The sequence below is a fragment of the Eurosta solidaginis genome, chromosome 5 (genome assembly GCF_040869045.1).
Source record: "Eurosta solidaginis isolate ZX-2024a chromosome 5, ASM4086904v1, whole genome shotgun sequence".
Taxonomy (NCBI): domain Eukaryota; kingdom Metazoa; phylum Arthropoda; class Insecta; order Diptera; family Tephritidae; genus Eurosta; species Eurosta solidaginis.
Window position 1 is genome coordinate 19,853,913 of NC_090323.1, and position 144,179 is coordinate 19,998,091.

At 36.3% G+C, this 144,179-nt stretch overlaps 1 protein-coding gene across 6 annotated transcripts; it reads right to left on the bottom strand.

Moving 5' to 3' along the window:
• Window positions 1-258: 258 nt before the first annotated feature.
• Tgi (Tondu-domain-containing Growth Inhibitor) lies at window positions 259-92,682 on the bottom strand. 6 transcript variants are annotated; one of them, XM_067786749.1, is made up of 4 exons: window positions 92,147-92,682; window positions 83,640-84,723; window positions 13,639-14,232; window positions 259-13,566 (listed from the first exon to the last, which is right to left on the bottom strand). In XM_067786749.1, the coding sequence occupies exons 2-4, from the start codon at window positions 84,502-84,504 to the stop codon at window positions 12,500-12,502; spliced, it is 2,526 nt and encodes an 841-aa protein (XP_067642850.1). In that variant the 5' UTR covers window positions 84,505-84,723; window positions 92,147-92,682; the 3' UTR covers window positions 259-12,499. The 6 variants fall into 6 exon arrangements, with proteins under 6 accessions (XP_067642850.1, XP_067642849.1, XP_067642847.1 ...); XM_067786748.1 differs by having other exon boundaries at window positions 83,640-85,142; XM_067786746.1 differs by having other exon boundaries at window positions 83,640-85,774.
• Between the last annotated feature and the right edge of the window lie 51,497 nt (window positions 92,683-144,179).

Here is a 144,179-nt window from a genome sequence, read left to right on the forward strand (position 1 = left end):
GTGAAAACGGTATAATAAAATTTGTGTTTAATACTATATACAAACACACATCAAATTGGCAATTTATACCATTTGGGCAATTTATTACGCAATTTATCATATAATAAATTGCCAATTTAAAAAAAAATTGCGTAATAAATTGTTTCAAACCGCAAATGCAACCTTGTAAAGTCTGTTTGTTGAATAGATTTAAACGTCAGCTACGCATGGCTCAATTATATGGTTGGCTTATCTCATCGGCTGATTTTATTTGTTTCATTTTACTGGACTAGGGATTGTCAAAAGAAGATGGCAAACTCAAAATGCAACCAAAATATTGAACACATTTTCTTACAACACACAAAAATTTCAAAGTTTTACGTTTTCATTCCATTTCATTCGCCTAATACCAACAGGCACATTTTGACAGTCTGAACAAAGGTATGCTGTTGCTGTAAGAGATGAGGCAACCAGACCAAATTACTATTGTGTAATATGTATGAACACCACTCAATTTAAATCGAAATTGCCTCAATTTATTTTTCTGTTTGAACATAGCACAATTTTAAGTTTCACGTTGTTGCCTCGTTTAAATTTTATGTAATTTTCTCCAATTTGTTTTTGTTTTTTTTTATTATTTTTTTCCGTATTTTTATATTTTTATTCCTCTTTTTAGTTAATTTCGAAACACGTTTCACACATACTCTTTCCCAAAACGTTAAAATGCCTACACCAGTGACGCGATTCACTAACTTTTGTCGATTGTTAAAATCGAGATTTCAAACCGTAGTTAGTTATTGGGTTGGGTTCCGCGACAAACTATACGCCACAACACAAATGCCATTTGCTTAAAAAAAATCACAAACTTAACTTCAAAATAATATATGTAATTTGGGTATTGAAGTCAGTCAATAAATTTTACCAATCTTCTCGGCAGTTTAACCACATCAACAAAGACCACGATAAATTCCTAAGGGTACGCTTACACAGCCACCAATAAACCGAAAAATTGAACACGTGCGAATTTATCGGCAGTGAAAAACGACAACGGCCGACAGAAATACGGTGATCGGTTGAAACTTACACACACTCGTCTAAATACATATGTTTATTTTTATCGGACGATTACGACCGGCATCGGTCGATCAAAATCGGTGGCTATGTAAGGGTACTCCAAATGTCAAAATCGACAACGATAATAGCTGGGTTCATTTTGTCGAGTTTTGTGGTTGACAAAAGTTAGTGAATAGCAGTATTGTTAAAATTATTGGCTAACTAAGTTACCGATGTCAAATTTTGTTAAAAAAAAGTTATTGAATAGCAGAACAGGCCTCAGATTACAATTCAAAAGTCTTAAAATCCCTATTGTGTAAAGATGGAATCTTAATCACTTTTAATTAGAAACGAGAAATTGGGTAACAATGGTAATATTTAAGTTTCTGGGGTTTCGCTAGCATCTTGTTGGAAGAAGTTTTACATACGTTTATATCACTTTTTCCGAAATCAAATCTCTTGGCATTTTCAAAGATCCCGTGAACCCGTGATTGTCATTTTCAAATCCCGAAACCCCGGGATTGCAAAAGATCTTCGGGATTCGATGCCATAATTTCTACACAAACTCTCAATATATATCGGCATGCTTGTACGCATAGCTTGAAAATAAATTAAGTTAGTGGGAAGTGCAATTAATATAAAACAAAAAAGTGATGCATTGAATTGGCATCTCTCTTATTAAGCCAACTAATGATAGGTTAGGTTATACTATGTACAAACACACACCAAATTGGCAATTTATACCATTAAAAAAAAATTGCGTAAAAAATTGTTTCAAACTGCAAATGCAACCTTGTAAAGTCTGTTTATTGAGTAGATTTAAACGTCAGTTACGCATGGCTCAACTATATGGTTGGCTTATCTCATCGGCTGATTTTATTTGTTTCATTTTACTGGAGTAGGGATTGTCAAAAGAAGATGGCAAACTCAAAATACAACCAAAATATTGAACACATTTTCGTACAAAACATACAAATTTCAAAGTTTTATGTTTTCATTCTATTCCATTCGCCTAATACCAACACGCACATTTTGTCAGTCTGAACAAAGGTATGTTGTTGCTGTAGAGATGAGCCAACCAGCTATCAAATTACTATTGTGTAAGCTAAATTGAGTTGTATGAACAGCACTCAATTTAAATCGAAATTGCTTCAACTTATTTGTCAGTTTGAACATAGTATTAGGTCCGGGTACATCGAATCAAAAGGGGTAGAAAAATGCCAACCGTGATTTCGACATGAGCTAGGGCGCTTTTGAAAAAAAATCTGAGATATGCCGTTCTTCAAGGGAACTTTGAGATAGGTCGTTCTTTAAACGAATTATGAGTTAGGTTGATATTCCACTCAGCCGTCGTTATGAATTGATTCGTATTTCGGTATAAAATTTATGGACTTAATTAAATTTTAAAATTGTATATTTAAAATTTTTTTAATTTCTTTTTTAATTTTATATTTAAACTTTTTTATTTAATTTTAGATTTAAGTATTAAAAAATTTTTATTTTATATAAGTTTTTATTGAGTAAACTGCATATTTATTTATGCAAATACAAACATTTGTTAAATTAATTAGGTAAGTATTAAATATATATGAGTATGTTTACTCTGTCGGAAAAATCAACAACAAAGGACTTGTTTTTATATATATGTATACATATATAGTATTTACATATACATATATTTATTAATGCAATTTTTTTTACTTTTAACCTTTTTTATATATATTAATGTTAGTATTATTTGCATTAATTCTTCTCTTTTATTAAATTGTTCACAAAAAGTTTCATTCAATGAGATCTTTGTACAGTTATTTTCTCTGGGCTATGTCTATGCTTTTATTATTATTATTTTTTATTTTTAATACTATTTAGAAATCGCTACAACTCTCAAAAATTATTTTAATCTTAATTTTTTACTGCCTGAATTAACAAAACATAATAGGCTGGTATACTTCTTTTAAAGTAATTTTAAACTACCCTAATGTATGCAATAATTTTAGCCAACTTAATTTATCAAAGTGCCTATTTGCATAAAAACGCAATTTATTAGATTTGTTTAACGCTTCGCTTGCTCACTTATGAAGCTTAGTTGCCAGTTTTAAAGAAAATTAATGCTCGTACATACTTCTATTTGAAATTGTAGTGAAGAGGTGTACTGCTTGGCCATCAATTCTTTATACTGCTATATAATTTCATATTCGACACTATACAAAACACGAGATAGTCTGCGCACTTTTTCTAAAAATTAGCAAAAAGTAGTAGAAAGTGTAAAATAGTAGTAGATAATGTAAAATAATAGTAGAGGGTGCAAAACTGTAGTTGGCATCATAAAATAGTAGTACCATGTGTATGCAATTTCTTGAGAGCTGTGTATTTCCGTGTGAAATTCACAACTAGAATTTTCTTGAGCCATTCGAGCGCCTTTTTTTAATTTTTGCTTTTCTTTAAACATGGATACTAAGCTTAAGCCAAATCTTACATCTTTTATGCTGGAGAATTTGCCATGATAATGGTAGTCTTTATTTATATTTTGTTGTATTATTCCTTTCCAGCAATTTGGCCTTTATATTTCACAAAATAGGTAGTAGAAAAGATACTTGTTTCTAGTAAGATTGAAATATTATTGGGAATTCTCAAACAGTTGGCGCTATCAAACAAAGTTAAAAAAATCCAAATAGTTTTTTAAAACTTTTCGAAATTTTTTTTGGCATTAAAATTTATAGCTTATTTACATTCGTGTTGAAAATTCAATGAATCATGTATATCAGGGTGGGTCAAATTTATTGTTGAATCCGAATTTGACATTTATTTTCATGTATTTTATTTGTGAGAGCCGCTATTCGGATTGGGATATAAAATTTTCTAACAAAATTAGATAGGTTCGAAATTCATTTTAGAACTATCGTCCCATGGACAATATTACTCAATATGACCCATAGATTCAGAAACTGGATGTGCACCTGAAGTTTTTTCCCCATACAATTTGACCTGCCCTAATGTACATACATATGAAAATTTTAAACCAAAAATTAAACAATAAAAAAAAATTCAAAATTGTTTTCAGAATTTTCCAAAATTTGTCGAACGTGTTATGTCTTCTGCAATTTTTATTGTGGGATTGATAAAATTTTTTGTTTAGTTCAAAAATCTTTCGAAAACTCAAAACGTTTTAAGGAACTTCATAAACTTTTAAGCTGTATAGTTTTATTTTATAGCAAAAAAATTGTATCAAATTTCAAAATTATTGTCAGATTTTTCACAAACTTTTTAATACATATATGACACTACTTTATTTTCGTGTATGTTTTCTTCAATTTTATGTCGCACTCCCTCCTAATACGGCTTCAGTACTGGTGTAAGTGTGTAAGCTATATTCCAAAAATTTAACGAAATATAAAGTTATTGAAAACGTTAAAAAAATAGTTAAATTGTGTTTATTTTATCAAAATAATATTTTTCTAGCGTTGGAATTGACGAATTTCATACCACATTTCCCCAATGGTGAATTACCTACCCGCGATTTGATGCCTTACTGTTTCCCAATATTCGTTCTGTTGGCGGTTCTCTTTAAGGGCCAGTTAAACTTCGTTAACCCTAACGCCATAGTTGTAACCATATTTTTACTTATCAATATCAAATGGTCCGTTATTGGTGCCTTAACCTAAAAATCGTGAAAATTTCATAAAAATGAAGAAAACGCAAAAAGTTACAAACATATACCACAAAAAATAAGTCTCTTAGTCAAAACGTATCCAAAACAATAAATAAAATCTACAAAAAGTTAACAAATTCTCCAACTCAAATATGGATATGGATATGGCGAAAAACCAATTGGTTGGCTATGATATGGTTATGGCTGGCACCATTAATCGATTACATTGATTTCCATAAGGTTGGTTTGATCAGTTGTTTTATCTGGTTATGGATAAGTCACCATTAATTGGCCCTTTATTACACGTTCTCTGATTTCGATAGGTTTTTCTGACATTCGATTGTTTTTTCTTAATTTTTTCAGACAAATCAAAATTTTGTTTTTAGTTTGAAAATTGTGTGCTTAGATCAAAGAGGATAGATATATAAGAGACGTCCATCGGTTACTCGGATCTGTTCGGAAATTTTTGATCGCTGAAACAATTTTTACTCGATTTTAAGCGAGACATAGTCGACCCGTTGTCTTCGCACCTTGTCCTCAATTTTACAGCCAGGTGTGGGGAAACAAAAATTGACTGAGTGAAACAAAGTCAAAATGAAAATAATAAAGTCAAAATGTGAAAAATTGTGTAAATTGGTAAAATAAAGTGTTAAGTTGTGTTAAAAATGTTTAATATTTTAATAATAGCCGTGTTTTTTAACACGCGTCAATCCGTTTACGCTTAAACTTTATATGGACCGCAAAGCGACAAACTTTAAATACACCTGAAATTGCTGCGCATAAATTTTGTCCTACTAATTTTCAATATCAGGTGTAACTGAAATATTGTCTTTGTTTCACCTTCTACACTAATTCTATGTATTCTATGTGTGTCCACAATTCATCGCAACTGATTCAGCTATATGTTATACCCTATGGCCATCAGAGCGTTGTTCTTCGCTTTTCGGTACACCCTGTTGATGTAGCTAGTTGTTTAACCACAGACGCTAGATGGGTCTCCTAAGCATTATCTAAGCGATAATCGTTTTTTTTCAGGCGAAAACGTATACGGACGCGTGTAAAAAAAAAACACGCGACTATGAGGATGTGATGTCAACATTTGATATGTTGATGTGAATATATGATGTCACATCACACCATTGATGATGTTTAGTCCTCTCGACATCTATAGGCAAATTGAATTGAGGAATTTAACAGAATTCTTGTGTTTGGCAGAGGAATTTAACAGAATTCTGGTGCATGGCAGAGGAATTTAACAGAATTCTGGTGCATGGCAGAGGAATTTAACAGAATTCTGGTGCGTGGCAGAGGAATTTAACAGATTTGCAATTTTCCAGAGGAATAACAGAATTCTTGTGTTTGGCAGAGGAATTTAACAGAATTCTGGTGCGTGGCAGAAGAATTTAACAGAATTCTGGTGCATGGCAGAGGACTTTAACAGAATTCTGGTGCGTGGCAGAGGAATTTAACAGCATTCTGGTGCGTGGCAGAGGAATTTAACAGCATTCTGGTGCGTGGCAGAGGAATTTAACATGTTTTGGCATTCATGTTGGTGCTGTGTGCGGCTCTGTTGGGTGGGTGTTGTGGCTTGTGATGGATGATATTATATTCGTGATTCGTGTTTCGTGTATTCGTGTGCTAGGATATATTTTCGATTATAATTTCAAAGTAAAAAACACAGAGCACAGAGCATCTCCACCACCCACCCACCTACCACACAACAACTTAAATTTTACTTTTTTTCGGAAACACGACTAATAATTGTATTGAGTGCAGTGAAGTGGTTAAAAAGTGTAGAAAACTACAAAGTGAAGTGAAGTGAAGTTTGTACAAAGACATTGTGTGTGGCATGTGGCATACGTATATACATATGTAATTATGTGTGTCATAATGGCTTTTGCATACCAAGTGGTTTGTGTTGTGAGTGCTAACAGTGATAACATTGATAACAAAATAAGTATACTTTTATCAATAAATTGAACTTGTGATTTTAAATGCAGTTCACTTATATATAAATGTATATGAATTTTGAAAACAACATTGTAAAAAAGTTTGTTGTGAGTGGAATTTAAATTGAACAGACATAACTGTTCAGTAAAGAAAGTCCAGTTAATCCTCTCATGAGTTGGAAAAACTGGCGCCAAATAAGGCTTTTCGCCTGCAATTTCAAAAAGACTTTGCAGTGTAAAGACGCTTTTTGTAAACCTACGATTCTAATTAAAAAGATATTCGTGCGAATTAAAATCTCGAATAATTTAAATAATGCCATTATTTAGGAAATGTGGCGTTATCGGTTATGGTAACAGTATGACGTCGATTCCGGGCGTTCGGTTTTTCGCGGTACCGTCGAATCCTGAGCTTGCTTCCAAATGGAAAGACAATCTCAGGATTCAAGCGTTCCGCAAAAGAAACGCGTTCGTGTGCGCGCTTCATTTTACTGAGGAAGCTGTAGGCTCTAAACGCCTGAAGGAAAATGCAGTTCCAACGCTACATCCGGGTAAGTATCAATTTTTTATAGTGCAATGTGATGTGTAGTGCTGGTGATATGTATGTACATATATACATATGTGTAAAGATAGTCGGCAAACATGTTTTATAATAAAGTTATACTTTTAAAAAGTGGGGGATAATTGTTTGCAGACAGGTGTACATATATTTATATATATGCAAATCGTGTGATTGATGTTTGTGTGGTTTGTGCATTTTGTTCTATGGCATTAACGAGGGCTGCAACAAATGTTTGGTGCCATGGAATAAAGTGATTGAATGTGTAAAAAAAATATGTTGCAATCAACGTTTTGGATATGTTACATACATATGTGTCAAGTTCGTCGGCAAATGGTTTTGATGTTGACATAATTCAATGCCGACAGGTGTACATATACATATGTATATGAAAATTGTTTCATTGGAGTTGCAAGTGCGTGTGTGCATTTTGTTTTATGGCATCAACGAGGGTTACAACTAAAGTTTGGTGCCATGGAACAAAGTTATTGAATGTGATTGTTTTTTATTTAATTTTTATTTTTGATATTTTAATATTTATTATTTATGGGAGGTTCCATGAGAAAGTGAACCTTCTTACAAAAATATTCAATCAACCCAAAACTAATAAATTTAATAATTAAATTAATTTTCACTACCTTCTTTTGCTCTTAAAGTAAAGTGCTGATTTAAGGATTTAATTTAGGTTGAAATGGCTTGTTTTAAAGAAGCTATCAAACGATTTCTAATTTTTAAGAAAAATAATAAATTATATACTTTTTATTTTCAATATTTTACAATACATATTTTTTATTTATTTTTATTTTTTATTTAATTTTTATTTTTTATTTAATTTTTATTTTTTATTTTTTATTTAATTTTTATTTTGAATATTTTACAATACATATTTTTTATTTAATTTATAATTTTTATTTTCAATATTTTACAATACATATTTTTTATTTATTTTTATTTTTAATTTTATTTTTTATTTAATTTTTATTTTGAATATTTTACAATACATAAATTTTATTTAATTTATAATTTTTATTTTCAATATTTTACAATACACATACAATATATCTATCCTCTTTGGTATTGCGAGACATAGTCGGCCAGTCGTCTTCACACCTTGCCCTCAATTTGACAGCCAGGTGTGGGGAAATAAAAATTGACTGAGTGGAAGTTGAGTTAAAGTTGAGAGTGGCTGCAACTTCTGCAAAATGTAAAAGGAGTCAAAGCAAAGTAAAAATGAAAACAATAATAAAGTGAAAAAGTGAAAAATTTTGTAAATTGGTAAAATAAGGTGTTAATTGTGTCAAAATGTTTAATATTTCAATAATATGTATGGTGAGTGCAGTGAAGTGGTTAAAAAGTGTGGAAAACTAAGTAAAGTGAAATTTGTACAAAGACATTGTGGTGCAAACTATGTATAACGCAACGAGTCATTTTTTCTCGTGTGAACCAAAACTCCTATCAAATAAATGCATTCATTCAGTTCAGTGAGTGACAGTAAACTTGAATGTCTTTATGAAATTTTTGGTATTATAAAGTCGTGACGGTGAATGTGAGTGACTGCGGCGCAAAGTGTCACGGCGTCATACATAATCTGGCCCTTGGTGTGGCATGTGGCATACGTATGAAAAATGCAGTTCATTTATATATAAATGTATATGAATTTTGCTAACAACATTGTAAAAAGGTTTGTTGTGAGTGGAATTTCAATTGAACTGACATAACTGTTCCGTAAAGAAAGTCCAGTTAATCCTCTCATGAGTTGGATAAACTGGTGCCAAATAAGGCTTTTCGCCTTCAATTTCAAAAAGAAAGTGAAAAGGCTCTTTTTGTAAACTTACGCTTTTAATTAAAAAGATATTCGTGCGATCTAAAATTCTAATCTAATTATAATAATGCCATTATTTAGAAAATGTGGTGTTAGCGGTTGCGGTAGCATTATGCTTTCAACCCCGAGCGTTCGGTTCTTCGCGGTACCGTCGAATCATGTGCTCGCTTCCAAATGGAAAGAGAATCTCAGGATTCAGGCGTTCCGAAAAACAACCGCGTTCGTGTGCTCGCGCAATTTTCAGGAGGAAGCTGTAGGCACTTTACGCCTGAAGGATAATGCAGTTCCAACGCTGCATCTTGGTAAGTATAAATTTTTTTATAGTGCAATGTGATATTTAGTGATAGTGATATGTACATATATACATATGTGTAAAGATAGTCGGCAAACAAATTTTATAATAAATATTTTATATTTGAAAAAGTGGGGTAAAGGGGGGATGGTTAATTGTTTGCCTACAGGTGTACATATATATGTATATATGCAAATTGTGTGATTGGTGTTTGTCTGGTTTGTGCATTTTGTTCTATGGCATTAACGAGGGCTGCAACAAATGTTTGGTGACATGGAACAAAGTGATTGAATATGTGAAAAAAATATGTTGCAATCAGTGTTTTTGATATGTATATATCGTACATTTACTTCAATAGTGTCATAACTAAAAAAAAACGTCTTTTGAGTTAATAACATATAAACGTACCCAATATCATGATCTGTTGTATAAAAAAATATTTGTGATCAGTTAAAAATTTACCACGTGCTATAAAAATTAAAATGTGCCTTTACTTGCCACTTAAAATCTTTGAATGGCTCAACTGGAAAATTGTTTTTTTTTGAGTTATGACACTATTGAAGTAAATAAGCGACATGTACATATGCGCAAATTGTTTCATTGAAGTTGCAAGTGCGTGTTCGCATTTTTTTCTATGGCATCAACGAGGGCAACGAGGGTTGCAACTAAAGTTTGGTGCCATGGAACAGATTGATTGAATGTTTGAAAAAATATGTATGAATGCATAAGTGATGTTAGGACGATGAAATTAGATTATTTTTTTGTATATTATTGAAAAGCTTTAATAACTGTTGGTATCATTTTGCAACTTGGAAGAAGTTTGGTTATTGATATTATATCAAGATATAAGCTTCTTGCTTGGTTATTTAATATTTAATTTTTAATATTAAAAGTTGATTACAATTGATAAAATTATTTTCAATGAATGATATTTCTAAATTAATTAATAAAAATAGGCTTTATTTGACCAATATGTGCTTTAGTGCAATTTCTTTTTTTATTATCAAAGAAAAGTATGAAAAGATATTTCAAATAATTTACATAGTTATTTACTTCAGTTTGTTTGCGTTTGGTTTTTCAAATATTTATTTTTATTTATAAATTATTATTCAACTTTATAATATGTCAATTTTTATTTTTTATTTAATTTTTACTTTCAATATTTTAATATTTATTATTTAATTATTTTCAATGTTTTAATATATTAATATTTATTATTTAATTTTTATATAATCTTTATTTTATATAAGCTAATTTTTGGTTAACGATTTACTAGGTGTATATAATTGGTTTTTTCCATGGGGCAATTTTTTGCCGTTTTGTGTAAAAATACTACACCAGTTTACAAATACAATGATTTGCTAGGTGTAGATAATTAGTTTTTTCCATGGGGTAATTCCTTCTTTTTGTTAATCTTTAAGGATATGATTGTGCACCAAAGCACACCTTTTATGGAAGTGCAAAGACGTCTCGGGTCTGCTGCGTGCGGGGCTGCACAGCTGAGGATGGTGTGCCACTTAATGCATTCACCGCACAGGAAGTCCGCAGAAACACTTGGGCGTTGGCATGTAACATGTCAATTATTGAAGCTAAAAATTATAAAAATATTTTTGTTTGCGATAAGCATTTTATGGATAAGCACTAACTTGGTAAATCAATCAAGTTCGATGGTTATCCAAGAATTTTTCTTACCACTACCACAACCACCACCCCCACGACTACCACTGCCACTACAACTACCACTGCCACTACAACTTCGATAGTTCAGAAAGCTGGACCATCAAAGCGAACAAAAAATATTGATTTGACCCTAGAGGAATTCGTAGTATATGGCGACTTAGTGGAAAAACGCAAACGCCTCGACGTCCGTCATGTCGAGGAAGGACTAAACACCCACTCAGAGGACGACATAATCAATGAGCGGGAGTCCTTTGCCTGGAGGGAGAGAGAGTATCAACGGATAGACCAAGGGCGTCGAAAGGATATTGATGAGCTCAACTCCACCATCAATAATGTCGTCGAAATCATATAAATTTTTGAAAGACGACCTGGACTTCCGCTTGCCAAGCCAGAGTACCTTATTAAGAGACCGACCAATATGGTATGTTCGTCCAGGCATTGATGAGAAAGTTATTGACAATTTAAGGTCAATGGTTAGCTCAATGTCTGGCACCCAACTCATATGCGAAATCATGTGGGATGAGGTGACAATCAAAAAAGACTTTACATATAACAACACCGTTGATGTCATAGACGGCTATGTTGACATGGGAGGATCCTGTCGACAAAACGAGGTTGGTGATAAATGTCTATTTTTCATGATAAAGGGAATTTGTAGTAATTGGAAGTACATAATGTCCTATTATGTATCACGAAGTGGAGCATCGTGATCTGCTTACGTCGCTATGGAGGAATATCGACGCAGCTCGTGAAATAGGGCTCGACGTTATGGTAGCTATATGCGACCAAGGGTCCCAAAACGTCGGTGCTTTCAATAAGCTTGGCATTAGCGAATCGAAAACTACACTAAATTACAAGGGCAAGGACTAACTAAATATTTTTTTATTTATTCAATTGTTACCAAATATTTTATTTAATTCAATTTTTCAATTTATTAATACTTCATGGTTAATATACATACAGTTTATGCAAATTAACGTTTTATGAATATGCAATGGATTTGAATTTGCATTTATTTTCTTAACATTTTAATTTATTAACAAAAGGGGGTGGGATATTTCATAAATGTATGATTAATTTACATACATTTCATGTAAGGGCATATTTTGGGTATATGAATAGGTTTTTGTTTGTAAAGAAATAAGCAAAATTTCTGCAATTTGCTGCAAATAGGTACACAAAAACTCAAAATCTGCAAAGAGCTCAAGTTGCTCAAGTAAATATGGATACTCATTTCATTTTGGCGTATTTCCCCACATTCATAATGGCCGCCGAGAAAATACACCACAAATGAATAAAATGAAATACGAATATAAATGGGCAAGTACTGGCCGACTATGTCTCAGCAAATATTCGTTGCTTCGTTCGAGCGAGCAAATTCGCTACTTTTTCTCGATTGACGTCTCTTAATATATCTATCCTCTTTGATATAACACATTATATAATTTTACTCTCTATCTCTCTCTCACTCTTCATTTATGTAATCTTCTCTTTTCCTACGTCGCCGAATTCTTATATTTCACTTGCGCACTTCTTTATTCTCCTGCAACTTTTTCCAGGTATCACCGAGCGCCTTTGCAAAGTGATCATCCACAGAGGCGTTTACCTCGGTAATGCATGTGGGCGACGAGGTTGAGGTGGGAGATGCCGGTGGTGTATTTGCCGACGACGACATGCCTGGTTCGGTTTTAATGCGCATAATTGCTGGCATAATTGGAGGCGGTGATGCTGCTGGCGCTGCCGCTGATGATGGTGGCGTAGATGAAGAGGATGATACCACAGTAAGCGACGACGCTGCTGTAAAGTTTGGTGATTGTAATGGTGTAACAGTTGGAGAGCGTGGATTATTGGTTGAATGTACTTCAAGTGATGTTTGGCTGCGTAGCGATGCCGCTGCGGGGAATGCTGAAGATGTTGCTGATGGTTGTGATGTTGCCGGTGTGTGCGCTGATAGCGGTGGTGGTGGTGATTTAGTTGTGAAACCACCAGCGGTGGAGGCATGCATGTTTAGTGCTTGTGGTGCTGGCAGCGGTGGCGGTGTATTGCTGCGGTGTGTAATAGACAAAGCAAGCGGTTGCTGCTGAGGTGGTGGTAAGGCAGCGCTCACATGTTCCAAGTGATGCGGCGAATGTGCTTCAGCTTTAACGACAGAATGTTGACCCGCTGCTGCAAAAATAGCAGCAGATGAGAGTAAAACAGATGCTGGTTTTGGTGAGACGAGCGATTGCGATGTTGCGCCTGCAGTACCGATTGATGTGTGATAGGGTGGTAGAGCACTTGGTGCTGGTGGCACGTGTGCAATCATTGCTTGCGTTTGCGTTTGTACGGCACTAGTAGATTCCAACTGCGATGATTCTGAGGTAAGACAAGCAGCCGATGAAGACAGCGCTACTGATGGCGGCGGCGGTGTTGGCGTTGGTGTATTCATGCCTGCTGCTGTTGTTGTCATAGCGATAGCGCTTGGTTGCGGCGATAGTGTTGTTGGATTGTGGCCTGGCGATTTTTTACCAAAGAGTACCGCATAATCAGGACCTAGCGACCGGCGGAAGTGCTCATCGATTACCGTTTCACACATTGATATGGACTCTGCGCGAAAGAAAAAAATTAGATTTTTTTATATAGCCTATATAATGTGCGTGTATACGCTTGTATACTCACCAGTGCTGCCATTATCATTTTCGCGATTTGCTAGCATTTCGCGCTCACTGCCGCCGCGTTCCCTCTTCGATGGCGCCTGCGTTATAACGCTGGGTCGCGCAAGCGCTGTGGCATACGTTGAACCCGGTAATGGTGCGCGATATGGTGGCGGTGGTGAGGAGCGAGGTTTTAGCGTCGAGGATGTTACCGACATATCAATGGGGCTTTCCATGCCACCTTGTTGCTGTTGTTGGTGATACGCCGCCACTACAGCGGCAGCTGATGAATTTGACGGCGGTGGTGTTGGACGATTCGTGGATTCACAAAGCGGACGCATGGCAGCGGCCGCCATCATAATTGACATTGGTGGCGGCACACCGCTGTGCATAGTGCCAGCCGTAACATGATGATGCGCGCTCACAGGTGATGGCAGCCCGGGAGCGCATACAACTGGTGGCAATTGTGGTGGTGGTGGTGTGCCAGCAGGCGAGAGGTTGCTTGATGCTGAAGCAGTGCCAGCATTGGCGCTGCCCATTACAGGATATTCACCAGCGCGCGAACGACGTTCACGACGCCAGCGTGCTGTGGGCAGTTCTTTTGAAGACAGACGCGCCTCTGGGAAGAGAGTAAGAAAAAATAAAACATAAAATTACATTAATATGCTTTGGTATGTATGTATGTTTGCTTAAAATTATTAAGGTCGCAGTACATTAATATCAAATTCATATGTACATTGGGTGTGCGCGGTTTGCGTTTGAAAAATTATGAGTAAGTGTATGGGGGCGTTCAGAATTCCATTTACATACATATGTATTGCATATTTCTAAAAATTCTAAACCTCAATATTTCGGCCGGACTGCATGCAAATAAGATAAGATGAGTCAGCAAGAGTACATGTTAAAAGTATATATAAGATTTACTAGAGTTGGGCAGCATTTACTCTCAGGAAAAATAAATAAAATAAATGTAAGGCGGGATAACCTCCGAAGAGATTTTAGGTCCCCCAGCGGGTTAAGGGGTCAGAATATACCCGCGGTAGGTATGCTTGACTAAAATACCAGATTCAAGGGGCTGTGTAGCGCAACCCTTCAGGTTGCCAGCGCAATATATACGTTTCTCCAAAATCAATTGTCAACTTCACCTATCCGCGGCGAATCCTGTTTCACTAATAGACGAGGCTCTGGCGATCCCAAGCTCCTCATGGAACTTGGGGGTGGGGAGGAAGGGATGGCCTGAAGGTTTAATGTGGCCATATAAATCGCTCCCGAGATGGTCGGGCTAGCACCTTAATGGTGCTTTTTTACCGGAGCGTACCGGATCTGTATCCGGCAAAGGACCATCACATCAATAACACTCCCCAAAGCCTTCGGGGAGCAACCTTATAGCCACAACAACAACAACAACAAGAGATTTTAGGCTGATCTTCTCTTCAAATTTGCGTCGTTCTCCTTTTTTAATTTTTCCTACAAATTGGCGGATGGGACCTACTTGTTTTATGCCGACTCCGAGCGGCATCTGCTAGGCAGATGAGTTTTCACTGAGAGCTTTTCATGGCAGAAATACGCTCGGAGTGCTTGCCAAACACTGCCGAGGGGCGAAGCGACCACGCTCAAAAAAATGTTCTTCCAATTGAAAAACTTTGTTTCTGAAATTTTGATGCTGCTTTGCCCGGGGTGTGAGCCCAGGATCTTTGGTGTGGTAGCGGAGCATTCTACCATTACACCACATAAAAACATTTACCTTCCAATTTTAGTAGTCTGACAAGGGTTACCAGAGAAATTCTCGATTTCTAGTCTACTCGTGTAGTAAAGTCGAAAGGAACACTTCTATAATAAAATAATTTGGACATAAATATGTAACTCATCCATCCTCTACCTGCTCACCATCTATCTGGCTTACCTACAAGTGTGTTACTTTATCTACACTTATGAAATTGTTGCACAGAAAATTAGTACTGCTAAATTTCAGTATGCATTACTCAGTTGCAACTGAAATGTGTCTCTCCATTTTATCTCTACGTTATTTTCCATTTCTATGATTGAAAAGTGTGGGAGGCCCCTATTCATCGCAACCGATTCAGCTATATGTTATAAACTATGACCAACAGAGGTGCGTGTCTCCGCTATTCAGAACAACCCGTTTTGTAGCGAGTAATTTGTTATGAGCGTTTTTTACCCACAAATGTAGATTTGTATACATGTAAAAATTATTACGCTAAATTATTTCCACTATTCTTTATATTAAATCACTTTATTGTTTGCCGTCCGCAAATTTCGACACAAAAGTCGGAAATTCCCCAATGGTGTTTTAAATTAACTTCCTGCTGCAGCTGGGATCTTGAACGTTGGATCCTTGGTGTGGTAGACACGCTACCACCACACCACGGCGGGCGCCAGTAGTACATTGCAGAAGATACATCTTTCCTTTTGGAGAAATCCATTTCTCTCTTAAAAATTCATTCTTTAGGTAGCAGCTTATATGTATACGAAAACCGATATAGCAAATCGTTTTATTCAAGTTTTTTACCAAGTAATTGTCATCGAGGTACCTATGAAAGGGGTTTCAGATAAGGCAGATTGTTAAATTCTCGACCATCTTGTTAGACGATCTGTACCAGTGCAGAGCGAGCTTTGTACTCAAACAAAACAAACCTGCGCATCCCTGAAGATAAAGAGTTCATTCCGTAGATGCCTCACAGCTTCCATAAGGCCTAAACATAAGCACAATTAGAGATAAAGATCCATCTGCGAATGTTAAATATAGATTCGTCTTGAGTAATGCACTGCTACCTAGAGCTTCATTTTGCTCTCATTCGCTTGACAGTACCTCCTCTAAGCTCAGTATTCTCAGGAAGTCCAGAATGGTATTCGGTCTTCAGGGGCGTACTTGTTTATTATACTACTTCATCGATCTGAGTATCCTTTTCATAATAGCATCGAATTCGAATGATGAGGGGCCAGCTGTAACATGAGAACAGCAATTAACTGTACACTCAGAGAAAAAATCGTTCTAAAACGAACGAAACAAGTTCAAAATTAACAACATCCGTTGACAAAAGTCTCTTAAGTACGTTTTTTCTTAACTCGTGACCGCTGGGCTTGTTTTAAGAACAGTTTTTCAAAGCACACCGTTCGTATTTTATGATCACTTTGGTATTAATTTGTGAACCTTCTGTGCTCATTTCAAGCACTACTTGGGCTTGATTTAAGATTTTTCGTTCTCACGCTTCGAGAACGATTTGTGGTCGATTTAACAGTTTTCGGTATCAATTCAAGAACGCTTTGTGCTTGATCATTGGTGGGAGTGGGAAGGTACCATTTATTTATATTTTTTTTTATTATTAAATAATTTTTTCGTCATTAATAAAAAATACTAATAACAAAAAAATTATTATTACATTCCAAAAGATTTGAAAAAAACGTATGCATTTTTTTCGTTTATTTCTCTTGGTGAGAAATTCTTCTTATTTGATGGTGCAATCTGAATATATATTTAAAACATTGCATAAAAAGATTGAGAATTACCTGCGCATATGTGAATGGAACTCAACAAAAAATAAGAGCTAAAAAAATAGAATATAAAAAATTGTTTTAAACAACTTCAAAGTTTGATGGTGATCGAACTTGCGTCACATGATCGCAATCGCAACATCATAGCCGCTGGGCCACTACAACTGCTTGATAGCTTGTGCCAAATGCTGTATTTAACATTGTAGTACATCATATTTTAAGACCAGCCGTTCTCTTTTCAAGAAAATGGTGTCAGTTCAAGAACAAGGTTGTTGTTTTAAGAACAGGTCGGTCGTTTTTCAAGAACAAAAAAGTAAGAACATGAAAAGCTTGAATTGAGTCCGGTGGTGTTGGATTTTAGAACGGCGTTTTTCTCTGAGTGTACCAGAAAAGGGGCTGTCAGCGCAATTTATAGCTTCTTCAATCTAATTGTCAACCTCCCATGGCGACTCTAAACTCTTCATGGAGCTAAGAGGTGGGGGGCGGTATGGCCTAGAAGGTTCAATGTATTCATATCGATAACACTCCAAAACCTAGGGGAAGTGTCTTTATCACTACAGCAACAACAACAACGCATGTATACTAATATTTCGTAACTACATATATATCTTTTACGTTCCCAAACGTAAACGTAGCTAGTGAGGGCGGAAATAAACTGGCATAAAGGTGTGTGCATTTTATCGAATGCCGTAAGACTTTCAAAAAAATGCAACGTGACCTTAACATATTGTAACGAATTTAGTGAAATTCCGCTTATTCCAAACCTTCTGCTAACATTCGAATCGCTAAACTGTTGAATAAATAACTCCAATATTCAATAATGCAAAATGGTCTTGATTAGACTACTTTGAGAGTACTACAACTCTTACTTCACAACTAATTGCGTGTTTAAATCAAACTGACTACTGATTCCTCAGCTTACGCTGCTTTTATACTCTCGGTTACCTCGTTCGCTAATTTCAACTAATGTCTAGTAATTTCTCGAACTTCATGCTTGGTTACCAGCCATATACAGGTATACTTGTGAGTACTATTTCGGATGATGATTACATGGGTTTTAACGTATATCTCCGTTGCCTTTTCCCCGCAATCGCGTACAATTGGGGAATTTGTTGATGTTCCAGCAGGGTTAATAATTTATGTGTATTGAAACTATTATCCTTTGTCAAATTTCGCAGCGAGACAAACCGATTTTAGCGCTGTGCCATCTTTAGTGCCATTCTGATGCGTTTATACTCGTTCAACACCTCCTCACGTACTTACGAACTATAAACACAAGAAAAACGGATCAGAATGAAAAACTGCACTGAAGATGGCACAATGCCGAAACTGGTTTGTCTCCAAGATAAATTAGACAGTGCACCACTGGCCTTCACACGACGATTGACACAACAGTAATTTTTATTTTTATTTAACAATGCCTTTGAAATTGTATGCGAATTTTTAATGCCCAACTCTGGCTCATACCTATTTAATACATATATCTTAATATTTCACATGCCACATAAGTATGAGTCTATTCATTGAAAATTCATCACATGCCTTCGAAACACGTCAACTCCACAACGACAATTTCAAGCAACAATAAAACAACACCAACAACGTCAATGACTTCGATTTTGGCTTTGGCTTTAGCGTTGATCCATTGGTCGCTGCCAATCAGACATGTTCGCGCATATTTGATAAATAACTCTGAACATTGCAACACTCTAAGCCAACGAGGCATGAAAATAAAATTAGTAAACTAACAAACCAACAACAATATTTATGGCAACTTGAACGCATTTCCAGTTTGTTGTCTAGCTCCGCTGTGGGCGTTATGATTCACGATCTTCCATGTGAAATTTCCATATATGGTTGGCAGTTGTAGAGAAATGTCATAGATAGTAGAGATGGTGAAATACTTATGTATTAATTGAAGCGTAGAGGTTTCTTATGCGATAGCGGCTGAGCGAATTTGGAACGGAATCTTCAACTACTTATTGTAACGAAATTAGTGAAATTCCCCTTATTCCAAACCTTCTGCTAACGTTGGAATCGCTAAACTGTTGAATAAATAACTCAAATATTCAATAATGCAAAATGGTCTTTATTAGACTACTTTGAGAGTACTTCACAATAACACTTATACTTCACAACCAATAGCGTGCGTAAATCAGACTGCTTAGTCATGCCTCAGCTTGCGCTGCTTTTATACTCTCGGTTGTAGGGTTATATTTATATTCAACTTTAAATGTACCTACTTTAAATAAATTGAATTTTTTTGTTCTTGTTAATTTTTATTTTTCAATTGTAAAATATTTTCTTTCAAAAATATTCATTCGGTCGAAATATTTAAAAACGTTTTGTAACATACTTTTAGGAGCGGTTAAATAAAAATATTTTATAAAAATAAATACTGATTTATATATTAAATACCACATTGGCGATCTAGCCAGCCAAACATTAAAACCGTCCTTCAAAAACAACGAATCAAATTTTAATTCTTGTATGCTGTATGAAATTATAACGCCACCAGTTGATGTTCAGCAAAAATCGATTTATTCTCTTCCTAGTTATATATTATGCGAGTGGAAACCATATTGACTTCCGAAAACGATACCATAGTTCTGTTTACTATATCCAACTTATTACGTTTTTATCAGCAAATTCTTAAACAAATTGTTAAAGGTGGTGCACTTGAACAAACTTTAATTGATTTACAAAAGACCAGTGAAGAGATTTATTTAAATTCACTTTCAAATAAAGTGCGTAACATCTTGCAACGTCCAGCTCTAACTCGCTAAAAGTTTTGTAATTCGTACCTTTAAACTAGTGTGAAGTGTCCTCACTACTCGAAGAATTATCTGAAAAACAAGTTGAAAATATATACCAAATATATCGTGAACATCACAAGAGCCCTCTCTAACGCGTATTTGACGTAGACGTGGTGGTCCAAAAACTAGATTCACTTCTATAAAATTTGTTTATTTTCAACTGCACGACGTCGTCTTCGTCGTATTTTTGGATTGTCATTATTTCAGACGTTACCGCTGCATCATTAACATCAGCCTTTCAATCAAACATTGCAAGAGCAACAACAACAAAAGCTACAAATACAAAACAATTAAAGCCATTGCACAATACATTGTCTAAATTCATCAATCAATTTTAAAACCATTGCGACAAATATTTGGTGAGCTGTATCTAGTATTAATATTATTTATATGTATCTGTATATGTATCAAAATAGATTAATAATTTGGGTTTTGTAAACGCTCCTTTCCGGACATTTTTATTTCTTCCTATAATATAATTTTTGTAGTTATTTCTATTAACAATGTTTCATTCACCATCAAATAATATACGTACATCTACACCACGAAATCAAGTAAACGATTCACTTATTGATTTGGATAATGAAAGTTATCAAAATGATTTACCAAATCCATATGTGAATCAAAATAATGAAATTTTTGCTACATCGGTAAAACTTCCCCAATTCTGGACTAATTGCCCTGAAGCATGGTTCATCCATGCTGAAATGCAATTTAGTCGAAAGAACATTACTCAGGAAGGGACAAAATATGAATATGTCATAACTGCACTTCCACAGGATGTAATTATGACAATTCTTGATTTTATTCAAAATCCTCCTGAAAATGACAAATTTTCTGCATTAAAGAAAATTTTAATTGAACGGCACTGATTAAGTGAGAATGCCAAATTAGATCGAGTGTTATCCGATTCAGAAATGGGATATCGTAAACCTTCTGAGTTTTATCGGTCTCTAGTGCTACTCTATGGAAACAATTTTAGCAAAGAAATTCTTAAAAAGCTTTGGATAAGGAAGTTGCCCAAAAATTTAAGTATTATTCTTACTAGTTCGAATTTGAATGAAATAAGTGAATTAGTTAAATTAGCCGATAATATTTGGGAAGTTTATAATAAAAATGAAATAGCCTCAGTTAATAATTTTCCAAATTCTAAAAGCGAAAATGCAATTATTTCAAATTTGGTTCAAACAACTAACATGATGTGCAAAAATTTTGAAAAATTGTCATTAGAGATCAGTGAAATTAAAAATCAGATGAGTCAAAATTATTCAAGGTCCCGATCTTTTAGTAGGAATCGTTTTAGAAGTCCTTCTAGATATCGATCAAAGTCTCGTGACAACCCAAATTGGCTCTGTAGGTATCATTATAAGTTTGGTAATCAGGCTTTGAAGTGCGAACAACCATGCGCTTTAAAAATAATAGTTCGTCAAACTAAAGTTATCCGTTGTTACGGCGACAAACAACGGACATTTAGACACCTTTACACGTCGCTTATTTATTTTTGATAAAACAAACAAACTTAATTTTTTAATAGATAGTGGAGCAGAAATTTCAGTGCTTCCGGTTTCAAAATCTTCAAGTTCGAAAAAGTCATCAGATATTATTTTAACTGCAGCTAACGGTTCAACGACTTCGACATACGGTAAAAAACTTTTAAATATTAATTTAGGACTGCGTCGCGAATTTCCATTCACGTTTTTAATAGCGGATATAGCTAAACCAATTATCGGTGCTGATTTTTTGTGTAAATATGGTCTCTTAGTTGATGTTAAACGCAAATGCTTAGTAGATCCGATAACAAGTCTTTCAGTTAACACAATTTCATGTGTTTGTAATGTTTCGCTACCAAAAGTTTTCGCTGTTGATAATAAATTTACAAAGTTACTAAAAGAATTTCCTTCTTTATTTTCTGAACCAGATTATTCACAACCAGTTAGACATACAACAGTTCACAGATTAGTCACTGAAGGAAATTTGCCATTTTCTAAACCCAGACGTTTAGACCCCATTAAATTCAAAGTAGCTAAAACTGAATTCGATTTTTTAGTAAAGACAGGGATATGTAGACCTTCTAATTCAGCAGTAGCATCTCCTTTACATCTTGTACCCAAGAAGGAGTTAAATGACTGGCGTCCTTGTGGAGATTTTAGAAGATTAAATGTCGTAACAGTTCCTGATCGTTATCCTTTGCCCCATGTTCATGACTTCAACATGAATCTAAGAAATAAGAAAATATTTTCAAAATTAGATTTGGTAAGAGCTTATCACCAAATTCCAATGGCAGAAGAAGATATATATAAAACTGCAATCACTACGCCTTTTGGCATGTTTGAATTTGTACGAATGCCTTTCGGGCTTAGGAACTCCGCGCAAACTTTTCAACGATTTATTAATGAAGTAGTTAATGATTTAGACTTTGTTTTTACATATATTGATGATCTCTTAGTGGCAAGCGAAAATGAGGAACAACATTTCAAAAATCTTCGCGTACTATTTCAGCGCCTAACGGAGTACGGTTTAAATATAAAACCAAGTAAATGTACTTTTGGCGTAACAAATGTTGACTTTTTAGGACATAATATTTCTGAAACGGGAATTAGACCCTCAGAAGAAAAAGTTTTAGCCATTCGAAATTTTGATCGTCCAAAATCTATTAAGCAGGCACAAAAATTTATTGGTATGGTTAATTATTACCATCGATATATACCAAAATTAGCAGAGTTTACGACAGTTATCTATGATTTAATTAATAGAACAAATAAGAAGCGAGACAAGATTTTAATTTGGGACGATACATCTAATAAAGCTTTCGAATGCATTAAAGAAAAGTTTGCATCTGCGATATTGTTAAATCATTTTAACAAAGATGCAAAACTTTCTTTAAATGTAGATGCATCCAATACGGCAATAGGTGGTGTCATACATCAAACGTTTAATAATAAGTCAGAACCACTTGCATTCTTTTCAAAGAAATTGTCTCCATCCGAAATTAAATATAGTGCATTTGATCGGGAACTATTAGCTATTTATTTGAACATTAAACATTTTCGTTACCTTCTAGAAGGACGTGAATTTACAGTTTTCACAGATCACAAGCCTCTTGTATTTGCTTTAAATTCAAAAACAGAACGCAGTCCAAGACAGACTAGACATATGGAATTCATTGCTCAGTTTACGAATGACATTAGGTATATTAAAGGACAAGAAAATGTTGTAGCTGATACATTATCTCGTGCGTTTGAAGTAGAAGCGATTAATAATTCGGAAATTAATTTAAAAATTTTACAAAGTGAACAACAACAAGACAGTGAATTAAGCAAACTTACCTCAGAGCAAACATTTTTAAATTTGAAACTAATAAAAATTCTTGTTCTTAACTTTAATATATGGTGCGAAGTGTCAGGAGAAAATCCTAGGCCTTTCATTCCAAACAATTTAAGAAAAATAATATTTGATATGTTACATGGGATTTCACAACCTGGTAGTAGAGCTACACGTCGTTTGATAGTTAAGAAATATTTTTGGCCTAAAATGAATAAAGATATTAATACTTGGTCTAAAGCAGGGATGCACCTTAACGTTAAGCTAATCGTTTATCAAAAAATTTCCACCGTTTCCGTTGAAACACTTCGAAATATTATCGATAAAGAAATTATCAAAATAAATTGTATCTCGTTTTTAACTGAAACGAAAAGCTTTCGTTAACGTTAAAAACGTTAACAAAAACGTGATACTTTATGTTTGAATTGTGCTGGCAATGCTATAGCAATGGTGAAGCCGTAAGGTGGCAACAACGAGCGCACATACACACACAAACTCTATGTAATTTGTTTGTGTAATTCGTTGGTGGTAATGTCAAAAATACTTTGAGAAATGTTCGTACTGTCAAAATTCATGAGAAAAGTTGCAATCAGCTTGGCTAATGCTTTCACCTTTAATGACTCCGCCATCAATCAGCTTTGCCAGCATAGTTTGAAATTAATAATCAACATAAACGATTTGATTTCGTTTTGATATGGCAGAAAACGAAACGAAATCATTTCGTTAATTTGACGATCTTAACGTTAATAAACGAAACGAAATGACTTCGTTTCGTTTATTAACGTTGATTATCGTAACGAAATGATATCGTTTCGTTGGTTAAGCATGCCTGGTCTAAAGAATGTATAAGTTGTCAAACATCGAAAGTACATCGTCATACAAAATCTCCAGTTATGAAAATTCCAATTCCAAAATCTAGATTTAAACACATTCACTTAGATATTGTTGGACCCTTACCTGTTTCAAAAGGATATCGTTACATATTAACTATAATTGATAGATTTACACGTTGGCCAGAGGCATTCGCACTAAGAGATATTTCTGCAGTTACGGTTGTAAATAAATTTTTTAAAGAATATATTTCACGTTTTGGAGTTCCATTAGAAATAACAACAGATCAGGGATCTCAATTTACTTCAAACTTGTTTTCAGAATTAACGAAACTTCTTGGAAGTCATCAAATAACAACTTCTCCTTATCATCCCCAAGCTAATGGAATGATAGAACGTTTTCATAGACAGCTTAAATCTTCAAAAAAGGCTAGGAATGGATCCAGAGATTGGTATGAAGAGTTACCAATAGTACTTATGGGTTTGCGATCGATTTTTAAAGAAGATATTTCAGCAACACCGGCTGAAATGGTTTATGGACAAAATTTAAGATTACCTGGTGAATTATTTGTTTCAACTACAGAGAATATAACTTCAACGGATGTTTTAAGTAGTTTGCGTGAACATTTTAAAAATTTTAAATCAAATTTGGAACATCATCAAAATTCTAGTGGTATTTTTGTTCCAAAAGATTTAAAAGATTGTCATTTTGTTTTTGTACGTGTAATAAACAAACATTCCTTGCAACATCCGTATGAAGGTCCTTATAGAGTTATTGAAAAAGATATACAATGAAATTAAATCTATTCCTATTGATCGTTTAAAACCAGCAATGATTGATAAAATACAGATACCTAACACAAAAACAAAAAAGAAAGTTACTTTTAATTTATTTAACATTAAATCTCCGGAAGGGGGAGTATTGTAGGGTTATATTTATATTCAACTTTAAATGTACCTACTTTAAATAAATTGAATTTTTTTGTTCTTGTTAATTTTTATTTTTCAATTGTAAAATATTTTCTTTCAAAAATATTCATTCGGTTGAAATATTTAAAAACGTTTTGTAACATACTTTTAGGAGCGGTTAAATAAAAATATTTTATAAAAATAAATAGTGCTTATTATTAAATAGTGATTTATATATTAAATACCACATCGGTTTCCTCGTTCACCCATTTCTCCTAAGGTCTAGTAATTTCGTGAACTTCATGCTTGGTTACCAGCCATATACATGTATATTTGTAGTTTGTAGCCATGTCCGTGTGTATATGTGAATACTACTTCGGCTGATGGTGACATGCGTTTGTGAGTATCTCTCCGCTGCCTTTTATGTGTGTGTGTACATGATGATTGATTTGTTTACGTACATACGAGTGGCTGCTTAGTATCGGCTTAGTGATGCTAGCATCACAAAGTGATGCTAATATTCGTCACAATATCTTAGGCTGAAAGGTGCAAAACGAAGTTGCATTGAAATTGACCGAAAGATTTCGTTATAGTTTTATGAAATTCCAGATATAATGAACACGCACTATTCATATATTTGAATTCAATTATATTTGTTCAATATCAATTCAAAAACAATATAAAAATTTTCACATCAAAAATAAGATGAAATATAAAAACTTGAAACTCGATTTTTAAAGAAAAATTAAAGTTTTTAACAATAACAAGTATTTCATAACAACGTGTAGTAAATCCCTACACTACTCCCCTCTTCCAAATTGTTCCATATTTAACAAATTAAATGTAACTCTTTTTGTTTTATCCAAACAACTATATTTACTCGCATCCAAATATGCAGGTTTAATTCTGTCTATAGAAATATTCATGAATTTATTATAATAATTAATTTTGAACCACTTTGGTGTTTTCTCTATTACCTCAAATGGTCCTTCATATGGCTCTTGTAAACCGGTTCTCTTTCTATCAACTCTAACTAATACAAACTTGCAATCATTTAAATCTTTTGGAACATAAACTAGTGAATTTTTATGATGAGATATGTTTGATGCACAATTCTTTAAATTTTGTTTTAATTTTAACAGAACATCAGATGAGTCAAAGTTATTTTCAGATCGAACTACCATTTGCGAAGCAAGTCTTAGATTTTCCCCATATACCATCTCTGCAGCTGTAGATTGAATGTCTTCTTTATAGGATGATCGCAAACCCAACAACACTATAGGTAACTCCTCATACCATTCAGCTGCACTTCCACTCGCCATAATTGAAGCTTTAAGTTGCCTATGAAAGCGTTCAACTATTCTATTAGCTTGCGGATGATAAGCAGTGGTTATGATTTTATGACTTCCTAATAGTTTTGAGAGCTCTGTAAAAACCTGCGATGTAAATTGCGCTCCCTGATCAGTTGTAATTGTCAACGGAACTCCAAATCGTGATATATACTCACGAAAGAAAGTTTCTGCCACATTTTTCGCGGAAATATTTTGAAGAGGATATGTTTCCGGCCAACGAGAATTCCTATCTATTAAAGTTAATATAAATCTAAAATCATGTGATGGAGGAAGAGGTCCAACGATATCTAAATGTACATGTTCAAAACGCCCTTTTGGAATTGGTATTTTCGAAACTTGCGATTTTGTATGTCTATAAATTTTACTTTTTTGACAATTAATGCATTCTTTCGCCCACTGGTTTACATCTTTATTCATTCCTGGCCAAAAATATCTATTAGTGATTAACCGGCGTGTTGCTTTAATACCAACGTGGGCTATACCATGTAATTTCTCAAACACTAATTTTCTTAACACTTGAGGTATATATGGCCTTGTTAAATTAAGTGATGTCTCACACCAAATTTGAATATTTAAAAATGGAACTGATATTAGTTCTAATTTATGTCTACAATTTAGATTTTCTACTAATGATTTTATTTCATGATCTTTTCCTTGTTCAATAAATAACTCTTTTAAATTTACATCAATGGTTTCTAACGTTAAAACTTCGGGTATCCTTGACAACGCATCCGCAACACAGTTTAATTCCCCTTTTATGTATTTAAAGTCACTAGTAAATTGGGATATGAACTCCAAATGTCTTGTCTGTCTGGGACTTCGATCTACCTTTGAATTCAATGCAAATGTAAGTGGCTTGTGATCTGTATAAACCGTAAAAGATCTACCTTCCAACCAATGTTTAAAGTGTTTAATAGTTAAATAAATAGCGAGTAACTCTCTATCAAAAGTACTATATTTACATTCAGACGGACTAAGTTTCTTAGAGAAGAAAGCTAACGGTTCTTTAGTATTGTTGATTTCCTGTTGAAGAACTCCTCCAATAGCCCTATTGGATGCGTCTACAGCAACAGAGAGAATTGCTTCACTGTTGAAATGTGTTAACAACGTTTTCTTAGCAAAACTCTCTTTTACTTTCTCAAATGCCTGCAATGTTTCATCAGACCAATCAAGTACCTTATCTTTGCTCTTCGATGCCTTTGTTATCATGCTGTGTATTGGGCCTAGCATTTCAGCAAGCTTTGGTATATACCTATGGTAAAAATTAACCATTCCCACAAACTTTTGCATTTGTTTGATTGACATTGGCTATCCAAAATCAAGAATTGATTGAATTTTCTCCGCTGATGGTTGAATACCTTCAGACGATATGTTGTAACCTAGGAAATTAATTTTACCTACTCCAAAAACGCACTTAGATGGCTTGATATTCAATCCGTACTTATCTAAACGTTGAAATAGTATATTAAGATGTTGTAAATGTTCTGATTCATCTTTACTAGCTTTAAATATGTCGTCCAAATAAACAAATATAAAATCTAAATCGTGTAACACTTCATTTATAAACCTTTGGAATGTTTGCGCTGAATTTCGTAATCCAAAAGGCATTCTGACGAATTGGAACATTCCAAAAGGTGTGGTTATGGCAGTCTTATGAATGTCTTCTTCCGCAACAGGTATCTGATGATAAGCCCTAACCAAATCTATCTTTGAAAATATTGTTTTATTTTTGAATTCAATATGTAAATCATGTATGTGTGGCAAAGGGTATCGATCAGGTACAGTGATTAAATTAATCCTACGATTCAGCGCAAACATTCCAAAGGTTTATAAATGAAGTGTTACACGATTTAGATTTTATATTTGTTTATTTGGACGACATATTGAAAGCTAGTAAAGATGAATCAGAACATTTACAACATCTTAATATACTATTTCAACGTTTAGATAAGTACGGATTGAATATCAAGCTATCTAAGTGCGTTTTTGGAGTAGGTAAAATTAATTTCCTAGGTTACAACATATCGTCTGAAGGTATTCAACCATCAGCGGAGAAAATTCAATCAATTCTTGATTTTGGACAGCCAATGTCAATCAAACAAATGCAAAAGTTTGTGGGAATGGTTAATTTTTACCATAGGTATATACCAAAGCTTGCTGAAATGCTAGGCCCAATACACAGCATGATAACAAAGGCATCGAAGAGCAAAGATATGGTACTTGATTGGTCTGATGATAAGGTAACACCGAGAAGCCTTCTAGAAATATTGATTGTATGGATTGCTGGCCGTTTGTTGTATATATCTAATATTCCGCTTTGAGTAAAATTTCCGCTTTGAGTAAAATTTCAGCAGGATTACGCTCTTCGGCTCCTGGCGGGGTCGCCAAATTTTATGAAATTCCAGATATAATGAACACGCACTATTCATATATTTGAATTCAATTATATTTGTTCAATATCAATTCAAAAAACAATATAAAAATTTTCACATCAAAAATAAGATGAAATATAAAAACTTGAAACTCGATTTTTAAAGAAAAATTAAAGTTTTTAACAATAACAAGTATTTCATAACAACGTGTAGTAAATCCCTACATATAGAATCTCTTTTCGTAGATCTTTTGCAAGTTTTTAAGTATTTTGAAAATTTGGTCGATAGTAGACTTACTAGGTCTTAAGCCGCACTAATAAGGTTAAATCAAATCGTTCACTTTTTAAGTCTTTTGTACAATACGCTAGATAGAACAGCCATTAAGGAGACTAATTTGGCTATTTCAGGGCATTTGACTAGAATTCTCGCACTCTAAATAGGAAAGAAGCTGCTGCTCGGTTGTTTGATGTCTTCGTGAGATGAAATCAATGAGCTATACAAATTTTAAAGATTGATCAAGGCATAATGATTAACAGGTCTCTTATCGTCTACTACTGTGGTCTTGTAAAACAATAGGATATTGAAATTGAAAAATAGCCTTCCCACAACCCGAATCAAAGCAAAGCGTGTAGTGTTTTTCGAATAAATAGTATGATGGCATTTAAACAAGTCCAGAAGAAGAACCTAAAGTAGCCCCATACTTGAACTCTATAAAGTTAAGGTGCGTATCTGTAAGTCAGGAGAGCCAAGCGGGACTCCTGGGCGAGCTTTTGCGAGAACATGGAAAAGTGCAGTGAATTTGCTAGGCTCAGCATAACTCAATAGGGGAGTCCTGCTGTCGTGGTTAAGATGGCTGCCGCGCAATAAGCAGCGTTAAATCCTTAAAGCTGCTCGTGAGCACTCACTTTCCTGTTGTCGTAGTAGCACAGTATTTCGTTCCCTCACCGCGAGCGATTTTTGGTCAAAAAGTGTTGCTGGTAATTCCTCTAGGAGAAAACAAGCTTACATGGGCTATCAACTCCTTTAAGTTCCGCAAGGGTTTGAAGGCACAATTCCTGCAGATATCTCAGGGGATAACTTGAAGCCTGGTGGCTTCTATCTACACCAACTGCTTGAAGTTGGTCTTTGTACAGAAGTTATGGAATATAATCAAAATCACCTACAATCGGGGGAAAAGCTCTCACGTATTTATCAGTGTGTCCTCGTTTCTGTTACAAACGTTGAAGCACTTGATCGATCTATACATACGGAGTAGGATTCCTTGAAAGCGGTTATCGGCATCGAAACATAAGTATTGCAAAGGTCTACTGAAACAGCCCACCATTTGGTTGTCAAATTGATCGGTCACTCGGGCGCAAAGAGTTTGTCGCTTTACAATAATATCCTTTGGAAAGCTATCCAGAAGGCTTTAATCGGATTGGAAATTGAGTCACCTCTCTTCCTATTTATCAATATACTTCTGGGTGACAGCACTGTCACAGCGTGAATGGTCAGTGGCCCAGAGAAGGGTGAAAAAGAGTATGCCACAAGATGTGTTGTCTCCCCTCTTCTGGCTTGAGGACGTAAATGTACTACTCAAACACCTCCAAGGTAGATGCTGTCATGTAGTGGCTCATGGTGATGATCTGCCAATTCTCGTTCGCTAGAAGATTTGCCTTTTGAGGGCGGGTGCAGCCAGGGTTGTAATTAGGCTTCGAGACGCAGGATTTAGACTTGGTGATAAAGAACAAATTGCTTGATTCTTTTACCGAAACTCACGATATACGAGCTTATCTTCTGAATAATAATAGACTATCCTGGGCATCCCAGCGGCTTAAGTTGCTTCGAATACTCGCGCTGTAGGAATGTTTGTTGTAAAAGGCGACTAAAATTCACAGACCCGAAGAATCTAATGGTAAATATCGTGCCCTAGTAACAGAAGGCGCTAGTATCGGAGCGCTTCGGAGTAATATCCATAAAGAACTGTACACATTCGCAAGCAACACTTTCCTAGCCTTCGGGAAGTTTTTTTTACGACTGAAACAATATCAACAACACCATCCGGTGCTGTGTTTTGTACCCCTCCGCTAATACTTTCCATGCTGCCCTGCTAGCATACCTAAACCTTCATACAGAATTCCTTTGCCTTCTTCAAATCCACGTGACTTATCTCTGGCATTCACGCTAAAAGAAACAAATACTTTCGCAGATAACATCCCACTTAAACTAACAACAGCAAAAACAACAATAGCAACCATCGCATTCTTGATTGCATTGTAATTTCAACATTGTCGAAATGTTCACTTTAAGTTATTTTTGCTTGTCCAACTGTTGCTCTTCCAACGTGGCTCTTCCTTGTCGCTATTGACACCGCAAGTTTGTGCAGAACCACATACATTCAGACAAAGAGAGGACTTCACAATCATGTCCGGTATGCATGCAAAAATGCAACAACGCCCTTCCTACGAATATTTGGAATTAATGCAGGAATTGTGCAGCCTCCAGCAAAGTTTTAGCCAGCGACAAGACTCAAACCAACAACACGTAAGCTTGCACACACATACACACAGTTTCTAAAGATGAACTGCATGCGTTAAGACCAAGCTTGACTACGTAGGCTGTTTACCCGTTTCCTAACTTCCTGTCTTATTGTTGTTATTTTTTTGTACAATGGCTTTGAAGATGAAGGCTTGTGTGCATTGTTGCCGTCGCGCTATTCTTTCTATGGCTAAAATTTGTACCAAATCCAAAAAGTTCGAAAATTCTTAGCAGCCAGAATACTTGAGCACGGAAAAATTGTTAAGCACGAAAATCAGTTATCAGTTGATATCATGATATCATATGAATTAGAGCGTTTACGATGTGGCTTAATTTAATATGATCTGGTCAACTTTGCCGTTTACTCTGGAATACAAGATATTTGTCACATCGTATATGTATATCTGGAAAACATTACATATTAACAACGAAAACAATGTCATCTTAGGAATCCAACCGAGAAGAACTCTTGCCGCCAAGTGTTACTTTGGATTGAGTAGGCAATCGAAAAGTAACGTCCTCTCTCGACGAACGAAAATCACACTCTACAAGTCGCTCTTCATACCTCTGCTGATGTATGGCTCGCAATCACAAACGGTTCGAAAGAAAACTTTTCCGAAGGACTCCTGATCCTGTTCGTGATGCCGCGACAAGTATCGAAGAAGGTATAATAATGGGCAGTATGAGCTTTACGCAGATATGAAGATAGTCTAGTGAATAAAAGCACAAAAGCTTCGCTAGCTAGGTTAAGTTATGCGAATATACGTAGACGCTCCGGCCATAGTTTCAAACGACATCCAGTTTGGAAGCAGAGCAAGGGGGAAACCTCCACTGAGTTGGGGGAGGCAGGTGAAGGAAGACTGGACTCCCATTGGTGCTCCAGATTGGAGTGAGTTATCACGAAACTGGGATAGCTTGCGCGACTTGTTATGAAACGGCCAAAATCGCATAGGCGGTTAAGCGCTATTTAATGAATCAATGAATTTGTCATAAAAATGGAGATTTGTCGTTGTGCGTTTAAGCGAGGCGACAGACGATGCAGTGGAGATATTTTGCTATGGTATTACTAATGCAATGTGTATTGATCTGAACTTAGCAGATTTTTTGTGATATGATTTCATGTCTTATGTCTGATGCACTGATCCAAAGGCATGTGATCTTCAGTGTTCTGAAATGATGTTATTTACTGTGATTGAGTCAGGCTCTGGTTTGGCACGCTTTGATCTTAACAGCTTTCGTATTATATCGTATGATCCCTAAACTCGAAGTATAAAACTTGATGTAGTTTACATGATATCACAGGATCTAATTGATGTGATATAATTTATACGATGTGATGTGATGTTATATAAAAATGGCAATTTATATGCAACTATTTGCTGCAATTTGTTAAGTGTGTTAGTGGTCTTAGTTGGTGTGATGTGGTGTGATATGTACGAATAGGAAAGCTTTATTTGCGTAGTGGTGCGTTTCTGTAAAAAAATCAACTTAATCGATTCAAGTGACGTCGAATTTAGTTGAAGTGAGTGTGGCGTCACTAAGACAAAAAAATCGACTGCTTTAATCGAGAAATTGATCCACACGGAATACAAAAGTGCACTAAAAATATATTATAATTTTGCAATATGATATCAATCAATGCATCGATCTGATCGTATAAGAGTTCATGCAATTTATGTTGTTTGAAGAACTTCTTTGATATCACATCATATGATGTGAGGTAATCTGATATGCTAACACTAAAAGTGGATTGAATTGAGACCTGCCTTAATCGTTATAGATTTCTCAAGGGGCTGGAATAGACGTCAAACAAATAATGTAAGATTTGCAATGTCCTCATTTGAACTGATATGACATTGCAAGCTACATAAGATGTGATCAAACGATCATAAATCGTAAAATTAGCGCTTTGTCTGAAAAAAATTTGGATTTTAGTAACTTCAGTCTTCCATACAAAACAAAGCTTTAACGTACCAATTTAAATAAAATGTACTAAAACGGCAACGCGAGCTTATGCGCACATTCATCTCCAGCTTGGTTCGCCCAAGATCTCATTGATATTAATGGTTAGCATTTCTTTTTTTTTGTTCTTAATAAATATTTTGTGTGGCACCAAAAAGGCAGATACTTTTTTGCCGTTGTCCTGCGTACGAGTTAAGCATTGTGGCATGTACATAAATAGAAAATGTATGGCATGCGAATGCCTAACCGAGTGACATGCGAAAGTCTATGGGCATACGCAGCACATACTAAGTACGTTATAAAGAAGAACTGAGGAGGTATTGTGGTGTGCGCATTATATGAAGGCAAAACTTGAATGGCGCAATGAACTGAAAATTGAGATTAAGACGATTTGGCACAAGAATAAAGTCACAACATGTGTGCAGCAGCGTAATTTCGTTCGAGCATGCCTGCACGCATATCAAGACATAACACAAGAATAAGAAGAATGACATAGTGCAAAAATATGCAATGCTCCATTCAATGATTTTAGTGCAATGTGGAAAATTTAACTAAAAACAAAACTAAAAAATTGTTATACTTAAGAGTGATGTCTCAAACTGAGTAAACGCATCTGAGAAACCGCGCATATGAATTGCGTTACCAAACCTGTAGACCTGGTGGCGAAAAACATAGCAAATAGCACGCATCTTACAAAGACTACGCTTCCGCTTACATTCCCCATACCGTTGGCAAAGATATTTACACACTAAAAATATTGTAACAAATTTAGGGAAATTCCGCTTATTCCAAACCTTCTGCTAACGTTCGAATGGCTAAACTGTTGAATAAATAACTCCAATATTCAATAATGCAAAATGGTCTTTATTAGACTACTTTGAAAGTACTTCACAATAACACTTATACTTCACAACCAATAGCGTGCTTAAATCAAAACTGATTACTGACTACTCAGCTTGTGCTGCTTTTATACTCTCTGTTGCCTTGTCCGCATATTTATCCAAATGTCTAGACGTTTCTGCTTCTACCTTCCTTGGTTACCAGCTATATGCATGTGTATTGGTAGTTTATAGCCTCTCGCACAGCCATATGCGTGTGTATATGTGAGTACTACTTCGGCTGATGATTACATGTGTTTGCGAGTATCTCTTCGTTGCTTTGTATGTACATATGCGTGTAAATGATTATTGATTTGTTTACGTACCAAGACTGGCAGCTTGCTTTATTGTTGTTGTGCCTTTATAACCGCTTAGTTATGTATCACTTAGTGATACTAATATTCGTCACAATATAAAAAAGTGGCCAACGAGCAAAATAAAAGTGCTTCCTTTGTTATGATTTTAATTGCCACCACTGTTATTGTGCTTGTATTGCTGTTGTTAGTGTTGCAGACTTCATCAGCAAACATACATATCTACATAATGCGTATTGTGGTAGCTAAACTGGTTTTATTTCAACTTGATTTTCACAAAGTTATGTTTACTTTTCCTTATATATTTTTTCAGTTTTGCTGATTTTTTATACGCTCTTTAATTTTATCTTCCTCTTCTCCCAGCTTACATCGGTACGCCTTTCCTTTTCATGTAGGGCAAATTTTCTCATGCAGCAGGGGCTATTCTGTAGTCCAAGACCGGTCATGCGTGACGAATGTGTCTTATGACAGTGGACTCCAGATGCCTGACGATCTCTGGTTGTGCTTAGTTTTACTGGGATACTAGAGGGTACATTTCTGAATTTTAATTAAATTTATTTAATTTAATTCAATTACTAAACCTGGAACTGAATAGCCCATTATGTGCAAATGGCTGATATAGGGATTTCATAGGATGCATGTCCGGTGGAATGTTAATCTGAAATCTCGCCTGAGGATGAAAGAAGCTTCTCGCCTCTCCAGGAAGATCTGATCAGCGTAGCCAAGCTGTGGAGCATGATCAGCCAAGTTGTGCTGCTCGTTAGCGCATACAGCGATTTCTGTAACCTCAAGGATCAGCGCACAGAGAGCGGCCAAATAAAGGAGGCCGCTCCGATAACGCAACTTCACCAGATAGAGAGCCCAACAGGGTGCCGCTGCCCACAGCTGACAATAAATAAATACAAAGCTCTGAAAAGCTGTGCATCGAATACCAAGGCACCCATGCCTCCCATTGCAATGCAGCAGTTGAGCAGTCGGCTTCTTTTAGTAATGTCCTGAGTGGGGTTAGGCTGAGCATAATATCATCTGACTGTCCAGCTACGGTTTGGTTTACGGAGTAACTAAGTACCACATAGAGGCCATCCTGGGAGATGTTATGAGACAGCAAAATTGTGCTATAAAGCCCATCCTTGTTGGAGGTACGCTTCACCCCGGCTGGTTTTCTACCGACTGACAGCGGTCTCTGATGCGGACATATCACGCCTCAACATTCTTGTGGGGTACTTAAAAGAAAACGAATGCCCCTTAAACGATGACATCTTAAGATTAACCATATATTAAGTCTTTAATTTTCGTTCTGCCTTAAAATTTTCGCATATTTGGCTTCACTTATATTTCCGTTTTATTATGTTGGTTTGACTTTTCACGTATGCTTGTTCTTTCGAAGGTTCGTTTCTTCGGTCTTTCATTCACACGAGTCCTTTTCTATAAAAGAAATCGAGTTCGTGTTTTAAGTCTTTAGATTTTTGTTGTGTTGTATTTCAATAAAGAAATTTGAACAGCAATTCTAAGGTCTTAAGATTTGTTTTACAGCCTTTTTATCAAAAGCTTGTTGGTTTGATTTCTTAAGCATTTCTTCTTTTTTCTATGAGTACATCGAGTTTGTTTCTTAAATCTTTGCAATTTTCAGATGAGCCATTTTCACTAAAATAACCTTCTGTTTCTTGGATTTATTCATTTTAAATGTGTTTTGTTTTAGCAAAAAGGGTTTCGTAAGTCTCTTAACTGCCCGTAGTTAGAAACCTAGCGTGCGCAAGTTAAAGTGCCTGACTGTCAAAGGGATCTCCATTCTATCGTAAAAGTAGGTCATCTGTTCCCCTTCTATCGTAATTTAGCCAGGTTTGCTTGGTTATCTTCCTATCATTTGCTATGTTTGTTTGTTTTGCTTGATGTATGTAGATCTCGCCCGCTTCCGTAGCATCCAGCAGCACCTCTGCCTTCGCAAGTTGGTCTGCCTTCTCGTTGCCCTCAATGTTCCTGCGACCATATAAGAGTTATGTTTGCGAAGGTAGCTGCGGCTTAAAGCGAATACTTCGACCAGAGCGTACACGCCCTCTTTTTTACAAGAACTTCCGCTTGAAAGATTCTAGCAAAGCTGCGAAGACGGACTGCCAGTGACACCTTAAGATGCTCACAGAAGATACCCGCTCCCACACCGGAGTCCATTTTGGAACCATTGGTGTAGAGTGAGATTACCTACTTCCTTTGTACTCCGTCCCCCGTCAGCCCCCTTTGAGGGAAACTTAACCTTGTAACACCTGCTAAAACTTAGTAATGGCGTATAATAATCTGATAACGGAGCCACAATGGGATACTAGTGTGGTCATACTTCCTCGTGTTCCAGCAGAGTCAGACTCACGAACTCTTACTGCCGAAAAAGTTGCAGTTTTACGTATGTAAGGTCCAGAGATAGCTGGTTTAGGAGCACACTTAGTGCATCAGTTGGACACAACCTTAGTGAACCTCTTACCCCTCTGTAGGCTGTCCGCTGTACTTTACTCATATTTTTAATATTGTACTGTTTGTTTATGGTCGGCCACCAGGCTATAGCTCCATACGTTAGCATGGGTCTAACGACGGCCGTATATAGCCACAACACAAGTTTGGGTTTTAGACCCCAGTTAAGTAATCTAGCAACAATTACCAACGACGCCCCAGCGGGTAAGAGGGCTTAGAATATACCCGCGGCAGGTATGCCTGTCCTAAGAGGCGACTAAAATACCAAATTGATTCAAGGGGTTGTGTAGCGCAACACTTTCAAGGGATTGGCAGCGGAGGCATATATCTATATAATAGGCAGCAGCCAAAGCATTTTTTCAAAGTTGTAGAAAGGAGATAAGCGAAAGATTTAGTAAGTACTGGAATCTAAATGCTAGCATAGATGCTGAAAAGAGTCGTGAGTCCAACTACGACTTAAGTGAAGAGAATGCAGGGTGTTCATTTTGAAGCCTATGACATTCGATGCTAGAATCACAGCTTTAAATTGAACACTATGCGGGGTTACCCTTGAGAATTTTTGTAAACTCCAAACGCGTCTAGTGTATTGGCTCCAACATGAACGCATGCTAAGGCTACACAAGTCCTTGCTGAATATGGCACAGTTCATACATTATTTGGAAGAAAAAGGGCTCCAGTCTGGGAACCATGGCTCAGTCTCGTTCTTAGAAATGAAACAATAATTAAATAATGTTTTCAACGAACTTACCAAGAAACATGGTATAGTGAGCAAAGATCCAAAAAAAACAAAAACTAAACACAACAAAAACCTCATCATTGATAGTAACAAAGTTGAAGACTTTAAAGAGCAGGCAATCCGAAAACGGCGCCGCCAACGCAAAAATTGACTACACAAATGTAGGATTTCCGTGAAGATATTGCAAAACGACTGCGACAGGAAGAGTATTTATTACTCAAAGCAGATAAAGCTTATAAAGACAGAACAAAAAAAAAAAAAAAATACGCGGTAGGCACAAGATTGTTTGAATTACTTAATATAAAAATGTAAAAAAAGTTTACGAGACAAGTATGGGAAATGCAAAAAGAGACGCTGCTGTAGCAAGCACAAACCCGGCGCGTAAATAGAATCAGGAAAAGGTTCGAGCAGAGCTGATAAACAGTGCAAGTGGTAAAGCAAATGGATTAACCCCAAAGTAGTGGTGACATTCAGCTTACTTTGGTTCGACCGAAGATTGATGATGGCGGGAAGGCAATAAGTATAGAGAACCATAGCCGACTGACAACTTTTGTGGGCGCGTTAACGATAAAAAAACAAAAACAACATGGGAACGTCGCGCAGAGCCAAAGACGAACAAAATCAAAAATCTTCATTCACAACAAGCAAAGTGATGCGGATGTCGGCAGCGAACACGAGGAGTGTGTTGAAGGCAGAGTATATGAAGTGTAGAGTAGAGTAGAGTAAGCCAAAGGCAAAGCAAACATAATTTATTGCAGACCAAAAAAAAAAAACTGAGTTACGAGACAAACAAATTTTAAGCCGAAGAGCCAACGCGATTAACGGCCGGACATATGGGTTTTGCAAAAGCGCAGCATGAAGCGACAAAAATGGGGAAAAAGAAAACACAATCAAAGAAAGAAGAAAAGATGAAAGGCGTAGTGCGCTTTACTAAATATGTATGTATGTGTAGAGTAGGCATAATCTTTTGTAAACAAGTTGCAAAAAAAAACAGTCATTTTAAGCTTCGTTATAGATTAGGTAAGGTTGGCCTGCCCTTTGTGATATTGGTATGGTCAAGAACTTTCCCACTTTAACACATACGCTTGGTAATCGCATCTATTTGGGAATACGAAGCCGTCTTCGAGCAGGGCTTGCCATCTGAGAAAAAGTCCTAGTTTCTACAGTTCGGATAGAAGTCACTCGTTCGAATTCATTCAAGCAGTGGACGTAATTAGAGACGTTTACATGCGTGCTTGTTAACGGAAGGTACCGGATGCATATCCGTCAAAAGACCATCAGCATCGATAACTCTTCCCAAAACCCTTGGAGCGTTTCTTTGTCGCTAAGACAACAACAGACATTGACTTTATGAGATAGTAGTTGCGCAGATAATGCTATATGGCGTATTAGTCTAGTCGGTCGCCTTACTCGCGGTCGCTGATCAGAATCGTGATATAAGCTACGGGCTGTATGGTTTTAGGAACTCCATCATCCTCACCAGTTTCGTCTCTATCCCAGAGAGGACATAATATTGTGCCAACGGCCCCCTGTCCGCGCTTCCAAAAAGTCATTCTGTTGAAGGCGGACAGGGGATATAGACTCATCTGTTCGAGTAGACTAGTTAGCTGGTTCACGGATAGATGGATACTGGAAGTTTATGTTTCTGGCGAGTTTCCTTTAAGGGACTGAAGAGAATTTAGAGTTTCTATTGCCTCTTGTGGGCTGTTGCTGTACAGATGAGGCAGCACTTGCTACGCAAACACTTCAAAATATCTCGGAGCTACAGGGCATATGAAAGTAATAAGAAAATTCATAGGAAATCCTGTGTTGCAATTACGTGATGCAATGGCCCCTATGCTTAGAATCTCAGGGAACTTTGAGGTGAACTTCCAGCTAATCCATATTTTGGCCCTGACTCGGAGTTCTGTTTCACGTATGGATCAAAATTTGACGACGGAAAAACAGAAGGTTGCATCAAGAAATCGATACCAATGTGATCCTATTACACGATTTTTCAGGCTGAAATCCATTCAAGAGAAATTTGCGGTAGAAAGTGTCTACGAAAAGGCTTATCCTCGAGGAGTATACTTATTATGTCAGACAGTCAGGCAGCCGTAAGTGCATTACAGTCTTACGCAATTACTTCTAAGCGAGTAGATGAATGCATTGAACTCCTAAATGATCTGCAAGCCAAAAACAAGGTTTTGGGCATCAGGTCCCGGGCATCAGGTGATGAAGGTGATGAACAGGTAGACTGCGTAGTCAAGCATGGTGCTATAGCAGCATTCTATGGTCCAGAGCCCTTATATGGACTCACATAGACAATCACTAGGGAAACCTTGGTAACTGGGAAACAAACGAGTTCATTCAACGCTGGAATGAATGCCCAGGACAAAGGCAGACCAATTTGTTTATACTCCCAGCAACGAGAGTATCAGTTAAAGTTATTAATCTAAGCAGAAAGGACTTATAAACTCTCACTGGGTACTAAACGGGACATTGTAGTCTACGATATCATCTAAGTAAGATAAAACCTTCCGTTACACAAATCTGTCGCGCTGTGAGCTGGAGGATGAATCTTACTTTACATTATCGGCTAATGCTTCGCTCTGGCAAGGCAGAAACTCTTCCGTCTAAGTGGATGACTCTTTATATCTTTGTGATATGAAGTAAAAAGCCAGAAGTGGTTCTTAAATATATTAAAAGCCCCCACATACGGTAATAGGTTGTAAGGTCAAGCACCATTGATCTAAATAAAGGTTGCAATGCATCGAGGCCTAATAATAATAATGGGCGGCCTGTGGAAATAATTGGATTCATCGTGGCTCATTCGTCTTTTTAAGTAGTTTTAGCTTACATCACTGGCATCACCACTGACTATAATGCTGTCTAAGTGAGCTTTTCCTGTCGGAGTAGATATCACTAAACCTAACCTAGCTTAATCTAACCCATCAAGATATAATCTTCTCACTAAGACCGGACTCAAGCTAATCTTTGTATGTATATATGGGCTTACCTCATTGCATTAGTAAACGCACATTATTTCTATGGCTCGTTTAGCTCACAACGGCCGATAGCAAGACTTGTGTTCTTTTACAACGCAGCTATACAAAAATTGCAGCTAGCCTAGAGGTTGAACGAAAGAATAGTTCAAAGTGAAAAAGGAGTCGAATGACCATTATGATGATAGCAAATAAACAACAACAGCAACGGCGGCAGCTGCTCCCGACTACACGAGAAACGCAAACAACAAGCGACAACAATACCATCAACTACGGTCCCAGTGACGGCACAAGTAATAACAATAATAATAAGGAACTTGCCAAACGGCTTCTGGATTTTTGGAGCAGCGAACTTAGCAAATGGCAGAACAGAAAGTTGCAACTGCAACACAAATAAAATCCACGACAGCGTGCAACAGGACGGCAAGACAAAGTAAAAAAGAAAGAAAAACGAGCACAGCAAAGCCAATACGAAAACAAAGTGATGATAAAAACTCACACGGAGAAGCTGCACATGATGGAGATGCAAAAAAAAAAGCGGAAAACCGAATGAGGAGAGCTAATAATTTTTTTTACCCCAGTGTGTTAGGGAGCTTAGAATATACCCGCGGCAGGTATATCTGTCGTAAGAGGCGACTAAAATACCAAATTGATTCAAGGGGTTGTGTAGCGCAACCCTTTCAAGGGATTGTCAGCGCAATATATAGCTTTTCCAATCCAATTGTCAACCTCACCTACCCGTGGCGAATCCTGTTCTTTAACAGCCGAGACTCTGGCGACCCCAAGTGGCTCATGAATCTAGGAGGTGGGAGGACTGAATGGCCTAGAAGGTTTCATGTGGTCATACCAAATCGTTCCCGAAACGGTCGGGATAGTACGTTAATGGTGCTTGTTACCGGAACGTATCGGATCTGCATACGGCAAGGGCCATCAACATCGATAATTCTTGCCAGGGCCTTTGGGGTTTCCTTATCGCTAAAACAACAACAACAGCTAATATTTTTAATGAAATGGACTGTTGTCGGTCTTGGAAGAAACGGAAAACTACAAACTTGACTTGGAACCAAGGAATTGTTCCAGTGGACTCGCAAAATGGAGGCCATAAGTTGATTCGAAAAGCATGGGCTGTTCGTGGCGGACAAAAAGAGTAAATGGGATTGCAGTAAACAATTCAGGTCGTATTAGAGATAAAAAACGGATATTTGTAAAGGAAGTACAACTAGAATTTATAAGATTTGAGAAGCGATTGTTTTAAAAACGAAATAATTTATTTGAGTGTTACGTAAGATGTACCCAAAAGCCGTTGTGGAAAATATGTCCAGGGAACTAGAAAGCCTTCTGGAAAAAATTAAAGTTTGACGATTACGATACCTGGTTCATTGTACCGTATCCCTTAAGAGGTTTACTTACGTTTAGAACTACAAATTTAAGCCCGTCTAAGCTATGGAAAGTCAGGATATAGGTATCCGGTACCGCCATAGCGAGCTCGAAATCATTTATATTTACATATTCCATATTATTTAGTATACGGAAGGACTCTTGGCCTAATTTACATGCTTTGTACATAGACCAATACCATACTTGTATGTAGGACTGATTAGCTCTCTGTTCCTGCTGTCAATGCCCTGGTCTGAGCACGAAATCGCGACCAATAGTACTCGATCGAAGAAGCATATTAGATTAAGCTAAGCTTATGCATGGTTCAATTTCATGGGTCTCTAAGAAAAGTCTTCCTTTATGGGGCAGACGGCGGCTACCAGTACCTATCACCTAGGTTACTGATCACTTTGGAGTTAGATTTGAAACAACCGGGTTTTTAAATGCTTGAAACCACACACCGATAGCGCTAGCCTTAAGTTGTGTGTGTTTTTGTACGCTGAAGCGCGTTAAAAATAAATACAAAGCGAAAAAGAAAAAAAGTATCGTCTTCAGCAAAATAATTGAAAAAAAGTTTTGAGATAAATGCGCGATACTGACTTACCGACAAATAAATTAAATGAAAATAATGGAAAAAAGGATGCAGCGACTTCCATAAATATCATAAATACAACAACAACAAAAATAAATATAGAAAAAAGTTATCTAAAAAGTTTCTGTGTGGATTGTGCGCGCCATAGAATTGCAACTTCTTATATTAGCAATATATTCAATTTAGAATTTCTGAATTATGAAAGGCTGCTTGAGGTCTATATTGGCAATAGATTGAGGTGGTCCACAAGATGGAGTCATACTTTGAGAAGAACCCGTTTACCCCGGTTGCATTCCTGAATACAGAAGGAGCCTTGAACACTGCTGAAATCAATATAAGATGACCTCTGTGGCCTTAGTAATGAATATCGTATTGTGAGCTGGATAGAGTGGGTTCTGTCGATCAAAGTGGTTGCAGCTAGGGTGGGAGCTAGTGAGATCACTGCACATCTACTACTCTACAGGTTCGTGTTGTCACTACTGCTTTGGACTTGTTTTATAGCACGGGACTCCAAAAACTTAAAAAGTGATTATCATTTTGCATACGCAAGTGCACAATAGTGCTACGGAACGCAGACCCCTGTTTTAAAGCTACCATACTCCGTCAACTTAACCGAAATCGGGGTAATATTGGTGTCAATTATGTGTAATGACGTGATCAGCGCCATCATATATAGATCATTGAGCAAGCTGATTGAATAGGTGGAGGCCGCAGAACCCTACATTAACCCCTTAAAGACGCAACTAGTACTATACACCACAGAAGCGAAAGCAGGTAACCACTCAGGATTGGCACCTGGGATCATCACACAATATGGCTCGCGGAAATATCTTCAGATTAGTTGCAGTAGTGATAGATGTGATATTGCGGCTTATGATCTACGGATAAAAAGTACTTCATCTGGCAGCATCCATTTGTCATGGCGGAATGTACATCTTCAACTATTTATATGAAAGTTGATGGGATTTCCATGAGCCCGTTTAAGCGTTCGGCAGTCTTCGAACAATATTTCTCATGCGTAAATTAACCCACTGTGGTATTAAAACTGTTCTTTAGCGGCAATTGCAGTAAGAGTAAACTCGCCACACCAAGCAAAAAACGAACGAGGTGTAGTCGTTATCACCCATACCTGTATTGGGGTAGGCATAGGGAGGGTGATATGGATAGGAATAGGGATACGGTAGTTATAGGAACAGGGATAGGGGTAGGGACAGATAGAGATGGGCATAGGGACATACATAGGGATAGGGCTAGGTTTTAAAAAAAGCAAATCGCACGATGTGGATCCAAAATACCTTCGAAATTTTTAGTAAAAACTAACAACAATTTCCAGGCCAACAATTTACTGAAAGCTGATATCTGTTAAATTGTTATTTTTTATATTTCTTCCTTACTATCCGAGTAAAATCGTTTAACGTTAGCTACCGCTTATTTGCGCATGCGCACAAACTAATCGCCCATTGCACCGAAAAAGGTTACTGCACATCATTTGCTCAACGCTGCAAATTTAATGAAACCAAATGGAAAAACAAAAATAAAGATATACAACAACAAAAAAGTATACATAAACGCTTAAGTAAAAAAAACATAAATAAAAACAAAAGGCAAGAAAAAATGGACAAAGAAAAAAAAAAACTAAAAAAATGCCAACAAGTAAAAAAGGCAAAAATGGGGGAAAATCATGAAGAAACATTTAAATTTTATTACACATTTCCGGTCGTTGTTTGCAGATTTTTTGCTGCTCGCTAATTTTTCTTGTTGTTATTGCTTTAGTTGTTGTTTATGCTTGCTATACGAGTAGCATTAATTTTTTTTAATTTTGCTTGGCTCAGGCTGTCTTTTTTTATTGTTAGCGTTTTTTTGAAGTTGTTAGTTCATTGTTGTTGTTCGTTTGGCAGGTTGAAGGTGTGTGCATTAGACTGGGTCGATTTATTAACCGATATCGCGCCATCGATTTTTCGATAGGATTTGGGCTCAGGAAAATAAAGTTCCTCTACGCATACCCAAAAAAATAATTTTCGAGCCTGCGAAATTTCATTTATTTGACTTTTTTCGACTTAGATTTTTAAGTTTTTTTCATGACCTACTAAAAAAATTTCTTTTGATTGTAAAATTTTTGGGTCGGACAGAGTATACATATGAAAAATTTTTTAGTAGCTCATGAAAATTAAAATCAAACTCGAGAAAAAAGTCGAAAAATTAAATTTCGCAGGCTTTTTGGGTATGCGTAGTGGAACTTTTTTCCAGGCCCAAATCCTATCGCAAAATCGATGGCGCGATATCGGTTAAATTTCGTCCATACAAATCGACCCACCCTAGTGTGCATATATGGTTGTATGTGTGATTGTGTGTGAATTGGCGTTGTTTTTGGTTGCTTTGTCAACGCAAAATCCATGTTTTTAATGTTTTTTTTCGTTTTCTTGTTTTATGTTGGTTATAGCATAGCGTTGGAGGAAGGGGAGATGCTGTATACTGACAGCGAACTTAAATTGACCGCTGTGTGCTTTAGTAGAGTAGCGAGGATGGATAAGCATGCGATTTGGATTGATTTGTACAGCAAGTTGCTCTTGATTTTGTTTGACTGCTTTTGGTTGTTGTTTGCTTTTGTTGAAAACATTTTTTGGGGATATCGAAATTTGGATAGTCCGATTTTTATAAAAAGGAAACTTTGAAAGCCTTAAATCTAAAGAAATCTTTAGAGTAGCAGGTACGAGGGTAGTCGCTAAGACCAACGACTTTTCACATGATGGTCGACTCCAAATTATGCTGGAAAAGAAGCCTTGTAGTTAGATCAAGGAAAACTCTTTATACATAGAATATACAACACTGTTATGCGACGGGTACTAACGTATGGAACCCGTGCCTAGTGAAAGGCGTTTGACAAAAGGAGCAATCAATAGAGAGAAGTTGCAAAGGCTACCATGCCTGGATATGTCAGGCGCAGTGAGCAGCGCACCTCAGGATAGTGAAACGTAATTTTTCACTTGATACCTCTGCAAGTGTTCATGCAGGGATTAGCCGTGAAAAGGGATCTACGACTAAGATAATTCAACATGTGGAAATCAACCGAATACGGGCACACGACGATATTAGATGACACGACAAGGGGACGAGATTAAACGGAATCGCAACTCATGTAAGATATTCTAAAAGGGGTGAATGTGAGGAAAGCCTAGACAGTGGTATCGGCATTACCATCTCAAAAATGGAAATGGGGATTGGAGCTGGAATGTAGTCAAAGCAGGTAAATCAAACGCACCGACCTCTTAATTCATGCAATGTATTCCAGGCAGAGGTCTATGCTAGAGAGAGAGAGCAGCTAGACTGCTCCAGGATAGTACGGTTCTAGACATCAACGTAACGATTTTTGAAGGCATTCGAATCAAACGTCATAAAGTCGAATATTGTGCTGAACTGTCGAGCTTCTTTGCTGGATACTGAGGTACAGCAATATTAAAAGGAATGAATTTGTAGATAAGATAGCCAGGAAAGGTTCTTAAATGGATATAACTGTGGCGGACAGCTCCGTGCGACCACGGCTCAGTTATTTCCTGAAAAAAAAATCGAGATATATGTGATTGGGGCATCGGACTTGCTGTGAACCAACCGGTATGATTGCGATGTCTCAAGGTCCTTATGGCCATGTTTGAATAGTAAAGGAACTTGCTTCCTTCTCTGTCATCACAGAACACTGCGCTATTGCATTAGTTGAGTCGATTCAATACCTTCTTCGCGCGTCCAGCACTGCAAACAAGAGGACTCAGATTTCTGGCCGCACGATTTTTCGACAACCGGCACTCACTAAGGGCAAAATAGACAAAAAACGTCTGCGTTGGGAAGTGTAGGGAATTCGCGCACCCTCTTAATCTAATTAGGTCAGGATCCTATACTCTATTAGTGCCGAAATACGAAAAGTTGCAGTTAATTATAGAGCTAATTTGATACGATTTATTTTCGAGATTTGGTTTAATTGTATTTTCAACATTTCATGATTCAATCGAGCATATTTTTTACCCCTCGGATACAAAAGACTGAAACTATCAAAAAATCATAACATTTCCGTACAGCTCATAAATATATATGTATGTGTAGTAGGACGGGTCAAATTGTATGGGGGAAAAAAACTCCAGGTGCACATCCAGTTTCTGAATCTATGGGTCATACTGAGTAATATTGTCCATGGGACCATATGTCTGAAATTAATTAATTAATTATAATTAATAATTAAATTTTTTTCTTAGAAATTTTTATTAATATTTGTGTTATAAAATATTTTGGGCTATTTAAAAATTGAAAAGTAAAATATTCGTCGATTTTTGCAACAAATTCGTCGAATTTCCCCAAAAAGAAGCGATAAAATGCGAAAAATAGTAGGAAAGCGCACTATAGCGTCGAATATTTTACTTTTCCATATTGCAAATTCAATTTTCAAATAGCCCAAAATAGTTTCTAACAAATATAATAATAAAAATTTCTAAAAAAAAACATTTTCTAACAAAATTAGGGAGGCTCGAAATTCATTTCAGACCTATGGTCCCATGGGCAATATTACTCAGTATGACCAATAGATTCAGAAACTAGATGTGCCTTTTCAACAACAAATTTGACCCACCCTAATGTGTAGGTATCCATTTTTATATACATAAATATGTATATGACACTTTGCTTATTCATTGAATTTCATACAATTCTCTTTCAAAACTATAAAAAAAGAACAACTACATAAAAACAACAACACAATGATATATAAATTAACTTTTTCGACCCTAAAGTTTGACAAACCAGTTTACACAAGCACACACACATACATATTTATTACCACATAGTGAAGATAAATTCTGTGCTTTTGGCCGCTATAAAGAACGGCAACAAACATTTTTCCATTCACATTGTGAATGAATTTGGTGGCATCTTTTGCTTGTTGAATGGGCAAAATTTGTAACTTACTATTGAATGGCATGAAATTTAGGTATTGCAAGTTTTTTCTATCCTTGTTGTTTTTATGTTTTTAGGCACAACTTTTTTATGTTTTTTTTTTTAAGGTTATGAATTTCTAAAAATTTTTATGGTTTTTCTTAAGTTGAACTAATCATTTTTGTGAGTGTAACGGTGTATTAAAAAAACAAGAAATTTTGTGAGCTTTGCTTACTTTTTTGCAGGTAAAATCTTCAGGCTTATTTATATCAAAATGTAGTGTACCCGGCAGAGAATCTGGTTTGTATACATTCAAAGGTCGAGTCTCGCTTCCGCTCTTCATTCTTATATATTTTGTCCGCCGTTTTTTTTCTTACTCTTGTCCATCCATTATTTCATTTATCTCTCTCTCACTCCAACTTTCACTAGAAAGTTGCAACTTAAGAGAAGAATTTTTATTTTAAATTTCAGAAAGCATAATTGATATTCAAAAATTTATAATTCAAGTTTAAAATTTTCAATTCGAGTTCAAAAGATTTCAATATAAGCTCAGAAAAGTTAAAACTTTATCCCAAAATGTGAGAATTAAGTTCAGAAGTTTTCAATGCAAATTCAAAAACTTACACTTCATTTTCAACTCAGAAAGTTTCAGCTCAAGTTAAGAAAGTTTATTTTAGCACTTCAAGGTAGAGCGTTTTCAAAACGAACTCGGATGTAAGACATTCTTCATCCAAATGAGAAAAGAAGTTTAAAAAAATGTGGATATCGTAAATTGCTGTTTTTGAAAAAAAAAAAACTGAGAAATGGGATTTTTTAAAACAATGTTGAGTTAGGTTAGGTTGAAGTGGCTGCCCGAGCGCACACCTAGGCCAGTAACAATAGGCCCGTTGTTACAGCACGAAAGGTCATCATTACCTTTCCTTGTCGAACCATTTTTAAGGACTAACAAGTTCTTGATGCCATACCCCACGACCTGACGTAGTTTATCCAGAGCCACCGAACCACCATTTTCTCCTTTTCATCTTCCTTACAAGTCCTGCAGCAAGCCGACACCTCGGTGTTTGTAGCCATCTTTCCTCGGTTTGACGTTGAATGTTTTTTTTTAGCATTCACTTGCATGTGGTAAGGCGCATACTTAAGTGTTATTGGTCAGAAAGAATATGCCTGGTCGTATCCGGCCCAGAGAGTTCGTCTGCCGTTTCCTTCAATGTCCCTGTTCTCTGGGACCCATGTGAGGTGTACAAGATTCTGTTGGGCCATCTCTTGAAAAGTTCGACGACAATTTATACTTAGTTCAGAATTGAACAAGTAAGAGCTCAGAGATTTAATAGCAGCCTGGTTGTCGTAGAAAATAAAGATTTCTTTGGCAGTATTGTGTTTCTATCCTAACTGCGGTTTTCATGTTGACTGATACTTTTGTCTGAAAGACACTTCAGTGATCTGTTAGTCTGAAGGAGAGTTAGAGGTCTAGGTACCTTGAATAGACTCCTCCTCCTATTAATGTAGAACCGTCGGTATATATAGAAATGCTGCCGTCAACAGCGGGACACCTATCAAGGCATACAAGAGGATGATAAGCGTAATTCAAAGCTTTCCAATTGTCCCAATTTTCAATCTCAGCTACGCGAGGCGAATCCTGCTACAAATATGCATGTATCATACACTAATTTAGCAGGCGTGGCTCAGGCGACCCCAAGTTCCTCATGGAACTATGGCATGGAAGTGGGCGGCAATAGCCTAAAGGGTTTAATGTGGCCATATTAATCGTTCAACATCGATAAAACTCCCCAAAACCTTCGAAGAGTATCCTTATCGCTACAACAACAACAAAAACAACAACAAACACCGATCATACCTTTCTGCAACTGTTGTGGTCGCATAGCGTTCCTCCTGGAAGGAAAAAAACATTTGCACAACACTCTTTAAGGAAGGGCTGCAACTATCGCTGATCGATAACCAGGATGTCAACAATGATCTGAAGAGCTTCACTAGACGGTGTTTCTAGATTACCATTTATGCTAATAATACTAGATCTGTGCACTTTACCCAACGAATTTAGGTTCAATATCTTGCACAAGACCGTGAGTAATTTTAACAGATTTTGAGATAATACGTTTTGCAAACGTTTGCTAAGATTGGACCTTCTCGAACCGGGAACAAATATCTACAGTCTGCTTTTCTACTCAAATGACGAAATGTGAAAATCAAATACAAAAAACGCTATAACTGAAACACTCTTTATTATAAAACATTTCAAATTGAAGTTGAAGAGCAGTTTCGTAAATAATACGGCATGTGTTTATTGAAAATTAATATGCAAAAATGTACAATATGTTAAAACAAAAAAAAAAAATCTGTCATGGTCAAATTGTGGGGTATGAGTCATCAAACATCTATGGCGGCCCCCAAAGCGGCGGCGATTCAGTGAGTGAAGCTGATAAAAAAAAATTAAGTAATCAACCAGCTACCGGTCAAATGAATAAGCATTAAAATGAAGTGCGTTAGTTTGAGGGGATTTGTATGATTATGTGTATATAAAATTATGTTTGTTATGTACACAGGTACATATGTACATTAGGGTGGCCCTTATTTTCCAAAGTGTTCCGATTATCGATCTCTCCCCCTAGAAATATGCGAATAGCCTAAAAACTAGAATATACAAAGTTTTAGGTCAATCGAAAAAGGGTTAGAGGTGGCGCAAAGAGCTCGAAGTCCTGAAAAATGACGAATTTTTACAATTTCTTAAATTTGGTCTACCCCAGTTCATTTGTTATGGGTGAAACGTAATTTATCGTGTTAGGTATTAGTAAGCTCTAGAGATATTTGACTTTCAAATAAATCTAAAACAACAAAAATTGGTCAAATAATAATAAAGTTATAAAATAAATTATGCCTTAAACACGGCGTCATTACTTCAAGAGTGTGTATATAATGAGTATACGTAAATGACTTTGTTTCAAATTTTTTTATTATAAATTTTTTTTGAAAATACATTTTTAAAACATATACATATATCTTGGGAAACTTTAGCTGACACGTATATAATATGATATTATATCCTAGGATCTAATTAAGGATGATTTAATATGTGGTTCAAATTGTTTTTTGTAATCAGTTACAACTTGTAAAAATAATTGTTTTTCTTTTTCGTCATTTGTAAGTATTCTATTATATTCTTCCATAAGCTTTACTCCTCGTTCTGCTGTGTCGTTAACTACTTTTATATTTATAACAGTATCCTTAGCTTTTTATAGGTTCCTGTATCCCCCCAGTATAGTGGATCTACCTCCAGGAATTGAGATGATATCCCAAACCGACAAAAAAAATCAATTGTATTTCCTGTTACAAAACCGTGTAGTTCTTTTTCTATGAATTTATTGATTTCACTGGGCCTTAAGTGTAAATTCTTTAAATTTTCTGTTTCCTTGTCGCAGTTGTCCATGCTTTTGGTTTTTTCCACAATCTTTTTCTTCATGGTACAAGAGACGTCATCATCGAACAATGCCAATGCAATACAAAAACTTTTTATTGCAATGTCACATATTTTTTTATTAACATTTCAGTATTTATAAATTTCTTTAATAAAAGATAAGTATTGAAAAGGTGCTCTATGAGGATTGGTACAGTAAAACCAAAGCTTAACATAGAATTGTATAATAAACGCGCATATACTTCCTATCGAATTCTCTTCATACTCCGTTAGTTTAAACTGTTCACGAAATAAATAGATTTTTAAGCAATACAATGCCTTAGACATCCACCGAGCATAATGAGTGGGCTTTGGTACACGAAACTTTATGCCATCACTTGCTCCTAGACATATAGACGTTAATTCCAATAATTCCCTATATTCATCTCTTACTATTGTTTTTTTCAACTATCCCTTAGGAGGTTTTTTAAAATAGTATCTTTGCTATCGCTTAAAAGTAATTTCAATTCGTTATTTTGTAGCAAATCTGTAAAACTATTTTTGTCGATGTTTTTGCAATTTTCTTGAAATCGTCGAAATAACTGAATGTCCTTACTAGTATTTACTGGAAAATAACTCTCAGCAGAACTTCATAAATATGATGACGACAAGGTAGATACAAAAGTTTTCGCTCACGTTTTTTTCTAATAACGTTGCAGCTCCTTTTATAACGCCTGTGTTAACCGATGTCGTCTCAAAACAACAGGTCCGATATCATCCTTGAATTCTTATTCAAATAACAGTTCATACAACGTATCAGCTATTTCCGAGCCTGTTGCAGCATATAATTTTAGAGCTCCTATTAACTGTTCGCCATTCCTGTAAGTAACAACAACTGGAAGTCGTTTCAAGTTTTCACGACCTGTTATTTCTGGAAGTGGGTTTCCATCCCAATGCAAAGTGCCGCAATTTATCTATTTAAAAAAAAACCTCCTATTCAAAATTTGTTCATTCAAGAGCAGTATAGTTTTAATAAGGAAACGTCAAAGAAAGTTTTTGTAGTTGTTTGCAATTTTAAAATATATATTTTCATTTCTTTATACTTTTTTTAATTTCTTTCGACATGCTTGTTGCAAGAACAAGTTGCAGTGCAGGCTTAAATTTGTTGTGGCATCACGCGTTTCGAAAGAAAATTTATAAAAAAATATATGTGTATACTTTTTTAAATAAGTAAACTTCAAGTTTGGCTTCAAAGGATATATGTATTTGTGTATAAAAAAGTTTATTTGAGCGTTTTTACCCGAGTACAACGATTCACTGATAAACACATTTGCACAGACTTAATTTACTTCTCATATTTGTTTGTCGAAAGCAATATACATTTTGCCCTATACCTCTGTTATTGATTGACCGATTTTGAAGATTGTGGCCATTTTAGAAAAGTAAGAAAATACAGATCTTATTACGGTATGGAAAGGCAGTAATTTTTTGTAGGGTTTAGAAATATGGAAGCCTGAAACACGAAATTGTAAAAATTCGTCATTTTTCAGGATTTCAAGCCCTTTGCGCCATCTCTAAATCTTTTTTGATTGGCCTAAAACTTTGTATATATTCGTTTTTGAGCTGTTCGCATATTTTTAGTGGGTGAGATCAAGAATCCAAACACTTTTTGTCCCTCCATACAACGAAGGGCCACCCAAATGTACATACAAAAATACGTATATTAATGCGAGGCACGGTAGCTACAAAAATTCGTGAACGTTCATTCTTACCTAACATTAGGCTCATTTGCCAAGTCATACAAGTTAAAATCATATAAATGTTGGGGTTATAGATATTATGATTTATAACTAAATTAGGGTGTGCCGAATTTTTATTTTTTTATTACGGCGGTATTTTTGTGCGGCAAATTTACTTGTAACTCCCATATTTTCTGAGCACACGATCATTGTATAATAAACAAATCGATTCACCTTAATGATATTGTATATACGTAAATGCCCGGCATTTTTGGATCAGCGCGGTAATGGTAGCAAAAAATTAATTAACATGTTTTTCATTGTGGATTTTCTAAACATAAGGATTTTATATAACACCTGCAAACTATATGTTTGTTGTATAGAAATTTGTTTGTTTTAAATGTTTTTTTCATTAAAAACCTTTACAAAAATTTGTATGAACATTTAAGTATACTAGACTTCACACAGTGGTTGAAACATAAGCAATTAAAATAATATATACAATTTTTATTGTTCATACTTAACGATATTTATATTTTTTTATATATAAGATAATAGGAACATTCGATGGGTAGTATAATGAATAAGTAAGCTCAAAATAGGGAAATTTTATATTGCTCTGGCAGGAAGGGTATGATTTAATCAATCTGCTTCTCGTAAACAAAAGGTAGGAAAAGGAAAGGTAAGGAAAGGAAAGGTAAAGAAAGGAAAGGAAAGGAACGGAAAGGAAAGGAAAGGAAGGAAAATCAATGGAAGGGAATTGAAAATAAAAGAAATGAAAGAAAAGAAAAGTAGAGGAATGGAAAGGAAAGGAAAGGAAATAAAAAGAAAATTAAAAGAAAGGAAAGGAAAATAAAGGAAAGGAAAGGAAAGGAAAGGAAAGGAGGGGAGGGGAAAGGAAAGGAAAAGAAAAGAAAGGAAGGAAAGGAAAGCAAAGAAAAGAAAACAAAGGAAAGAAAATAAAAGAATAGAATGGAAAAGAAAGAAAAGCAAAGGAAAGAAAAGAAATAGACTTGATGCATGATCAGCTATGTATTTTTGTTTCATTTTTATTGTGTACAAAGCAACTCCTCGGCCATGCTCACGATTCAGCATAGTACACAGAAAGCAAGTACACACACACAGCGTGTCTATAGTATGAATAAGTGCATGTGTAGTTGTGTGACTTTTATGTTAAATTTTTTATATTAAAATGATTTTTCAAATTTTTTTATTTATGGATAACAGTGCTGCTCAAAATTTCCTATCAATACATATATAATTTGTATACCTTAGAAATATAGTTTAGCAGAAAACGGTTCCACATTTTTTCATCTTGTCTATTTATATATAAGATAAATGTAATTGAAAGTGTTGTGTCTAATGTATCTAATATTCAATAAGTTTCTTAATATCTAAATATTTTTAAATCATTATCATTTATACTCGCTTTTCAGTTGATTACTTGCTGAAAACTTCCTTAATTTTTCTAAATTTCAAATAAAAACAGCAGTTAGAAAGAACAGCAAACGCTGGGGCAGAAAAAAAGAAACGATCGAATTTTTTATTAAAAAAATGTAAATCTATCAAAAAAATATATTTAAAGTACGTAATTAAAAAAAGATTTTTAAATAAAAACAAAGTTAATAAATTTGAGAAATCATGCAAAAAAAGTTTTGACTAAAACAAAAAATTATAAACGTATAAGAAAAATTTATATATGTATCATATATATATATGTATAAAATTTTTTTTAAATACAAAAAATTTATTTCAGTGTTCATGCAAAAATAAAAAAATTGTAATTGTATCAAAAAAAAAAGAACATACATTGTTGTAAAAACATTGGCGATAACAGTTTTTGAACAAAAAAAAAATTTGTTTGGGGTTTAAGGAGTGTTTTGGACGAAATATTGACTCTTTCGCCATTTTTTTGCAGGCTTCAAGATTATTTTTTTGGGTACGCGTAGTGGAACTTTTTTTCCTGAGCCCAAATCCTATCGAAAAATCGATGGCGCGATATCGGTTAACCTTCGTCCATACAAATCGACCCACCCTAATATACATAAATAAAATTTTTTTTTAATAAAAAAAAAATACTTGACGGATCATGCAAAAGTTGTAATTGTATAAAAATATTAAAAAAAAAACAAACTTGAGAAATCATTCAAAAAAGTTTACTTGAGAAATCAAGCAAAAAGATTTTGACTAAAAAATTTAAATTGTATCAAAAAAAAAAAAAATATAAAAAAAAATATAAAAAAAAATAAAATATTCAACAATAAATAAAATTGCGAAATCATGCAAAAATATTTAGTTAAAACAAGTAAGGAGAGGACTGTCTTCCGCAGTGCCGAAGCCCTCATAACTTTCATGAATGAAGTTGAACAATAATGTGTGGAAATTTTATTAATTCATAAAGTCTGAACAATCGATTGTATGGGATATATACTATAAATACGACTGAGCTCTGCGACTTTTTCAGGCAACAATATATCCTATAAACGTAATCATTTGGTGAAATTTGAAGCTTATAGTGGAGATATTGCGAAATGTATCTTATTTGAACAATCGGTTGTATGGGGCATATGCTATATATATAACCGATCTAAAAAAATTTTTTCAGACAATAATGCATGCCCTATAAGTAAGCACTTGAATTTTTAAGCTTTTAGCTGTTAAAATGGGGTAGAAATTACGTAAAGATTCTTATCTGAACAATCGGTTTGTATGGGATATATACTATATATACGTCCGATCTCTACGATTTCAGACAACAATAAATGCCATATACGAAAGCATTTGGTGAAATTTGAAGCTTCTTACTGATAAATTGAGGAAGATATTACATAAAAACCTGTTTTTTTTGAAAGATCAGTTGACAAGTGTCTAATCCGGCACCCAAATATACCCACTGACGAAATTTGATCAAGATATCTCTCAAGATATTGAGGGACTAGTTTGCGTTCAAACATACAGATGTACAGATAGACGGACGGACATTGCTAAATCAATCCATATCGTCAGTCTGATCACCAGTATATTTATTGATGGTATAGGGTCTATCTCTTCTCCTTAAATGACTTAGAATTTTGACATTGGTGTCAAACTTAATGCATCATTTCCTTTTCATGAAAGGTATGCAATTGAGAGAAATATCAAAAAATTAAACTTAATAATTTGATATACAATAAAACAAAATTGATTTTGATAACATTTTTATATAAATAGTTATTTTGCTTAGGAAGATTGGCAGATTTTGGCAGCCCTCAATGAAAAGCATTAAAATCATCTAAATGCGAAATTGCGAACACTGCAGCAGAAGTAGAAATTAAATAAACAGTTTAATAAAAATAAATAAAAACACCAACAAAAAAGAAAAAACAAGAATTCATAATTTTACAAAATTTTAGTCGTACTAAAATATTTGAAAATATGATATATTAAAAACTGAAAATTTCCAAAAAATAATATGCTTAGGTGAAAACAAAAAAAAATATATGAGAACTATAAAGCCCAAAGTTTTTAGTTGCAAAATACAAAAATTTCCACTTGTTGCTGTTGACGTGATTTCTAGTTTTTACTTATTGACTAATTCTTTGTTTTAAAGTAATGACGCTTTTCATGACGTTTTAAGAATGGAGTTAGACAAGTTTTACAAGCACATGTACAAATATATAAAGCTACACAAATGTATTAAGGTTTTGATAAAACTTATATAGATATGTAGGTGCATACATATATATACATATATTATGACGAAAATAACACAAGCAACACGTGTTCCACCACCATTCCGTGCCAGGGGCTACTAATGATTATTCGGCGTTTAAATTGAAAATTGCCTGTCTAAACAGGTGTTTTCATTGCTAGGGAGGTATATTTTTGATGTGTAAAAATCTTTGCTCACGATATGGGGGAATCCTTAATGTAAGCGTAAGCGTACAAGAGGTGTGTTATATGGGGGATATATGTATGTAGAATATAAATGCAGGGGCGGTGTTTAAAATTGGTATGTGTACTGTATGGAGTACAAGGAAATGTGTTAGCATAGACTTAGTATGTGGTATCAGTAATAAAGAATGAGGGCGTAAGTGCTGTCACTACACTGTAGCGTAGTGTGGGGAGCAAGGTACGTGGTAGAGTTGATATAAGCGAAATCACACAGCAACTCAAGGCAAACATGTCACCTACATATGTATATAAATTAAAGTCTCTGAGCATATACACAATTTGTGTACATGCATATGCTCGAACTGATGTGTACACTGCTATTTTAATGGAAATAAAGAGCCAGAATGCCAAAAATAAAAGAAAATTTTCATTGATTTCGATTAACTGACATATTGTTGTACATCTTCGTTGTATGGAAAATAATCAAGAAGAAGCAATCAGCTGTTCGGATAACTGCTAACTGGTATTAAATTCGCCTTGTACTGATACAAAAAGTGTTTACAAAAACAAAGCACGTGGTTAGGTACTCAGGTTTAAGTTGAAATTAGTTTACTTTCAGGGTTTTGTTGGTTTTAATATCTTTTTACATTATTTGGTTAGATTTATATGAAGTGATAAAGCGCAAACAGAGAAAAAACAAAAAAAAAAGTTATTAAATGAATTAAAATAAAATGAACAACAAAATAGGATAATACAAAATAATATAAAGTGAAATAAAAAAAAACTAAAAACAAAAATTAAATAAAGTAAAATAATGTGAACGAAAACAAAATAAAGTAAAAGGTAAAATAAAATAAAGTTAAAAAAAATTAAATGAAATTAAATTAAACAAAGTAAAGTTAAATTGATTTAATAAAATTAACAATTTAATATAAAACTTAATAAAAGAAAGTTAAAAAAAATTTAATTTAATTATATAAACAAAGTGAAGTTAAATTAAATAAAGTAAAGTTAAATTTAATATTATTAACAATTTAATAAAATAAAATTAAATAAAGTTAAGTTAAATTAAATTCAACATAAAATTTAATAAAATAAAATAAAGGAAAAATAGATTAATCGATGAGTTATTCGTTTGTTATCGAAAAATTTTGGATTCATCGATATGTTTTCAATATGTTGTCGTTTTGCTTTCGGATTGTTACCAATTTATTATCAGAGTGTTGTCGAAAAGTTATCGATTTGTTATCAAAAATGTATCGATCGATATATTATAAAAGCAACATCAATTTGTTTTAGGAATCTTATAGATTTGTTATCGACGTGTTACCAATTTGTTACCGGTTAATATAAAAAAGTTATCGATTTTGTTATCAAAATACTCTGAGTTGATTCTAGTTCTTCTCATAAAATAGACGTTCTATTTAACCACGTTTCCCGATATGTTTATGCATTGCGTAAATCTGCCCATATTTCAGCGTGGAGAACCTCTCTTCTGGGATGTGAGATTTCCGAATATATGAAATCCAGAAACTGTATTTTCTTATATCAGCTTATTCATTGCATAACACCTCGTTATCTATATGATAAACTCACATTCCCCAGATCGGAGCGCTCCTTGGAGTTAATACTTTCCACATTTAAATTTAAAAGTTCGTAAAGGCTGTTTTTCATTAACGCCGTTCGTCTTTGGAATTCAATTCCTTATTCCGTAACAAGCCAGTTTAACAAAGGCAACTTCAAAAAACTGATCTACAGTCACATCTATGCTAGTCAATGAATCATTATATTTTTAAGAGTGACTTAATTTCAAGCTGTAATGTTTGCCCTACAAATTTTAATGTTAACATAATTATTTTATTTTATGAAATTTTATTTTATTTTTAATTATTTATTTTATCGGCCCTAGCAAGCCAAGATTAGTAGGGGGTTGCTGATTTTTTATTTTTATTTTTGTTTGAATTACTTATTTTGCATTACTTTTAAGATATGATGTATCTGATATCCCTATATTGTTTCCCCAAGCATTTATATTTTTGATAATTTTGCTGTTGTACTATAAAAGACTAAAGTCTTATTGTTTATGTTTAATTACTAAATAAATACAATTACAAAAAAATACAAATACAAAAAAGTATCGATTTGCTATTTGAAAGTTAACGATTTCATATCGAAGTGTTACCAGTTTATTATCGGCATGTTAACGATTTGTTAACGACGACTTAACGGCCTGTTTTGATACAGATACCTATAAAACTGTTTTATATAATTGATGACAAACCCGTAAACCTTCTATGATAATTCGATAATAAACCAATAAGAAGCCATTGACTCAGCAATAGCAAGCCGATTACAATTATTCGTTACCGATGATAATTATTCGTTATCGATAATAAGCCGTTTATAAAACCGTAAGGGTTGTTAACAATAAGAAGTCGACGAGGATCTTCTCAAAAAGCTCGGAACTATGTGTTTTTGGTAAAGTTACCACTATTGTGGGTTGACTACAGCCCTTGAACGAGCTCTAATTAACTTAAAAAAATTTTTTCCAGACGTACACCTGTATGTTTACACATCGAATTTCGCGAGTACTTGGTACTCACGACTTTTTTTTTTTAAATATTCAATGAATAGATTACTAATTGTATTAGTAATTTAACTTATATGAATGCTTTTTCATACAGAATATTTAACGACTTTGTGTAATAAATATTTATAGAAAAATAAAATTTTAATTTATTTATCGTTTTAATCACATTTCCTCATATTACAGCAAAAAACATAAAAAAAATAATAAATTTGGCTTCAATTGTTTATAGCGTCATACTATTATTATTACTATGAGTAAACGAAAAAAGTATAATTGTATTTTGTAGCTATTGTTGCTCACGATAAGTAAATTATTGCAACAAAAAAAATGTGTATTCAAAGCAACAACTGTGCAGACAATCGAGCCACAGATCAGGAACAAGAAAAAGTAAATAAACAGCAAAAGGTGAAGAATCGAAATAAGTAAATATAAAACGCAAACAATAATAAAAATGGTGTACAATAGCCACTGCCACAACGATTAGTCAGCAAACTTTAGCCCGAAAAAAAAATTGCTTGTGGGTAAATAACCGCAATAATTTTGTAGGCAGTTGGGGAGTCTAGTCTTAGCCGAAAGCCACGCGAAACTATGCTAGGCAGGCAAATTGCTAGACGCAGTGAACATAAACAATTTTAAGCTATTGTCGTCTATTTGTAAACATTAATTCGATTTTTATTAGAATTTAATTAAAAATTTTTTATTTTATCCTTTTTTTCTTCTACCCTTCTCTAAAGCGTTTATCAATTTGCTTCACTGCTGACGCATCAGTCGGTTTATATTCAAATTTTATGAACAAACTGCTGATTTTCGTTTGTTGTCAGATCTATTAAGCCAATCGCTGCGCATGCGTATTAGTGACCAACTTAAATTGATACCGAAAAGTTGATAAAATTCTGACGCTCACTTGAGACGAAATAAATTTAAAGTTTTTATGTATTTGTTTTTTATAAGGTAACGACTTTATCAGCGCGTCAGTATCTACGACCTATGGGCACCTGAGAATTTCGATAATGAGCCCCCTGTGCGTTTCTCCGGAGGTCGGTATTCCATTGGGGGTGCTGGCCTTCGTTGTACACCTTCACATACGCTGTTATAGCACACTAGCTTGTAGGTGTCTGGGCGCGGCCGGCGGAGTACCAAGCAGTTAAGTTAGCCCAGCGTTTGCTAAGCTCATTTGAGGCGCATCTATCCAGAAAAGCAGAAAGCAAATAGCCAGCGGAATTCCAATGTCTCCGACATGTTCAATTCGCCCACACCTGCGCGGGCCAAGAGATCAGCATGGTAGTTGCAAGGGATATGCTTATGCCCTGGCACCCAGATTATTTTTATAAAAAAGTAGTTAGATGCCATCGCAAGTAAGGTCATGTAATTCCGACAGACATTGACCGCGAAGCTTAGCGCTTTGATAGCCGCTTGACTATATAGATGTTAAATTCCCTAACGGTTATATAAGCGACCTTCGCCTGGAATACGCTGCAGTATTCGTGTAGCTTAAATTTTTGGCTAATACCGAGCTTATGGCAGAATACGACACCTCCAACTCCTGTCCAACCGGTATCCACAAGTGTAAAGGTTCATCATACTATCATATATATTATTTCCAAAGATGGAGATTCGGGCTATTAACGAGCTTTGGGAAATTTTGGTCGTAATGCTTTTGTTTAGCTGTATTATATTAAAATAATTTTGTTAAAAATAAAGGATTGTGAGCACACAAAGAAATCTATTTGTACTATGGCACTATTGTGAATAATTGCACTGCATTACCGGCAGTTCCTAATGCACGCTAGATGGCAGCGCAAGATGTAAGTTTTATTAATTGATTGACGGCAGTTGCCATTATACGCTAGATGGCAGCGCAAGCTGTTAGTTAATAGAACATCTGATTTCTGTTGATATTTGATAAGAGACTTTTATATTGGTTGCGCAAGATGCACGGATCAGGCTCGTTTTCCCATATTCATTACCCACTCTATTCATCCCTTTAGAGAATATTAGTGTTGAATGTGGCAACAAGAGCGGAAGCCGGCGCACCGCAGTCTGTCCTGCCAGCGATGAAGTCGAATGCGGTCCGATTACCGGAATTCACAAGCTTATATCGCGCGTTATAAAGTCGTGTCGCGACCCAGGCTGACCATTTTCACCAGGATGTCAACAGGGTATCGATTCAGCATTGCGTACAATTCCATAACTCAATATAGCGCAGCATTTCCATTTGCTATCTGATCCTGCACTGGATCTAAATGTAGGTGACTGTTAAGGCCTTTGTACGCTTCGACTTTCCCCAGTTTCTGCTTCTTCTGGCATGTTGCGAGCAGGGAGACAAGGAGCTGCCTTTTACCAGTTATTATTTTTTCCAATCTCTTTTCGAATGGATACTTCGCCGTCTATAAAAGTTGAGTATCTTCTCTGAAATGTCGCTTATTACTGCAGCGCTCTGTTTCTACTACTTTCGTAGACTCTACGCTCCCAAACTCTAAATTTTCCCTAAAATATGACCACTAAATTAGGTGCTTTGTTGCTCCCTTTAATCCGTGTTTTTTGCCATAGGCGCTCGGGTGGGGGGTAGCTTCTTACTCACCGCGTGGAAGCTTTTTTATCTCCTGTCTTTTCCATTTTCGCCTTCTAGTCGTAGTTAGTGTTTGGGCTTCGGAACTCATCCGCGCTTCTTATCTTATCTTTTTTTTTGTTTTATCTGATTGTTTTCATTATGCTAAGAACACCCGTAAATTGTATTCTACATATTTTAACTTTAAAATTTTGCACGAAAACATACAACAAAAGATAATAAATGCTTGCGTCAGTGAATGGAATATTTTCTTAAATTGGTTTACTAGAGCTAAAACAAGTTATTTAAACAAATGATTAAAAGAGAAGAACAAATAAAATCCTAAAGTAAAGAAATTATAAATTTAAGAAAAACAGTTGCTGGCACGCGTAGTTAAAAGATGAATAGTCAATGATGTCATGAAAAACTTATTGAAGTCAGTGGCGGATGCACAGTTATGAATGAGGAGGAGGAGTGATATAAAGCATAGGATCGACTGAGTGGAAATATCGAAAAAATCGTTAAAACAAATGTAACTCTTTTGAAGCAAACCATAAAAATCGATAAAATCGGGAAAAATTTTACTCAACAGACTTAGTCAGTAATCATATAAAATTGGTAAAAATATTTGAACGATAATATAATGATAATAAAATATATATTTCGATAATAATCGAAAATAATTTATGCAAAAGATTAATGTGACGAAAATTAGCAATTTCGATACATCACTATACCGTTAGTAAATAAATACTACACAACAACAAGAGCAATCAAAACATATGAGACAACAAATAGCTACGCACACATGTATACAGCAGCTAAGAGCATGGGGACATTACTTACACATATACATAGGAGACAACAGCGAATATGAGATGCAGCAGATGAGAGATTTAAATAAACAACTATTGGAGAAGGCTTTTCGCGAAAAGTTTAGATCCTAGGAGAAATAGGATATCGCGGCAACCGAGAGTATAAAAGCGGCAAAGTCCAAGTGATAGTCAATCAGTTTGATTTTAACACGCTATAAGCGCAGTATGCGAATACATTAAATTGTGAAGATATACTACCATAGTAGTGCTATTAATAAAAAGGTTTTTAAATACAGAACATTTGCCTTTACTTATTCGAATCGAACGATAAAAGAAGGCGCAGAATCGAGAATTTCAGAAGATTCGTTTCAATCACAATTCATAAATGCGTTAGAACTTTACACAAATCAAAAAATATGGTTAAGTAAATAACAATCAATTTTACAAAATACAAATTGATATGTAACGATATCTATCGACACCAAGTAACTATCTACAAAAGTCAACATTAAGATTATAATTTTAATATCAAAATATCTTAATATATAAAAATCACGTGTCACTATGTTTGTTCCCGATGGACTCCTAAACTACTGAACCGATTTTTAATTTGTTTTGCACCCCGTTTGTAGTTCGATCTAACTTGAAATATAGGATAGGTTATATCTCAGTTTATAGTCGCAATATTATTTTATTGCAAATGTTTTTATTTGTTTATACGTAATAATAAAATGTTACGTATACGCACCGGTACTCACATTTTCAAATGGTGCGGATATACTTCCGTGTAATTGGTTGGTGTTTAATTAAACAACGTGCTAATTGGTTGGTGTTTAATTAAACAACGTGCCTATCAATAAACAAGTAAGGAAGGTTAAGTTCGGGTGTAACCGAACATTACATACTCAGTTGAGAACTATGGTGACAACATAAGGGAAAATAACCATGTAGGAAAATGAACCGAGGGAAACCCTGGAATGTGTTTGTATGACATGGGTATCAAATAAAAGATATGAAAGAGTATTTTAAAAGGGCGTGGACCTAAGTTCTATAGATGGACGCCTTTTCGAGATATCGCCGTAAAGATGGACCAGGGGTGACTCTAGAATGCGTTTGTACGATATGGGTATCAAATGAAAGGTGTTAATGAGCATTTTAAAAGGGAGTAATCCTTAGTTCCATAGGTGGACGCCGTTTCGAGATATCGCCATAAAGGTGGAGCAGGGGTGACCCTAGAATTTGTTTGCACAATATGGGCATCAAACGAAAGGTGTTAACGAGTATTTTAAAAGGGAGTGGGCCTTAGTTCTATAGGTGGACGCCGTTTCGAGATATCGCCATAAAGGTGGGCCAGGGGTGACTCTAGAATTCGTTTGTGCAATATGGGTATCAAACGAAAGGAGTTAATGAGTATTTTAAAAGGGAGTGGGCCTTAGTTCTATAGGTGGACGCATTTTCGAGGTATCGCAATAAAGGTGGACCACGGGTGACTCTAGACTTTGTTTGTACGATATGGGTATCAAATGAAAGGTGTTAATGAGTATTTTTAAAAGGGAGTGGGCCTTCGTTTTATAGGTGTTCGCCTTTTCGAGATATCGCCATAAAGGTGGACCAGGGGTGACTTTAGAATTTGTTTATATGATATGGGTATCAAATGAAAGGTGTTAATGATTATTTTAAAAGGGCGTGGGGCTTAGTTCTATAGGTGGACCCCTTTTCGAGATATCGCCATAAAGGTGGACCAGGGGTGACTCTAGACTTTGTTTGTACGATATGGGTATCAAATGAAAGGTGTTAATGAGTATTTTTAAAAGGGAGTGGGCCTTCGTTCTATAGGTGTTCGCCTTTTCGAAATATCGCCATAAAGGTGGACCAGGGGTGACTCTAGAATGAGTTTGTACGATATGGGTATCAAATTCAAGGTATTAATGAGAGTTTTAAAAGGGAGTGGCGGTAGTTGTATATGTGAAGGCGTTTTCCAGATATCGACCAAAATGTGGACCAGGGTAACCCAGAACATCATCTGTTGGATACCGCTAATTTATTTATATATGTAATACCTGCCAAGATTTTAAGGGTTTTTTATTTCGCCCTGCAGAACTTTTTCATTTTCTTCTACTTAATATGGTAGGTGTCACAACCATTTTATAAAGTTTTTTCTAAAGTTATATTTCGCGTCAATAAAACAATCCAATTACCTTACCATATTTCATCCCTTTTTTCGTATTTGGTATAGAATTATGGCATTTTTTTCATTTTTCGTAATTTTCGATATCGAAAAAGTGGGCGTGGTCATAGTCGGATTTCGTTCATTTTTCATACCAAGATAAAGTGAGTTCAGATAAGTACGTGAACTGAGTTTAGTAAAGATATATCGATTTTTGCTCAAGTTATCGTGTTAACGGCCACGCGGAAGGACAGGCGGACGACTGTGTATAAAAACTGGGCGTGACATCAACCGATTTCGCCCATTTTCACAGAAAACAGTTAACGCCATAAAATCTATGCCCCTACCAAATTTCAAAAGGATTGGTTAATTTTTGTTCGACTTATGGCGTTAAAAGTATCCTAGACAAATTAAATGAAAAATGGCGGAGCCACGCCCATTTTTAAATTTTCTTTTATTTTTGTATTTTGTTGCACCATATCATTACTGGAGTTGAATCTTGACATAATTTACTTATATACTGTAAAGATAATAAATTTTTTGTTAAAATTTTACTTAAAAAATTTTTTTTTAAAAGTGGGCGTGGTCCTTCTCCGATTTTGCTAATTTTTATTAAGCGTACATATAGTAATAAGAGTAACGTTCCTGCCAAATTTCATCATGATATCTTCAACCACTGCCAAATTACAGCTTGCAAAAGTTTTAAATTACCTTCTTTTAAAAGTGGGCGGTGCCACGCCCATTGTCCAAAATTTTACTAATTTTCTATTTTGCGTCATAAGTTCAACTCATCTACCAAGTTTCGTCGCTTTATCGGTCTTTTGTAATGAATTATCGCACTTTTTCGGTTTTGCGAAATTTTCGATATCGAAAAAGTGGGCGTGGTTATAGTCCGATATCGTTCATTTTAAATAGCGATCTGAGATGAGTGCTCAGGAACCTACATACCAAATTTCATCAAGATACCTCAAAATTTACTCAAGTTATCGTGTTAACGGACGGACGGACGGACGGACATGGCTCAATCAAATTTTTTTTCGATCCTGATTATTTTGATATATGGAAGTCTATATCTATCTCGATTCCTTTATATATGTACAACCAACCGTTATCCAATCAAACTTAATATACTATGTGAGCTCTGCTCAACTGAGTATAAAAATATTATAGCGAATGATATCAAGTATAGCACATCACCAGGCCGCCGATAAGGTGGGGGAGGAGGGGGGGATTTGCCCCGGGCCCGGGGTTTCTGAAAGCTGTTGATGAGTGCTTTAATAGAGGGTAATTTTCTAGGGTCTCGAGATATAGGCCAAAACGTGGGCCAGTGAATGCCTAGACAGTGTTTATACAATATGGATATCAAATGGAAGCTGTTGATGGGTGCTTTAGTACAGAGTAATATATTATCGAGAGATGGACTGGGACTGGGATTAGGACTGGGACTGAGACTCGGAGTGGGACTGGGACTGGAATAAAATACATACCACCCTCTGGACAGGCAATAAGGGATGCAGAAGAATGAGAAGAAATTGAGAGAAGAGAAAAGAGAGAAGGAGATTGAGAAAAAGATAGAATGAGACGAAGATGGTGATAGATGAAGCGAAAAAGACGGAGGGAGGAGTGAATAAAAGGATTAGGAAAAAATGAAGAGGGGGGAGAGTAGAGTCAGACGGAAAAAGATTATTAAAATGTATGCAGATAGGCCAAATTTAGGGCAGAACAACGTCTACCGGGTCTTTTAGTAATAATATATATTTCGATAATAAACGAAAATAATTTATGCAAAAAAATAATGTGACGAAAATTAGCAACTTCGATACATCACTATACCGCTAGTAATTAATGCTGCACACCAACAAGAACAATCAAAACACATGAGACAACAAATAGCTACGCACACATGTACACAGCAGCTAAGAGCGTGGATGCATTACTTACACATATACATAGGGGAAAGTTTAGATCTTGGGAGAAATAGGCTATCGAGGCAACTGCGAGTATATAAGCGGCACAGTCCAAGTGATGTCAGAAAGTTTGATTTTAAAACGCCATAAGTGAAGTACGCGAATACATTAAATTGTGAAGATGTACTACCATAGTAGTGCTGTTAATAAAAAGATTTGTATATACAGAACATTTGCCTTTACTTATTCGAATCGGACGATAACAGAAGACGCAGAATCGAGAATTTCAGAAGATTGAAACGAAACAATTCATAAATGCGTTAGAACTTTACGCAAATCAAAAAATATGGTAAAGTAAATAACAACCAATTTGAGAAAATACAAATTGATATGTAACGATATCTATCGACACCTAGTAACTATCCATAAAAATCAACATTAAGATTAAAATTTTAATACTAAGATATAATAATATATAATATTAAGAGATGTCGATTTAATCTAATAAAATTGATATCCAATACAAATTTATGGAAATAAAAAATCGAATTGAATTTAATGCATTATTGTAAGTAAAAATCTAAAATTATTGTCATAGGGCTTGAGCTCTAATCGAACCAGGAATCCTTTATCAATAGGCCTATAAAACAAAAAAATTGTAAATTAGAAAGTTTACTACAACAAATAAAAGTCGATAAAAAGAATTTAGCGAAATAATAAAGAAAATGCGTGAGTATCAAATACTTGTCGGGAAAAGTTCGATAGTAAATCGATAACTCGTCGATAGCATTCCGATTAAAAACCGATTAATTATCGATAAAACATTGTCAACACTCCTTAGACAAATCGACTATTTTTGTAATAAACCGATATTTTTCCAGTAACAATACATTAAATATTCGATAAAAAATCGATTATTTTTCCATAGCTAAACTGATAGCAATCGATTATTGATAACAAATTTATAATAATTCGATAAAATATCGATAGCTCGTTTATACCTCGTCGATAAGACGCCTATAACAAAGCGATAATGAAACATGTATAACAAATCAATAACATGCCGGTCCGGGTTCCTCCTACTACTCCTACACATCAGGCTTACACTTATACCACACTTATATTCTATAGTCCCCCATACAGTCATAGAACCATTCACAAATATTACGCCCACACTAACCCTAAACGTACATTCTGAGTTCCCACATACCGTGAGCAAAGATATTTACACATCAATAATTGGAATCAATTAGATAATAAGGGAATAAAACGTATAATTTCGATGAAAGACAAAATTATAGAAAAATTAAATTTTTCTCCATCATTAACATTGGGTTTGGGTACCCAAGTATTTAAATTCATGTGCGAATTGAACAATTCCAGATACTGAACACATCCCACGTATTACTCATACGCTCCAGCCTACTAACGTCTTAAACTATCGATCTTTCCGATTATTTTGAGCGCAATATAAATCAATGGCGTCAAAAGTATATCCAATCTGAATTAAAAGCTGCATTGGAGTACTTTGGACACGTGTCGAGTCTGTGATTTTATATGCGTACATACATATATACATACAAATTTGTATAGATCAGTGGTGCACTCAAGAGCTTCGCACGCAAAGAAGAGCAGAATGTTTAAAAGCTATGTCGCCGACTTGAATAAAAAAACATAAACATTCATTCATGTTATTTTTTTGATTATTTTGCTATGTTACTTTAATTTAAACATTCCATCGTATTTTTTGCAGAGCAGAAGTTTAATTTTTTGTTAGTCCCGAAAAAAGTGAGTTCTGTATGAAATTGATGCAAGTTTTGTTGAAATAATTAAAAAAAAAAAAGTAAAAATCCACCCTAAACATGTTTAGGCCATGAGTTAATTACGGAAATTCCGTCTTAACAGTTGCGTTTCCCCTTCATAATATTTCGCACAGGGGATCTTAACATTTTTGCGACAGCGGTGCGCAGTGTTTATTCGTTGCTGTCTCGCTAACGACTGAACCATGGAGAGTAAGAATATTTATGAAGCTATGCCGCGTCGACCACTGTTCTATGCTCAAACATTCTCCATGTAAACAGATAAATAAATAAATGTAAGCGATAACCTTCGAAGAGATTTTAGGCCGAGCTTCTCTTCCAATTTGCGTCGTGCTCCTTTTTAATTTTTCCTACAATTTGGCGGGACGGCACCTATATATTTTATGCCTACTCCGAACGGCATCTGCAAGGCAGATGAGTTTTCACTGAGAAGCTGTAATACACTCGGAGTGTTTGCCAAATCACGAGTGGCGACACCGCCTAAAAAATTTGTTTTTTCTAATTGAAAAAAAAAAAAAAATTAAAAAAATTGTTTCTAAATTTTTGATGTTGTTTTGACCTGGAGTTGAACCCACGAACACATGTAAAACCATACCATCACAAAAAATGTTCGTTTGTATTCGCAGCTCTACCGTAGTTGTGCACCACTGGTATGGGTGTATAATATTATTTATCGTTATATCTACATGTACCGCAAAACTTGTACGTGACTTTTTGTAATTCGAGTAAATTTACGTTTATTTTGTTTAATTTAACTTTATATTATTTGTATTTTATTTCTTAGTTCATTTGTTGCTGATCGTTTTGTGATTTTCAATATTTTGATGCGCAAATTACAGCACTAAAAAGGTTTAATATAAATCTTAATATATAAAAAACACGTGTCACAACATTTTTGGGCGCGATGGATTCCTAAACTACTGAACCGATTTTGAATTTGTTTTACACCCCGTGTTTAGTTTGATCTAACTTGAGAGATAGGATAGGTAATATCTCAGTTTATAGTCGCAATATTTTTTTATTGCAATTTTTTTTATTTCTTTATACGTAATAATAAAATGTTACGTATACGCAGTGGTGCACCTCTTTTCAGTTGGTATGGATATGTTTGTGCACGTGCTTATTTAACTTTACATACATACATATATATATATATATATATATATATATATATATATATATATATATATATATATATATATATATATATATATATATATATATATATATATATATATATGTATATATATATATAGCACATCACCAGGGCCGGCGAGAGGGGGCCCGCGATTTGAGGTACTAAGACATTTTTTTTAATTCAGGAGTCTTTAGTTGCTCCATGGGCAATTTTTAAGCCGAATTTCAAAAGTAACGAATATCTGCATTTCCTTTTAATATTATAGTGAAGTGTGAAAAATAAAAATCTATATATATTAAAAGAAAAGCTAAAATGTGTGTTAGTTGGTCGCCGGTGTTTGAAGAGATGCGTCGGTCGATTTTGTTCAAACATACTTATTTACATACGTCCTATTCGATTTGCCTGAAATTTGGTATATAAATTTGCCTATACATATTAGTAATATTAGTATTTACGATCCTTTTTTCCGGGAAGTAGACCAGAGACGGACTGGGACTGAGACTCGGAGTGGGACTGGAAAAAAATACATACCACCCTCTGGGACAGGCAATAAGGGATGAAGAAGAATGAGAGGAACTTGAGAGAAGAGAGTAGGGGACTGAGAAAGAGATAGAATGAGACGAAGATGGAGATAGATGAAGCGAAAACGACGGAGGGGGAGTGAATAAAAGGATTAGGAAAAAGTGAAGAGGGCGGGAGTGCAGAGTTGGACGGAAAAAGCTCATTAAAATGTATGCAGATAGGCCAAATTTAGGGCAGAATAACGTCTGCCGGGTCTTCTAGTAAATTATAAAAATTTGACTATCCTGCTCCTTTTTGTTTGGCGATAAGAAGCTTAGTCATACATTTGATTGCCAAAGTGAGTCATTATGACAAAAAATAAATGTAACACTGAATTTCCCTGCTACAACACAAAAGACGTCTTCCCTGTTCACCCTAACGTGATGGACACCAATAATCATTTTGATGCGTGGTGGGGACTGCGATGGAATGTGTTTCCCAATTAATCCTCCGCCTTAATAGTGGGTGAGTACGCTCAGATAAATATTATGCTGAAGAACCTCGCCGTGATGTGGATCCGGAAGAGTGCAGCCGTGAGCTGCAGCGCATGGCTGTAAAATCTCTCTCCAAACACATAACCAAAATCATAGCTAGGTCTTACGCTTTCTTGTGTCAAGGCGCATTAATACTCCTGCCTTACTTTCTTCACTGCATTTACTCTTTGGCGGTATTGCCAGTCTTTGCATTCATGAGGACATCAACCAGCCGGACAGGTGTTCTTTTTTATAAGGATGAGCAAACAGACCTGGTGCATTTCCTTAAATCACAGTCTCAATCCCATCTCATAACCCGGTTCAGCATAGGTAGGTTAGGTTAGGTTAGAGTGGCCACCGGTGCGAGCACCAGTGCACTTAGGTCGAAAAAGGTCCCATTGTGATTCCACGCCTATCTCTCCCCTACACAAACCAACAGGTCGATTCAGAAAATGTCAGGAATTTCTTAGGTTACAACTTAGCCAGATCACAAAGATTATCAAGGAAGGGAGATCCCAGAGATTTCTTCCTCTTGCGCCAAAGCGGAGGACAATCGCACAAAAAATGCTTGACTGTTTCTATCTCCTCTTCGTCTTTGCAGCTCCTGCAGTAATCATTATAGGGAGCACCCAGCCGTTGTGCGTGCTTCCCGATTGCTATGTGGTCGGTTATAAGTCCAAACATCAGAGATATGTCCCCCCTTCCAAAAAGAAGGATACTTATTGTGGGTCTCGCGTCCCATTCAGGCCACATGCGCTTGGTGTGGTAGCAGGATTGGAGATTGCTCCTTCTCACACCCGTTTTCCTAAGGAAAATCCCTTTCAAAGTGAGCTTACAGGTAGCGAGCGGTATGCTCAATCCCTTCCAGGACTACGAAAGCGGAACGGATGTGCCCCTCTTGCAAGTTCGTCAGCCACCTCATTGCCCGGTATATTGGAGGGTCCAGGCACCCATACCAGACTGAGGTAGGTTTGCTCAGCGATCTCGTTAAGAGATTTGCGGCACTTCTCTACTGTCCTGGACTTACATGTGACCGATCCAAGCGCTTTTAGTGCGGCCTGGCTGTCAGAATAAATACAAATTTGATTATACCCGTGAGTAGCATTTCTCAGATCAACGGCCTCATTTATAGCAGCCACCTCTGCCTGAAAGACGCTGCAATGATCGGGTAGGCTAAAGGATAGATTCCACCCTAGTTGAGGTGCAACCAGCATAGGTAAGCAGTTACACATTTATATAGAAATTTCTTCCCTACTAGACAGGTACCCTCTAACAACCTCACCTCATGTTGAACAGATCCTGCAAACCTTGGAAAACTTTTTCGCCGAGTATGCTGGAATAAACTTACTACATCTTGTTCCAAGATTGCTTACGCTGCCTGGGGGCAAGAGCCAAGATGCAGGAGTCGTGATTGGACACAGCGGCACGACCACACGCTATTATAGATATATAAAAGCAAAATTTTAGCTTTTTTTCAGTTTAAAAGATTGCAATTCATACATTCAAGTATGCGCACCATACTTCGAATGATGTTTGGGTGTGAAAAAAAAAATATTCCAAAAAAATCAATGTTCTGGCAAATTGCGAAAATTTCTAATTTTGTTTTTACTTTTTCCCGGTTTGTTTTTCATTTTCCGTTTCTGCAATTCACAGCAGTTTTGAGAGAAATTTGAGCGCTTGCAACAACAACAACAGCACATATTTGGCAATTGTCAATGGGAGTTCGCGAAAATTTTTATTACCCCGAAGCAACTGCATGCTTGTGAAGTGTGATTGATTGGTGGCTATAGGGTGAAGGTGTATTGCTGTTTTTGTTGTTTTGCTCTCTTTGAAATGCTTAAATTGCAAAAGCGCAGAATTGTTAACCCTTTTTGGTATAGCAGTTAAACGATTGTTGCCATACACTGTTTTTTATGATTGTTGTAACAAATATTGTATTACTTGCATATGTTTATACATTTAGATATACAGGGTGCGTCATATAATAATGTTTAAACGCTTTATCTTTACCAAGTTTCTATCGTAGAACGAGTGAACTTTATTCAGGAACGTAACATTTAAACCCAGAAGAATGAAACAGGAGTGGTGTCCTATCCCTGCTTTTATTTAATTTCTATATATCCAAGCTCCCTTCGCCTCAAGAAGGAGTTACTATTGTATCCTACGCCGAAGATTGCAATAGGTTCGGGCTCACCCAAAGTAATCAACAATGAAACAGACAATTTTGTAAAATCAACCGAGTTACAGGTCAGTTTAACAGATATTTCTGTAAATTTTTAACCATCGCAAAAAGCTGTTGAACCAACTTCGCACAAATTGTTGATTCTGAATTGAGTGTTTCAACAGTCAAATCAATAAAAAAAAATTGTTCACCAAATGCAAGCCACCGCGCTGTTAAAAGAAGAGAATTTTTTCTAATTGGAAAAACTTGTTTTGATGTTGCTTTTTCCAAGGATTGCACCCAGGATTTTGGGCGTGGTAGGCGGAGAACGCTACCTTCATACCACGTTGGCCGCTTAGTTCTGCTCTGTTAACCTAGAATGATTAGTGTCACCCTAAGAACACTAATGTAAGCTGTTAAATTAACAGATTTCCGTTCACATTAGAATAACAATGGCCATGAGCATAAGTTTCTTTTTAAAATTAGCTTATTTATTTCTTTACTATTGGCAGTTATTCGCTGTTGAATTGACTAATGAAATTTGTTCTTTTAACAAAAAATCAGTTAAGTTGATTGAGTATTTGTAATTTTTACAGAATATTGTTAACTTGAGCTAAACAGTTGCTCTTCTGTTGAAATAAATAAAAAAATTTGCTTTGTTGACAAAAAACTCGATTGTATTAACCAATACACGATAAATTTTACTGAATGCCTGTTAACTGAAGAACAAGAAACCTGATTTGTTGACTTATTTCTTTCGGTGTTTTGGTTTTTTTTTTTTGTTTTTCGAAAATTCGCTCCCGTGTTTACAAAAGAACGGCGTTTTATTTTGGCAAGTTTTAAATTTATTTTGAAATAAGTCTTTCTTTGGGTCACCCTGTATCACATTCGTTATGCACATAAAAAATAATGAAAAGCTTAGCAAAATTATGTTTACATAAATAGCTGATTATTTTAATGTGAAATTTTGCAAGCAAATTTTTTTTTTATTGCAAAAATATGCATGAGAAAATATTTTTATAGCAAAATATGAAAAAAAAATCAAATAAAATAATTCATAAATTTTTATGCATTTTTTAAGGAAATTAAAGAGATTTGCAGCGATAAAATACAAAATTCTCTTAGCCAAACAAATGGGTCAAATAAATAAATTTAACGATAGGTTGGTTTCTATGCCGCTATTGAATCAGGCAGCGATTGGCTACTTAATAGGTAGCTAAATGCCAATTATAATTCTCAAGCAGATCTTAAAGTTTTGTACATATTTTGCTGGTGTTTTTGGGTCTATCGGCGCTCGTAATAGAATATTTGGCGCTAAAGATGGCTAAGCTGAACCTCAGTAGCGCATAAACCTTTTCCACAACTTTGGCCAATAGTGCGAGCCACATTGTGCTAGCTCATGGGAGGGGTAACACAATCCCTGGCGACAGTCACTTTTTAATGATTTTTGATCCTTATAAATCCTTTTAACCAAAGGTTGATTGATCTTGACTAAAGATATTTCAACATTTGATCAAGTTTAAATAGTTTTGTATAAGTGGGCAGTGCCACATCCGCTCCCTATCCATTTTGCCACCAGCAAGGGATGTTAGGTAGGGCCTAAATGGCTGTTCCGTGAGAACTTGACATAGGCTGAATGAGTCCATGGTATTACCAGATGTTCGCTTAATTACCAACCTAAAAAAGCCACCCAGGCAACAGTTTTTCAAATCGTTATAACTCTGAGTACATTTTACGTAGACCAATGATATTTGGTGTATGTGTCATATGTGAATAGACAACCACACCAACATCCCACTGTGAATGAGAATTCAAGACTATTTCTGTACAATTTCAGGATTATTTCGGTTCTATTTTACCGATTAATTTGGCATTATTAACCCCTACTAATCGGAGTTATTTCCAGATTGTCTTCGGATGCTTCATTTCCGGACCACTTGTGTGTATTGTGTACGCAACTACTTTTAAACAATTTCAAGTCTGTCTTCAGGATAATTGAGCAATTATTTTCTGCATCATTTCGATACTGTATCGTGAGCATTTCGATATCATAACGGAACTAACATCAACCCGTTCTGAGACTGTTTTCCATATTATGCCGAGACATTTTTGGACCGTTTTGGGTTTGTATTCGGAATCATTTGGGGCTATTTCATGTCCTATTCTGAATCATTTCGGGATTATTTTGGAACTATCCTCTGATCATTCTTTTTCTTTATTAATTATTTTGGCAGCTCGGAGTTATTTCACGATTGTTTTCGAAATAATTTCGGGTATGTTGTCCTAATTGTACTGGGGATAATTTCGAGCATATCTTGTGACCATTTCGATGTATGTATTTTCTACTGGTAATTTCGGAATTTTTACGCGGCTTTCGGTACTGCTTTCGATATCATGTTGGAACTATTTCTGAGCTATTTTGAGACTCTTCCAAAGGTTTTTATATTTTTGGAATTTTTTTCGGATTTGCAAGCGGATTTATTTTGGGACCTCTTCGGAACACTTTCCTGGTTGATTTCATAATAGCTTTCGAGTTCATTTAGGCAGGTAGGTGGGTATAATGAATGCAACCCTTTTTGTTAGTTACGCCTTTACAACTTCTGTAGTGGTCATTATACGGAACCGTTTTAGGTTACATTTTTGAAATATTTCGGAAACGTTTTGGGATTGTTTTTGGAATCATTATGGGCCCATTTCGAATATTATCAAGTTTATTTCGAGCAATAATTTTGGGATAGTTTCGTATAGCTATTAAAGGTATCGCACAAGAACCGAATAACTTTGTAACCCACTATTTGAGGAAAGTTTGACACCATTTCGGGATTGTTTCAGAATTGTTTTAGGGATCATTTCGATACCAACTGGGATTCGGGACCATTCATGATTGTTTTCAAGTTTATTTCGCGATTACTTTAGGAATCGTTTCAGATTTTTGTTTCGTGTGCACCACTTTTTATAGTTCTTTGAGGTTAGAAAACAAGAACCTGTGTAACCGTTTCTTTGTAACCCACTTGACCGCGGCCCCAGCACGTATAGCTAAAAGCGATCTCCTTTGCTTAAATGTACTAGCCAAGCGATAATATTCAGTAGTTGTGGCTACACTGCGGTAGTTTCCTTTTTATGACCTGCTTAGCAAGATCTCCCTTCTTCATACCGTAGTGGCGCTACGCCTGATTGGCTATTTTGAAGCTAACTTCAAAGCTCTTAATTCTAGCTTCTGCTGCTTCAATCTCTTTTTAGAATCCATCGATATTTGTGTGGTAGAAATCCAGATGAGCTTGATAGCTGTGTTCTGGAGTGCTGCTATGGAAAGTGCGAGAATACCTCACTTAATCGAAGCAGTTCACTCTGGACCTATTGGTGTAGCGTAAGATAACTCCTTCCTTACATATCATGTCACATCTAAATTTCTTTTGTTTTTGAGCGGTACGTCACTTTAGGAAACCTGTTTGAGGTCAATAAGAACAAGAGGAAATCTAGTATTGCGTCTACATCATATATATCCAAAAATTCAGAGTGATTGCCTTTCGCATATGCAAAGAGAGCACAACTAATTGTGCTAGGGAGTGCAAACCCCCCGTCTACATCGTGAAGCTTGTTGAGGATAGCATTATGACGACGAAACCTCCTGTTGCAACATTCACGCTTTCAGAGTATTGTGGCTGAAATAGTTTTATTGCTCGTATATGAAGGTATAGGGCAGGTTTAAGGCTCGTTAGTTGAGTAGTCGCTGAGCAAGCGTCGTAGCAACATCGAAAGGTTTTTGTTTATTTGCAGATTTCAAAAAAACATATTTTACAAGTAAGCTCTAATGTTAACAATATATGTATTTTGTTTTAATTTTTTGTTAGGCTCAAATATTTATTGAGTGTTAACAAACATGCGTGCATAAGTCTTGCCTCGTTGCTCGTTAATGGACTACTAATGCACCACCACTACGACGATTTAGCTCTACCACTACCAAAGCCAACATTTCATGGCGATCGATAGGTCTAGGGGCAATTGAGTGTTGCCCACGTGAATTATTTCCAATTTCTATGTTAAGGTGCTAGGGCTCACATCTCTATTCGTGCCCTGTGCCCCTTCACATGTGTTACAAGACTTGTATTTTCGAGGAACGGTCAAAATAAAAGTGTTATATGTATATGTATTAAAAACTTCAGAAAAGTAATCGGTCCTTTTAGTCCTAACTATTGTAAGTCCGGTCCTGTGCGCTGCTTTAAATAAAACCAGATTGGTTCACACTAAACATTGACTTTAGACTTAACTCATAAATCTTCACTATAAAGTTATGTAGCACTGTACACTACTAACTTAGCTAAAGCTATAATATTGTTTAAATCGAACGATGAGAACAATTTGATTGATAGAGTTGCCAATAAATATTAGGTCAAGCATTGATGATGCCATAAATTTACTTGTCACAGGATGATGGGAATTGCATGCACACTATTAAGGCATTACCGTGCTCATACATATAATTATACAAACTAACTTAGTCTGTCTCTGACTAGTAGATGAATACGATTTATGGAAAAGTCTTTTTTCCCACGGGTGAAGCTACTACAATTTAAATTGTGTCAGCAAATGTGCAAATAAAATAAATAGTGGTAAAGGAAAGTCATATACAATTTGAGGATCCGCGGAACTCGTGTTACAATGTAAAGAGGTAGGTCGTTTCACCCAGATCGCCTAACTAGCTTATGAAAAGCCGTTTTGATGCCATAAAACTCGTTTGAACCTATTGAGTGCTACATCGAATATAACCAGCCAGGGTTTTTTATGAGATCAAGAATATTTGGAGTCCCTCTTTTCGAAAATCACCAAGAATTTCCACAAACGGGCTTCCGACTGCTCTTAAACGTATTCTGGCTAGAGCTGTACATTAACACAGAAAATGCTCAACATCTTTTCCGCATGCGTGCCAATCATCATCATCATCATATATATTATTTCTAATTGCTGTTTTTATTTACGGGTCCCTTTTTCGTTCTTATTTGGAATCCAAATCTATAAATAAAGTTTTGGTTGTAAAGATGGAGATTCGGGCTATTAGCGAGCTTTGGGCAATTTTGGTCGTAGTGCTTTTATTTAGCTATATTTTATTAAAATAATTTGTTAAAAATAAACGATTGTGAGCACACAAAGAAACCTATTTGTACTATGGCGCTATTGTGAATATTAGCACTGCATTACCGGCACTTGCTGCCATACGCCAGATGGTAGCACAAGCTGTAAGTTTTAATTGATTGATAGAACAGCTGATTTGTGGTGATGTTTGATAAGAGACTTTTATATTGGTTGCGCAAGATGCGCACGGGTCCGGCTTGTATATATTATTTCTAATTGCTGTTTTCATGTAAGGGTCTCTTTTTCGCTCTTATTTCGAATTCAAATCTATAAATAAAGTTTTGGTTGTAAAGATGGAGATTCGGGCTATTAGCGAGCTTTGGACAATTTTGGTCTTAGATCTTTTGTTTAGCTATATTTTATTAAAATAATTTGTTAAAAATAAACGATTGTGATCACACAAAGAAATCTATTTGTACTATGGCACTATTGTGAATGTTTGCACTGCATTACTGGCAGTTGCTATCATACGCTAGATGGCAGCGCAAGCTGTATTTTAATTGATTGATAGAACAGCTGATTTTTGGTGATATTTGATAAGAAACTTTTATATTGGTCCGGCTCATAAATTTAAATTAAATTTCAAATTTTTTTATTTCATTATATTACATAAATATTTATTAAGTGAAGGTTTTTAGCTATTTGTTGCAGCTTCTTCAAGGTTAATTTACTTCTTGCTAACTTAGTTCTTATTCGCGATTTTTCTTACTATCCATCTAATTCTTAGAATTAATATGCGCTATTTTTTTTGTGGAAAAAATATACAAACATTAAGACTTATGCTTATAGTCAAATGCAAATTTGTAGCTGTGTCTGTTCCGCTTATAAATTGAAAGTGAATTCATTGTTTGCCGTTGCTGTCGTCTAATGAATGAAGGCTTTTGTTGTTCCAACACCAATGTTGCCTTTTTGTTGACCTGGGTAATTTTTTGTATTTTTTTTATGTTTCGATGGAATTGCAAATTGTTGTTAAATGAGTGTTGGCTGTTGGTGGCGGTGGTGCCTTTACTGCCAAGTCGTATGTGGGTCAAGTTACCCATTTACAAATTTTAGTGGTAATAATAAATGGTTTTTTTTGTTATTTATTTTCTTAGCTACTGCTAATGCTATATTTATTGCATTTGACCGCATCGGTAAAGCTTTTCATAGTTTCGATTTAGCGCCACCAGCTGTAATGTAATTTCTGTGCATGGAATATGGATTTTTTTCCTTTCAATTCATTATAAGTATGTGTTCATGTGTGTCATATAGTCCTTAAACCAGTGACACGATTCCGACTGCACGTTAATTAGCCGGAATCTTAGCTCTCATATAGCGTTATTTGAGTTGATAAAATACATATATGTGTACAGCTCCCAAAAACCACGATAAATCACAGCGACATTTTATAAAATCACCGCGGCTGGCTGTAACAGTATATGTAGCTCGTTCGCCATCACGCCTATCAATGGTCGCAGTCACACACCCAATTATGGCTCACGTATGAACACATGTAGCTGCGGTTTCTGGTGCGATTGCGCCTTCTTGCGCTAATTAGTGACAGTAAACGTCACTTACGGCTTTATCTATGAATATAAAAAGAAGTGTACATTTTGATTGTCACTCCATAACTTGAGAACGGCTCGACAGATTGCCATTAAATTTTTAGGAAAGATACAGGAAGGAGAGATGATGGTTAGTTGATTTTGAAATCCCAAATCGGATTAGCCATATATATATAAAAATCAAATTCTGTGTGTGTGTGTGTGTTCGCTATGGAAACGTATTTCCCACACATCAATCATCACCAAATTTTGGTTATGGGTTCCCTCGATCAACGGGAAGGTTTTAGGCTAAAAATAGTTTCGATATATAAAAGGGGCGTGGCACTTCCCATACAAATGGAATCTTTGGTACTGCATACCTTTGAAGGTATACATGCCAGAACATTGAAATTCAATGAGGAGTTATATGAGGTCAATTCCTAACATCACCAAGAAAATGCGGAATTTGGAGAAAGGGGGCGTGGCACCTCCCATACAAATGGAATCTTTAGTAATGCATAACTTTGAAGGTATACATGCCAGAACATTGAAATTCAGTAAGGAGTTATATGAGGTCAATCCCTAACACCACCAAGAAAAGGCGGAATTGGGAAAAAGGGGGCGTGGAACCTCCCATTCAAATGGAATCTTTGGTGCTGCATAACTTTGAAGGTATACATGCCAGAACATTGAAATTCCGTAAGGAGTTATTTGAGGTCAATCCCTAACACCACCAAGAAAATGCGGAATTGGGAAAAAGGAGGCGCGGAACCGCCCATTCAAATGGAATCTTTGGTACTGCATAACTTTGAAGGTATACATGCCAGAACATTGAAATTCAGTAAGGAGTTATTTGAGGTCAATCCTTAACACCACCAAGAAAATATGGAATTGGGAAAAAGGGGGCGTGGCACCTCCCATACAAATGGAATATATTATACTGCATATATCTGGATGTCGTAATGGTAGGATAATTAAAATTGGTAAGGAGCTATGTGACGTTAAGTCCTAAAACCTCCAGTAAAATGTGGAATGGGGAAAAACTATGGCTGCCGTACAAACTTAAGTTATTTTAACACCTAAAGTTTGACTGCATTGTTGAGTTTAGCTGTAATGCCTTTTGGCCGTTTAGTAATCTGCTGCTGTTAAAAAAATTGTTTAGCTTCAGTCTATCTACATCTTCTATAAAAATCAAATTCTGTGTGTGTGTTCCCTATGAAAACGTGTTTGCTATACTTCGATCATCACCAAATTTTGGCTCGGGGTTCCTTCGATCAAGACGAAAGTTTTTCATATTTCAGAATTAAGAATTTTAAATTTAAATGTTTTTGTTTTTTGGCTATGCGAAAGAACTATCTTAGCTCCCAAAAATGATCATGTTAACAAAATCAATGATCGCTTTCAAAATCAATTTCCTGGTGAAGTGACGAAATATAAATCGATCGACACAGTTACAGATGAAGACAAAATTGTGAATTATCGAAATGAATTTCTATACTCCTTAGAACCAAAAGGAATGCCTGCGCATATATCAACTTTGAAAATTAGCTCACCAGTCATGCGTCTTCGGAATGTAATCAAAGCAACAATCATCAGCGGTAAAAGCAATACATTAATATAAAATAAGATGCAATAAGATACAAGAATAAAATGTTTTAACAGAAAATTTCACCAAATATGCGTACAAAATTCAATTCAATTTACAGAACAATAAATTAAATTATCAACAAACAAAACAGAAAAGATAACGCAACATCCATTCGATCACGGGCGTTACAACGTGCGCCTGGTAAAGCTAGTTATGTATAACGCAAAGCGACGCGAGGAACCACTTTCGCACAAGTGAAACCAAATTCGTAAAATATAAGAGCATTCATTCACTTCAGTGACTCTCGGTGAATATCGGTGACTGCAGGTGATTGTCTTACGTTTTTTCGTATTATATAGCGACGCAGTGTCACGAACACTCATTTTTGTGTCAAAATATTCACTTGCTTCTGGGTCGCGTTTGCTTCATTCACTTCGCTTCTTTATTGTCGATTTTTTAAATCATTTTTGAGTAAAAACTGAAGAATCTTAACATTTCGTGAGAAAAATTATTGAAATATTCCATAGACAGCCGATAAAGGTTATATTTAGAGCTTCGTTCAATGGGGATGCATATTTCGTCAAATTTTACAGGAATAAAAAAAGCGAAACCTATAAAAATTATAGCCAGGGAGCCAAACTGTTATTTATTTTGTAATAAAAGTCCATCAGAAAAATTTATTGGTGGTATGGCCTAGAAGGTTCAATGCGGTCATATTAAATCGTTCCGAGATTGTCGAGTTTGTACCTTAATGGTGCTTGTTACCGGAACATACCTCATATATATCCGGTAAAGGACCATCAACATCGATAACACTCCCCGAAACCTTCGGGAAGTTTCTTTATCGCTACAACAACAACAACAAAAGTGAAATGAAATGCTAACCAAACAGTTTCTGTTGAATACCCAGAAATCTGAGCATACCAACAGACATTTGATTGAAGAGGCTACACCGCCTGGGGGCTTAAGCGGTAATCTCCGTAAACATTATGAGGAAATACGGCACCTGAGAACACACCCGTATGAAGCAAAAAAGCACAAACAGATAGTCAGTGATATCCACAAACAAGCGTCGGACCTTTATGCCAGGAATTGCCCGACAAATCCGGTACTCAAAGAAAAACTCCCAGAACTAGCAGAGGAAGAACTCACTCTTCCTAGGGAAATGCGCGTCACTCTAGCTAAACTTCGATCTGGGTACTGTAACAGGTTAAACTACCTATCCAGAATCAACCCCGACATACAACTTGAATGAACATTGGAGGAAGTTTAAAATAAAATTCGAACACGAAATATTGAAAAAAAAAATTTTGAAACTTGGTCATACTCTAGAACAAGGGTCGACTACACTGTTTGTAACGTTGACGTTCTTTCTCATAAAATAAAAGCTGAAATTTTTTACGACAAACAAAATTTCTGGTAAAAGTTCAGAACAGGGGGGTGGGGGTCGACTGCGAATACGCGTCCAAAAATATCGTGAGAGGTGTCAAACGAAAATAAAAATATTAACTCGTTCAGAATTTATTAACGAAAAACCGAAAAATGAGCGCCCGGGTCCCTTCGAAACCGGGGGTGGCATCCATAGTATATTTGCGCATAACACCTTTCTGCTTTGGCGGTCTTCGACCGAGCTTATGAAAAAGTACTCTGGCCGATCCACCAATGGGGTGGGATCAAAATTAAATGCGTGCAAAATCCCTTTTTATACAAAATTTTTTTCAGTGCACACCATTACAACAACCATATAAAATTGCCAACTTCAACTGCAAATATCTACGGACATAGATACAATTTTTATTTTCCACCTTCGGATTATTGTTGTCGAGGTCAATACGCGTCTTTTGACACCTCTCTCTATATTTTTGGACGCGTATTAGCAGTCGACCCCTGTTCTGGACTTTTACCAGAAATTTTGTTTGTCGTAAAAAATTGCAGCTATTATATTACGAGAAAGAACAGGTCAACGTTACAAACAGTGTAGCGTTAACAACAGCAACGAGGCTGTGCCTAGGGAAGCTTGAGCGCAGCCCATACGGCCATAGTGGTATGAACTTCAAGAAGCATGGTATAAAATTGCAGCTGTAGTGCAAGGCCGCAACAAAATCCTCAAATCGATTGCCGGAAGTACTTAGGAAAAAGATAAAGAAACATACAATTAGATTAGTGGTAAATGTGATAGTTAACTTGTATTTGGTAATAAAAAGCAAGTAATTCAATATGTAAAGAGTGCAGAGAAGATTTAGATTGCCTATTAATATTACTACAGTCACAGTCACAAATAACGCTGTTCCTTAAATATCGCGGGGTCTGTTAAGCCCAGCTGTTGTATATACCAGCGCCAAAATTAACAGCAAGCAATTCAATATGGAAAGAGGGCAGAGAAGATCTAGATTGCCTATTAATTGTGCAAAATCCACAATTTATAAATCACGCTGTTCCCCAGAAGTAGCAGTATCTCCTAACTCTAAGGATTGTATACACCGTGGTCAAGATAAATACCAAGTTTTTTCGAAACCAATTTATTTTCAGAAACAATCAAAATTTGTGGAACTAAAAATTTCATTTCACAGGCAGTCCTGTGCCAGTAAATGATTTAAGAATTTTTCAAACAGCGACAGGGGCACAGGCGCATCTGAGATTAATATAGCTTTTTAGGCTCTTCATTGCTGAGCTTATAAAATTTTGCCTTCACCGCATGAAAAATTTGCATCAAAAAGTCATATATGGACTAAAAGCCTACCTTTTTGCAGTTGTTGCTGTTGTTGTTGATACAAGTGATGATGCAGATCACGCCATGGCTGCCACAACAAACTATTAGCCATATTTGAATTGTTGTTTTGCTGATCCCGTGCATGCAATAAATGCGCATGCGCGTGCGCCGCTTGCTGTTGCTGTTGAGAATGAAGATGTTGTTGTTGCAAATGATGTAAATGAGTAGGTGGCGGTGGCGGCAGCGGTGTCAGATGCATATGCGAAGTAGCGGATGGCGAAGACGATAGCGCCGTCGCATTCAAACATGCCGTTGCCGTTAAATGTTGTTGTTGATGCAAATGTTGCAGATGTTGTTGTGCGCCCATAGCAGCAGCGACAGCTGCAGCTTGTGCTGCTGAGAAATGTGGAAAATGATGTGGCGGCGATAGCGGTTGTGGTGCAGGTTGCTGCTGCGGATGTGGCGTTGGCGGAAGTTTATGTCCATTTGTTGGGGCATTGGCAGCCACTATATTTGCCGTCGGCAGCTGTGCGTGTTGGCTGGTGCTGCTGTTGCTATTGCTGTGCGTGCTTGCCGTTGGGCTAACAGCTGGAAGTGTTGTCGTTGTAGCAGCAACAGCAGCTGATGTAGGCGAGGAAGATAACGATGAAGCAGTCGAAGAGGAAGCGGACGGTGAGGCAATGGATGATGTGGTCGACGAGGCATTGATACAAGTCGTGTTGTAGTTGTTGTTGTGGTGGTGGTTAGTACCGCTGACCGCCGTGTGCAAGTTGGCGCGCGCTGAAAGCGTATTTTGCGCGGCGGCAGCTGAAGCAGCTGCAGCAGCCACGCGCTCAAATTCTTTGATGCGATTATAATAGTTTTGTTCGAAGGCGTTGAGCAGTAGATACTCCATTTTGATGTGGAGAGGGAATTATTAATAACGCGTATATTTTACAAGTGTGTGTATAGTACAGATGTTATTTAACAAGTATTTGAGCTCAATGCACATCGGTTGACATATTAAGGCAGCGCTCATGGAAGTTTTCTATTACTTTCTTGAAATTTTTTTTTATTAATTTAAATTAAAATTAATTTTACACTTTTTTAAAGTTAATTTCGTGAGATATCAGCCCTAAAAAATCTTAATTATTTAGAAATTTTTTGTCATCGCTTTTTTATTATATTATTCTTAGGTATTTGCTTGTTTTAAATTTAGTGAATTTTTTTTAAAGCAACATTTTTTTATATTTTTTTCAGTTTCTGAACATAGTAATTTGTTAAGGTTTCTCGCAAACACTTGCTGTCAGAATGTTTGGTTCGCAGCGAACACACAGACACACTTTTTTTTTTGTTTTTTCAAGCACTGTTATTTTTACTTAAGCAATTTTTTGTAGGAAATTCGAGTAATAATAATAATTGGACGTTGTGGAAGCGCACTGCCCTCATGTGGCCCAATGACACCAGGCTAATCCTATTCAATATCATTGATGGACAGTGGTTTGTCAAGCGTCGAGATCTAAAACTGCTCAGCTACAGAAGAAATGTCATCAGCTGAGGGTAAAACTTAAATTAATAGCAAATAGAAACAAACATATACAGCATTAACGATTAAGAGAGATAAGGACAGTCTTTTTTTCATAGAAAAAAGGGAGTCCGACATATCAAATGTGTTTGAGTGAGAGTTATAATCTTGGCACAAACACCGGAAAGGTTCGTTAAGTTCGAAATTCGTTCTACATTGTTTTAAAAGAAGAGGTTTGAAGTGTCTCTGTGTGCATATTTTTCCAAATAAAATTTGTTTAAATACATTTTTTTCCAAATATAGTTTCCAAAAATTGCTCTAGAAGCGTAAACATTTTAAATTCGGGCATTTGTCTAATATTTCGAAAATATTTTTTTGGTTTGTTATTGCTTTATTCTTAAGAAGCTGACAATTTGTAGAATCTTTGAATTAAAAAAACACATTTTTCTGTAGATCTAATTTTTTTCATCACGCATTTAGTTTTTAAGGTTTTTCGGAATTTGTAGATTTTTCAAACTTTTGCGTACTTTTAAAAATTATTTAAAATTTGATATAAATTTTTTTTTGCAAATATTTATTCAAGCACATTATCAATTCTGATTTACTCCGTTTATTTTGTTGATTTCTCGACAGTGTGGATAGTTGATATATGTGACCCGGTCTATTAGAACGATTTTCCGTCATTCCTTGTCAAATTTGGTTTTCAGACAAACCGTTTTCGGCGTTGTGTCATCATCAGTGACAACTTTCATTTTCCGAAAAACGACAATTCACACTGATGATGGCACCATGTCGAAAACGATTTTTCACATCAATTTCTGATTTATATAAATTTTTCAAAAAAATTTAATTTTTTGTAACAGAAAATTTTGAAACTTTTTTATAATTTTTAACGTTTCAGAAGAAAACTCAGAAGGAATAGCAATTCATATTTCATCTCACTTAAATTTAAATGTTTTTTTTTTTTGCTTTTGAAGATTTTCCAAAGATTTTTGTTTTGATTATTAGCGGGAAGTGCGCCTTTTTATGCCTTTTTTATTTTTCTTAAACTTTTTTTATTCGATTTTTGTTTGGGTTAAATACGATTTAATTTCAAAAAAGTCAGAAAGTAAAAGCTTTCGCACACTATTTTGTTAGTTTGTTTGTTTTTAGTTTTTGAGAATTTTTCAATTTGTTTAATTTTTAAGATATAAATTTTGTATGAGAAAACGAAAACGTGTTTTTTTTTTTGTTTCAGTTTCAATTATTATGTATAAATATGAAAGATAATTTTCAAATTAGCAACGATTTAAAAACAAAAAAAAGGACGTGTGGCACTCGGGGACTGCCGCGGTAAAGCTATTGCATATTATCAACTTATGCAATTATAATATTTATGCAACATTTTGTTTTCCTTGATATTAATTCAAGTTTTGTCTTTGATATTAATTCAAGTTTACCTTTTTAAGCGTGGTGACCGATAAGAAAACAAAGTTTTTACTTTTATTGAATAAATGAGAAGTTAATATTTAACTTTCACTTTAACTGTAACTTTATTTTTAACTTTAACTTTCACTTTAACTTTAACATTCACTTTAACTTTAACATTCACTTTAACTTTAACTTTATTTTTAACTTTAACTTCAACTTCAACTTTAACTTTAACTTTAACTTTAACCTTAACTTTAACTTTAACTTTAACTTTAACTTCAACTTTAACTTTAACCTTAACTCTAACTTTAACTTTAACCTTAACTTTAACTTTAACTTTGACTTTAACTTTGACTTTAACTTTAACTTTAACTTTAACTTTAGTTTTAACTTTAACTTTCATTTTAACTTTAACTTTATTTTTAACTTTCGCTTTAACTTTAACATTGACTTTAACTTTAACGTTAACTTTAACTTTAACTTTAACCTTAACTTTAACTTTAACTTTATGATCCGGGGTGGGCGTGAGCTTAGCACCTGCTAACAAGCCAACCTAATATAAACGCACGCAAGTCATTTTCTGTCAAAAATGTCTCATGCACATACAACTTGTATGAGAGCAACTCAAATTGAATTTGCTGCGTGAAAACCTAACTCGATTTCCAATTTTTTTCTGCGTGATATTTAGATTTGACGTTTGCACACATGCTTTATATTGTCGCAACGCATGCTTATTTGGGTTGGGGCAAAAAACGCCGGTTGTTTGCGTGCGCTAAAAAAACGCAGTGCGGTTTTATTAGGTTGGCTTGTAAGCGACCATATATGTATACGATAAGCGATAGCACAATGGCTACTTCGTGAAAATCAACGACAACTCTTTTTGTTTGATTTCGATGGTCGTACGGTGAAGAAGTGTCGCACACTCGCTTAAAACATAGTACCAAAGAGTGCGTGTGACACGTGTTCACCGTTCAAGCATTGAAATCAAACTAAATAAATAATTGATTTTGCTCTCGTGCTCGCTACGCGTTCGTGTTTACTAACACATTCTCAATTTGGTAACCGTGTAAATGTAGTGGTGCCCACCGCTGTTTATGATAGAGATCCAATTTTATGTATTTGGCCTGTTGCTAACACCGAACCTTTTCGAGCCTTTTCGGATCTTTTTTGACAAATATCCGTTACGGTTTTTTTTTGATTTAGTCGCCAAGCCCGCGATAAAATTTATGCAATAGCTTAAAAATTTTAAAAACAAAAAATTTCCAAAATTGTCTCAAATAAGTTTTTGTACAAATTATTTAAAGCTCGTCAAATTTTTTAATTTCTAAGACTTGCAATTTATAAATTATTATTATTTTTTTTTTTTTAATTTTTCACTCTTTACATTATTTGCTAACACATTTGTGTAGGCGCCATTTTAGCTTTTTACAATTTCAGTCACAATATGCTGTTAATTTTTATTTTTTTACTTTTTATTTATTTCCCATTTCATTTCTCGTGCGCAACATTCCGCATTGTTGTCATATTTGGCATCGGAGACGTGCCAATGTGTCGCTCAAAACTCCTAAATAGCACAAATAAATATTTATTTTTTTTGTTGTTTGTTTTTCTTTTTTTTCATTTTCCAAACAAATTTACTTTAACGAGTTGTTTGAAGTTCACGATTTAGATTTTTGTTCAGCATTCAAATGTTGCTTAATAGCTACAACAACAGCTTTTATAAAGTGAGAGAAAAAAAAAAACAAACAATAAAAACATTTCACGCGCCAAAAACAACAAAAAGCCAATTGCAGCAGTTTCAACACATTGTTTGACTGCTTGTTCTAATGACGAAAAAATAATAACAATCCAAGCAATCTATGGTGTTGAGCTTCAAAGTGGATTAACTTTTTCCCAAAATAAAATTTTTTTTAAATTTTACTTTTTTATCTGAAGTTTAGTTTTCAATGCTTTACATAAAATTAATATTTTTCTGTTTTTGTTTTTTTTTAAGTGACGCCCAGTGAACTTCTCCTAACCCTTGGCTAGGGTCCGTTTGACCTGGCGCTGATCCAGGAGCATTGGCTCACATCGGAAGAAAAGTTTTGTGGGCTCAGTGCGCGCTGATTTGGCGTTTACTATGCGCAATCTGAAGGAAGAGTGCGAGCTGCAATCATGGTAAGGTAACAGCTACACACATATGTACATATATGCCGCCTAATTAAGAATAAGCATGCTTTTATTCGGAATCCAATAACCCATCAAAGATGCTTATGACTGCGTACGACAGAGCTTGTACCCTAAGAAGATTCAGAGGGAAAGCAAAGCCGGCAAGGTGGATGTTGGCAAAGGACGCGTAAAGCGAAGCGTGCAGGGACGAGTGTAGGGATCTACAAGCGTGAAATCCACAGAGCGAAGAGAGTCAAAGAGTTGCAAAAGTCTATGCGGACATCGAGTGCTCCAGCGTAGCAGCGCGGTTGAGAAAAGTCCGAGCTAGAGGAAATATAGACCAGGGCCTAATAAAGAAAGTGAACGGGGCATGGTCACGTCGTAGTGAGATGATGCAGAAGAGCCAGCAGACAGCACTTACACCTCGATTACTCAGCGAGTAGTGTCGGGCTTGGTGACTGACACCAAGATGGAATGGGCGGTGAAGAGTTTGAAATTCGGACCCCAGATGGTATATTTCCTGCCATGCTACAAATCTCGAGTAGAGCGATCGTGGAATGGCTTAAAATAATATTCGACTGATGCATAACACTGAATCATGTACCCAACTGCTCATATCGTTTTTCTTCCAAAGGCAGGAAAAATAAGAAAAAAATAAATAAATAAATAAATGTAAGGCGTGATAACCTCCGGAGAGATTTTAGGCCGAGCTTCTCGTCCAATTTTCGTCGTGCTCTTTTTTAGTTTTTCCTACAAATTGGCGGGACGGAACCTACTTGTTAAATGCCGACTCCGAACGGCATCTGCAAGGCAGATGAGTTTTCACTGAGGAGCTTTTCATGGCAGAAATACACTGGGGGTGCTTGCCAAACACTGTCGAGGGGCGACCCCGCTTACAAAAACTTTTTTCTGGAATTTTGATTTTGCTTTGCCCGGGGCGTGAACCCAGGATCGTCAGTGTGGTAGGCGGAGCACGCTACCATCACCCACGGCAGCCGAATATACATAAGTAATTTGTATAATAAACACACACATTAGCTTTTCAGAGGCTGATAGATGTGTATATGAAGTATAATATGGATGATAAACTGTTCTCCGGAAAACATACATACGTACACCAAAAGCAAGTCGGTAGACACGGCACTGCATACGGTTGTTATGAACATAGAAAAAGCCTGGGGATATAAGAAGTATGTATTAGGAGTCTTCTTAGACATTGCCTGGGCTTTCAACAACGTCTCTAAACAGGTGATCATGTACGGTATTCTCTACATTAAAATACATGCATCCAGCCTTAACCAGGCGGATCGGCTGCATGCTTGATTGCACGAAGATTACTTTGAAGTGGGGGCTCTATGATACCAACAAATCAGTGCATAAGCGCACGCCGAAGGGCGGGTATTGTCACATATCCTGTGGACAGTGGTCATCAATAAACTGCTCAGGCGCTTCGGTGAGGCACCCGTCAAACTTACGACGTACGCAGCTACTTGGGCATCTAATGGCGGTTTAAGCGCCAACACGGAGAAGACCAATACGGTCTTGTTTACTATGAGGTATAAGGTCCCGGATTGGACTAGACCGATGGGTCTCTTAAAGCCACGATAGAGGTGAATGTTTGGCGCAAGTACGCTAAAATGGCAGACTAGGTGATACACGTGCACATTGATGATACCAAAGAAATGAAAGGAGTAGGGTCTGCGTTGAACCCCGGTCATCCGGAAATAAACAAATACTACAAGCTGCCAGATGACTGTGGTGTTTTTCAGGCAGAAGCTAATAGCTGTTACTGAAGCAGCAGAAATACTGGAGGAGAATTGCTTAAACTGCAGCCGTGCCAAGCAGAAGTTAAGGCAATCATCTCGCATAGCACAGCATCTAAAAGTGTGTTGGAGTGTAAGCATTTCGTAGAAAGAATTGGGATAAGGATAGGTATGTATATCTATATTGGGTCCCTGGGCATATGAAAAAATATGGAAATGAATAAGAGCATGAGCTAGGTAAATAGGGTGCCATCCCACGAAGCTTAAACCATAGACGTCCCAAGCAGATTGGGCGAGATTTAAAGAAGGTGAGTGTTGCACATGATCGATCAGAAATGCGTTGAACCAAGCGCGAGGCTACAAAGTGTCGATGATCATGCGCAGGTCTTACAATCAAAGCTACTCTTATAATTGAAGGGAGGTGACTGTAGGCTCATGTTAGGACACTAGATTATGGACTCACATGCTTTTAAATTTGGCCTTGTCAGTGATAGCTGATTCAAAAAGTGCAAGTTAGAAGGGAAAAGGATTGAGCACCATTGGTGTTCGTGCCCTGCGCTTGTTAGGCTAAGAATTCAGCTATTAGGAGTGGCACAGCTAGTTCCTAGAAAGCATGTAGTATTTGATAAGAGAACGAAGTTACTTAATAACATAGGTGGTGGTTTCTGATATTTGTTCCTTTTGGTAGCACTATAAACTCATTCATTCTATGTGAGATCCGGCCAGTTCAGCCTAACCTAACCTAAGAAATTTTTTTAGTTTGGCTATTATTGCGGTTATCTTTGTGCGGCTAAACATAGCTCAGCGGCATATGCGTGTGTTTGTCGACTCATTGCATCTGCGCTTGACTTGCGAGTTCGAGCTGTAGCAATGGCGATGAAATCCAATAACAGACACAAAGCCCTTGTTTGGAGGCAATCACTAGCTGCTTTGGATACAATTTCATTTGAATAATTACAAAAAAAAAACAAAACAAATGCGAAAAAAAGAAATTGATAAAACCACAAAAAAGTCAATAAAAAAATTGCACGTAATTTGCATTCAAAGCAGTCACAGTCGCTTCAAGTTGCTCTTTGACTGACTGTCAGATAAACTGTTTAGTAATCGACGCATGCGCGCGCTGTGGGTGTGTGAGTGTGCTCAACAATAGACACAGCTAGGCAGTGATTTTAATTATTGTTGTTGTTTTTGTTGTCAATAAATTATATATGTACACTCTTGCCTGAACTTGAGTGGGAGTTTGCAATTACAAAGCGCGCTTGTTGTTGGTGAAACAAAAAATAAAATAATTTCGTAGAAAAAAAAATAAAATTAACACAGTGCATGAGTCGAATGCCAAGTAACTGTAAACGCGTTTAAATTTTTTTAATTTTAAGTTTTTTATTTGTTTTTGTTTACTGAGCAACTTCTTTGAAATCGGTTGGCCGGCGCTAGATTCATATGATTTTTGCTAGCATTAATATAGTATTTTTTAATTAAAAAAAAAACAAAACCACCACGGGATTTAACGGCATCAGCTTTCAGAAACACGTGCAAATGCATTAGCACCAGTGACAGCACTTTTAGAAAACTATTTTTAAAACAGCTGCAAACATTTTTTTTTCGCTTGCTTTTCAAGAAATATTTTTCCACTTTTTCATAATTTGTAATTTGCGCTACTTTTTCCTCTTATGCACAATAAATATATAATAACTAAGTCAACGCGGACTTACTTTAATGCTATTTTACTTTTTTTTTTATATTTTTATTTGTAGCAACAACACAAGTTTTATTTTTTTGTTTGTTTATTATACAAAAAATCATTTGCTTCACGCACAAAAAACTTGTTTGCTCCGCTAAGTCGTGCTTAAGCGCGCAGCTTCAAACCGAAACTAAGCCCAGTGTTGGCTTTCGTGAAGTGCTCCAGCAGTAGCCAACGCGCGCCCATATGCCGAGCCCACAAGTCAAATGGGAGCGAGCGCACCGCCACATGCACAAATACATGCACGCGCTTACCAAGCGGAAGTCTCCAAAAGTTGAGTAAAAGCCGGTGGCGCTCCAACTCTTTACTGCGCTCATTGTTACTCAGCGCTAGTGGTCGCTGTGTTTTGTTTTTTAATTGTGTGATCTACCTTTGTTTACGATCGCCTTGTAGGGCTGTAGCATTTTAAATGAATTTGTTGTTTGTTGTAGAGTAGATCGTTAAATGAAAGAGATCATTGTGTAGACGACAAATTTTTTTTTGAGATATTTATTATATACATATAGTCAAATACAGGCATGCTTAACGAACGAAACGATATCATTTCGTTACGATAATCAACGTTAATAAACGAAACGAAATGACTTCGTTTCGTTTATTAACGTTAAGAACGACAAATTAACGTTAATTTGACGATCTTAACGTTAATAAACGAAACGAAGTGACTTCGTTTCGTTTATTAGCGTTGATTATCGTAACGAAATGATATCGTTTCGTTCGTTAAGCATGCCTGGTCAAATAGTAGTTCAAAGGCGATCTTACGCACCAACGCTCTATAACGCCGCATTGTCTTCTGCAAGTGCTCAATATATTTGTAGTGCTCTCGAGATCGCTACACTCCTCCAATGACTTAAGTCAAAAGTCTCCACACGCCTCACTGAGATTTTCTTAAGTGAGTTTCTAAAGCTCCCAACTTACTTAGTTTGGAGCGTTAAGGGCCCATTACTGATACTTAGCATAGACTTGACTTAACTTGAGAACTGTCACTTACAGTTCTGTTAAATGAACATTGCATGTTACTGATTACTCAAAACTTAGCAACACTTAACTTGACTTAGAAGTCTGTTGAATTTTGATTTTCTATGTAAGTTCTAAGTGACGTTTACATTTTGAGATGCCATTTGTTTGTTCCCATTTCATTTTGACATTTTGTCATACAAATTGACATTTATTTAAAAATAAATTTCAACGCTGATTATGATGCCAGATTGTATGCGCCAAGTGGAGTATAATCGTGGCTAAGTTGCCAAGTTTACGCCAAGTCAAGTCAAGTCTATGCTAAGTATCAGTAATGGGGGCTTTAGAGTCCATGAAGCTCTCTCATATAAATTAAAAATTTCCCACTCGCTCTTTTTTATTTTAACGTTATGTACATTATTTCGCCAGAGTGTGCCCTTTAGTTTCCAACTACAGCTTTTCGCCACTTGCACAGTGTCTTAAAAATGGAAAAAACTGCATCGCGTACATTTCCGAACTGATAAGCTGCTTACAAACAGTTTGACGACTACCCTGCGTCCTTTGATCGATTGAACACTGTGCTTTGCTACCTTATTAAAGCACAGATTCCTCTGTTTTCTTCAGGCCTTAAGGCAGAGCTCTTATACTTTTCGAGGTGTCCGCCGTTTATGGTATTCAAATTTTATAATCAATTTCGTTCAATATCTTTTTTTTTTTAGGTCGTCGCCTGACTCATTGAGAAATAGATACAGGGTTATATCATAGATGACTTTAGGTTGATTTTATGCAGGTCTAATAAGCTTAGACTAACAAAGTTACTCTTATAATTGAAAGAAGGTGATCATAGGCTTATTATAGGTATTCTGACTGGACACTGGCTTCTGGTATCGCATGCTTTTAAATTAGGGATAGCGGATGTAGAAAGTGCGGGTTGAAGTATGAAACGATCGAGCACGTTTTGTTTTCGTACCCTTCGCTCGCCAGGCTAAGACTCCAGCTATTAGAACTGGCACAGCTATCAGATCAAGATGCAGCAAGTGGCATAGATCCTAAAAAGCTTCTTGTATTTGTCAAGAGGACGAAGTTATTTTACAACATAGGTCCTAGCTTGTCGATGATTGCCCCTTTCGAGACATTGTTGAAAGCTCTGGAAATGTCTGGAAAAACACCTTCCTTTATGTTCATTACCACTCATCGCATTTGCAGTATCGACTGACATGCCTTTGGTGTAAGCATGTTGTGTTGAAGAGAATAATTCCCCATTCATTATTGATTTTATATATACATTAGGGCGGGTCAAATTGTATGGGGAAAATGGGGGGAAAGAAACTTCAGGTGCACATCCAGTTTCTGAATCTATGGGTCCATACTGAGTAATATTGTCCATGGGACCATAGGTCTGAAATGAATTTCGAGCCTCCCTAATTTTTTCAGAAAATTTTATATCCCAATCCGAATCCGAATTTGACATTTATTTTCATGTATTTTATTTGTGAGAGTCGCTATTTCTAACAAAATTAGGGAGGCTCGAAATTCATTTCAGACATATGGTCCCATGGACAATATTACTCAGTATGACCCATAGATTCAGAAGCTGGATGTGCCTTTTCAACAATAAATTTGACCCACCCTTATATACATCTATTAATCTCTCCAGGGTTTTGAGCAGAAAATATGTAAAACTAATAGACCTCTGGTTTTTCGGATGCAGATGACTTACTGGGCTTTTCAGTGTGGTCGTTGAGCAAACTTCTGCTAACACTATGGACTCATTCAGTCCCGGATCGCCCAGTTCAACCTAACCTCACCACTGTGCAGCTATCAAACTAATTACTTTTTTAATTTTATTTATTTTTCGTTATATTTATCCATAAAACAATTTTATCTGCCTTATTTCTCTATATTTATTGCCCGCCATTCACATTTCGCGCAACTTCGATCACAAAGTGATCACGTTTTTTTTTTTTATTTATTTTTTATCTATTTGCATATATCACTTTTTATTTGTTATTTGATATTTATTAGTTTTTATTAAATTGTGTTTTTTTTTAGTTTTTTTATTTATTATTCTCTCTGGCTTTCAAGTTTTGCGCTCTCTAGTTTTGATCCATACACATATTCAAGTTTATTTTGTCACTCAATCGTCTACGCTCGCTTTGCTCATCTCACAACTCGTTCGTTTGTTTCTTCAATCGCTGCGCTGCTCTAATCACTGCGCTGATTTGCTTTCGTTTTTCTATTTCTATTTCTATTTCTATTTCTGTCTTTTATTAAATTTATTTTATTTTTATTTTGTGTAAATTATTTTTTCAACAAGTCAATCATAAAACTGCTTTTATTTGTTATTTTTTGTCTCTATTGATTCTATTCACTGATGTGTATCTTTCTTCTTCTTCCACTTCGCGTGTCTAGGTGTCTATTACAATGAATTTAGAAGAAAAGGCCTTATTTGTCTTTCTATTTTGTTGGCCTCTCGCTTCGTATTTATTTTACTCACCTCGTTGCGATTTTCATTTGATCGTTGTTTATTTGTTTTTCTTCGAAAGGGTTTTATGTTCGAGTTCAACAGCATTTGTTAGATATGTTTGTATATATTACAGATTTACCAGTTATATTTACATATTTACTCAAATAATTTGCATATGCAAATTGCTAATAGTTTATCTATGGATTTTGTTTCTCAGTTCAGATAAAATTTTGTATTTGTCGAATCAGAAATAGTCTGACGCAGTTCATTTTGTTTGTGTTGCTTTTTAGTTTCGGTGTACAGCAAATTTACAAATTTGGTATGCAAATATTTTTTTTTTGTAATAAGCGAATTAGATTCATGCTCAAATTTTAAATTTGATAAGCTTTTCAATAAGTTTAAGCTTAGTTTTAAGGGCATTGCTCTCTGGTTGTGAAAACGTGTCGCATAATGATGTAATAAATTTGCATTATTCAACAAAAAAAAAGAGTGTTATTTTGACTCGGTTTAGTTTCATGTCAGAAATTAAAGTTTATTCTTAGATGTAGTCAACGAGGCTGGAGTGATATAGGGATGACGGCGTAAAGGTCAATTGATGTAATGACTACTTCAAATAGTCATATTTAAGGTTAACTGACTTTAGGAGATTTCTTTATTTGACCTGCCGATTTAGCGAATTCTCGTTTGACCTTATGAGCGTTTAGTGAAAAGACCATAACCATATACAGCAATTTTAGATTAGCACATCAGGACGTTTAGTTGAATACAACCGTACCCGGCAGATTTAGATATTTCTGCTCGAAAAAGCTGTTTGCCTTCAATTAAAAATTAAGCCTCGCTTCCTTCCTTCACTATCTGTCTCATTCTCATCTGCTCTATCTCCTTCTTTTCTTATTATTCTTGTCCATCCCTTATTGCGTTTGTCTCCCTCTCTCTCGCACTCACAAACCAATTCCCAGTCCTGCTTTCACTGCCATTCACACTCCCACACCTTACACTCCTAATCCAATTTCCACTCCTACTCCCACTGAGAATTTCACTCCTATCTCTACTCCCATTCACAATCCTACTTCCACATCCACTCCTACTCCTACTCCAATTACTTTGAGATGTACGTGCATTTGCAACAACTTTTTTAAGCTCAAACAGTGACAAAAGTCTTTCACGAAAAGTTTTTGATAAACGATCGAAATATCTAGCCACCAAAACAAGGTTTTCTGATTGACCGCTTGTTTCACCAACAACAAACGAAAATTGGTTTGCTTCAAGATCCAACACTTTTCTAAACTATCTGCTAGGTGAAGTGCCATTGTTCTGCTAGATTTTGTTGACATCAATTTTTTTGTAAGAAATCCATTGAGGTAAATTATAAATTATATAAGGGTTAATGAAGGTGTGGAAAATTTTGTGGGCAGTGTTGAACATTTTTTTCTCAGTGAAAACAATCTTGATTACTGCCTAAAAAGGACCAAAATTGGATAAAAGGGACCAGCGGGCGTAATGGGGTTGGAAAGGACCGTTTTTGGTCCAAATGGACCCAAAGTGGCAACCATGCTCCTATATCATATTTTCAAGCAAATCGCAACATAAATACGATTTTTTAGAATAGGTCGGCCTCTGGCCCACTTCTCGGAAATAAAAGGTCCGAAATATTAAGCTTATCTAAGAGAAATTCCTGTACTAAATTTCGACGATTTATTGCATTGGGTCGTTCCCTGGCCACTGGCAATACGATATATATCATATGAGTATCCTATGTTAGCTGATTTCCCGGGCTTTAATAGCTGTGCCACCCTCGCAATTTTTTATTTTTCAAGAATGGCGAAAGTGGACAGAGGCGAGCGCCAGTGTTTGAGTCCTTCATAGCCATGGTTGTTAACCAGATACCAAGGTCATTTTCCATAACAACGTGTTCTAAATTAGAACTTAGAACTTCTAATACACAGCTTTACATTGATTCAGTCACCTTGTAGTAGGTATGTATGTATATTATAAGGCATGGCTTCTCTTCACAGATTACCTCCTCAATGCCTCATTTGACTTCACATATTCAAGTTTTTATACTCACTACTGCTCACTATTTTATTGTACAACATTTTGTCTCATTTCATTCAAAATACTTACTTAATTGTCGCTTAACCATTTAAATGGTTATGGACGTCCAACAAGGCGCGCCAGCCGCTTCTTCTCTCTGCCAACTGGCACCAATTGGTCACACCAAGGGAGTTTAAATCGTTTTCCACCTGGTCCTTCCAGCGGAGTGTGGCCGCCCTCTTCCTCTGCTTCCATTGGCGGGTTCCGATAGAAACAATTCCTTAGCCGGAGCGTCATCTTTCAATTCAAAATACATTGCACATTTTTACACAGCTTCTTGACTTCTATTTCAAATCAACAAAATCTTCACAACAATTTTCCTTAACTAATTTGTGAAAAAATTAGCTTATCAATCTTATAAGCATCATTTCATGGGCTAAGGAGAGGAAAGGACGTGTTTGGGATCGCTCGTTGAATTTTGTTTGCAAAAATGGTGAAACCCTTTGAATAATTGTTAAGGGTGGCAGGTATGTGAGATAGAGACTCTGTAAGAAGATCAGTTCACTTTTGGTTTAACAAAGTCTAATATCAATAACGATTCAAAACCTAGTGAAGTGCCATATAAGTGTTTGATAGTTTTGTACCGGTGAGAAAGTGACTCAGGTCTGGCGAATGGAGGCGCATACATGTGCATATATAATTACAAATTAACACAAAACGAAAACGGCATAGTGAAAACGATAGCAAAGGCAATATGTCTGAAAGCGAAAATAAGTGTGACAAGTGCAAACTTGCAATTCGCGGGGAGACGGGAATTAGATGTGTGGGTGTGTGTGCGAAAGTATACCACTCGGCAGCAAAATGTTCCGGCTTGGATAGCTATAAAGCTACTGTAATAGGAACACATCCAATGGTGAATTTTATTTGCGAAGAGTGTATTACATACATACATAATATTGATCTGGTATTGCGAGACATGCAAGAGAGTGTTAATAGGAACAGTGGCTATTTAAAAGAATACAAAAACGAATTTGAAGAAGCTTTAAAAACCAACCAAAAAGAGATGCGGGCGTTAATGAAAACAATGGAGGAAAAATACAATGAACGTTTGGCGACCTTAAAAATGCATCAAAAAATGTATATTAAAAATGCAGCTGAAATTAAGAAAGTGCGGGAGATAACAGAGAAAATAAAAAATCAAGCTGAAGTAGTGGGGAGGGAGAATGAGAAATTTTGTAGTGAAATAAAAACAATAGTAAAGGAGAAAAACGATGGGATACCACAACAAACATATGCAAATATTCTAAGAACGGGTGAAAATAAAAACACAGCTAGGGCCGTTCCAGAGCTTAAGAAACGGGCTCCTATTATTGTTAAACCGAAGGCAAAACAAACTAGTGAAAGAACAAGGCAAGATCTAAATAATAAAATTAACCCTAACGAGCTAAAGATAACAGATATTAAAGCGGGCCATAATGGTATTATGGTGATCGATAGTATTAATGAAGATGAAAGAAATAAGATTAAACAAATTATGGATAAAAAAATAAGTGATGAATATGAAATAAAGATACCACGTGACTATAAACCAAAATTATTTATAACAGGCATGCAGTTTGAAAAGAATAGAGATGACCTGATCGAGTGTCTAAGAAAGCAAAACAAATGCCTAGAACAGGGTGAAATAAAAATTATTAAGCAATATAATGTTAAAACTAGCAACAAAAACTATTACAACGCAATATTGGAGGTGGACGAGGAAATGTTTACTAATGCTTTAAAATTGGATAAGCTCAACGTAGGATGGGAAAGGTGCAAAGTTTACGATGGCGTTGATGTGACAACGTGTTTCAAATGCAGAGGATACAATCACAAGGCGACTGAATGCAAAAACGAGGAAGTTTGTACCAAATGCTTGGGTAAGCATAAGACAATTGAATGTAATGAACAACCAGCAAACAAGTGTATAAACTGCATAAAGGCAAATGAGAAGTTAAATCTAGGACTAGATGTCAATCACTCGTGCAATAGCAGACAGTGCCCAGTCTACCTAAAGCACTTGAATGCAAAAAAACAAAGGCTAGGATACTAGCAGCGAACACCCGACGCACTGATAAGCCCGCCACAATTCAATGAGATACCGCTGAAGAAAATTCGATACAAAGAAAGACTGCAGACTAGACACAATGAACTTAAGTGCATATACTTGAATATTAACAGCATAGTATCAAACAAATGTGAACTGGAAGTGTTGGCTGAAGTACATACACCAAGTATCATATTATGTTCGGAAACGTGTACAACGAAAGATGTTGAAGACAGCGAATTAGAAATAGCATCGTATAATATGGTTAGATGCGACTCGCACAGCAGGCATACAGGAGGAGTACTAGTGTATGTTCATAGGACAGTGGAGATAAATGTAATTTATAATGCTAGTGTCAATATGAACTTATGGTGCATTATAATAAAATTGAAAAAGGTCGATAAAAAGTGGCAAATAGGGGTTCTGTATCATTCACCAAGCACAAGTGATGCAGCGTTTATCGAGTACCTAAATGAAATATTAATCGATAAATTTGAAAGAAGTAAATGTAATATACTAATCGGGGATTTTAATATAAACATGAACTACATATCAACATATAGTACAAAATTAAATGAGATATTTTCTGTGATGGGTATGACCCAAAAAGTAGAATTTAATACTCGAATTACAGATGCAAGTGCATCTAAAATTGATTTATTATATTCAAATTCAGATGAAATACAGTGCAATAATTTGCCTGCATACAAAATTTCAGATCACGAAACAATAATGTTCAATATTAAAACGTCTAAATCATACCAGATGAGAATGACCAAGAAAATCACAGCTTGGGATAAATATAATAGTGAAATCTTAATAAGCATCCTGAGATCATGTAACTTCAACATAAATGAAAACCTACTAATTGATGAGAAAGTCGAATTAGTGAACAACATAATAATGCAAGCTATGGAAAGTTTAACGTATGAAAAAGAAGTTCATATCAAGCTTATGAATAAATGGTACGACAGAGAACTGGCGCAAATGAATAAATGCAAATATAATAATTATAAGTTTGCGATACAAACAGGTGATTGGAACGAATATAAAAATATAAATCGTATCTACAAAAAGCTAGTAAAAATAAAGAAAGTTAAATATATGGAAAATAAAGTCGAAATGAATGAAAATAACGCCAGAGAAATGTGGAAACATCTTAAGCAAGCGGTTTGCTTAACGAGAGATAACGAAGGGATTAAAAAGGCGATAATAGATGGTATGATGGTAGAAAATGAAACTGAGCTGGCAAATGGTCTAAATAGGTTCTTTATAAATAGCGTAATAGAAATTAATAACATCATAGAACCTTGCCGTGTAGCACTAAGTGATGTACAAGTCAATTCTAGAATAAAGTTTGCCAAAATAACAACAGATGAAGTTATTAATATTCTGAAAGAGTTCAAATATAAAATAGGCGGCAGAAAACTTATATCTGATGGGGTACTTAAAGACTGTATATCGTATACAGGATATTTCTACGCACAAATAATCAATAACAGCCTAGAAGAGGGTCTTGTACCAGAAAAGTGGAAAACGTCAACGGTGATACCAGTGGAAAAAGTTAAAAAGACAGTAAAACCTGAAGAACTTAGACCCATAAACACCCTGCCTAGTGATTGTAAAATACTTGAAGCTTATGTTAAGAACCAGTTAACGAAATACCTTGAAGATAATAATATACTAGCCCACCAGCAGTCAGGCTTTAGAAAGAAACATTCATGTGAGACAGCTCTTAATTTGGTGATACATGACTGGAAAGAAGAGTTAAATAAAAAAAAAGTGGTTGTTTCAGTCTTCCTAGACCTCAAACGAGCTTTTGAAACAGTGGATAGGGAGATCTTAATCAAAAAAATGGAACGTATTGGTATAACTGGTATAGAACTTGACTGGTTTCGCAGCTATTTGAAGCAGAGGAGACAGAAAACGGTTATAAATACCGTGATGTCTGATGAATTGGAAGTACCCATAGGGTTACCACAAGGTTCAGTTTTGGCACCGATACTGTTCTTAATTTATATTAATGATATAGTTAACGCTATTGAAGGTTGTGAAATTAAACTATTCGCTGATGATGCATTAATAATTATTAGTGAGAATAATATTAATTCTGCACTTTCTAAAATACAACATGAACTGAATAACCTGTATAAATGGTTGTGCGGAAATAGACTGAAACTTAATATAAATAAAACGAAATTTATGATAATAACAAGGAGGAACGTTAATGAGGATATAATTGGTTTAAAAATAAATGATGAAAGCATACAAAAAGTTGACAGTATAAAATATTTGGGAATTATAATTGATAACAAACTCAAGTTTGAAGAACATATAAACTGCACAGTCCAGAAAGTTGCGAAAAAAATTGGGGTTATGCAGAGAATATCCAAATATATTCAAAAAAAGTACAAAATAATTATATATATATATGAACCGCACTTTGTAAACTGCCCATCTATTCTATTCATTGTGTCAGACAAAGAAATAGATAAACTTCAAAAGATGCAAAACAGATGTATGAGATTTATTCTTAAAAAACCTAGAGATACTCGTACGGCTGATATGCTGAGAAGTTTGAACTGGTTAAGTGTAAAGCAAAAGATTTTTTTTCACGCTATGAAGTTTATGTTTAATATTAAAAGTGAAAATGTACCTGAATATCTAAGTAAAAACGTAGTATTAGTTAAGCAAACACATAACATTAATACAAGGAATAAACACAATTTCAAACTGCCTTTATTCAGAACTGAAATAGATCAGCAAAATATTTTTTATAAAGGTCTAAAAAGTTTCAATGAACTGCCTATAGGTATAAAAAGTTGTAATGAAATCGGAGCTTTTAAAGCAAAACTTTATGAATATTGTAAAACCTTAGCAATAAGATAGTAAATTGTAATATAATTTAATTTATGAATTAGGCTTTTTTGCCGTAATAAATAAATGAAATGAAATGAAATGAAATGTACACTAGGGCGGGTCGATTTGTATGGACGAAAGTTAACTGATATCGCGCTATCGATTTTTCGATAGCATTTGGGCTCAGGAAAAAAAGTTCCACTACGCATACCCAAAAAAATAATTTTCGAGCCTGCGAAATTTCATTTTTTTAATTTTTTTACTTTGATTTTTAAGGTTTTTTCATGACCTACTAAAAAAATTATCATATGTATACCCAGTCCGACCCAAAAATGTCCGCTAAAAACGTCGTCGATAAAAGTTTTTTGAAAAAAAATAAAAATGAAAATTTTACAATCAAATGAAAATTTTTTTAGTAGGTCATGAAAAAAACCTTAAAAATCAAAGTCGAAAAAAAGTAAAAAAAAATGAAATTTCGCAGGCTCGAAAATTATTTTTTTGGGTATGCGTAGTGGAACTTTTTTCCTGAGCCTAAATCCTATCGAAAAATCGATGGCGCGATATCGGTTATTAAATCGACCCAGTCTAATGTACACCCAATAAAATTTGGGTCAAACAAAATGAGATTTCCTTCAAAAGGACGTTCGTCTAACGAGTCAATATGCACAAATAATCACCTTCTTTGCGATAAAGTATGCAACCCTTGTTGTAGTTGTTGGACCTTGTTTACTAATTTGTAAGCATACCATTATACAATAAATAAACAAATACAATATATTTTAGTAAGTTTCACTTAAATAAAATAAATGTAAGGCGCGATAACCTCCGAAGAGATCTAAGGCCGAGCTTCTCTTCCAATTTGCGTCGTGCTCCTCTTGATTTTCCCTACAAATTGGCCGGACGGGACCTACATGTTTTATGCCGACTCCGAACGGCATCTGCAAGGCAGATGAGTTTTCGCTGAGAGCTTTTCATGGCAGAAATACACCCGGAGCGCTTGCCAAACACTGCCGAGGGGCGACCCCGCTTAGAAAAATTTTCTTCTAATTGAAAAACCTTATTTCTAAAATTTTGATGTTGCTTTGTCCGGGGTGCGAACCCAGGGCATACGGTGTGATAGGCGGAGCACGCTACCATCACACCACGGTGGCCATCACTTATTTGTTTGTTACTAATTATTGAGTATTCAACACCTGCCTGCCTAATGAGCATATGAACACCCCGCTTCGACTCCAACACACCCACTTATATGTGAATCACCCGACTGCATATCGTTCGCGCTACTGTTGGTTAGTTGTTGTATTTTGTACACATACAGTAGTGTAATGCATGTGTTTGTGTTTGCCGTGTGTCGAAATTTTGTATTTATTACTGATTGTGTAAAAATTTTACGCAACACGCTTCTAATTGATTTTCATGCATAGCAATGCGATTTTGTTGTTGATGTTGTTTGTAGATGTGATGGTGTAGTAAAGCACTGTGCAGTTTTTCTTGATGAGGTGTTGACTAAAATCAACAAGAACATTGACTTTGTTGCTTTTGACACTTGATAGATGTGTGGCAGGGGGAACGAATCCCCCGTATAACTTACCTCTGAATATTCGTTTGCTTAAAAGCCTGCAGGCTATTTAGATACGTGATTGCAATTTTTTAATTAATTTTAAATTTAATGCATAATTGAAAGATTAACATCTACTCTGCGCCGTCTTCTGTAGATTTAGCTAAATATGAGCCGGACCCTTGCGCATCTTGCGCAACCAATATAAAAGGCTCTTATCAAATATCAACAGAAATCAGCTGTTCTATCAATCAATTAAAAGTTACAGCTTGCGCTGCCATCTTGCGTATGATAGCCGCTGCCGGTAATGCAGTGCAAACAGCTTTCTTTGTGTGCTCACAATCGTTTATTTTCAACAAATTATTTTAATAAAATATAGCTAAACAAAAGCACCATGACCAAAATTGCCCAAAGCTCGCTAATAGCCCGAATCTCCATCTTTACAACCAAAACTTTATTTATAGATTTGGATTCCAAATAAGAGCGAAAAAGGGACCGATACATAAAAACAGCAATTCGAAATAATATATATGGTTATGAATACTATATGGTCCTAGCTGCTAAACGAAGTAAGACGAAAGTATGTATGTCCCTTTAGTAGGGGAAATACACACACTCTGAGTTTAAAGCCATTCTTAATACGAAACTACCAGATGTTAAATGTTGTGTATATTTTTTTTGGCAGAGGCATACAAAGGCTAGTGCTTACAGACCGTTAAGCCTTACTTCCTCTCTTCTCAAAACCCTGGAAAAGCTAGTAGATATGCACGTATTCCAGAGGTAAATCGGTCTACACAGCACTTAACGTTATCACCACTAAGTTAGAGAAAGGATTTGCCTTCAAGGACTTCACTCTAGCCATCTTTCACGACTTAGAGGAAGCATTCGACAACGTTCATCAGCAGGACGTAGTCGATTCCTTATTTCCTATGGGGTGGGGTTGGTCACGTGGAAAATTCGCTGAGCAACTTTAATGAGAAGAACTATCCTATCATTCCTTCATAATACGATACGCGCCTAAGGGCACTCCCGAAGGAGGGTCTTATCCCTTCTACGGTGGAACTTAGCAGTGAACACTTTATTATTGTAGTTAAAAAGAACTGCTTTCCATAGATCTAACAGCAACCGGAAAAATTTTCAGACTCTAGCCGAGCGAAGTACCTGCTGTCATCGAGCAAAGAGTCAGACTAAAAGATTTCGTTTATTTGGGAACCAGCATTAACACTAACAACATCAGCTATGAAATCCAGCGAAGAATCACTCTTGCCAATAAATGCCACTTTGGACTAGGTAGGCAAATGAGGAGTAAAGTCCTCTCTCGACAAACCAAAATCATACTCTACAAGTCACTTATCGTACCCGTCTTGCTATATGGTGCAGAAGCATTTACCAGAGCGGCTCTGGGAGTGTTCCAGCGAAAAGTTCTTCGAAAGATTTAAGGACCTCTACGCGTTGGCGATGGCGAGTACCGAAGAAGATTTAACGATGAGCTGTACGAGCTTTACGTAGACATCAACATAGTCCAGCGAATTAAAACGCAGCGGCTACGTTGGCTAGGCCATGTTATGCGAATGAAAGATGACGCTCCGGCTAAGAAAGTGTGTCTATCGGAACCCGCCTATGGAGGTAGATGAAGAGGGCGGACGTCACTCCGCTGGAAGGACCTGGTGGAAAACAAGGGTTAAGTCCCAATTAAGTAAGTAAGTAAGCCGAGCTTGTGCAGACCACATTAATCCTCGATAGTACTAGTTCCGTTCAAGTGATCCCAAAAAGACTAAAAAGGTTCCTATTCACCACACGCTACAAAATATCACCTTTCAAACCACAGGAATCAAAGGAAGTAAGGTTCGAACTATGGCCGGAGTTTAAAAATCTGGGAGTTATTCTCGAAAGTAAAAAAATTACAAATCGCCCTCTACGCCTCTAAAGCAGCCGTGGGCTGCATGAGACCACACATAGTTACGCTCTTGAGGTTATGCTTAACCATCTCCCAATAGACTGAATGTCTCATCTGCCCTGGAGCGATACCAGATTTGGGAACCATCCTGGAAAGCTTTCGTGAACTATATTTTTCTACTCCGACCCTACCTCTAGACAACACGTTCTCTATCAGAATGCCAGAGCGGCACGAATGGTGAATGGAATGATATCTCCACTTCAAGAAACCACAGTACTGTTTATGAATAGCTCCATGGGAGCAGTGTTATCTTCCCCAAAGATCTTTCACTCTTCTTAAGTATTAGGCTACCGAGTCGTCTTTCAGGCAGCACTAGCAGCCACAAAAGCGGCTGCTTGATGGTTACTTTCCAAGACTCTCACGTCTGTTGCAATACACCTCGACAGCCAAGCACTTTCTTAAAGGTAGCAATGCATTGCAGACAGTTGCTAAATGAAATAACTTCTGTGAGCACCATAATTACAAATTTGGTTCCCAGGTCACAGTAGTGTACCTGGGTACTGCATTGCTGATGAGCTAAAGTGGAAAACAACTGAAACGATTAAGTTAATTCAGTTAAAGCATAGGGCTTTTTCTTTTGCCACGTGCAAACACTTCGTCATGTCTGTATTTACCGAGTTGGGCACTGGAACATACTTGTGAGGTGTGTCGAGAAACGTGGCGTCGCATAAATGACAACCGAACTAGGTTCCTTATCAATCTCAATCGTTTCTACTTAGGTGCATTGGTCGGGATATTAACGGGAAACTGTCTGATGGGAGTACACCGTGAACGCATGGCAATCCCAACGAATGAATTCTGTCGAAGCTTTAGAGATGAGAAGAAGAGCTTGGCTTTGCTGAAATTGCAGACCCACTGGGGTGATTGGTTGAGTGTTAGCTACATATATACGCCGGGTAGCATAACAAATCATATATATTATTTCTAATTGCTGTTTTTATCTACGGGTCCCTTTTGCGGTCTTATTTGGAATCCAAATCTATAAATAAAGTTTTGGTTGTAAAGATGGAGATTCGGGCTATTAGGGAGCTTTGGGCAATTTCGGTCGTAGTGTTTTTGTTTAGCTATATTTTATTAAAATAATTTGTTAAAAATATACGATTGTGAGCACACAAAGAAATCTAAATTTACTATGGCACTATTTTGAATATTTGCACTGAATTATCGGTAGTTGATACCACACGCCAGATAGTAGTGCCCTGCATTACCGGCATTTTCTACCATACGCCAGATGGCAGTGCAAGCTGTAAGGTTTTAGTTGATTGATAGAACAGCTGATTTCTGATTATAAGAGACTTTCATATTGGTTGCGCAAGATGCGCACGGGTCCGGCTCGTTACTTAAAACGAGTAAGTATATTTATTTCAATCAAGACCGGCTCATAGGTTTGGTCTACGACTGTCCTTTTGCCATAAAAACTTCTTCCCGCTAAATTATAGAAGAAAGAGCTTCAGTGTAACGAAGAGTTGCTCCGTTTCCTAAGAAACCAAAGAAAGCAATCCGGCACTTGATATTGCCTCTTATGCCACTTTAGTATATACGTATAAGTAATTTATTTATGATAATCCCCAACTTAAGTACTACACCCACGTCGACGGAGAAGAATGAATGGGTACGACAAGTAGCACTTTGCGTTGGGCTTTAAAAACCTGCGGTGCACAAAAAAATTAAAGCTTTGCCGTGCGTGCCATTGCATAAGAATTAACTATTTTAATTTGAATAACAAATGATTAGAAGAAACGCTTAAATTTATTATACACAAAAAAGCGAGAAGGAGTTAGAGGAAAAAATAATAAATAAGTGGAAAAATATGCCACCGGAGGCGGACATTAGCGACAGTGACAGCGAAGAGTAGACATAATAACGACATAGATTTAAAAAAAATTTAAATGCATGAAAAAGTAATTGTTTAATCCATTAGAACCCAAAATTTGTGTTCCATATAAACAATGTAGACAAATTTACCATATCTGCGCACTCTAGTGTATAATACTTAAGATTAGACTCCGAAAAGCTTCAGTTGTACTTAAGCTTCTATAGGGACATCGGTAGTTGCTGCTCTACTTCGTCAGTGGTATAGCTATGTCTTCGTTCTTGGCTATAGAGGAGACCACTCCACCAACGGATCTTAGCCTAGAAGCTGTTTTACGTAGTGCCTTTTATTTTCATTTTGATATCACAAGTAGACCTATTGTAGCCACGAGTGCTGTTTGTGCTTTAGAACTCAGAATACGAAATACAATAGCTCCCTTTCCGCCAATATTTTGTTCTGCTTCGTCTTTAGGATTTCATTACTTGCAAGTGGAGTTTGGTTGAAAAACGGATTACCTCAGCACGGATGAAAAAATTTGACGGCAGCTCTCTGCTGCAACGAAATATTTTACTGATTTACAACAACAACATGAACATATTCACAAACAGCCAAGTGCATCATGTTATCCTCTATCAATTTGTCTTTTTTTTTTTAAACAAAGTAGTCGAGATACCGACGGAGAATCATGAATATAGATCGCTGAAAGACGAGCACTTTGGAGTCCCTCGAAATAGTCGAGGTGTTGCGGCCCTGAGATATTGTCAAGTTATCTAGTTGGGGAGTAGCCCACTTCACTCTCGACCAATACCACTGAGCTAGGAAATTAGAAACATTTGCGGCGCTTGGTTTGGGTGGTGTTTTATTTTATTTTATTTTTATTATTCAGATTTTTTTTTCATTCTTAACTAAATTTGTTTTGTTTTTTTTTTTTTGGAAGAGAGGGGGTGATGCGAGGAACCTCTTTAGCATTGGACTGTATTCATTGACAGTGAGCGTATCAGCTCTGAGCTATTGCCTTGGTTGTAGCCTCTTCATTTTGCTATGACAACCCATGATTTTGGGATAGTGAGTTCAAGCTTTATCTTAAGAATATTTCATAAGCCAGCTGAGAATTCAAAGCCGATTTGACCAACGAAATGAACGAAAGAAAAACAGGGGCGGAAACTTTTTATAATATAATTCCTTGCAAAACTATTAATTTTGGACATTTAATATATCAGGATCAAGATAAAAATTTTCAGATTTTTATTACCTGAGTCTCATAGAACTAGTTAAACTCGGACTTTTAAAAATAAAAGTGCTGAAATAAAAGTTAAATCCGGACTTTTATTTTTTAAGGCCAAAATAGAAGTCCCGCTAGATAACAAAGAAACGGAAACTTTTATTTCCGGACTTTTATTTTCAAAAGTCCGAGTTTAACTAGTTTTATCCGACTTAAAAAATAAAAATACAGATTTTACTTTTATATGTGGACTTTTATGGAAAAAGTTCGAAAAATAAAAGGGATGCATGATTCGACATGATATTGCTATAGGGATACCTGGGCACTTATACATTTTCACCTAGGATAATTTTTTGACCCGGACTTTTTCGACTCCGAAAAAAAAATTATTATTTTCCGTCCCTGAAGAAAAATCTTCATAACTTAAGCTATTTAGACTTCGATGTATTGAATGGTTAAAATAATTTCGGAATCTGTTACATATGTTTTGTTCTTTCGACACTTAAAAGTGACTGAATCCATTCTAACGAAACTAAGGAGAGATTTATGACGAAATACTCTCCGCCATGGCAGGTAAGTACATTGACGTTGTGCGGGGCTGCAGCTTCCTTCAACTGCATACTCAGATATTACTTTTGCGCACAGGCTACAAGTGTGCGGCTGTTTTTCCCATTTCACGGACGGCACATCATGCTAGCCAGACGCGTCTGTTCCACATGCTAGGAGCGATACACACGACGTCTGTTTTTTCCCATGCTAGAGGTCAACGCCGAGTCCGAGGTTTTTGAAAGGAGTGCTTGACTAGAAAAAACTCCGTGGGGTGGTGGCGATTTTAGTTCGTTTTAAGATGGAAAAAAAGAGACGGGAGTGCAGGGAGTCGGATCCCCAGTACCGGCGGTAGATGATAACCTCGAAGGCCGTCCCGATAGAGATTCAGCGACTTGTCAGGTTGTGGCGGAATCCCAGCCTAAACAGTCAACTAATGCTAGTGGGAGGAGAGGCACTTGGCTTTGTACGAGCATGGCAAAAGTACTTTTGGATTCCGGTATGGAGGGAAATATCAGATCTTGTTTGGAGAGCTTTACCATCGCCAGCCCTACCGAAGATGAGCTATCAACACAGTGATTAAGATGAAATAAACTTCGAGGTTGAGAGGACATTGCTTAACGAACACGCGCAGACTTAGAAATCTGAGAAGGACACTGACAATAAAAATGGGAAAGTAATAAAAGAGAAGAAAGCTCCAAGGCGCTGCAAGAATTCTTCCTACAACCTTTGAGAGATGCAGAAGGAAAACCATGTCACTCGAACTGCGACAGATAAGGGTGTTATGAAGATGTTGTTGTTGTTAAAGCAACCAACGTTGCTAAAGCTAATGACCAGTGAGGGGCGACAAACGCTCAATGCAATGATGCGAATGAAGCATCTACGCTACCCCAGCGGGTTAGGGGGTCAGAATATTCCCGCGGTAGGTATGCCTGTCGTAAGAGGCGACTAAAATACCAGATTCAAGGGGCTGTGTAGCGCAACCCTTCAGGTTGCCAGCGCAATATATAGCTTCTCCAAACCCAATTGTCGACCTCACCTATCCGCGGCGAATCCTGTTTCACTAACAGACGAGGCTCTGGCGACCCCAAGCTCCTCATGGAACTTGGGGGTGGGGAGGGAGGGAATGGTCTGAAGGTTTAATGTGGCCACATAAATCGTTCCCGAGATGGTGGGGCTAGCACCTTAATGGTGCTGTGATACCGGAGCGTACCGGATCTGTATCCGGCAAAGGACCATTACATCGATAACACTCCCCAAAGCATTCGGGGATCAACTTTATCGCTACAACAACAACAAGCATCTACGCTCGGAACGACGAGCGCACAAGCCCGAAAGAGAATTAGGTTGGATGGGAGGTCTGAAAAGGAGTCAAGAGAGCGTTAACCTAAAGCTACCTTCGACTCCCTCTGATGCCTGTAAGTAGCCATCAACGAAAAAATTAGTGCTGACGGAAAGATAACGGCGGAAATATAGCTACTAGTAGAGGGAAATTAGTGGAGTGGGTGCTTGAAGCCGATAGCGAGAAAGTATACTTCGATGGAGCAGGCTGGCAGAAGACCGTCAAGATCGTCGGCTGAGGAAACAACAAAATTTCTGAATTGCTTAAAGGAAGCGCTATGGCTAGAGGCTCAATTGGAGGTGATCCCTCGAAAGGTTATCATGACGGATTTTATATAAAATGGGTTTGAGTTCGGTATTATTACGAACAGTTCGTGAAAAACCTAGGTAAATTTAAAATAATGTAGTAAAATGTGGTAAATAAGGAGTCGCCCATATTCTCCAAGTATTCTTAGTGGCAGTTATTTAAGTCAGCAGGTTTTAGACCTATGGCATCGCAGGTAAGCAAGCAGACTTATATGAACTCTATAACTCAGGGGTCCTCTGGCATTATGTAGCTAAAAAACACATAATTTGGGGATACTACTCGTAGTTCAGATTGGACAAAGTTACCAAGAAAACGCCACGTTATGCATAAATGCCACACATTTTGTCTACTGAGGAGATTGGTCCACCCATGTATTTCGGGTTTTTCAAGAACTAGTTTGATCTCGTTAACTTATTTTTTCAGAGTTTTAGTCTGCCAAGTGAGCTTTCTCGTTTAGACATTTTTTTTCTCTTATACTTAATATTTATTGGGAGCCAATGGGTTAAGCTAAATGCAAATACCGAGGCTATACGGATATACGGATAAAGGCTTATTTGGTCATATTTTTATCTTACCCCTAACAACAACAACCATTGTCGCACGCTTGACCATTGGTGTAGCGCTGATAATTGATTTTTCTTGTAAAGTTCGTAAATTTTGCAAAGAACTCAAACAAAGCGCAAAACAATAACAACAACAACAGAGACGGTAGCAGTTCTGGAAAATGTGTTTGTAATATAAAAAACCATGCAGATACTAACAAAAAAAAAAGCGTGAAATAACTAATAAAATAAGTTAGGGCGTTGAAGCAAAAGTAGTTGAAAAGGCGGGAGGCGAGTGTTGTGCTGGCGGCGGTGGAGCAAAGTTAAGACTGTCATAAAGTTGCAGTAGTAAATATCCATTTGGCTACTGTGCGAAGGACTGTCTATTACCAATCATTGCAAGTCAAAAAGATAGGGAATGTCATAGTGCAAGTAGCCATAGCTGGATGGCTGCCGAAATGAGGCTGACTGGTGGCGGAGGAAGGTTGACTGGCTGAGGCTGGCTTGATGGCTGAGGTAGCTTGACGGGCTGGGGAAGGAGCGGTGGCTTACTGCGAAGCGCTGTCAGAGGCTCCCTAGCAACAATTGACGGCTGGTCATGTCTCCATACACTGCAACTCGATAGCTGGCTGCTGATAGCTACCTTCAATCCTCTGTCATATACCAACAATTGTCCACCTTTCAGTCATATTAATGTGTAGTGCTATACGACGTTTGATTGTTTTAAACTTTTAGTCACTTACTCATTCGCTTACTTCCAGCAATAGCTACGGCAAATACTTACAGCATTCGTCACAGTGAGCGTATCTCAGCCCATTAAGATTGGTATTAAAATAAAAACGTTTTTCTTCATCAAAAAAGCTATTTGTCGTTGAACCGTGGACTAACTATTTGCATGGGCTGCTGGTCACAAAAGAGCGAGCTAAAGCAATAAAGAAGGTTGCGATGATTTAAAGGAATTTGTTAGTTAGTTCTTGGCAATCCCATAAAACCGATCACAGAGGTGGCTACAAATTTATGCTATTTACATATTCATCCTATTTTTAGATTTATAACTTCATCATATTCTATTTGTAATGCGGAAAATATTTACATATCTGCTTTAATTTTTTCAAAACTCGACACTTACGTTGGGATGATATGATGATCGAGGAATATGGAGCCTTGCTTTTTGCTTGGGAGGTGCGTCTATAAATTGCTCAGTTTGATTTTCCCTGGTAATATATCGATGTGTTACAAGGCGACCGCCGTGGTGTAATGGTAGCGTGCTCCGCCTACCACACCGAAGATTCTGGGTTCACGCCCCGGGCAAAGCAACATCAAAATTTTAGAAACAAGCTTTTTCAATTAGAAGAAAATTTTTCTAAGCGGGGTTGCCCTTCGCAGTGTTTGGCAAGCACTCCGAGTGTATTTCTTCCACGAAAAGCTCCAGTGTAAACTCATCTGCCTTGCAAATGTCGTTCGGAGTCGGCATAAAACAAGTAGATTCTGTCCCCCCAATTTGTGGGAAAAATTAAAAGGAGCGTGCTCACGCAAATTGGAAGAGAAGCTCGGCCGAATATCGGAGCTTATCGCGCCTTACATTTATTTATTTTTCCAAGTTAAGAATCGGCGGTCAGAGGGTTAACATATGTCAGAGTTTCAATACTATTGCGTTATGAGCCATAACCGTGCGCAACTTGCGCAACCAATATAAAAGTCTCTTATCAAATATCAACAGAAATCAGCTGTTCTATCAATCAATTAAAACTTACAGCTTGCGCTGCTATCTGGCGTATGAGAGCAACTGCCGGTAATGCAGTGCAATAGTGCCATAGTACAAATAGATTTCTTTGTGTGCTCACAATCGTTTATTTTTAACAAATTATTTTGATAAAATATAGCTAAACAAAAGCTCTACGACCAAAATTGAACAAAGCTCGCTAATAGCCCGAATCTCCATCTTTACAACCAAAACTTTATTTATAGATTTGGATTCCAAATAAGAGCGAAAAAGGGATCCGTACATAAAAACAGCAATTAGAAATAATATATATGATGCTTTAGATGTATTCATTTGAAACTGACCACGCTTTGTAAGGTCGAAGTCATTATAGTTAATCGATGGTTTCACAGGGTTAAACATACCTCACCTATCAACACTTAGTTTGAGTAAAGTTCACATAGGTGAAACGTAAGGTGTAGGAAATGTTGAGATCACCTTACTGTTTGCAAGATTATTGTAAGGCCTCTCGATGCATTGCGATCTTTATTTAGACCTATTGTGCATGACCTTTCAGCCTATTACTGTATGTGAAGGCTTTTAATGTATTTAAGCACCTCTTCAGGATATTAACTCCATATCACGAAGGCATAAGGACTCATGCCATCTAGATGGGAGGCTCTCTGTCTTGCCGGAGCCACGCATTCACAGAGATTGTGAACCGGCATTTCATCCTCCAGCTCACAAAAGCGAAGGATTTGTGAATAAGATAGATTAAACTTATCTGCTTCCATAGGTGGGTTCCGATAAGAATACTTTTTTGCACGAAGCATCATCTTCGCTTGCCTTTCTAGTCCAATGTTCATTGTTGTTGTTCGTGTTAATGCTGTTTTCCAAATATACGAAGTCTTTTACTATTTCGAAACTATGGTTGCCAACATTGGCGTGATTGCCAATGCGGAATGCGCTGAGTTTGAAGACAGCAGGCACTTCGTTTTGTCCTCATTCACCATCAAAGCAATATTTTCCGCTTCTTATTCCAGTTTGGATCAAGCAGAACTTACGGCGTGGCTGTCTAGGCCGTTCAATGTCGCCGAGATATCTTAAACCTGTTACAGACTCCCTTGAGATGATTTTGATAGTCTTCGTTAGGCTTATTTTGTTTTGAGAGGTTCTGAAATCTTTGGAACCGATTTTTTTGTCAAAGGGTACTGAGATTTTTGAAAGTCATTTCTAATCTCTCCTGGGCTGATTTTGCTAGCAGAAGTTTTGCCAACTTTGAAACTTACTTATTGTCTGCCTTGATCTCATTTTTATTATCGGATGTTGCGAGTCTCTTGGAAGTCGTTCCAAGTATCCCTTGCTTGAGATTTTGTTTTCAGAGGTTCTGACACTTGCGAAATCCATTTTTAGAGTCCACTAATGTTGCAGGGATTGCGATATCTTCGAATCTCATTAACAGTTTCTCTTGCACCGGATTGTTTTCAGATGTTTTGAAATTCTTGAAACCCATGGTTAGTTTTATTGCTTTTCAGATAATCGAAGCTTTCTACTTGATTGAACGGATGGGACCAAGATTAGTAATCTCACTGGAGCTGTGGTTTTCATCTGTTTGGCCATCAAATTAATTGTGTTAACACTATGTACCCATTCAGTATATGTTAGGTCTTTACTGAGCGGCAAGTTCCAACCAACCTAACCTCCTTTTAGCAGTTTTTTTCTTAGAGCCCTGAGATGCTTGAAAGCCATTCCAAGTTTGTTTCCATTGAGTAGATCTTGTTTCAGAGGTTCTGCCATCTTCGAAGCCCACTCCTGGTCTCTCTCTTGAGTCGATTTAATATTTGAATGTTTAGAGATCTGTGACACCCATCTGTAGTAATTATTGTGGTGATTTCGTGTTTACAGGTTCTGAGTTCTTCAATAACTAACCTTAGTTCGCCTTATGTTGATTATGTTTTTACGGGTTCTCGGGTCTTTGTAACCCACTTAACCCCTCGCGAATTTTTTCAGATCATTGGAGCTTCTCAAGGGTCTCTCTGGTATTATTATCTTATTTCTAACTGTTTCAAGCTTGAGGTATCATTTCGCAGCAAGACGTATAGGAGCTCCAAAGAAAAGTAGTTTTACAAGAAAACTTGCAGGCAAGAAGGAAATAAAAGCAACTCACTAAAAATAGCCAGGGAAAAACTAAGCGAACTTAAGGCGAGCAAGGAAAAGGTCGCAAGCAGCACAAACAAACAAATGGAGACTGGCGAATGACGAAATAACAACAAATGAGGCGTTTGAAAGCAAAGCGAAAATTGATATGATTACAAACCAGATTGTTTTCTCCGCGATCAGCCAAGAAATTCAAGACAAAAGGAATAAAGAGATGAGAATATTGTACTGGGTTGTAGTAGATTTAGTTTTGCCTTCACACAAAACTTTTACGAAATTACGAATAGGAAGACTGAAGTCAAGAAAGCAAGCAAAATTTTGTGAAAATTCATTTGGTATAGCAAGGAAAGCTCGAAAGCAGACGAAAAACAGCACAACAAAACCAAATGGTCGGTGCGGGTTTTTTTTTGTGCGGAGTTTGCCGAAATGTGAATGGGAAGTATGCGTGCGCGCCAATTCGTTACTCGTTACTGGCAACAAAGTTGGAAAGGAAAACAAACCATCCGTTGGTCGGTCGTGGTAATGATGACGACGGTAATGTCAGAGACGTCGATGGGTAGGCCGTTTGAAGTAGGTGGTCAGAGGAAATGTTGTTTGTTTTGTATATCTTGATCGAGTATCGTTACATGTACAAACAACAGCTAGGAGAAGAGGAAAATGAAAATTGTAGTAGAAAATGGAAGAAGATAAACACGAGTTGTTGTTGCGCTTATTTTTTTATTTTTATTTTTGAAGTAGAGCCAAGAGATCGTGTCTAAAAGCAAATGTTGCAAGTGTGTTTATCACGACTTTTCTATTGCTTAGTTGCTGCGGTATTAACTTGTGTGGGAAGCAAACATTTCTAGTTAAAACTTGACTAAGGGTCGACGAGCAGGAATCGGCACTTCAAGGCGCGGTTAACTAAAAGTTAGGTCGTTTCACTTCTTACAACTCTATTGCGCAGTATATATATCTAAGAGCTTCTTCTTTCCGCGATTGCAAGAAATTAAGGATGTATACACGAAAACATCGGGCAAGCCCAGCTGTATAAGTGGTTTTTGTATATATTCCGGCCCCTGGGAACGAGTGTTGAATCCTTGCAGACAGTTCCTTGGATCAAACATGAATATAACCCGCTATAAAATTTTACGGACAAGGTTACAAAATGCATCTCGCGCCAGTAGACTTTTCAGACAATACCATGCACAGCTCACCTAGAGCACCTCAGCCAATGCAGTCTCTCAGGGTTGCCAGAGCTTCACCTTCTCAATGTACAGGATTCGACAGTGTAAGTGATGATGACAATTGGGCTGGACAAGCTATAAATTGCGCTGGCTACCCTTTGAAAGGGTTGCGCCATACAACCACTTGGATACGCATCTTCCTTCTTCGAAGTTGCTTTTTTATAGCGAAGTTTCCCACAAAAATTAAATTTTTTGCCAGCTCCAAGCTTCCCAAGTTCGGATATTTTAACACCTTAGCGCATTTAAGGGCTTTAAGTACCCCCATGATCGGTTATATTTGTTGTAAAACGCACAAATCCGCGGACCCGAAGGTTCTTTTGGTGTATTCGAAAATACGAAGGATGTTATTGGCCAACATAACTGGTTGTACTAAAATGTGATTTTAGGTCGAGGACACGATTCACTTCAAAGCAAGATCCCTTAATACATCGCTCACCTGCATCCACCTTCCGGCGGTAGAAAGGGATGATGGTGAAAACAAATGTATGGCTCGGAATCATGGACGGTGTCGAGGGAAGATGAGATGAGGCCCTTGAACTGTTCGAGAGAAAAGTTCTGCGAAGAGAGTATCGAATGAGATATAATGATGATTTGTCTGAGCTTTGCGCGGCTATAGTGCAACGAATTTTAGCCCAAAAGCTTAGATGGCTAGATCATGCTATTCAATCGACACCCATATTTGGGAGCAGAGGAAGGAGGAGACTTCCACTGAGTTGGATGCGGCTGGTGGAGGAAGATTTGATCTGCCTCGATGCTCCCAATAGGCGTCAGTCATCGCAAAAGAGGGATGGCTGGCGTGACTTGTTACAAAACGGAAAAAATCGCTAAGGGGCTCGAATGACCATCTGTGGTACAAGTTTCTTATATCAAATGATTCACCAAGTTGACTAGCCGTTGGGCAGTAAACATCAATCCGAAACTATCACTTTCTAATTGACGCCAAGCAGAGACCAGCCTCTTGGAAGAGTGCGCGAATTGAGTGGCCCGATATCAGCAGCGACAACTTTTGACAGCAAAGAGGCAAACAAAATTTGTGCAGCAGAAGTTCACAAGAGAAATTTGTTGTCGAGAAGCTCGGAAAGCAAAAGAAAGTAGTAGCAGGCAAAGCACCAGCTCTCCGCATCAACGCTGAGTAAATAGTGGAAATTTAGGATGCTTGAGAGAAATAATGATACAATGAGCCTAGTTAGGGTGCTGCAGAAGCTACCAAGAAGGCTACCTAGCGTACGTTCGCAATATACAGCACGTGCGAAGATGCTCCTTTTAAGACTTGATTGTGCTCTCTCCACTTAAGCGGTCAGACAATGTCACTTTTCCTCTCTTGAGTGAAGTAGTGAACGAGCTAATTGGACAACCTTATCAATTTGGCTTCTGAATCCGACGGAACAAGGCCCTTAGATTGAACTGGCCGGTCAATAAAGAACTCACATTGACTGAATAAGCCCATGGCTCTTACGGTGGTGTAAATTATTTTCTATACCAAATAGCTTTCGAGAACTCTCTATGTTACAAAAGACGTTGAGTCATATTACAGGCTCTATTAGAATTGAGATGCGCTTTTATTTGCCGACTCTATGGCGTAGTAAGTTCAGTGGTTGCTTAGACACTACCTTGAGGAAACTCATGCGCTAGCGCTTATTCAAAAAACACGCAGTCCCAACGCCTAAGCTCTGATTGAAAGTTCAATCACTTTGTGCTTCTCATATGACTTACAGTGAAAAGTCACAGATAAATCTATTGAAATCACTATTTGACTCTTTATAGGCCAACTAAAATATAAAATAAGGAGAAAGCTTAAAGACGGAGTTGATGATGTTCGCAAATTTATCAACTAGCAGATTGAAAGTGATTGCCCTTACGCAAATACAATTAAAGCACAACTGTGCTATGAAATGAAGACTCCTGATCTAGACTGCCTTAAAGCAGAAGAATATATGCATGCAATCCACTGAGGGAAGTTGATATGAACTTTCCTTGGAATAGAATATTGTGACGAATATTAGTATCACTAAGCTGATACTAAGTAACTTAAGGCACAACAACAATAAATCAAGCTGCCCCTCTAAACATTAATCATCATTTATACACATACATACAAGGCAACGGAGAGATACTCCCAATCAAATGTAATCATCAGCCGAAGTAGTACTCACATATACATATGGCTACAAACTACAAATATGTATATGGCTTGTAACCAAGCATGAAGTTCGCGAAATTACTAGACCTTAGAAGAAATGGGTGAACGAGGAAACCGAGAGTATAAAAGCTGCGCAAGCTGAGGCAAGACTAATTAGTTTGATTTAAACACGCTTTAAGTTGCGAAGTATAATTGTACTACTCCCAAAGATGTCTAATAAAGACCATTTTGAAATAAAGAATATTGGAGTGATTTTTTCAACAGTTTAGCGATTCCAACGTTAGCAGAAGGCTTCAAATAGGCGGACTTTCCCAAAATTCGTTACAATATAATGTATCCTAACTCAATTTTCCGCTCGCTCGATTCGACACATATCCAAACAAATGTGTGTAAATTGTGAACTCGTATAAACTAAGCTAAGTAAACTACGGAAAAACAAGAAGAAAATAGAAAACAAAAACGTTTAATTTAAAGCAACGTACAAAAAAAATTTGATATTAAAAAAAATGTATCTCAACCACAGCTTTAGTAAGTCAAGATTAAATGCGCCCAAAGCAGAACAAAATCCAGTTTTTGAAATGAAGTGAAACAGCCGCAGCCGCAACAACATGAACGGAACTACTAGGCTCCATCGAACGCCAACCAACTAAACGCGCGCCCATTCAAAGTTGCTTGTTGGTCGCTTTCCTGTTTTGAAAAAACGGTAGGGGGCGAGAACGCAATTGTGCCCCAACGACAAAACAAAAGAAGTAAAAGAAAAAAAACATAATAAAATAAAATATACAACAACAATGGTCGTTACTTTATGTTCGCTTACGCTATTCTTGTATGGCGAGTTTTTTATTTTTTTTAATATACATTTTTTTGTTGATATTTTTTCCATTTACTACTTGTCCAATAAGTCGAAGCTGAAAACCCGTTTTCCAGACGTTTTGCTATACAAAGTTGCGCAGCGCAAAGTTTTAGAGTTGGTGCGACCGGCAATTGACACAGTGGTGATGGTAGTAGTGGTGATGGAGTTGCTGGTAGATAGAGCCACAATGGGGGCTACAGTGACTGCCAAGGTGCCAAAATAAGAGGCAAATAAGAAACCCTAATTTTCAACAAGTTGAAAAAAAAACACTTTAGCTAGAGTTCTGAAAAACGATGTGGAAAGTAGCTCAACTAAAAATGTCTCACTCTAGAAAGGCCGTTAACTGAAGTTCGTGAACTCTTTGTAACTCAAAAGTCTACTTTGTCCTAGAATGCATTCATGTTGGAGCATCACTGCTAACTATGAGTAGAAGTCAAATTTGAGAAATACCTATGCTGGCATAGAGGCTCCAAGATGATCGCACGCTTAGTCGTTAGGTTAGTTGAGTGGCAGCTGTCCCAGTTAAGTCCAGTTAAGGATAGCTCACTTGGACATTATATGTTGGTCCATTGTGTTACCACCTGAATTTGGCTTTCAGTCATTTAGCGATTCGCTATGTGGCAACGATAAAGCTACGCGTAAAGCACACATCGATCTTCGAAATTTCCACTGGAGAATCGAATACGTAGCCCTCAACATTCGCCAAGAAGTGGTGTGAGACCAGTGTTTGCTGAGCTGTATCGAAACCCACCTGTTCCGAAGCAGAAACCAAGTGGCCTGCAGAATCTTTGTTGGTTACCTGACTATCCGATGTTAAATTCCCCAACAGTTACATCGGCGGACAGCATCTCATGTACGGCATAATTTATAGTGGCGACCTCCGCCTAGAAAATGCTGTAGTGATCAGGCAGCCTAAATTTCCTGCTAACACCGAACTCATGGCTACGCGTAAAGCACACATCGATCTTCGAAATTTCCACTGGAGAATCGAATACGTAGCCCTCAACATTCGCCAAGAAGTGGTGTGAGACCAGTGTTTGCTGAGCTGTATCGAAACCCACCTGTTCCGAAGCAGAAACCAAGTGGTCTGCAGAATCTTTGTTGGTTACCTGACTATCCGATGTTAAATTCCCCAACAGTTACATCGGCGGACAGCATCTCATGTACGGCATAATTTATAGTGGCGACCTCCGCCTAGAAAATGCTGTAGTGATCAGGCAGCCTAAATTTCCTGCTAACACCGAACTCATGAACACTTCACCCCAAAACCTGCCCTCCAGTCCCGAACCGGTTCGCCGTACTATATTAATTAACCGCTCCATTGAACCCTTGAGTGAATATAAGTGGTGAATGTAGTCAAAGAACCGAAAGCCGGCGCACAGTAGTCTGTCCTGCCAGGTATGAAATCGAACGCTGTCTGAACGCTGGAGTGGCCGGAATTCACAAGTTTATATTCCGCTTCATACAGCCGTATTGACGTTCGTGCTGCGGCCACTTTGCCCACGACGTTACCCCGTGTACAGGTTAAACATCGCGTCTAGTGCGAGTGTAGGCCATATAAGAGAATCGACTAGACCACCATATCGTTGTGAGAGCGAGACCGCACAGCGTATGCCAATGCAGTCCGAGGCAACGGAAACATTCCTAGTCCTGTCCTCTACCATAAGCTTTCATACAGCTTGCTGTCAAGAATAATCCTCTCAAGAGAGCACCACCGCTACTCCCCTTACAGAGAGTGGTCTTAATTCAAAAATCTTGTATCTACCTGCCCAATCGCAAGGTCCTGAATCAGGCAGTTCATTACTATGATCCAATGGGCGAAGGAACAGCCACTGTGGCGTGCACTTCTTACCATTCTCTGAGCCGTCATTCTCCACCACTTCACAGCTACAGTTCTGCCACTCAACAATTTGCTTATGAGTTCTACCACAGTCGATTGGACTCCCTGTGTTGAGAGGTCCTTTCCAATTTCCGCTGTTAGGGCATTGTTGACGGCTCCTTTTATGTCAAGAGAGGCACACAGCACAAACTCCTTGTTTTCGAGGCGTTCCAGTATTTTTAAAGAGGCGAGGATAGGCTGATGATCTAAAGTCTTTAGGAGAGACGTGAGATCTTTTCCCGCTTTTGAAATGAGGACAACTTTGAACATATGCCACGACTTGGGAACATAGACCAACCGCATATACATAGTTGGCGTAAATGGGAGCCAGCTAGCTGCAAAAAACCTCCAAAGATCTCAGAAGTTAGTCGCTTTATAATTGTTATTATGAGACATTTAAAACTATTTCAGTGTTATTTTGGAACTTCGTTGACAGTCAGAGCAACTTTCAATAGGTCCGTGTTGTGTTACGGCTTTCGTTTTTTTATTCTTATTTTTTGTTTTTGTATAATCACACAGGTAAGTCTGCAAGTTTACCATCACCAACAACGCCACCGCAGTTCTGCCAGCAATACACCCTTGGCCCGCCGTCTGCTGCAACTGTCTACCTGCCTGTCAGCTTTCGGTCGAAAGCCAGTTCATTGTATTGTTTGCCAACTTTGGAGTTGGAAGTTAAATACGAAAAAACGTGTTTTTAATTCAATACCAGGCCCATGAAATTTTACGCACGACTTGTACTACTACAACACATTGTTGTTGTTGGTTGTCAATAAATACAATACAAAAACAACAATGTATATACAACAACAAAAAAATATGTTGTATTGAAGCATGGAAGGTAAGTACATGAGATCTTCAATATGCCGCCTTCGATGTAAAATACAGTAGCAGTGCAAAAACAACAATAACAACCAAATATAACAACAACAAAGATTGTATTAATGAAAAGCTTTTTGCAACACATTAGTGTTAAAGGGGAGTATGGCTGAATGAGCTCTAAGGGACGAGGAAGAGATTACAAGACGTTGGAGCCCAAATACAAAAAAAAAAGACAAATTAAAGAGGAAAGCGTTTAAAGTGGAGTCGAGCTCTGTCTGCAGCACAGACAAACACGGCAGAGAAATGAGTTCAAGTGGAGCAACGTGAATTGCTTTTTGAATTGCGAATTGGAGTGCTGCAGCAGCGTGCTGAAATGGGTTGCTGAAGTTGCTTAATGTTAAGCTTGTTTGACTGACGAATGTCGTCGAAATGTCGCGTCGCCAACAGAGCTCGTGCAGCATCTAATCGAAAATTTCGCTTGAGTCATATGCCACTGATATTGAAATTCAACAAAATGTTTTTTGTGTAATTATCTTTACAGATGTTGTCGCTCGTATGTAGGTAGTTCGGCCTGGCTTGGGAGACGGACGCATTACGCGTAGACGCGTGCCAAATTATAGCTCGTGAGTAATAATAATATTTCAAATTTAAGTTTATGAGTGAGTGGGACTTATGTATTCCATTTTGAAATGTTTTCGAAATGAGTCAGACAGTGAGATGTGGCTCGAAATTCGAGATGAATGGGAGGCATCGGTATTTAATTAAACGCTATGTGAAATATATTTAATGGTAACAGTCGGAATTCGCTGGACTCATTGCAATATAATTCTATATAAGACGTTGGATAGGTCCTCCGGAGATCGTAGGAAGTGGAGTCCAAGGAGACGGAGGAGCGGCTTGAGCGGATTATGGCTGGTATTTTTGGACCCAAAGTCAGAATATCATAGTCTCTAGCAGAATACCCGAGCATATTTCAAGAGCAAGTATACGCCATAAGTCAGTGTGCTTAGCTGAACCATCATCGCCGAACGAAACCATAGCCATACTTAGCTCCAGTCAAGCCGCACTAAAGACAATTTCCGCATTCGAAATAAAATCAGTGTGGAAAAGTGAAACCAACTAGAAACGCAAAATGTAGTACTGCTGGTAGGAGCAGGCGTCCAGCTTTGCGAGAGAGGCAGCGACTGCACGACCCATTGAGCCTGAGCCGATTCTGCCAGTTGGTCCAATGGAAATTAAGTTACTGTTATTGCTTTCATATGTTCAATTATATTTGAAAGCTGAAAAAACTAAAGAGTTTTCTAGTCATGCATCGACCAGCTTTCATCTACATTTTTCAAATACCATAAGGGAGTAAGACTTCCGGTGACGCTGTTACTCTCTCGAGAACTCATTACAGACTTTACGTTCTCTTCTAGGGTGACCTATTTATCGTCATAAATTCAATATAAATATACCCAACCATACTTAGTCGAGCTCTTATGCCCGTGGTTCTTGTCTTTCCTTGGCCTGGTTGAAAACCTGCCAACGTTAGGTTAGATTGAAATGACCGGTCAAAAGAGATACCGCATAGATTGAATGTATTCATAGTGTCAAATCTGCCGCCCCAAGTAGCTGGAGCCTTGCCTTCGCGAGCGCAAGCCATGAACACAACACGTGTCCAACCGCCAGAAGTCAGTGCCCAGTTAGTATGCCCGTCATGAGCCTTAATTCTTCTCTCTTTAGAGAGAAATCTCGCAGCATAGGATTTGCGCATGATTTAAGATTTTTGCAGCCACGCACTTCTTTCCACGCCTTTCCTGCTGGATGGATCATATGCAACTCCTGCCCCCTTTTGATTTCTTCCAAATGGATTGGGACGTCTACCGTCGGTTCGTCGAGTTCAGCGTCCTCCTCCAAGTCATTGGCATTTTCTTTACCCTCGAATCCCTTTATAAGCGTGAACCCAGTATATGTGTATGGTCCGGCCGAAGCAAAATCTCTCCAATGCTTGTTTGCATTCCAGGACACTTCTTGCCCTTATTACCGCCTGATTATCAATAAATTTATTGACGCGACTGCAGTTTAAGCACCCCTCCAGAATTCTTTGCTCTTTCTTCCACATAGAGTTTCCACTTACTATCTAGTATTTCTTGTAGAGTTACTCCTCTTAGCTTAGGTCTAGTCCAATTTGGGATCTTGCAATTCATAGTAAATGATACTAGATCGGTTTTTTCCGCGCTGGCAGTTAACCTGTCTCCAGGGGCCCAGACATGTACATCTCGAATGGCTTGGTCCATCAGAGAGCTCATTGTGGGCAGACTTCTGCCACTTTTCATGACTGACACGTCATCTACATATGCCGCTAATACATTAGTGATAATACCCCACCCTGAGGCGTTCCTCTATTTACAAATCTGCTAACATGAATCCAGAAAGAATAGATAACGCTTTGCTTCCGAAGAATATTGACTTATCAAAGTGTCTGAAATTTTATACAGATAACCTAATTCTGCCATCATGTAACGAAAAATATTCAGCCTCAGTCAAGGGCTACCATTTAACTGAATATAGAAATTATCCCATTAGTCGGCAAACCGAAGCTGAAGCTGAACGTTCGGCCATACTGCAATAGCCTTGCCTTTAAGATACTGTGGCGAATATAAGCATCATATGCTGTGAGTAAATAGTCACAACAACAAAAACAGCAAGCATCCACACTCATGTACAGACACACACTAAATCAAGCAGCCACACTTATGTACAAGGCAACAAAGAATATTCCATACACATAACCAACAGCTTCAAGCAGAAAGATTATTTCACATACAAATATATAGCCGGCAGCTAAGAGCAGAAGTTGTTACTGACACATACACACGCATATGGCTAGAAGAAAAACCAAATAACCAAGCATGAGATACAATTGTTCTAGAAGTCATGTTTGTGAAAAGTCTAGACCTTAGGAGAAATATGCGAACTGTAATCAGTTTGATTTAAACACGCTATTAAGTGAAGTATAATTGTGATTGTGAAGTACTACTCCCAAAGTAGTATAAATAAAGACCAATTTGCAATACTGAATATTGGAGTTATTTATTCGACAGTTCAGCGATTCGAACGTTAACAGAAGGTGCATAATTATCAGGAATTTTCCAAAAATCGTTACAATACATACATATGTAATTTGGAGTGAACATATGCCGGAAATCTTGGCGGGTTTTATTGATAACTCTTTCGTTCTGTCACTCAAATCGTTCCTACCACAGATTACGATCAAAGATTATAGGTTAGGTTAGGTTCAACTGGCCGGCCCATGAGGACCTCACATAGACTGAATAAGTCCGTAGTGTTACCAGAAGTTTGTTTTAACGACAAAACTGAAAAATCCTATCAAAAGCCAGGACCTATGTTATAAAATAACTTCGTCCTCTTGGCAAATACTTGAAGCTTCCTAGGATTTAAGCCACTTGCTGCTTCTAGATCTGACAGCTGTATCACTCCTAATAGCTGGAGTCTTAGCCTGGAAAGCGCAGGGCAAGATCACAGAACGTGCTCGATTGTTTCCTCCTCCAGCCCGCACTTCCTAAATCTGCTATCACTGACCAAGCCTAATTTAAAGGCATGTGACGCCAGAAGGCAGTGTCCAGTCAGAATATCCGTAATGAGTCTACAGTCCTCTCTTTTTAATGATAGAAGCAACTTGGTTAGTCTAAGGTTGTAATCCTGCACATAATCTTCGACACTTTACAGCACCGCGCTTGAACCCACGCCTTTCCTGCTTGGTCGATCATGTGCACCTCTCGCCTTCGCTTAATTTCGCCCAGTCTAATTGGGACGTATACGGAGCAAGCTTCAAGGGACGCGCCCTTTTTAGCTAATTCATCCGCTTTTTCATTCCCATCTATTCCCCACATGCCCTGAGACCCAATATAGATGTTGCTTCTCCCTGTCCCGATTCTCTCCAGGGACTGCTTACACTCTAACACGCATTTAGATGCTGTGGTATGCGAGATTATTGCTTGACTGTCAATATAAAAGGTAACACAATTACAGCTTGGGCTATTTTCTTCTAGGGTTTCTACTGCTTTGGTTACGGCTACTATTTCTACTTGGAAAACGCTACAGTAATCCGGCAGCCTGAAGCATCTGTTTATTTCCGGATCAGCACAGTATACCACAGACTCTACTCCTTCCACTACTTTGGAACCATCTGTGTAAATATGTATCGCCTCGTTCGCCATTTGAGCACCCTTGCGCCAACCGTCCACCTCTATTGTGGCCTTAAGATCGCCTTCGAAGCGCAGATAGGGAATCTGGTAGTCTGTTCGTCTTGTGATTGATGACGCTGTACTACTATGGCCGTATGGTCGGCGCTCAAGCTGCCCGAGACACCGAGCCTGGTTGCAGTTGTTAACGCTATGTTCTTTGCTACCAGGTCTATAGGTGGAATGTGCAGAATGGCATACAGTGCAGCTGTCGGGGTTATTTTCAGGGCTCCCGTAATGCTAAGCATTGATAGTCTGCATACCCCCTCTAATTTTTTGAGGTAGGTTGCTTTTTGTGTGGCTTTCCACCAAACAAGAACTCCATAGTATAGAATAGGGCTTACAATCGCTGTAAAAACCCAATGAGAAAGAGAGGGCGATAAGCCTCACAAGCATTCTTTTACATGCATAAAGTGCCGTTGAAGCCTTCTTCACCCTCTCCTCCACGTTGAGCTTCCATGACAGCTTACTGTCTAGGATGATTCCTAGATACTTTGTGCAAGGTTTCTCCTGTAGGGTCACCCCTCTTAACTTAGGCCTGATCTAATTTGGGACCTTGTACCTCTTTGTAAACAAGACCATATCCGTCTTATCCGCGTTGACTTTCAAACCGATATTTGATGCTCAGGTATGAATATCCCGAAGCGCCCGATCCATCAAAGATCAAAGATTATAACAAAGTGAACTTTTGTTGTTTCCCCCATTGTTTCGTATGTGTGCACAATATTATTAACTACAATTATTTTTTATTTACCTTGCGATTAACGCGACCACTGCCAAATCTAACTGTTCATTGTATAACCTTATGAATATTTCCATTATTGATGGCGACATTTTTATGCGCAATCATATTTTGCATAAATCAAAAGATTAGCGTAGGCAAAAGGCTCATATTTAACTCGATTAGCGTATTTCCCGATTACAATCATAGAGATACATATGCCGTGTATATAAAACTAATTTCAAATCTATGGCTTTTAACAGTTTATTGTTTTTTTTTTTGTATAGCAGTATATTTTTATGTCTATATTAATTCTATTCACTTGATAATGAAATGCACAAAAGCTATGCATTTTTCGGCTTTATCGACTCTTTGTGCGAATCGACTCTTTGTGAAACGCCTGAGTCCCGTGAAGCTGTTTAGAAATATAGTTATCTGGCATGGAAGGAAGTACTGCCGGTCAAGGGATTTCTTGAGAGTTCTGATTGTGTGGAAGTTTCGAAATTAAGCTGCTAAAAAGGGTTCTGAAAAGTCTAGCAGAACTACGAAATCAGTCCGAAAATGGTGCCAAAGTTATCTAGATATATTCGTGTAATGACGAAACTCAATACTGAATGAAAAATGCTGGTAAAATCTACCGAATAACATGTCAATTCAACCGAAAACTCTGTAAATTTTATCATATGCAAATAGCTGTTGAATCAACTTTGCATAAATTGTTGATTCTGAATTGAGTGTTTCAACAATCAAATCAACATAAAAAAGTAAGTTGCTTTTTTCAGAATTCGAACTGGAAGGATTTTCGGTTTGGTAGGGGTAATGCGTTAACATCACAACACGGTGGCCGCTTAGCTCTGCTCTGCTAACTAACAATTATGACCGTCACTATCAGAATACCTATGAAAACTGTTAAAATAACTGATTTTGCTCAACATTGGAGTAACACTGACTGTTGATATGACAGAGATTTCTGTAGCATTTGAAGTAGTAAGCGCCGTGAGCGTAAGTTTCTCGTTAAAATAATCTGATGTATATGCATAATATTGACAGTTTTTTACTGTTGTAATGGCCAATGAAAAGAAAAAAATCAGTTATATTGATTGAGAATCTGTAATTTTTACAGAATATTATTAACTTAAGGAAAACAGATTCTCTTCTGTAGAAATAACTAAAGAAATTTGTTCTATTGACAAAATTCTCGGTTGATGCGATACATTTTATGTCTGTTAATTCAAGAACAACAAACTTGAATTGTTGATTTTACTAGATTTATTTCTTTCGATGTAGCAAGAAAAGCACATAATGGTTTCATGCTGCAATTTCATGCAGGGCATATTTTAAAATCGTTTTTTAAATTGATCAAATATGAACTGCAGTATTTCCGATAAAAGATCGATTAGTAGCCGGCTTTTCGATTATCAAAATATCTGGTACATGGCTGACTGGTTGGATGCTGAGAAGCGGCGGCTAGCGGGTATTCTTGCAACCCACATTGTGTGCCGTTCTAATGTGGCTAACTGTTTGGACGACGAGCTAGCTCGTTAGTATTAGGGTGAATAGCTATACGGTTCTAAAGGAATGTATAGATGAAATTCTGAGACTATTTGTAGTTATGCAGGGCTAGATTCAAACTGTTTAGTATGGGTGCTGTAAAGTGAGTAGTAGGGAAAATTACTAAATGACCGACGGACAGACTAATGTCAGGTTCTGGGGAGCTGTAAGAAATTAGGCATCAGCACAGTGCCAATGGCTTTGCGAAAGTTGCGCTAAATATTCTCCTGACAGGACAGGCCTTATCTTTTTCTCACCCACTTTATCTTTTATCCTTATATTTCCCCTCACGTATGTCTATTGTCTTGACTTGGATACAAGTATACCTGTTTGCGACTGCTCCTCGCCAAACAGTCAGCCACATCACATATCTTTCTCCACTAATGTATCTTAGATATGTAAATTATAAACTTTTTATCTCCAAAATTGAGCCTACCCACCGCATAAACGATAAAAAGCGTTTAGAATTCGAAAAGGAAGTTGAAATAAACAAATATTGATGTGTTTAAAATTACCGAAAAAAATAATTAAAAACCGCAACAAAAACCATGCAAATCTAGAACAATTGTCCATTTTTGTCAAAATGAGCTGAAAATACAAATATTGCGACAAGAAACATAATAATTTACAACAAAAAATGAACAACACACTCCACTTGATTGATGGTTGGTACATAAACATACATTACGAATTATTTTTGTGGCATAAAATTTAGTGTAATTACAACAACACACACAACAAGTCGACTAGCAAGCGTTGATTAACAACAAATCGGTGACAGAAAAATACAAGCAATCAATATTGATGTGTGTCAGATCACTTGTTGCTACAAATGAGCAAAAAAAAAATTTTAAATTAAAATGTAAAAAAAAATTGCAAAAAAATTCTCACAAAAAAAAAAAAGCATCAACGCCTGCCAAGCTTCATGTTGCATGTTCCGATTGCGGTATTAAGTAGCGGTGCTATGTAGCTACTATAGCTGTTGATGACTCAATGTTTCGGAAATCGCTTGGCCGCGTTGCAACCACGAAATCCGCTTTCAAACGCATCGATTACTCGCTCAACTCACTTATGACTTTGTTGCGCATTTTATTGGCTCTTCGAGTGACCCCAATCGGCGGCGCGTATGTGCCATCTTACTCATGCGATTATATAGTATGTGTGTAGTAGTAGTATGTCAGTATTAGGCGCACAGTCTAAAATGGGATCAAACCAAAAAAATTGCAGTTTCAAAAAAAATTAGCCGTTGCTAAATATAGCCTGCAGATTGGAGTGCAAGAACTTGAAGTAATTGACTAGATAAATAGAAAAATGATTCTATTTGTAGTGTTGCCACCTGTTTGAAAATGCTCCAAAACTTCAATTTTTTTGTTTGTACGAGATATTTCGAATTCTTTTTAGGTCTTATGTTTAAATACTGGAGTCCTCCTGAGTTACATAAACTAAACACATTTTTTCAAAGTTTTTGTCTCAGATTTCAAATCTAAAATGCAAAGTGTTTCAAAATTCAGTACATTAAATTTTCTAGATTTATAGAGAGAAAAAATTTGATAAAAAGAAAATAGTAGAAACATTTTTCATGCAAAATACAAAAAATGTTTGATGAAAGTAACCAAACAAAATTTTTTTATGAAAATTTTCTTTTTAATATATTTCATAAAACTTTTTTAATACTTTTCATTAAAAACTGTTTAGTTTGTTTTTCTTTTTTTTTTGGTTTGGTTTTGGTAGTTGTAAAAATCTAGAAAATATATTGTACTGAATATGAAAGACTTAATTTAGATGTATTTTAGATTTTTTTTAATGAAAATTTTTAATGCAAAATACACAAAAAATTTTTAGTAAAAATTACTTAACACATTTTTTTAAAGTTTTTCATAAAATTATTTCTAATACTTTTCGTAAATTTTTGGTTTTTATTATTTTGTTGTAAAAATCTAGAAAAATGAATATACTGAATTTTGAAACACTTAATTTTAGATTGGAAATGTAAGACAAAAAAATAAAAAATAAAAATAAAACAAAAATAAAACCTTAAAAATTGTCCGGATTTTTTACACTTATGAATTTGAAAAACTTTATACAAATTTTGACAAAAAATCTTGAGCGTCTTTTTCTAATCAGGTAAAATTTCTTTTTAAGTTATTTAGTTATCAAACTTTAAATTTTGATAAAAATTTTGTTACAAAATTTTGAGGCATTGGTTTTGGTATTGAAACTATAAGCTACGAATCAAAAATTGGAAAGTTTTCCAAAAGTTGCATGCAGAAAGTTTTTAACACTAAATCTGTCAAATATTGACAAAAATTTTGCGGGCTTCATTATGACCAGGTACTTAAAATTTTTAAATTCGACTGAATTTTTCAAAACCTTCGTAAAAACTTAAGTTTTTTTTTTTAAGTAAAAAGAGTAAACAAAATTTAAGAGTGAAATTTTTATACTATTGTAGTTTAAAATTTTAGTAGCGCTGATTTCGAATATTTTTATTTAAAAATTTTGAGATGTGCAGTAGTGAAGACATACTTGAAATTTTGATGTGAAATTTAATTTTTGTTTTAGTTTTGATAAAAAGTTGATAGGTTCAAAAATTTTCTAAAAATAGTTTAAAAGTTATTAAAAATACTAAATATTTTAAAAATTCGAAATCAAAAAATCACGGGTTCGAATCGAGCTCGAGGTCTAACAATAATTATTTTATCATTATTATTGTTATCATCAAAGTTTCCTTAAATTCAAAAATTTTTGTATTCTTTTATATAAGAGCTATTAGGCCGGTGGTTTTTAAGCGAAAAACTAAGTTTTCCTTTATCCTCCTACGCGTTTCGGTACATTTTGTACCTTCCTCAGGGAGATCTGTTTTTATTAATAACATAAAACAATTATTCGCAAAAGAAACATTTTACACAACATTGAGAATTTCACTTACATTACATTCAATTAAATTAAAAAATTTTTTCAAAACTATAAACACACATATATTCGCGCTGCATCCTTTACGTTGCTCATCTCATCACACTGTGTGCTTTTTGATTGCTGTGAAGTAAGCACAGTTGATATTGTCTACGTCCTCTTTGAAGTTTACACAGTCTTTTATTCGTTGTTGTATTCGCAAGCCCTCTAGTGTTAGCCTTGTTTTTGTTCTTCTTTCTATGTCCAATATACGCGCATTCGAAAAATCAGCTGAGTGATTGTGTATTGATAGGTGTTGCGAAAGTGCCGTAGAGGTCTTTTTGTTTCTTGCGTCTGCTTTGTGTTCGCTTATTCGTATTCCTAATGCTCTTTTTGTTGTCCCTATATAAATTTTGTTGCAGTCTTCGCCAGCTTTTCCCTTGCATTTGATTTCGTATATCACATTATGTTGTTGCTCCTTTTCGATTGTGTCTTTTGTTCGTGTAAAAATTTTATTTAGATGACGACATATATATTAAATACATAGATAAGTATGTAGATGATATATTAGCCATAGTTAAGAAAAAGGACGTGGAAATCATACTCAAAACCCTAAACTCACAACACACGAAAATCCAATTCACCACAGAAAAAGAAAAAGACAACAAACTTGCATTCCTAGATATTGAGATCACTAGAGTAAACGAAAAATTGAGAACGAATTGGTATTCTAAGTCCATAGCGTCATCGAGGATGATAAACTACCACTCGAACCATCCATGGACCCAAAAGAAGAACACGGCAATAAGCCTAATAAGAAAAATTATGATTTTAAGTGATCAGGAGTTCAGGAATGAAAACAAGTTGAAAATAAAAAATATTCTATACAAAAACGGGTACCCTAATGCAGTCACTGAGAAGCTAATAACTACAACAATTAACAATACTGAACATTCAAATATTAATACACAAAACAATAATGTACGGGATAACATAATATACACAGGAATTACATACATACCAGGCTTAACGGACAACAAAAGTTTGAGAAATATCATAAACAACAACAACGTAAGATTTGCGCACAGACCACACTGCACTCTAAATAAAATTTTTACACGAACAAAAGACACAATCGAAAAGGAGCAACAACATAATGTGATATACGAAATCAAATGCAAGGGAAAAGCTGGCGAAGACTGCAACAAAATTTATATAGGGACAACAAAAAGAGCATTAGGAATACGAATAAGCGAACACAAAGCAGACGCAAGAAACAAAAAGACCTCTACGGCACTTTCGCAACACCTATCAATACACAATCACTCAGCTGATTTTTCGAATGCGCGTATATTGGACATAGAAAGAAGAACAAAAACAAGGCTAACACTAGAGGGCTTGCGAATACAACAACGAATAAAAGACTGTGTAAACTTCAAAGAGGACGTAGACAATATCAACTGTGCTTACTTCACAGCAATCAAAAAGCACACAGTGTGATGAGATGAGCAACGTAAAGGATGCAGCGCGAATATATGTGTGTTTATAGTTTTGAAAAAATTTTTTAATTTAATTGAATGTAATGTAAGTGAAATTCTCAATGTTGTGTAAAATGTTTCTTTTGCGAATAATTGTTTTATGTTATTAATAAAAACAGATCTCCCTGAGGAAGGTACAAAATGTACCGAAACGCGTAGGAGGATAAAGGAAAACTTAGTTTTTCGCTTAAAAACCACCGGCCTAATAGCTCTTATATAAAAGAATACAAACATAATAAACATTGGCCCATCAAACAACTGAACAAAAATTTTTTAATTAGAATAGAAGAGAGGAAAGAAAGAAAAATTTCCTTTTTTGTAAATGAAAAAATTTTTAAATTAGAATAAATAAAAAAAATAAAATTAGAATAGAAGAAAAAAAAGAGAGAAAATTCTAATTTAAAAATTTTTTCATTTAAGGAAAATTTGATCATAACAAATTATTGTTAGGCATTGAGCTCGATTCGAACCCACGATCTTACAAATCAGTAGACCGATATAACAACAAGAATTGAAATAAAAAAATACAATTTGGAAAGCTGCCTTTTTTCGCAAATCGGACAAGGCTTTGATTCCAAGTTTGACTACTTGAACATAAGAATTATTTATTTATTTATTAAATGAACAATAGCAATAAAATTACTATTCTACATACAAAAAGGAGCGCATAAGAATTAAACGCAGTTGAAAAATTTCTAAATCAATCAAAACCGATTCTATGAACACTGCAACGGACTTTATAGAAAAACTATGTAGTTATATATAAACGACTAGCAGACCCGGCAGACGTTGTTCTGCGTTAAATTTGGTCTATCTGCATACATTTTAATACGCTTTTTCCGTCTAACTATGCCCTCACCCCTACACTTTTTCCTAATCTTTGTATTCACTCCTCCCTCCGTATTTTTCGCTTCATCTATCTCCATCTTCGTCTCATTCTATCTCTTTCTCAGTCTCCTTCTCTCTTTTCTCTTCTCTCAAGTTTTTCTCATTCTTCTTCATATCTTATTGCCAGTCCCAGAGGGGGGTATGTATTTTGTTCCAGTCCCATTCCGAGTCTCAGTCCCAGTCCCACTCCGAGTCTCAGTCTCAGTCCCAGTCCTAGTCCTAATCCCAGTTCCAGTTCGTCTCTGGTCTACTTCCCGGAAAAAAGCATCATAAATACTAATGTAGGCAAATTTATATACCAAATTTCAGGCAAATCGAATAGGACGTATGTAAATAGGTATGTGGGTATTATCAATTCATGTCTTTATTTCGGCTTCGCATGCATATTTATCAGTTTTCCCAGGTTGATGCGACTATATCGAATATCACAATGAAAATTACTTTAAAGCTCTCAGCAACAGCTTTCATTTGAAATCCATAATACACACACATTCTAGGGATATCCGGGTCCATGTTTTGGCCTATATCTCGATACCCTAGTCACCCAGGGTATGAAAATTAAAAAAAAAATAAATGTAAGGCGCGATAACCTCCGAAGAGATCTAAGGTCGAGCTTCTCTTCCAATTTGCGTCGTGCTCCTCTTGATTTTCCCTACAAATTGGCCGGACGGGACCTACATGATTTTATGCCGACTCCGAACGGCATCTGCAAGGCAGATGAGTTTTCACTGAGAGCTTTTCATGGCAGGAATACACCCGGAGCGGTTGCCAAACACTGCCGAGGCGCGACCCCGCTTAGAAAAATTTTCTTCCAATTGAAAAACCTTATTTCTAAAATTTTTGATTTTGCTTTGCCCGGGGTTTGAACCCAGGGCATCCGGTGTGGTAGGCGGAGCACGCTACCATCACACCACGGTGGCACGGGTATGAAAATTACCCTCTACTAAAGCACTCATCAACAGCTTTCATTTATTATCCATATTCTAAAAACACATTACAGGGGTACCCGGGTACACGTTTTGGCCTATATCTCGAGACCCTAGTCACCCAGGGGTATGAAAATTACCCTCTACTTTAGCACTCGTCAACAGCTTTCATTTGAAATCCATATTCTATAAACACATTCTAGGGGTATCCGGGTCCACGTTTTTGTCTATATCTCGAGACCCTGTGGTCGATCCTGAATTTTCTTTGCTATAAACCTCGCGGAGCCCGAGACCTTTCCAACGAATACAAAACCGTGGAAATCGGTTCTTGCGTTCTGGAGTTATAGCGTCAGGAAGGAAAACCCGACTTATTTTTATATTATAGATTTTCGGTCACCCTTGTTAAATTTTGTTTGAAGGCAAATCGGTTTCGGCATTGTGCAATCTTCAGTGTCATTCTCGAAGTATCGAAAAATTACACTGAAGATGGCATAACACGAAAATCGGTTTCTTTCTAATACAATATACATCAATTATCCACTTTTTCGGAAAATCCACAAAACAAAATGAATCATTTTATTCGCATTCGAGATAATACAAAAATTGTTCTGAATTTGAAACATTTTTCTAGAGCATCTTTGTTCAAGTAAACTTTAAGTAATTGATATATTCTAATGAGATTAGGCGATAAGGTGGGTTTAAATTTTTTCTAAAAAACTTTAAAGATTTTTTTTTTGAATGTAGTGCCTTTTAAATTCAGAAAAAAATTCAATGTTTATTTAAAAAAATAAATTAAATGAAATTGCATTAAAAACAAAAATTTATATAAAAAAAAACATTTTTTATTTTCGCCGAAATAGCTTACTATCTGGCAGCACCGCTCACTTACTGAGCACTCAAGCTGTGTAGCGTTCATACTAAGTGAGGCAAATTGCAACATGAGCCACGCACTCACATGCAATACTCTACTCGTTCGTATATATTCATTCGGACTCATGCAATATTCTGTGCCATTATTGTTTTTGCATTATTTATTAATGATTGGCAAAGTGTTGATTATCAACACTTTCGGAACAAAATGTGATGTCATGAGGCGGTGAGCAAAAATTAGTATGAAGTACTAATAATAGTATTAAATACTAGAGTAAAGCGATTGTGCGTAAACGACAAAATAAAAGGAATGAAAAAAAGAAAATCATCGCAAATAAATTGCGGAATAATTTAGTTAATCACTGTCAATAATTTATAATAATAATGCATGCAGCATACGCTGGCGCCAAGCGTAAACATGTTGCAGCAACAAAGCACGTTGATGCAAAAAAGAACATGTTGCAATTGCTTTGCAAGCGCGTTTTGCAAGTAAAAAAGAACTTTGCCAATTTATCGATTTGTTGAGTTCTTCAGAGGCAAGTAGGTCATTTAGTCAGTTTGTGAATGTAGGTTTTGAGTGGGATTTGATTACGTTATCTATGCTAAAGCGTTCCTTAGCTGTTGAAGTGAGGAAGTTAACCAGGACGGCCCTCCTTCACAAGATTTCCATTCATTCAAGGGCTAAAGTAACTATTAAAAGTGAAAAGGTGATACAGAGCTGTATCTTTCGACTTGTTCGTTTCATAGGCATATTACTTATGATGTATTCGATACAGATATATTGACCTGATCCCATAGCTACGAAATTTCTCGATTGCTTTCAAAATAAATGTTTAACTAGTTGAGTTGAGGTCCCTTCTAATGAGTTGCGTTTCGTATATTGAAAACACTTTGAAAACGCCTTTTGTCATTGTCCTTGGTCTTGTGGTATAAACAAATTCGAAGTAGAACCTCATAATTCTTATTAGTTAATAACGTAGTTTCTCCCCTGTTACAACAATTATGGTAAATACCGGCTACTCCTATGGATTTGTTCCGCCAAAGGCCCTATAACGCTATGAACGTTTATCAGTGCAGAGACTGTTGGCGAGGCGCCAGTCTGCAATTATGATTATTTTTACCCTTTTCCTTCTGCTTCCAAAAAACCACCATGAGTGTTAGATTTGAAAAGCGCTACATTCGAAACCTCTTGTTAGTGCATCATGTCTCTCTATGAGGTCTAATATTCTCTTAACCTCCAAAGCTTAAAATTTTTAAATGTGTTGGTTTAGTCTAATAGTGCTGAAGATGGGACGACGCCTAAATCGATTTGTCTCCAATTCAGATTTAAAAAGGAATGACTAAAAATGGGTTTAATATACATTTAACTCTTCCTGGTATCTTCCAGCTGAAAATTGGACATGAAAATTTTATTAAAAAACATTGAAAAATACACTGAAGATGGCACAATGCCGAAACCCGGGTTTTTCCAAACGAAACTGTAAAGACGAAAAATCAAATCAACCAACCTCTTCTGTTTATTTAGCTTCTTTCATACCTGAAGTTGCCTCACAGTAAAAAATCGAAAATAGATTTCAAATAACAAAATAAAACGAAAAACAATTAGTTGTGTAAATAGAGATTAATAGCTTAATATCTTTTTTTGGATTAGCTTTAAGCTGCGTTCACAAATTCGAATATTTTATAGTATCACTTGACGCAGTTTGTATTATTTTTATTATCTTTTATTGTTCGATATTTTAAGAGTTTAACTATTTTTGGACATATTCATAATTAATTTTTTTTATACATATTTGGTTATCGAAACGCGCGCAAGCTAAATGAGGTCGAGGTGGATTTATGCAGAGTATATGTCTTTAAGTCTTAATATGTATGTACATATGTATATTAGGGCTGTCCTTACAAATAAAAATTCCGATTTGTTATAGTCTTATCCCTTCAAACGATAATACCAAAGGCAAAAATATCACACATCAGTTTGGTTCCGATTGGAGTCGTTTAAAAGGGTGTCGCACAGTGGTTAAAGTTCATATTTTAATATATTGAGTCTTCATAGCGCAATCCGAAAATCGGAAATTTAATATAAAAGGATCACTCTAATGTATATATGTACGCAGATGTATTTAAAAGTAAACATAAAATAAAAAGTGAAAAAAAAACAAAGGCAGCAAAATAAAGAAAATGAAAATAAAAACTTGACATCTTGGGCCAATAAAATGTTTTCACACTGGACTTGAAAAGTGGCTACTGACAAGTGGAGGTGAATAGAGAAGCCAAGGAGAAAACAGCCTTCAGCGTCAGTGATGGACTTTCTGAACTGCAAATGAGAAGAGAGAATCTGTAAGGGATAGGCCAAGACCACAGGAAACGAGAAGTTTCGTTGAGTTGTGCACATATAACCGCCGATTTGTACCGAATTTCTTCAGCGTAGCCTCCATGAGTCATAATGAAAAATAAAGCTTTTGAATAGAAGAAAGAGCAAGAATTATCTTTCCAAACATTAAATGACCGTTTGTGTAGTGCCCCAATGTTGGCATATGCGATTTCAGGAGCAGCGTTTATTCTGGATACAGATGCGAGTGGATATGCATTTGGATAGGCATTTTGTCACAACTAAGAATTAAATAAGGAACTATTCGAGCAGAGTCTAGGGGAAGATTTGTGACGAAACCGATTGAGTGCTATATAAACAGCGATGTCTGCGAAATAATTAGTTGTATTTATTTTGAAGCATTGTAAGTAAAGTACGTGAATAATTTGAATAGTGAAGTTCTACTACCATAGTAGTGCTGTAAATAAAGAGCATTTCGAGTACAGAACATTTGAGTTTATTTATTCGACAGTTTTGTAATTCGAACGATTAGAAGGGAAAGCTTAATTGAGAAAATCGTAACACAGTGTTAAAATACAATTTTTTGTTTTTTTTTTCTATCTTCAGGAACGTTATGGTGTGCTTTTTTATAATAAGTTCTGCAATGTGATGCAAAGCAATATTTTGGTATGTAATGTTATGTATTGAAATTGTTCGAAATAGCTTCTGCCCTAAAGGGCCCATTACTGATACTAAGCATAGATTTGAACTGTCACTTACAGTTCTGTTAAATGAACATTGCACGTTACTGATTAATCAAAACTTAGCAACATTTAACTTGACTTAGAAGTCTGTTGAATTTTGATTTTCTATGTAAGTTCTAAGTGACGTTTACATTTTGAGATGCCATTTGTTTCTTTCCATTTCATTTTGACATTTTGTCATACAAATTGACATTTATTGATTATGATGCCAGATTGTATGCGCTAAGTGGAGTATAATCGTAGCTAAGTTGCCAAGTTTACGCCAAGTCAAGTCAAGTCTATGCTAAGTATCAGTAATGGGCCCTTAACGGTCGTAAAATGAATTGGCTGTGTCCAGAGAGACCGAAAAATATTAAATTGACTTCGGTTTTTATTATCACAACCTTATGTGATGCCCTAAACGTGCCGCACAGTGTAGTTAACGCTCACAATTATTGATTAATTAATTTTTTTGCATAAATTTGTGATAAATATAGAAAATGAGACTTCGGTCTACCAGCGGGACAGTTGATATTATAAAACTGGCTTTGATTGATTGTTCTACAAATAGTAAATTCAGCGGGGAACAATTAAATAACAGTTACAATATTTATTTATTTTTTTTAAATTTTGGCAGTTAATCTCTTTTTTTTATTTTCGATTAGTGTATCCGACAGACTTTGTCCTCCCCGAAACTTGGTTTGTCTACATTCAAAATATCTCTATACCATTCTCGTCTAATTTATCCTTCATTTGTCTTCTTATTCGTGTCCATCCCTCATTTTATATATCTCTCTCCCACTCGCACTCTCACTCCCACTCGTACTCTCACTCCCGCCCTCACTCCAACTCCCACTCTCACTCTCGTTCTAACTCCCGTTCCCACTCCATCTTGCACAAAGAGTTTACTTGACGAAATTTGATAAAAATTGTCACCTTTTGTCTGTTCGCTGCTTAGTATATTAGGGATGTTGCGAATGTTGATCAGTTATTAGCTGTGTTTTTTCTATCCGGATATATGTACATAAATACGTATTTTTTTATTTATTTATTTGTTTGTTAAAGTCAACACAGACACAACGCGGTCGACTACTGGATATAAGATACAATACATATAACAAGGAAAGAAAACATAAGCGTAAAAAACAAAATTTAAAGTAAAAACTTAAATAATAAACAATCAAATTAATTAAGTTAAATTTTAATTAATACATAAATCAAATCAAAAATAAAAATTCGTTAAAATTAATATTGAAATAAAATTGACATCTTATTTAAAAATCTTTAAAAATATCATGCCAGACGTGAGAGTATTTCCTTACGGATAGCAGCAATCGAATACTCAAAACTAATGCAGTTGTACAGTTCGTTATAGCGCGAGCACCAATTGCGAAGAGGGCTATATTTGGCAAAATTACGCCGTAGAATGGGTAAATGAAAGAGTACATAGTGTCTTGTAGTTCTCGCAGGAACAGAAAAATTCAGTCTGTTTACAAGGTCAGTGGAGTCTATCTCACCGATAATCAGTTTATGAAGGAACATTACCACGAGTAATGTTCTTATATTCTCTAAAGTTGGCAAACTAATGAGAAGAAGTCTATTTCTATAAGGTGGAAGATGTTGATTTAATTCCCAGTTAAGACCGCGTAAACCGAAGATTAGAAACTGCTTCTGTACCGATTCAATACGATCTATATGATTTTTATACCCCGGGGACCAAATACAGGAACAATACTCAAGTATTGGGCGAACCAAAGATGTGTAAAGGGTCTTGGTTAAATAAGGATCATCAAATTCTTTAGCCAATCGCCTTGTTTACAATAGATGAAATATGCATGTTAAAGCTCAATTTCGCATCAAAAAGAACACCTAGGTCACATACTACAGATATACGCTCCAAGGGAGCACCATCTAGCATATAGGATTTTAAAACTGGGTTGACTCTGTGAAATGTCATTAGTATACATTTGCAGCAGTTCAAAACTAGTAGATTTACTGTACACCATAATTGAAACGAGTCCAAATCGGCCTGAAGTAAATCCAAACGGGAAGAGTCAGAAGGCAAGTATGTATAGCATAGTTTAACATCATCTGCATACATTAGAATACGGGAATACGAGATAACCATTGGTAAGTCATTTATAAAGAGGGTAAAAAGTAATGGACCCAGATGGCTACCCTGAGGCACACCAGAAGTTACTTCTATCGACTCTGAGAGATTGTTTTTGAACATAACTCGCTGAGTTCTATTTAAGAGATAGCTGCGAAGCCAAAGTAATAAATTCTTCGAAAAACCCAGTAAGGCAAATTTTAGGAGTTAAAAGCTCATGATTAACAGAATCAAATGCTTTGCTGAAGTCGGTATAAATAACATCGATTTGCTTATTGGATAAAAATCCATCCATGACTAGAGAGGTGAACTCAAACAAGTTGGTTGTGGTTGATCTTCTACACACAAAATCATGTTGGCTGGCTCTTAAACTTTATGTGGACTGCTTAGTGCATAACTTTATCTGCACTTATGAATTTTTTGCGCATAATATTAGCACTAAAAAGTGTGTGCCTCAGCTATTCTCCACTTTCGATTTTGGTATACGTTGTACACGATGACTGAAAAGGTGCGTATATCTACTATTTCTCCATAGACTATTACTATGTGAAATATGTGAACATTTTTTTTAAGTCGCAAAAACACACTGCCATTATGTGGATGCGGATGCGAATGTCAAATATATTCCCAAATAATATGTATAACCCCCAATAGACTACTAAGTTCTAATTGTTTTTGTTCAGTCGAAGAAATTTTAAAAATTTGTTGAAGTTTGAAACGCCGAAAGTGCAACTTTGTAGCCCATTAAATTTTGGTATCTCGAGTATGAGCCTGCAGATCAAACGAACTAAAGCAAAACAATGAATCGACGGCTGATTGGAGCATCACCATATCTCAGCTGCCGTTTCCGAAACGCCTTATTTCAGAATTTTTACCAAAACGCCACATTTCAGAAACCGTGTCAAAAACACCCCATTTGCGTACGAAACCAGTCCTTTTTGACATTAGATAGGGCATTTTTGGTACAAATCCTGAGATACGGTTGAAAAATATTCTGACATAGAGAGTGTTTTCGAACTTGCCGCCGAGATAGGTTGATATTCCACTGTTGCGATCCAAGTGGCTCGCACTGTAATACATAAATAAAAATATATTCAAAACTAGAAATACCTTTTTAATGTAGTAATTGAACCGAAATATTATACGTACCTGCGAGAAGAAGAAAAACACAAAAACATTAATAAAAAAATCACAAAATTGTATCGGACATTAAAAAAATGCAAATAAGTTAGACAGACTCTGACAAGAAACCCATAAACACAAAAGAAATTTAATCAAAAATTTTATTTGCAAACTAGTTTTAAGAATCAATTTGCATGAGAATGAAACGACAAATTATGAAGTTTACGATAAATATATTTATATGTTAATATATACACACAAAAAAATAAAGTGCAGTGTTAACACTTTTCGCAGTAATATCAAAACTAATTTTGGAGTCAAAGCTGTTGCCCGTTGATTGAGTAATGGCTGATGAGAAAAGCACGCTGTAGTGGTGTAAAGGTAACGTGATCTGCATTTCAGACCGGACGTCCTGGGTTCAAGTCCCGACCGGGGCAAAATCCAATCTTTTTCGTTTATTATTATTATAAATTAAATTCTATTTTTTTTTAGGGAATGAAGTTCACACTATTTTGGTTTATATTGAGGCGAATATTAGCATCAGTATGCTGTTAGTAAATAATCATAACAACAAAAACAGCAAGCAGCCACACTTATGTACATGAACACAATAAAGCAAGCAGCTACATTTATGTACAAAGCAACGAAGAGGCATTTCACATACATATATGTAGCCGGCAGCTAAGAGCAGAAGTTGTTACCCACACATACACACGCATATGGCTAGAAGAAAAGCATAAACTGCAAATATACATGTATATAGCTGGGTAACCAAGCATGCGGTGCAGCTGTTCTAGAACACAGGTTCGTGAAACGACTAGACCTTAGGAGAATTGGCGAACGAGATAACCGAGAGTACATATAAAAGCAGCGCAAGCTGAGGAATCAGTAATCAGTTTGATTTAAATACGCTATTATTTGTGAAGTGAAGTATAATTGTGATGCACTACTCCCAAAGTAGCCTAATAAAGACCATTTTGCAATACTGAATATTTGTGTTATTTATGCGACAGTTCAGCGATTCGAACGTTTGCAGAAGGTGTACAATTATCAGGAATTTCCCCGAATTCGTTACAATATATAGAATATCACAAAATGCGGTTTTAACGTCAACATTTTTTTGTGTATATTTGAATAAATCTTATTTTTTTTTTATTTTTTAAATACACACATCAGCTAAATTAAGGCGTGGGAAAGTTTTTTTTTTTAATTTTTCTGCTGACGATGCTACTTATTTCAAATCTTATAAATATTTATAATTTTTTTATTGTTTTCGTCCGATTTCCGTTGTTATTCTAAAATTTGTAAAAACACACAAATTTTGTAGATAAAATCTTAAATAATGCATATTCTAAAAAAGTTGAAGCTAACCACACTTAGCAATAAATTAATAAGACAAACTACACATTATTTTTGACAAATGAAAATTGATATAAATAATAATGCGGATGGCAGGGATTAGGCGAAAATTTGGATGTGTTTGAGAATATAAGAATTATTTATTGTTTTAGATATTAAATTGAAAAATATTTGTATTTATAATACGATTGTTTAAACAAATTTATGGATAAATAAATAAAGCAAAAAAAAAAGTAGTTCATGTGCAGAAATTTATTGGCACTTGAG

What these genes read in the sequence shown, in the direction of transcription:
- Tgi (XM_067786749.1), bottom strand. Translation starts at nt 84,504, where the DNA reads ATGGAGTATCTACTGCTCAACGCCTTCGAACAAAACTATTATAATCGC. An exon ending in ACAGCAACAACTGCAAAAAG is followed by an intron (nt 14,233 to 83,639) that starts GTAGGCTTTTAG and finishes CTCTCTTCCCAG; the next exon opens with AGGCGCGTCTGTCTTCAAAA. An exon ending in AAATGATAATGGCAGCACTG is followed by an intron (nt 13,567 to 13,638) that starts GTGAGTATACAA and finishes TCTTTCGCGCAG; the next exon opens with AGTCCATATCAATGTGTGAA.